Source organism: Engystomops pustulosus, chromosome 6 (genome assembly GCF_040894005.1).
Source record: "Engystomops pustulosus chromosome 6, aEngPut4.maternal, whole genome shotgun sequence".
Taxonomy (NCBI): domain Eukaryota; kingdom Metazoa; phylum Chordata; class Amphibia; order Anura; family Leptodactylidae; genus Engystomops; species Engystomops pustulosus.
Window position 1 is genome coordinate 118,040,499 of NC_092416.1, and position 144,179 is coordinate 118,184,677.

Here is a 144,179-nt window from a genome sequence, read left to right on the forward strand (position 1 = left end):
TTAAACATTTTGAAAATGAGAGTTATAACTTGAATTTTTTTTTTTACTTTTTTTTTTTTGTGTTTTTTAGTTTTTAAAACCAAACGATGCTATCCTATTGCTATGGCTATTTTATAGCCAAGTATGAAAGCACACTGCTATGCCAGATGAGATGACGCTGAGTTATGAAAAAAATAAACGTAAAATAAAAAAGGAAATGGCAGACTGTGCCTAATTGAAATACAACCCCGGGCCCTAATAAATTTTCCCACTTCGGTCTTTGCGATGGATATGTGCGTCACTAAAACACAGTGGTCGCAAGTCTGACTCCAAATTGCTCACAATTTACTAGTAGATGCACTGCAACAACTACAGCCACCAGCAGATCAACCAGAAATCAAATATATATAACGCTACTGTAGGCGTAATTAAGCCGTTTGTATTCTCCTATGGCTATTTTCTAGCCAAGTATTACAGCACACTACTATGCCAGATGAGATGACGCTGAGTTATGAAAAAAATAAACGTAAAATAAAAAAGGAAATGGCAGACTGTGCCTAATTGAAATACAACCCCGGGCCCTAATAAATTTTCCCACTTCGGTCTTTGCGATGGATATGTGCGTCACTAAAACACAGTGGTCGCAAGTCTGACTCCAAATTGCTCACAATTTACTAGTAGATGCACTGCAACAACTACAGCCACCAGCAGATCAACCAGAAATCAAATATATATAACGCTACTGTAGGCGTAATTAAGCCGTTTGTATTCTCCTATGGCTATTTTCTAGCCAAGTATTACAGCACACTACTATGCCAGATGAGATGACGCTGAGTTATGAAAAAAATAAACGTAAAATAAAAAAGGAAATGGCAGACTGTGCCTAATTGAAATACAACCCCGGGCCCTAATAAATTTTCCCACTTCGGTCTTTGCGATGGATATGTGCGTCACTAAAACACAGTGGTCGCAAGTCTGACTCCAAATTGCTCACAATTTACTAGTAGATGCACTGCAACAACTACAGCCACCAGCAGATCAACCAGAAATCAAATATATATAACGCTACTGTAGGCGTAATTAAGCCGTTTGTATTCTCCTATGGCTATTTTCTAGCCAAGTATTACAGCACACTACTATGCCAGATGAGATGACGCTGAGTTATGAAAAAAATAAACGTAAAATAAAAAAGGAAATGGCAGACTGTGCCTAATTGAAATACAACCCCGGGCCCTAATAAATTTTCCCACTTCGGTCTTTGCGATGGATATGTGCGTCACTAAAACACAGTGGTCGCAAGTCTGACTCCAAATTGCTCACAATTTACTAGTAGATGCACTGCAACAACTACAGCCACCAGCAGATCAACCAGAAATCAAATATATATAACGCTACTGTAGGCGTAATTAAGCCGTTTGTATTCTCCTATGGCTATTTTCTAGCCAAGTATTACAGCAGACTACTATGCCAGATGAGATGACGCTGAGTTATGAAAAAAATAAACGTAAAATAAAAAAGGAAATGGCAGACTGTGCCTAATTGAAATACAACCCCGGGCCCTAATAAATTTTCCCACTTCGGTCTTTGCGATGGATATGTGCGTCACTAAAACACAGTGGTCGCAAGTCTGACTCCAAATTGCTCACAATTTACTAGTAGATGCACTGCAACAACTACAGCCACCAGCAGATCAACCAGAAAACAAATATATATAACGCTACTGTAGGCGTAATTAAGCCGTTTGTATTCTCCTATGGCTATTTTCTAGCCAAGTATTACAGCACACTACTATGCCAGATGAGATGACGCTGAGTTATTAAAACAATAAACGTAAAATAAAAAGAAACTGGCAGACTGTGCCTAATTCTACTCAAACCCCTAATAAATTTTCCCACTTTGGTGTTTGAGGTGGATATGTGTGTCACTAAGAGCTAAACACAACGGTAGCAAGTCCCCCTGCTAATTCCTCACAATATGGTACTAGCTGCAAATAAAAAATAAAAAAAATTATAACGTTATTGTAGCCCTAAGAAGGGCTGTTGGGTTCTTTTAGAATCACTCCTGCCTAACAGTAAGCTAATAGAACACCCTAACGCTTTCCCTGACCAGCAGCAGCTCTCTCCCTAGCGGCATCCAGACAGAGAATGATCCGAGCAGCGCGGGCAGCGGCTAGTCTATCCCAGGGTCACCTGATCTGGCCAGCCAACCACTGCTATCTACGTGTAAGGGTACCACGTCATGCTGGGTGGAGTGCAGAGTCTCCTGGCTTGTGATTGGCTCTGTTTCTGGCCGCCAAAAAGCAAAACGGCGGGAGCTGCCATTTTCTCGAGCGGGCGAAATACTCGTCCGAGCAACGAGCAGTTACGAGTACACTAATGCTCGATCGAGCATCAAGCTCGGACGAGTATGTTCGCTCATCTCTAGTTATTACACGTTATGGTATATATACATATTTTATCCTTTAGACCTAATGTCCCCATGGGATGTCTATTAGTTATGTGCAATATAGGTCGTATATCTCAATACTTGTCACTCGTTACATTCTGATTATCATGTACCTTCCTAGACTTTGAGTATCGTATTTTATCTATCTTGTGTCGACATTCGGCACCCTTCTTCTTTTACCTGAGTCCGTCGGTCCCTCACGATTAAATCACCACAGCATAAGTGGTAATCACGCCTACAGGAGATGGGCGTCCACATGTCGCTTTGGCAACGATGACTACTTTAACCCGCCCCCCCCTCCTTACCTTGCGCATGCGCACTGTGTCCTTGCCAAGCCTGGCGCTGTCCTCTTTACGGTCCGAGGTTTCAACAGCTTGGTTTCCGTCGCGGTCCGCCTCATCCAGCGGCTGGGGCGCCCCGCGTACGGACCAATACGAGTCTTGTGACAAGGTAGTTGCGTCCAATCATATCGCAGTTGGGCGGGGTCACGAGGTTTAAATAGGCGGAAGTTATCTCCGTCTGGCGCGCTCACTATGCCAGCCTGCATATAGGAGGTCACCAGGTCCACCACCGTGACCGGTGACCCGCAGTTAAGTTTTCAGGACATCTGCTGACAGCATTTGGTCCACTGTTTACCTACAAGCCCTTAGTGCAAGTAAACCTATACCGTGTCCGTTGCCTTTATAGTCGGACCGGCATCCAGCACTAAGATATTTCAAGTCCCTCTGAAGAGTATCACGAAACGCGTCATGGACGCTTGATCATTGTTGGCGCTCGTAGGGGGCACGTCCCGGACCTATAGGGATAGCTGTGGACTGCCCTTGTCAGGGCGGGAGTTCTGTGGGTCCACTAGGGTGAGTTCCCCCTCCCCCTTCTTAGGTACCCCTACCTCTGGCCCGTTGATGCAACTTACGTCCGAATCACGGTAAGACGACTGTTTTTCATTTACAAGTGTCTTTACTGGACGGTGCACCATCTATATACTTTGGAGTATCTATCTTCTGCGCATAGTGTCCCATTTAGATGACTGGGTAGGTGACACTTTACAACATGTTTTTTATATAATTATTATTAAAAGTTATATTTTAATGTTTACACACTCACTTTCTCCTTGAGCTTATTCCATGGCCTAAGTGTATAACTTTACCTTTATCTACATTTAACCTCATCAACCATTTCTCTGCCCACTCCTAAGCTTCAACAAATCCCTCTGTAATGCTAAACTATCGACCTCAGTATTTATTACTTTACACAGCTTAGTATCATCTCCAAATATTAAAACTTGACTGTGTAAACCCACTACAAGGTCATTAATTATAATTTTTAAAAAGAAGTGGCCCCAATACTGACCCCTGTGGCACTCCATTGGTAACGTCAACACAATCTGAGAATGTGCCATTAATGACGACCCTCACTAAGCCAATTACTTACCCAAATACACAGATTTTCCCCTAGTCCCAGCAGTCTCATTTTATGTAAAAACCTTTTATGCGGCACAGTGTCAAATGCCTTTGAAAAGCCAAGAAATACAACATCCACAGCATCCCCCACATCCAGTCTGGAACTTACTACCTCGTAGCTGACGCTGGGTTATAAGGTAATGTACAGTGAGATACTCCAGGTTAGCATCTCTTACAAACCCCTCAAATATTTTCCCCACCACAGAAGTGATACTCACAGGTCTGTAGTTTCCAGGATCGTTTTTTGATCCTTTTTTGTATACTGGTACCACATTTGCAATGCGCCAGTCCTGTGGAACATAACCAGTCCTCAGTGAATCTTCAAATATTAAAAATAATGGTCTGTCAATCATGGTGCATAGTTCATGTAGAACCCGGGGGTGTATGCCATCTGGCCCCAATGATTTATCTATCTTAGTGGTTGCGAGGCTTCGCCGTACCTCTACCTATGTTAAACTCTTGACATTCCAAAGAGAATTTACATCATTCCTCATTGTGTCTTCCACCAGGGGATTTTTCTGGGTAAAGACAATCGGGAAGGAGACATTCAGTAGATTGTCCATTTCCTCATCTCCTTCCAACATGACCCCCATGTTATTCCTAGGAGGGCCCACACTCTCCGTTTCTAGTTTCTTATCATTTATATTGTCACAGGTGTCCCTGCGATCCTGGTCACGGATCACGGGCACACCCGTGCTCCTCTCTGTGGCGGCATCCCTGCCCCATCCCCGGACTTACCTATCCTGGCTCCTGGTCACCGGCGTGCAGGCCGTACGTCTCCTGGCCTCCAGGGCGCACGCCCCCGCACCTAGGGCGCGCATGCGCTGACTCCTCAGAACTTAAAGGGCCAGCAAGATGCTCCATTGGTGCTGGTCACTTCCAGGTTTCCTATATAACCCTGCCGGGTCTTCTAGTCCTCCCAACTGAAGTGGAGGCTTCCTGAGTGTATCCCAAGGTCTCGTTACTGTGTGTATCCCAAAGTCCCGTTCCTGTGTGTATCCTGAGGTCCCGTTCCTGTGTGTATCCTGTGGTCCATGTCCGGTGTTCCATATCCTGTGGTCTTTGTCCGGTGGTCCGTATCCTGTGGTCCGTGTCCGGTGGTCCGTATCCTGTGATCTGTGTCCGGTGGTCTGTATCCTGTGGTCCGTGTCTGGTGCTCCGTATCCTGTGGTCCGTGTCCGGTGGTCTGTATCCTGAGGTCCATGTCTGGTGGTCCGTATCCTATGGTTCATATCTTGTAGTCCGTATCCTGTGGTCCATATCCTGTGGTCCGTTCCCATATGACTGTGCTCCTGCTGTTATGATTTAAGGTAGCTTTTCAGATTCTATATTAAAGCACATGATTTTAGAGTGTGGGGTGGTTTAGAATGATACGCATTCATCAGGAAACTATTAAAGCTTCTATGTTTCTGTCGCAGAAAAACTAAAATAATCACAATTTCTTGCACACTGCGAGATGCATCTTGATTAGAAAAGAGCTAGCACTAAAATGCTAGGGTGCTCGTTATTCGAGACAAACTTTTCCCGATGCTCGAGTGCTCGTCTCGAATAACGAACCCCATTGAAGTCAATGGGAGACTCGAGCATTTTTCAAAGGGACCAAGGGGCTTGGCCAAACACCTTGAAACCTCAGAAAATGATGGAAACACCCCTGAAATGGACAGGAAACAGCAGGGGCAGCATGCCAAAATTATGGGCAACAGCATGGCGATGACAGAGTGACCAAATGAGGCTAGATAGCATCTAAAACATCCAATAATTGACCCTGACACTATAGAAGACGTCATGCAGAGGCAGCGGCAGCAGCGGCAGGCTAGAGAGTGGCATGGTGACATATCCCAAATGGACTCAGGCTTCAAACCAATTAAAAAAATTCCTTTTGGCGAGGATAACGTGTAGCACTGTATGTATCAGTATTTTGCCTGGTTAAGGCGGCAGAGAGGAACCAATGGAGGTGAGAAAAAGGGGACGACATGTGGAGGCAGCCATGGAGACGACTTCCATGATTAAGAGCGACAGTATGGGGCATCCATATTGCGCTGCTACGATTGAAACTTCAGGTCTCCAGCATGGCGGCGACAAATGCGCCGAGTTCCATTATGCATCTGGTGAAACACCTGAAAATTCTGCCTGACACAGCTCGTTTGATAAGGGGATGATGTGCTGTATTTCCATTCGCACTCCAGCGTCTGGGGTATAGAGAGTTGAAAGTTGCGCATGCAGACATTGGTGAAAACTGTGGAGGATCATGGAGGCGAAATGGACAGGAAACAACAGGGGCAGTATGCATGGATGCCTCTGAGGCTGCCTAATCTTGGGATGGAGCTGGCTGTCCGCTGCCAGGCGAGCTTTCTCCTGTCCAAGCCCCTGCCTCTCGGCTACTCCCCACCCAAAATTGGCCTGGGGGCCAGAAGCGTTTACTTTGAAAAAATTATCATTTTCAAAGCAGGCGGGGTCATTTGAATATTTCATCTAGGAATAATGGAATAGCATAGCAGTTCTATTTTTAATTTTTTTCGAACATGGTTCCATGATTAAGAGTGACTGTATGGGACATCCATATTCTGCTGCTATGATTGAAACTTCAGGTCTCCAGCATGGCGCGACAGATGGACCAAGTTCCATTATATATCTGGTGAAACACCCGAAAATTCTGCTTGACACAGCTCGTTGCTAAGGGGACGATGTGCTGTATTTCCTCTTGCGCTCCAGCGTCTGGGGCATAGACAGTTAAACGCTGTGCATGGAGACATTGGTGGATGCTGTGGAGGATTGTGGAGGCGAAATGGACAGGAAACAGCAGGGGCAGCATGCATGGATGCCTCTGAGGCTGCCTAATATTGGGATGGAGCTGGCCGTCCGCTGCCAGGCGAGCTTACGCCTGTCCAATCCCCTGCCTCTGGGCTCCTCCCCACCCAAAATGGGCCTGGGGGCCGGAAGCAATTACTTTGAAAAAATTATAATTTTCAAAGCAGGCGGGAGCTACAAACAGCACTTCTAAGAACCTTTTGTATAAGATAAAGTGTGGTCCTGTTCTTATAAGTAATTGGCCTGGTTATGACAGGGGAGGGGAACGAAAACAGATCTGCAAGAAGCGCTGAAATAATATCGGTCAATGATAAAAGATTGGTGGTATATTTTGTGGATAACACAGCAGGGTGGCGACAAAGTTAACAAGTTTGATGTGGAAGCCGTTAAAACAACCCAACATTCTGCCTGACACAGCTCGTTTGCTAAGGGGACAATGTATGGAGGCAGCTATATGGACAACTTTTGGAGGCAGCTATGGAGATGATGTGTGGAGGTAGCAATGGAGACAATGTATGGGGGCAGCTATAAAGACGATGTGTGGAGGCTGCTATGGAGACAATTAAATTTGGATAGTGCCTGTATGTGTTAGTCCAAAAAAGTTTTCAAACCAGAGGACCGGGTAGGTGGCCCTCCAGAAAAATTAAATACATAGAGTACTATAGCTAGAGCCTGTTGGCCCTGGCAAAAAATAGCCAGTTTCCTCTGCTTTAGTGTACAAAGAGGAGGAGAAGGAGGAAAATGAGGAGGAGGAGTGCATACATTCAGGTTGAGCTTCTTTCAACTGGTGGAGAATGGAAATCCTGAGATATCCAGGCTTTATTCATCTTGATAAGCGTCAGCCTGTCAGCGCTGTCAGCGCTGTCAGTCGACAGTCGTGTACGCTTATCGGTGATGATGCCACCAGCTGCACTGAAAACCCGCTCAGACAACACGCTAGCGGCAGGGCAGGCAAGAACCTCCAAGGCGCACAGCGCCAGGTCGTGCCACATGTCCAGCTTTGAAACCCAGTAGTTGTAGGGAGCTGTGTGATCATTTAGGACGACGGTATGGTCAGCTACGTACTCCCTCACCATCTTTCTGTAAAGATCAGCCTTACTCTGCCGAGACTGGGGACAGATGACAGTGTCTTGCTGGGGTGACATAAAACTGTCAAAGGCCTTGTAAAGCGTACCCCTGCCAGTGCTGGAAAAGCTGCCTGCTCGCCTACTCTCCCTCGCTACTTGTCCCGCAGAAGTACGCCCTCTGCCGCTAGCGCTGTCAGAAGGGAAATACTGTTTCAGCTTGTGCACCAGGGCCTGCTGGTATTCATGCATTCTCACACTCCTTTCCTCTCCAGGGGTGAGAGTGGAAAGATTTTGCTTGTACCGTGGGTCCAGGAGAGTGAATACCCAGTAATCGGTGCTGGAATAAATTCTTTGAACGCGAGGGTCACTGGATAGGCAGCCTACTATGAAATCTGCCATATGCGCCAGAGTCCCAACGCGCAAGAATTCACTCCCCTCACTGGCCTGACTCTCCATTTCCTCCAACTCATCCAATTCCTCCTTTTCTGCCCATACACGCTGAACAGTAAAGGACTGAACAATGCTCCCCTCTTCTGTCTCGCCAACATTCTCCTCCTCTTCCTCCTCATCCTCCTCCACCTTCTCCGATAAACGCTGAGAAACAGACCTGAGGGTGGTTTGGCTATCAACAAAGGAATCTTCTTCCCCCGTCTCTTGTGACGAGCGCAAAGCTTCCGACTTCATGCTGACCAGAGAGTTTTTCAACAGGCCAAGCAACGGGACGGTGAGGCTGATGATGGCGGCATCGCCACTGACCATCTGTGTTGACTCCTCAAAGTTACTCAGCACCTGACAGATATCAGACATCCACGTCCACTCCTCATTGTAGACTTGAGGAAGCTGACTGACCTGACTACCATTTCTGGTGGAAGTTGACATCTGGCAGTCTACAATCACTCTGCGCTGCTCGTAAACTCTGGATAACATGGTTAATATTAAATTCCACCTCGTGGGCACGTTCCACAACAGTCGGTGAGAGGGCAGTTGGAGGCGGTGCTGCGCTGCCCTGAGAGGGGCAGCATCTGTGCTGGACTTCCTGAAATGCGCATAGATGCGGCGCACCTTCGTGAGCAAATCAGACAGATTGGGGTATGTCTTGAGGAACCGCTGAACTATAAGATTTAACACATGGGCCTGGCTTCAGGTTCAGCGGTGCCAGCCACAGATCAGTCTGCGCCGTGATGCTTTGTAATAGCTCTTAAGCGGTGTGCCAATTATCGCCTAGGCCCCGCAGTTTGGGCACCGCCTGCTGTCGTTTAGCGACGGCACTGCTGCTGTGCCTAGAGCTACCGACTGATGGCGCCATGCCCACGGATGGTAATTCGGAGGAGGAGGTGGAGGAGAGGTGGGAGGAGGCATAGTAGGCCTGAGAGACCTGGACCGAGGAAGGCCCGGCAATCCTCGGCGTCGGCAGTATATGACCAGCCCCAGGGTCAGACTCGGTCCCAGCCTCCACCAAGTTAACCCAGTGTGCCGTCAGCGATATATAGTGGCCCTGCCCGGGAGCACGCGTCCACGTGTCCGTGGTCAGGTGGACCTTGTCAGAAACGGCGTTAGTCAGGGCACGGATGATGTTGTATGACAAGTGCTAGTGCAGGGCTGGGACGGCACATCGGGAAAAGTAGTGGCGGCTGGGGACCGAATACCAAGGGACGACCGCCGCCATGAGGTTGCGAAAGGCCTCGGTCTCTACCAGCTTATAGGGCAGCATCTCCAGGCTGAGTAATTTGGAGATGTGGACGTTGAGGGCTTGGGCGTGTGGGTGGGTTGCACTGTATTTCCTCTTGCGCTCCTGCGTCTGGGGTATAGACAACTGAACGCTGCGCATGGAGACATTGGTGGATGCTGTGGAAAGGAGGTGTGGTTTTCGCACGGGAGATGTTTGTGCCGGGGACCTGGGCAGGGGGCTGACTAGCAGAGGCAGCAGATGACACTGGGGAAGGAGCAGTGGTGTGCCCGGCCGGAGGTGAACGGCCTTGGTTCCATTGAGTGTGGTGTTTAGCATTCATATGCCTGCGCATACTGGTGGTGGTTAAGCTGGTAGTGGTGGAACCCCTGCTGATCCTGGTGTGGCACAGGTTGCACACCATAGTCCGTCAGTCATCCGGTGTTTCTTTAAAGAACCTCCAGACTTCTGAAAATCTAGCCCTCGCCACTGGAGCTTCACTACGTGAAACATTTGGCGCTGATGCACCAGCTCTGGCCCTGCCTCTCCATCTGGCCCCACCACTGCCTCTTCCAACCTGTTCTCATCGTCTCAAAAACACTGTGTTCACCCGGCCTATCAACCCAGCTTGGGTCTGTCACCTCATCATCCTCCGATCCCTCAGTCTGCTCCCCCCTCGAACTTCCTGCCCTGACAACAACTTCACCACTGTCTGACAATCGTGTCTCCTCATCGTCTGACACCTCTTTACACACTTCTTCCACTACGTCCACAATGTCATCATCACCCACAGTCTGCGACCGGTGGAAAACCTGGGCATCGGAAAATTGCTCAGCAGCAACCGGACAAGTGGTTTGTGACTCTGGGAAGGGTCCAGAAAACAGTTCCTCAGAGTATGCCGGTTCAAATGCCAAATTTCCCTGGGAGGGGGCAGACTGGGGGGAAGGAGGCTGAGGTGGAGGAGCTGGAGGAGTGCTGATTTCGGTGACATGGGTGGACTGCGTGCAAGACTGACTGGTGGACAAATGGCTAGAAGCATTGTCCGCAATCCACGACATCACCTGTTCGCACTGTTCTGGCCTCAACAGTGCTCTACCACGAGTCCCAGTAACGTGAGATATGAACCTCGGGAGTGTAGCTCTGCGGCGTTCTCCTGCTCCCTCATCAGCAGGTGGTGTCTCACCCCGCCCAGGACCACGGCCTCTGACCCCTGCAGTAGTTGAACGCCCACGCCCTCGTCCTCTAACCCTACCCCTAGCCCTCGGGTTCAATATTTTCAAAATTAAAGTGTAAACTGTAATTTTTTTTTGTGTTTTTTTATCTTTGGTGGTTTTTTTTGTTTTTTGTGTTTTTTTTTTTTTTTAACAAAACGATCAGAAGAAATCACACAGCAACCCCAGAAGATGATGATGATTGCTATGGCTAGTTTCTAACCTACACTGACAGCACACGACTGGATTTTGTGCTGTGCCTGTGACTTTTTTGAAAAAAAAAAATCTGCAGACTGGGCCTAATTTAATCAAACCCCTAATAATTTGTCCCACTTAGGTGTTTGAGATGGATATGTGTGTCACTAAGAGCTAAATAGAACGTTCGCAAGTCTCTCTGCAAATTCGTCACAATATGGTACTAGCTGCACTACTAGTGCCAGCAAGGCCAGCCACAAGCAAATAAAAAAAAATAAAATATATAATGCTATTGTAGCCCTAAGAAGGCCTGTTGGGTTGTTGTATGGCTAGCTAGTTTCTAACCTACACTGACAGCACACAACTGGATTTTGTGCTGTGCCTGTGATGACTTTTAGTTTTGAAAAAAAATAAAAGTAAAAAAAAAAAATCGGCAAACTATGCCTAATTCAATCAAACCCCTAATAAATTGTCCCACTTAGGTGTTTGAGATGGATATGTGTGTCACTAAGAGCTAAATAGAACGTTCGCAAGTCTTTATGCAAATTCGTTACAATATGGTACTAGCTGCACAACTAGTGCCAGCAAGGCCAGCCACAAGCAAATAAAAAAAAATATATATATATAACGCTATTGTAGCCCTTAGAAGGCCTGTTGGGTTCTTGTATGGCTAGTTTCTAACCTACACTGACAGCACACAACTGGATTTTGTGCTGTGCCTGTGACTTTAAGTTTAAAAAAAAAAAAATCGGCAGACTGTGCTTAATTCAATCAAACCCCTAATAAATTGTCCCACTTAGGTGTTTTAGATGGATATGTGTGTCACTAAGAGCTAAATAGAACGTTCGCAAGTCTCGCTGCAAATTCGTCACAATATGGTACTAGCTGCACTACTAGTGCCAGCAAGCCCAGCCACAAGCAAAAAAAAATATTCTAGCCCTAACAAGGGCTGTTGGGTTCTTGTAGACTCACTCCTGCCTAACAGTAAGCTAATATAACACCCTAACGCTATCCAGCAGCAGCAGCTCTCTCCCTACCGGCATCCAGACAGAGAAAGATGCGAGCAGCGCGGGCAGGGGCTAGTCTATTCCAAGGTCACCTGATCAGGCCAGCCAACCACTGCTATCGACGTGTAAGTGTACTACGTCATGCTGGGTGGAGTGCAGAGTCTCCTGGCTTGTGATTGGCTCTGTTTCTGGCCGCCAAAAATCAAAACGGCGGGAGATGCCATTTTCTCGAGCTGGCGAAATATTCGTCCGAGCAACGAGCAGTTTTGAGTACGCTAATTTTCGAACGAACATCAAGCTCGGACGAGTGTGTTCGCTCATCTCTAATCTTGATGTATCAACCAAGGCAAGAGGGGGTATGGCTTTTATAATACGCCAGCACAGGAGCGCCTACATTACTATGTACCATAAACAATGGTTATTACTACTATATGTTACTTACTTTATTCACTTTAATAGCACTGCACTACCCTGCTATGAACAGAGCTTCGATTATGGTTATGAGTATAAGGCATGATGAAAGTCATAAACAGCATAGAAAAGCAACATATTTTACACTGAAACTAAAATAACATGTAGACTGTTACTGTTTACTGTTAGACTAATTAAAATATTATTAAAATTACTTTACTTTTAAACATGCCCCCGGTTATAATCGTATGTTGGTCTTTAGATTGTAGAATACCTACATAGTTTTAGAAATGTGTTATTGTAAAAGAGAAAGTTCTCTCTAGACTTTGAAGATTCAGTATGTGACCCTTTCCCATTACCTTGTGTCAGCAACTTTCACTGTATAATGTGTTCATATTAGATTTAGGAGAAATACATCAAAACAGCAGCAAAGACAAAATAAAAAGTGTAACGTCTGCTGTATACAAAGCAGATTCTAAATTCATAGAAATGCCAGTAAGACCTTGAGGGTTGCTCACAGGACTGACCGTAGAGATGGAACCTTGAGTATCAATGACAATGGGGGTCATTTACTAAGGGCCCGATTCGCATTTTTCCCGCCGTGTTACCCGAATATTTCCGATTTGCGCCGATTTCCCCTGAATTGCCCCGGGATTTTGGCGCACGCGATCGGATTGTGGCGCATCGGCACTAGCATGCACGCGATGGAAAATGGGGGGGCGTGGCCGAACGAAGACCCGACGGATTCGGAAAAAACGCCGCATTTAAAACAAAAAATCTGTCGCGGAACTTGCACTTATCTTCACTCAGCCCGAGCCGGTGAACTCCAGTGCGTTCCAATGCTTTTCAGCGCAGCAGCGCCACCTGGTGGACAGCGGAGGAACTACCTTAATAAATCCCGGCCGGACTTGAATCCAGCGCAGAGAACGCACTGCTGGATCGCGAATGGGCCGGGTAATTAAATCTGCCCCAATATCTTGGATAAGTAAGCAATGTGTCAATCTATTTGTAACAGAAAAGTAGTGCACCCCAAAGTTTAGCAAAATTAGTTTGTTAGCTATTTTTTTAGTCTAGTCCAGTGCAGTGCATGTCTGCCAGGGTCATAACTCTGCTCCTCTGTTGTTTCAGATACACTTTCTTATGGTAATTTCAAGCATTTTTATAGCCTAGTGTTCCATTCCAGCACAGTTCTATTGGAGTAAAAACTTTTTCCTCTACAGACAACTGAGTGCTATAGTTACTTGTCACTGCTGTGTTCCAGACTTTGATTCTGATTTCAATTATGCATATACTGGCCCACATTTATTAAAGTGTTTGCGCCAGTTTTCTATCTGACTTTGCACTAGAAAGAACGTGCAAACTGCTTGCACATGTATTTCTAAAGTGTTTGTGCCAGTTTTGTGTCACGCCTGCTATGTATCCAACAAGACAGAAAAATGTGCACCTAAAGGGTTGTGTTAGTGCTTAGTCAGAGTTTGTGCCACATTTATTACTGATGTGCACCACAATTCTGTCTGCACCACAATGCTGCAGCATAAACAAAGTGCACCAAAAAAAAGTTTGGTGCACTCTTCCAGAGCAGTGCAGGGGGCACCAGATTAATGAAGTTTTGATGAATCTTGAGCACTCTGCACACTCTACAGGAAGACAGCACATAGTACAGACTCCACTAGTTTTGATAAATGTGGGCAACTGAGTCTTGGTGGTGACCCCAGGCTTGACTGACTTTGAATTATGCCTGCCCCAACTTAAGGCTTGTATCATCATCATCATATATCATCACCACCATTGAACACCAAATGACCTTACCTTAATCTACATATGACTATTCCATTCCTGACCCATGGTACCTTGCATGAGCATCTAACTAACTTGATCCAGCTATAAACAGTAATCGAGCAAAGATTAGGTGAATATATCCTTTTTATAGTTGAGGCAGGGGTGTAATGATCCCGGTAACAGTTGTCTGACTGCAGCCACAATTATCAGACAAAGCTTAAAACATGTATCTCTTAAGCTTATTTCATTTAAAGAATTTTCCCTGTAGTGATGCAACCAATGATGGGTGGAAGCGGTTTCTGGACACCCTCACAGCAATAAGGGGTTGATGAGATTGGGTTTTAGCAAGACAGCTACCTTCAAATAATATATGATCCCGTTGTAGATTCTCTGTCAGTTTAAATTTATCTAAGACAGTGTTTTAAAAAGTTTCAATATTTCTGTCTTCTGTGATTGTCATGATAATTAGAAGCAATTATTTTGTTAAATAATGACTCTTTTAGAGGAACAAAGAATTAGTCCATTTTCTGCACATAGTAAAAACACCCACAAACCATCAATCATAGAACACAATGAAAGATCCCCACAAAAAGCCAAGAAATTATTGCCGTATAGACACAAGAGAGCTCATACATTGTTTTTAACAGACAAGATTATAAAGTCATTTAATTAATAGAGATTTGTTATTTTCCATAAAACAGAAAGTGAATTAAAAGAAAGTACAGTGATCAAGCAATGCCCCCTGGAAAAAAAGCAAAAAGCAATAAACCGAACAAAGTAAAAAAAAAGTAAATAGATAACTAAAGGTGTAAATATTGTAAAGTAATGAGCATTTCCTTTTTTGCAGTGAAAACACATTGGGATGGTGTTTCATTTATTTTTTTTGTCTATGTGTGGTGTTGTTTTGGCGCAGTTGTGGTGCAAATGCTGTTTTGCGGCCTTCCATTGTGCCAAATGAACATAGGACAGTGCAAAGTCACATTGACATAGAACCTGCTTGTCTCAAATTCATTATTTGCATAGTTGTTTTCACAATAGAACTGAATGCATGAATTGCAACTTTTCATTTAGGTGCAAGTTTTGTTTCATATTGAAGTCAGTCCCCTCCCTGTTGTATGTTTTGTGACTTTTGATGGTTTTTTTGACTTTTTATTTGACTGTCACAAACATCCCACATAGCATCCTACATTTATGAAACTGATGGTAGCAGAACTCCAAAGTCAGGTAAAAAACTGTTGCAAGGAGCCAACTGATGATAAATTATCCCCAGAAATTATATGTGACGTTTCAGCTAAACACACTAGACCATGGTTCGCAGGTATAGAAGAATGCATGTAATAACACCTAGGATTGGTACGTCTATAGCCTGGCATGGGCCTAAACACTATGCTGCCTAAGGTGAGCTATAGAAAGGAGCCCGACTCCACCCCTATAATATATCAGTCTTTTGCTTTATAAGGTAGGTACATCCACATTGACAGGACCTGCTTTGTAGCTGCGGCAAAATTATACCTGCTAGTAGCCTAATGTGTTTAATATATTTTCTGATCACTAATAAAAATCATTCTTTTAGCTCACCCTGTAAGGTGGTCATGGATTATGGATTTTTTCTGTCAGGATAGTCATCACATTGGTTAACCTTTGCCGTTTTCGAAGAAGGAGTTTTGTCATTATTGAATTTCAGGGTTCATCTTTTTTTGATGTCCTGTTTCAGAATGCTATATCTACAATAAGGAATGTCAATATACTAATCTTTTACGAATTGTACAAACTTCTATCAGCCTATTGAGGGATATTGACACATTAGTCTTTTGTACATTCATTTTACCTATTCCCCTTTTTTCACAAAATACAAAAGAAATTCATTTTTACAGTGTAGAGTTTGTTCTGTGAGGCCATAACCATTGTGCCTAGTGTTTACAAGCATGTACACAGGACTCACTGCTAATCATCTACACTTGGAGCTTTGCTTCTATTTGTCTTTTATATTTCTTGAAACACTTTCTTCCTTCCATATCTTTGCCATAATAAACTCCTTCTCAAGAGTATATCATTAGCATGCATTCTCTCCAGCTGTACTCAGATTTTAGCAGGTAATTGATGTAAGGAGTCTTGGATCTGGAAGTCTATAGTCTCATTATGTACAATCCCCATCACTGGGCTCCATCTGTTTTGAATTGTCTTAGATGATTCCCCTTGCATCCTTATGGCTTTGGTTGATGCATGATATAAGCCTTTTAGATGAAGCTTGGTACAAGCCCTGTAGTTCTGGAAATTCCAAGAAAAATGCTTACAACCAGTATATAGTTGTAAAATATTGGGACTTACTTACTAAGGGTCTCGCGATCCGCACTTGGATTTGGATTTTAGAAATTTTTGGGATTTGCGCCGCTGTGACAGGTATTTAACTGGGGATTGTGTCTCACACGATCAGATTGTGGCGCAATTGTGCTGGCTTTCATGCGATAGAAATCGGGGGCCCGGCCGTTGGACGATCCGACTGATTTGGATTGAGCACTTTGGGTGAACTCCGTCGGCCGGTTAAGTAAATGTGCCCCATTGACTTGATACTTACTTATGAAATACGTACATATTTAAAAATACTAATTGCCCACCACTGTGTCAACTGAACTAGGCTGCAGATCCACTTGGGTACTTGGATCTCATCACTTATATATTGCAAATTACAAATAACAGCTATGGGAGACCCTGACAGACTCCATACTATAATAATAATAATTAACACCCTCTGATGTCAGGGGGGCGTCAAATGGGATCTAAACATAGTGGCACCCATATGCAGTGCTGTTTGATGCATTGGTCGAGTATGACCATGGCACCTATCAAGTTAACTGCCATGATCAGTAGCAGCACCGACTGTAGCAGTGAGTCATTTTCTGATGTCACCTTTCCTTTTAGGGCTGAAACGGAATGGTTATAAAATAGTTAAATTCATTGTGGTGCAATAATGCAGAAGGAAATGGCTGCCTCAGTGGTTCCCATCATTACAGCTTTCTTAAAGTCCTAAATGACACATATACAAGTTGACCTATTGTGCAGTAGTCTACAATTGAAGCTACAATGGTGATCGCATTATAACTAAGATATATCATATTTTAGATTTTTGGGGTGAATGCCCTTTGAGTTGGCTGTCTCGAGTAATATTAGCATCTTAATTTACTGAAGCATATAGTCAGTGACACATAAATCTGCTGTGCTATGTTTATTTCCTTTTAAAGACATGATTGAAGAGTCAAACATATAAAAAAATTTTCTTTGGAAGTTAAATACATTTTCTCTGATGAAAATAACCTTTAAGCGGCGCCTGTCAGCATATAATTATGCACACACAATATTTATCTCTCACTGCTGAATAAGCTTCTAATTACCGGGCTGAGGTCTGTGTGTTTGCAGAACCATTCACACGCATCAGGCCGTGCGGGCTGGCATATTATCACTTTCTGGCACTAACACAATGATATTTTTGTAAAGACTTTTTGTCTTCTCTGATTTTCATCCATTCTGTTACACACACAATGATAATGCACGCCGCAGATCAACAGCCTGACAACTAACATCCAGTTATTGTTTAGCTGCCGTGGGCTGATATGTAAAATGCTCTATTATTACATCTGTTATTTCTTCTGTGTAGAATAAACCAATGACAATGAACGAATTACTGCTGGTTGTATTATTAAGTCCTGTACTGTATTCATTGCTAGATTATATTAGGCATTTTGTAGAACGCTGCTGATAACTGTACAAATAAATTCAGCAAACACATGGACATATTTAGAAATATATAAGATAGGTCTGCAATGCCACAATTTTTATTAAAAGAGTTTGCCCATGAAAGAAAGTTCTCAAATGTTCATCCCCAAGTGATGTTTACACAATAAAAATAATTTTAACCCCTTACTTTATTATTCTAAACAGTTTATTTTCTGTAGTTGGTCCTATCACTTAGTAATGGTTAGTGTAAAATCCAGCAGTGTGGGTGGTTCTAGCTGAGCAGACACTTCATAATCCATCTAGTGCTGTGAGATGATGACTATGTGCTTAGATTTTCAGGGTACAGGGTTTAGCTACACTTTTATTTAGCTTCTGAATATTCTATTAGTATCTGACACACAGAAAAAGAGAGATGAGACAGATCAGAGTCATAAGATGGATATAAGACACAATGACACACTAAGCTCTGCTACCTCTCCTAATCAAGAAAACATACAATCTGCACTGCTTTGCCCCCCTCCCCTTATTTTATCTGTAGAGCTGCTGCTTTCTCCTCTGCACACTGCTGCTGGCCCAGAAGTGCCAATGCTCTGTAGTGCTCTCAGCCTCCTGCCCCTTCTGCTGCAGTAAAAGAAAAGCTATTCATGCTTCCGGCCAAAGCCAGTAGTTTATGACCGTATCCAGGGACAACCAGAATGTAAACACCAGGGCTGACAGAGACAGGTTGGAATTATATCTGTGAAATGCTGTATTTTTGTTAATAACATTTAATAAGAGAATGTATTCATTTGTTATCTTGAGTTTATTTAAGAATTTTGTCTTTATAGGAATACCTCTTTAACCCCTTAACGCTCTGCGCCGTAGCTCTACGGCGCAGAGGTATAAGGAGTGTATGAAGAAGGCTCACGGGCTAAGTCCTCTTCATACAAAGGTGGGGGTTTTTGCATTTTGCAGAAAACCCCCACCGCTAATAACCGTGGTCCGTGCTTGCACCGATCGCGGCTATTAACCCTCTCAACGCCGCCCGCAAAGTCGCCGGCGGCGTTTAAAAGGCGGCGATCGGTTGCCATGGTAGCCTCGGGTCTTCTTTTGACACGAGGCTACATGGCTTCTGGAGATTCGTTACAATGAGCCAGTGACTCATTGTAATGAATGACCTGCAAAAATGCCATATATTGCAATACAGAAGTATTGCAGTATATGGTAGGAGCGATCTGACCATCTAGGGTTAATGCTGTGATGGCCACTGCTTACCAGCGTCACAGGAGTCTACAGCAGCAGATACAAGGTAACTGCAGCCAGGCATGACTATCTGCTGCACAGAGGAGTCCTCCTCTAACATGGATCATAGCAATGTAGCAGCCCTCTCCTCCATCCACCATTAGTCAGGTCACACAGGAGGCTGCAGAGATAACACAAGTAACAGACTGAGCTCTGACCTCTCCTGATGCAGTCCTCCTCCTGTACTCTCCACCATTCACTGTCCCTCCATGCTACACTGCTCTCCTGCAAAGGGGCCCCTGTCCCTGACTAGCAGGGAAGTAGCTAAAGATCAGTAACATGCGAGAAGCTGTCACCTATTTATCTATCCAAGTTCTATTATCTATCTGTCTATCATCTGTCATCTATCTATCTATCTATGTATCCATCTATCTATCCACCCATCTCATATCTATCTCATATCTATCTATCATCTCTCTATCTCGTGTCTATCCATCACCTGTCATCTATCTATCACCTGTCATCTATCTATCTCAAATATATCTATATATATATATATATATATCTATTAAGTGAATTAGTTGCAATTCCTTACAAAATACACAGAAAGAGATGCAATTAACGGCCCCAAAGTAACAAACAAAAATACAAAAGTTTATTAGTAAAAGTCATAAAAACAACCAAAAAGGTCCATGCTATTGCACCTAATTTTGTACAATCAATGCATACAAGTAGAGCAAAACAATGTATTCTCACATCATCATGTTAGGTCAGGCGGACAGTAAAGTGTAAATATGTCAGAGGTCTAGAAAAATGCCGGGACGGCCAACTCCATGTGTATCCTCACTTCGAAGTGACTTCCTCAGAGGTAAGTGGCCACCTAGACTTCCGCCATGCATGTCAGCCTGACCAACCACGATGCTGCGAGAATACATAGGTGCACATTTACTAAAAACAGTGCAGTGTGTACTATGTGCAGTGACCTGTGTAGTTTGCAGGGAGCGCTAGATTCAGGATTTCTGGTGCACGTTCTTCATGAATCTGGTGCCCCGTGCACTGCTCTGACAGTGTGCACCAACTTTTTTTGGTGCACTTTTAACATGGGGCGTGTGACACATTTTTATTGGACTTTGCATGTTAAATCTGGCGCACGGTCAGACTGAGCACCGGAATGCCCCCTAATTTGTGCTGAAAAATCCTAATGCTCTTCAAGACCCCGTGGCTGCGTAGTACACACCATGACGTCAGCCACTTGGTGACATCATATGATGTCAGCAAGCAGCTGACGTCATGGTGTGTGCGATAGGACCGCGCGGGAGCTGAAGACAGAAGAGGATCTGTGGGGGCTGAGTTTTTGTGAGGTGAGTACAGAGTTTTTTTTAGGCTGGGCAGGGGGCTGCTGGCTATATATATGGGAGGTGGAAGCAGGGCCGGCGCTATGGGTAGGCAAAGGTGGCAATTGCCCAGGCCCCCCCCTGAAAGGGGAGAATCTCTTCTTTCAAATGAATCTTGAATTTTGTTTCTAGGTGCCCTGGATCCAGAGATATTCAGGTTTAAATTGAGAATATCAGGTGCCATTTTATATATAAAAATCACTCCCAACAGCAGTTTAACAGTTAATATCTCAGTCCTAAAACTTAGAAACACATATTTAGATTCATATAAAAGAGGAGACTCTCTTCTTTCATATGAAAAAAGAAGTGAGGTTCTATGTGTCACAGAGCCAGAGATACAGCCCCCTGAAGCGTACCCCCCCCCCCTCCAGATTCTTAGCCATCAGGCTGCAGGGAGAATTTGCTGCACACAGGAGCTGCTGCACCTCACAGATAATGGAAATATTCACTTTATATGTTACTACATTCTGAGAAGGGATAATATCAATTAATATTCATGTTATTAACCCTTCCCTGTGCAGAACTATCTAAGAACACACTTTCTCTCTTTTTCCCTTTTATTTTGTGATAGTTTTTTTTTGTTGGGAAAATTGACTGATACGATGAACATTCGATCTTCTTCGCCTAATGTGACTACATATTAACACCGCGACCAGAACATGTCCATAAAGTTATATGTAACACCAAAAACACACACATGTCCTGGAATAAAGTTTTTATTTCCCATCATCCTCCATTACTTACACCTATGTTATGACGTTCTCACTCTCATTCTTATGAAGCGCGGAGGGTTCTGTTATTGTGCAGCTAATACAATGGCGACATCTAAATGTGACTATTATTATCTCATTAGAGGGGTTTATGGATATATAGTTATTTATTTGGGTTACCATTGTCTAAGGAACAGACAATGATACATCTGTGTGAATTTTCTGCAGTTCCATTTGCTGCATATTTTGGTGAATATCCACATGTGGGGTCTGTATGATCTCCTCACATCTTATTGCTTTAGGAAAGTATGTTTTCTTTATATAAGTATCTGGATTTGTACATATTTTAGAGGAAATTTTTAATGTTAATTGCCAAATGCATCGCCTGGTTGTCTGCTTTCAAAATTCTATAGGTTTTATGGCGCCTTTACTTTTTATTCTTTTTTATTGATATATTTGCAGGTTGTGATTGTCTGACAGTTTATAGCTGAAAAGCAGATATCTAGTTATTACACTTTTAGTGATATTATGTGGATTTATTTATGTGAACATATCAATAGGGCACATTTGTGAACTCTACACATGTCCATCTATTACATTTAGGAGATGTGAAGGTAAATATTTTATGTTTGGATCACATTTTTTGCCATCAGTCAAATTTTAAGTATTTTTTTATAAAATGTTTCAGTTTGAATCAAAATTGCACCTATGTCTATAAACTCTTTGATGCAATTTTGAAAATGGGGCAAGTGTCTGCTTTCAGGAAATATCGGTCCCTCTCCCCAATGGGCCTCATAGTTTAATCAACCTACCAGTCATTTTTTGGAGTGTGGGAGGAAACTGGAGGACCCGGCGTAAACCCACGCAGACACAGAGAGAACATACAAAATCTTTGCAGATGCTGACCAGCGCTGCAAGGCTGTAGTGCTAACCACTGAGCCACCATGCTGCCCATCAATCTTCCTATGATCTATCTCCTGTAAAATTCTCCAAAATTACAGTATGTTTTATCATACTAAAGGGAGCCTCTTGCTGATTGTGACTGGTCATAAAATAGTTTTATTTTGGGGCCCCACTTTTAGTTTTGCCCAGGGCCCCACTTTGTCTAGAACCGGCCCTGGGTGGAAGCACTGGCTATATACAGGGGAGGGTCAGGCACTGGCTATATACGATGGGGCAGGCACTTGCTATATACGAAGAGACAGGCATTTTCTATATACGAAGAGACAGGCACATGCTATATATACGAGGGGGCAGGCACTTGCTATATATACGAGGTGGCAGGCACTTGCTATATATACACGAGGGGGCAGGCACTTGCTATATATACGAGGGGGCAGGCACTTGCTATATATACGAGGTGGCAGGCACTTGCTATATATAAGAAGTGGCAGGCACTTGCTATATATACAAAGGGGCAGGCACTTGCTATATGTACGAGGGGGCAGGCACTTGCTATATACGAAGAGACAGGCACTTGCTATATATACACGAAGAGACAGGCACATGCTATATATACGAGGCGGCAGGCACTTGCTATATATACGAGGGAGCAGGCACTTGCTATATATACGAGGGAGCAGGCACTTGCTATATATACGAGGTGGCAGGCAATTGCTATATATACGAGGGGCAGGCACTTGCTATATATACAAGGTGGCAGGCACTTTCTATATATACGAGGGGGCAGGCACTTGCTATATATACAAGGGGGCAGGCACTTGCTATATATACAAGGGGGCAGGCACTTGCTATATATACAAGGGGGCAGGCACTTGCTATATATACAAGGGGACAGGCACTTGCTATATATACAAGGGGACAGGCACTTGCTATATATACAAGGGGGCAGGCACTTGCTATATATACGAGGGGGAAGGCACTTGCTATATATACAAGGGGGCAGGCACTTGCTATATATACAAGGGGGCAGGCACTGGCTATATATACGAGGTGGCAGGCACTGGCTATATATACGAGGTGGCAGGCACTTGCTATATTTACAAGGAGGCAGGCACTTGCTATATATACGAGGTGGCAGGCACTTGCTATATATACGAGGGGGCAGGCACTGGCTATATATACGAGGGGGCAGGCACTTGCTATATATACGAGGGGGCAGGCACTTGCTATATATACGAGGGGGCAGGCACTTGCTATATATACGAGGGGGCAGGCACTTGCTATATATACACGAGGGGGCAGGCACTTGCTATATATACGAGGGGGCAGGCACTTGCTATATATACACGAGGGGGCAGGCACTTGCTATATATACGAGGGGGCAGGCATTTGCTATATAAACGAGGGAGCAGGCACTTGCTATATATACACGAGGTGGCAGGCACTTGCTATATATACGAGGGGGCAGGCACTTGCTATATATACGAGGTGGCAGGTACTTGCTATATACACAAGGGGGCAGGCACTGGCTATATACTGGAGACTGGCTGGCTATATACTTGGAGGTTACTGGCTATATACTGGGGGCAGGGGGCTATTGGCTGTATACAAGGGGCAGGTGCTGTCTATATGCTAGGGTAGATACTGGGTATATACTGGGGGGCATGTGCTGTCTAGATCTATACTGGGTGGAGGCTGTGACCAATGCATTTCCCACCATGGGCTCATACTTGAGTCAGCGAGTTAGCAGGTTCTGCCTGTTTTTGTGTTAAAATAAGGTACCTCGGCTTATACTTGGGTCGGCTTATGCTTGAGTATATACACACACATTATACTGAACTTTATATATTTATACGGCTGTAAAAACATTATAGCTGAGCTGTGACTGATTGCAATGAACAACACAGACTGTGTTATAGTTCATATATATATATTTTCTTATTCAAGTATATATTGACAATGATTAAAAGGATAGGAAGCAGTGTCAGGGCTTTGGTAGGTGACACATAGCACCAATAGCAGGTTCCTGCTGTGCTGGGGACCAGTATGTGCAGTGACTATTTGAGCACAGCAGGTGGAAGGAGACTATTAAGGCTGAGCGCTAGGCCCCTCCCACATCTGCTTCTGTGTGGAGCAGAATAGAGCCTGAACAAGCATCATAATAACAAATAGAAAGGTATCTTTACTTCCAGGTAACCATTACAAATGGATTTTTGAAATACTTTAACCTCTTTGACAGCTTTTTGAAGTAAATAGTTTTGTGGCATAACCCCTTTAAGGGGTTAATGGAGAATTGAATAGGTGTTATAAAATATCAATTGAAACACGCAGCTGAACGATTAAATAATTAAATATGATAATGTAGTGAATATGCAAATTAGACAAATAACATAATGATATAAGATATACAATAAGATAAGTTGTAGTTATAAGAGTTATAAGTTATAACATCTTCCAATGACAACACATTCCACCATTACCTCCTCATATCGTGCTCACAACTTCAACATCAATGAACTTGTAGGGTCCTCACAGTGTTGATATACAAAGATATACCACTTGATATAGGATTTGCAGATCTTCCAATGATGGCTTTATAAAGATCTGATCATGTGGTATGGAGGTGCTCTTGTACAAACAAAAAGTTAAAATATGACCTAACATATAGCTAACTTCTAGTATTGTATATTTACTGAGTATTTGACACCTGGTAGATGTTCGCTCATAGGAAAAGACACTCAGACCTTATATAGTAGAAAATAACTCTTTTAGTTTAAATGTAGACATAAGGCATAGGTACATCACCATTATTCGGCTAGCATGCCGTAGTCCATTGTAGCAAGTCCACGCTCCAACTTTAGCTGACTGGCTTTTACTGACGGGCCGAACGACTGGACTGAGTCTCGTGTGACGTTTCGGAGGAAAACCTCCTTCTAAGTCGTTCGGCCCGTCAGTAAAAGCCAGTCAGCTAAAGTTGGAGCGTGGACTTGCTACAATGGACTACGGCATGCTAGCTGCTGTGATCGGTGCCAGCACTGACCATGGTAGTTAGTTACAGGTGGGTGTCAGCTTTGACAGCCGACACCCATTATGGAGAAAGCACAGCCCATGATCTATCTCTATACACCCCCTGCAGAACCAGGATATAATAGAATTAGGTAAAGGACTTGCTACTTACCTCCCTGTCCCTACCCATTGGCAGTAAACTCATTTTAGTATGTTTTAGACCCGCCACATTAAGTAAAGAAAATTTTTTTGAATATACAAATGAGCCTGATGTGCTCTTGGCTCCTCCACTAAGTAATTTGTTTATGCCCCGGACCCAACTGGCAAGCCTGCACAGAGTTCATAGGGACATTGCCAGCTCTCCTTCTGCAATTATTGCACTATGCGTGAGCATAGCATTCTTACCGGATCTCTGAATTTTGCGTAGGTGTGCAGACATTCTGTCAGGTTCGCTGGAGAGAATGCTGGTACTTCTGGTTCTTCTGGTGGTACCAGCAGTGTTCTCCAACCTCCAGCGCGTGTCCGCGCAAACTCCTCCTCTCGTCCCGGGCAGCGGCTGCTAAGATCTCGCGCTGTCTAGGAGTTGTGTTCTGAACTGCTGACTTGTGGTACCTCTGCATGGTGCCTGCTATTGTGCTTGGTTATTCTGCACCATGAGGGGTTAATTCTCAGTAGTTGTCCAGCTCCTATCAGGTTCTGGAGGTGGGGTTCTGGCTGCATAAATTGCAGCCTCACTAGTCACCTGTGCCAGTGTTTGAAATCCCTTCTCCACTCGCTCAGCATTAGGTTTGACTTGCTCTGTATCTGTATCGTTGTTGACCTCGGCTCGTTTTTGACATTGACTCTTTGCCTACTGATTTTGCTATTGACGTACCCTCTCGTTGTGACTCCAGCTAGTTAACCATTCTTTTGTGTTTTATGTTTGTCAGTCTGTGTGTGTTTCCCTTCCCACACTTAGCAGTGTATTTCGAGTCTTCAAGTAGTCGCCCCACGGTTTAGCGTGGGGGGGCTATAGGAAGGGACAGGGGTTGGGGCAAGCTCAGGGCACACTATCTCCTGTCCTTTGTGTTACCCAATCCTAACAGAAACACTGGCCACACATAGGTCTGCATCCTGTATCCGACCTGCTACATTCTCTCCTCCCATGGAGCCTTTGTCAGCTGTGGTCGCTCAGGTCCAGACCCTAACTCAGCTTGTTCAGGATCTAGCTTCCCGTCTCCAAATTCAGGAATCTATGAAGGTTCCACGGCAGACAACACGGCAGGATCCACTGCCACCCATGCCTGAACCTAAGGTTCCTCTCCCTGACTTGTTTTTTGGTGACCGTAAGAAATTTTTTTAATTTCGGGAGGGCTGTAAACTTTATTTTTCTTTACGTCCTCGTTCTTCGGGCATAGAGACTCAAAGGGTGCGCGTGGTAATTTCCCTGTTGCGTGGGGGTCCGCAAAATTGGGCCTTTTCTCTCCCAACTGACTCTCCATCCCGTTCTTCTCTTGACACTTTTTTTTCTGCTTTAGGCCAGATTTATGATGAACCTGACCGCCGAGCACTGGCAGTTTCCCACCTTAGATCTCTGTGTCAGGGAAAACGGACAGCAGAAGATTATTGCGCCCAGTTCAGACAGTATGTGACTGACTCGCAATGGAATGACTGCGCCCTAAAAGACCAATTTATGTCCGACCGAGTACAGGACTTAGTCTTAGCTTATGCCGAGCCTCAGACATTAGATGATGCTATGACTCTGGTCATCCAAGTTGATCGTCGCCTAAGATCCAGGCGATCACCTCGGGTGTCCTCTGACTTTCAGCCAGCGGCCAGTCTGTCTCCAGGTAGTCCAGAATGGGAATTGTATAGCATCTCTCCTGCACAGCGGAAGAAACATCGAATAAGATGCCATCTTTGTTTCTGCTGTGGAAGTCCTGATCATCAGATACACACCTGTTCCAAGAGGCAGCAGCAGGAAAACTTCCGCTCCTAAGCAGTAGTCGGGGGGACTGCTTAGGAGCTCAGGTACTCCCAATTGTGTCTAGAATGTATTTACCTTGTACGGTTAAGTTTCAGTCTGTTTCCTGCACTGGTCGCGCCTTTTTGGACTCAGGTGCTGCATCTAATTTAATTGATTATAATTTTGTCTCTCAGTTTTGCATGTCATTGATTCCTTTGTCCACTCCTATCCAGATGTCGGGTGCGGATTTGACCCCTCTACAGGCAGGGTTGATTAAATTCCGAACCCCGCAGATAAAACTTATGGTAGGAGCTATGCATGTAGAATGGTGTTCTTTCCTAGTTATGGAAAACTTGTCTGAAAATGTGATTCTTGGTCTACCCGGGCTCCGGATCCATAATCCGGTAATTAATTGGGAAACTCTGGAGCTGGTTCACTGGGGTCCTCACTGTAAGGATCACCTGACCAGAGTTTCATTATGTACAGTGGTGGCGGAAGATCAGAGTCTTCCAGGTTTTCTCTCTGATTACTCAGATGTGTTTTCAAAACCCTTGTCCCAAGTCCTTCCTCCTCACAGGGAGTTTGATTGTAAAATTGATCTTCTTCCTGATGCTAGATTGCCTAAGGGTCGTATATATAACCTGTCGGTACCAGAATGGGAGGCACTGAAGAGTTATATTGATGAGAGTTTGACAATCGGACATATCCGTCCCTCTGAGTCGCCCACTGGGGCCGGGTTCTTTTTTGTTGAGAAAAAAGATGGTGGTTTACGGCCGTGTATTGATTATCGAGAATTAAATAAGATAACGGTAAAAAACTCAGGTCCTCTCCCCTTGATCCCGGATCTCTTAAATCAGGTTTCTGGGGCCCAAGTTTTCTCTAAATTAGATCTTAGAGGGGCTTATAACCTGATTCGGATCCGAGAAGGGGATGAGTGGAAAACCGCATTTAATACACCTTTGGGACACTTTGAATACCTGGTTATGCCCTTTGGTTTGAGTAATGCCCCAGCGGTTTTTCAAGGGTTTATGAACTCCATCTTTCATGATTACATCGGTGTGTTTATGGTGGTGTATCTAGACGATATCTTGATTTTCTCTCCTGATATGGTTTCTCACCAGCAACATCTCCGTCAAGTACTTACCAGGTTACGCAAAAACCATCTCTTCGCTAAACTGGAAAAGTGTGTTTTTTGTGTCCAAAAAGTTTCCTTTTTTGGTTTTGTTGTTACTCCCTCTGATGTACAGATGGATCCGAGTAAGGTTCAGGCGCTCATGGACTGGGTTCGGCCTACCAATCTTAAGGCCTTACAACGTTTTTTGGGTTTCGCTAACTATTATCGGAACTTTATTAAGAACTTTTACGTGATCGCCAAACCCCTCACGGATCTAACTCGTAAGGGTGCTGATCCAAACAATTGGTCCCCTGCCGCTTGCTCTGCGTTTGAAACTTTAAAAGCGGCATTCTCGTCAGCCCCAGTTTTGGTTCAACCTGACCTCTCTCAGCCATTTGTTGTAGAGGTAGATGCCTCCGAGGTTGGAGTAGGCGCAGTGTTGTCTCAGGGGTCCTCCACTCTCACCAGACTCAGACCCTGTGCATATTTCTCTCGAAAGTTTTCTTCTTGTGAGAGGAATTATGATATTGGTAATCGAGAGCTCCTTGCCATTAAGTGGGCATTTGAAGTCTGGCAACACTTTTTGGAGGGAGCTCTTCATCCGATAACTGTGCTCACGGATCATAAGAACTTAGTATATTTGGATACTGCTAAGCGCTTGAACTCGCGTCAGGCTAGGTGGGCCTTGTTTTTCTCTCGCTTTAATTTTGTGGTCACCTACCGACCGGGGTCAAAAAATGTGAAGGCTGATGCCTTGTCCCGTAGCTTCGGGACCCCTGAGCTTCCAGAGACTACGGACAGTAATATTTTGTCTCCAGGTGTTGTGTTGGCAGCTGTCTCCTCCCACCTCTCCTCTCAAATTTTAGCAGGACAAAAATCTGCACCCAAAGACCTTCCGGAAGGCAAATTATTTGTTCCTCTTTCTTGTCGTTTGAGAGTGTTGGAGGAGACGCATTGCTCAGTATTGGCAGGTCATCCGGGAATGCGGAGTACCTTGGATCTCTTAAAGAGAAGTTACTGGTGGCCTCACATGACTAATGATGTGCACGCATTTGTCCAAGCCTGTCAGGTCTGTGCGCGAGGAAAGACTCCCAGGAGACGTCCTCAGGGGCCTCTTCTTCCGCTTCCAGTTCCCACCAGGCCATGGTCTAACGTGTCTATGGATTTCATCACTGATCTGCCAGCATCTCAAGGGTATACTGTGATTTGGGTGGTAGTGGACCGTTTCTCTAAGATGGGACACTTTGCTCCATTAAAAAAGTTACCTTCAGCTGAGGAGTTGGCTGAATTGTTTATACAGAATATTGTACGCCTCCATGGTATACCAGATGATATTGTGTCAGATAGGGGCGTACAATTTGTTTCCAAATTTTGGCGAGCATTTTGTTCTAAACTGGAAGTTAATTTGTCATTCTCGTCGGCCTGAGACTAATGGTCAGTCCGAGAGAATGAATCAGGAGATGATTCAATATCTGCGACTCTTTGTCTCGGACAGTCAGGACCAGTGGGTGAAATTCCTTCCGTTGGCAGAATTTGCTATTAATAATCACTGTAGTTCTTCCACTCAGGTTTCTCCCTTTTTCTGCAATTAAGGTTTTCATCCTCGTTTCTCCTTTTCATCTGTGCCTGTCTCTAACATTCCTCGAGCGGAAGCTATTACATCCAAGTTGCGCACGCTCTGGTCACAAGTTCAGCAAAATATTAAGAGGGCACAAAATTCTATGGTCCAACAGGCTCAGAGAAGGCGCACTAATTCAGATACGTTTGTGGTGGGGGATAAAGTATGGTTATCCACAAAAAATCTTAAATTGAAGGTCCCCTCTTTGAAGTTTGCGCCCAGGTTCGTTGGTCCTTTTGTTGTTACTCAAATTGTTAACCCGGTTTCCTTCAAGGTTACTCTTCCAGCAGGGTGGCGGGTTCATAACACCTTCCATAAGAGTCTCCTGAAGCGCTATGTTGAGCCTGTTTTGCCTCTTCCTGACCCTCCTCCTCCATCTAGTGTGGAGGGGAATCTGGAGTTTGAGGTGGAAAAGGTCTTGAATTCCAGATGGGTAGGTAACTCCCTGCAGTACCTGGGCCACTGGAAAGGTTTTGGTCATGAGGATAGGTCTTGGGTTCCGGCTAGAGATGTTCATGCTCCGCGGTTACTCAGGTTGTTTCATCAGGCCTATCCTCAGAAGCCATCTTTGCGATCTAGGGGTCCAAAGGCCCCCCGTCAGGGGGGGGGTACTGTCAGGTTCGCTGGAGAGAATGCTAATACTTCTGGTTCTTCTGGTGGTACCAGCAGTGTTCTCCAACCTCCAGCGCGTGTCCGCGCAAACTCCTCCTCTTGTCCTGGGCAGCGGCTGCTAAGATCTCGCGCTGTCTAGGAGTTGTGTTCTGAACTGCTGACTTGTGGTACCTCTGCATGGTGCCTGCTATTGTGCTTGCTATTCTGCGCCATGAGGGGTTAATTTTCAGTAGTTGTCCAGCTCCTATCAGGTTCTGGAGGTGGGGTTCTGGCTGCATAAATTGCAGCCTCACTAGTCACCTGTGCCAGTGTTTGAAATCCCTTCTCCACTCGCTCAGCATTAGGTTTGACTTGCTCTGTATCTGTATCGTTGTTGACCTCGGCTCGTTTTTGACATTGACTCTTTGCCTACTGATTTTGCTATTGACGTACCCTCTCGTTGTGACTCCGGCTAGTTAACCATTCTTTTGTGTTTTATGTTTGTCAGTCTGTGTGTGTTTCCCTTCCCACACTTAGCAGTGTATTTCGAGTCTTCAAGTAGTCGCCCCACGGTTTAGCGTGGGGGGGCTATAGGAAGGGACAGGGGTTGGGGCAAGCTCAGGGCACACTATCCCCTGTCCTTTGTGTTACCCAATCCTAACACATTCTTTCTGGGGAACATGAATAAATTAGTTACTTGGGGAGCCAAGGGCATTCAGTAGAGTGTCAAAGGCTCATTTGCTTGTTTTAAAAGCATTTTTCTATTAAATGTGGAAGTTCTAAAACATACTAAAAGAAGTAATTTGATGGTAGATGTAAGAGGCATACAGTATGTGTCACTTGTGGTATATGCATCACTGAATCAACAAAGATCCATGTATATTTGTTCCTTGTTTACTAAAAGACATGATTGAAATGAACAGGACGCTAACTGATAACAGGTCTAACTTTTTTAATGGTTGCATAAAAATATTGCCAATTTACAAATATTGTAATTTTATCAAAATATTCCATTCATGTCCCCCAATATGCTTCTCTGTAGGGTATACAATATATCAGCTGTGTTGATATATACTTAGCTACTACCAATACATTGTAATAAACAGCTTCCAGATAATGAACCAGCTTGGTGGCACTTTCCAGAAAATCAACTTTGAAGTTAGATGTAAATTAGATGTATAAACTGAGGGAGGTTGAGTGTTTAAGACTGAAGTCAAGCTCTCCCTGCCTCTGAACACATGTTCTTATGTAATTGACATAACGCGCAGGACTTCAGGAGATCTGGTCATGATGTCCCTGGCCGCAGAACCATCTTAACAGTGTGGCATTCAAATTTCAGTGAAGATGGAGTTGACTTCAAAAAACCAATTTACATATCACTGCAAAGTTGATTTTCTGGATGATGCCACCACACTACGTCATTAAAGAAACATCATCTAGAAGCTGCACAGCTGCTTGACAAAATACTGCTGTTCTTTATTAGACCCTTTACTGATGGCAGGTTCCCTTTAACCCCTTAACGCTGCAGCCCTTTTTCGTTTTTACGTTTCCATTTTTCACTCCCCACCTTCAAAAATCTAAAACTTTTTTATTTTTCCATGTGCAGAGCTGTGTTATGGCTTATTTTCTATGTAACAAATTGTACTTCATAGTGATGGTATTTATTATTCCATGCCATGTACTGGGAAGCGGGTAAAAAATTCCAAATGAGTGAAATTGGTTAAAAAAACGCATTTGTGTCGTTTTCTTGTGGACTTGGATTTTACGGATTTCACTGTACGCCCCAAATTACATGTCTACTTTATTCTTTAGGTCAGTACAATTATGGGGATACCAAATTTGTATAGGTTTTATAATGTTTTCATACATTTAAAAAAAAATTGGGGGGGGGGGGGGATTTTACCGTCTTCTGGCGCAAATAACTTTTTTATACTTTGGTGTATGGAGCTTTGGGAGGTGTCGTTTTTTGTGGATTTTGATGACGTTTACAATGTTATCATTTTAGGACTGTACAACCTTTTGATCCCTTTTTATAGAATTTTTTTTTTTTTATGGCAAAAAGGTGCCATTTTCGACTTTTCCGCAGTAAAAAAAGTTATCATATTTTTATCGGGCATTTTCAGATGCGGTGATACCTAATGTGTTTATGATTTTTACTGTTTATTTATATTTATATCAGTTCTAGGGAAAGGGGGGTGATTTGAGTTTTAGGTTTTTTTATTAAAAAATTTTTTTTAAACTTTTTTTAAATTTTTATTTTTACTATTTTTCAGACTCCCTAGGGTACTTTAACTCTAGATTGTCTGTACGATCCTATCATATACTGCCATATGTCTGCAAGTCTCACAATCCAGCAGAGACGGCTGGGTAGTATGATCACCAAATTGATGGTAGATGTCCTTTAAATGGTAAGTTCTCTTATCAACATAGGAACGCTCAGGAAAATATATAAGAGTGACGCTGTCGAGTGTCGATTTACTAGCTTGATTCCTTTATCATGGACTTCCATAGTGTTTTTAAAGATCAGATGAGTGAAAATCAATACCCCCATAGGAATAGAATGTGTGCAGTACACACTGGCTCACTTGCACACATTAGTTTACTTTATCTAATACAATCTACTAGAGATGAGTGGACCCATTCTGAAGTACTGTTCCCGTTGTGGATTAGGTACTTTATTTTTTTATAATATGCTTATAACTAAGATAAACAAGTGTAATGTCACTAGTACTCCCGCGACACTCGTTCCGGGTCGCGGGCGCAAACATGCCTCCCTGTGACCCCCCTCTGCTCAATACTTTACCTATCTGCGTGTGTTCCCGCTTCCTAGCCGGCATCCTAGGATTTAAAGGCCCAGCGCACCACTAATGGGTGCTGGCTATTTTCAGGAAATCTATTTTAGCCTGCCTCTTCCTGCAAACCCTGCCGGATCTTTGTGCCTACGTCTTAGAGAAAGTTCCCCTGCAATTCCTGAGTATTCCTGCATTCCTGTGTGTTCCTGCTCCTGAGTTCCCGTGTTCATGCATTCATGTGTTCCTGTACCTGTGTTCCTGTGTGTTCCTGTTCCCATCTGCCTGGACCTCCCCAGATTGGACTTGACCTTGTATCTCTGCCGCCTGCCCTGACCCTGTGCCTGAATCTGTTTACGAGACAGTCTCCTGTTAAGGTACCTCAACCTCAGCTGCCACCGCGGGCTAGTCGCACCCGTGGAACAACCTAGTGGTACCCTGTCACAGCATGACCATCCCGCTTTGCGGAAGATCTGGGGAAGACCAGGTGCCACTAAGATTCCGGTCCCGGGTGTCGGCTAGTACCAACTCCCGCAGTGGTCCAGAGGATCCACCGATCCCGAACCCTGACACGTATTCCTAGACATATTTCCTTTCTCACCCTTAAAATCTATTAAAAACAACCAAAGAAATTCACCAGACCTTACAAGGTGAAAAAATTATGATGAAATTAATACATTATATCAAGTGGCAATCTGATCTAAAACTAAATTTGACTGTTAAAAAATGGAACAAGGTTTGTTGTTGGGCTAAAACATCCTCTACAAATGCAAACCTACTTGAGGTTCATTGAAAACAAAGTCCCTTTTCCACATCTTTTGGGAATCCCCAAAGGAGACATCTTAGTACAGAGAAATGTCTTTGCTGTGCTTCAAATTAACTACAAATAATATAATTACAGGCAGTCCCCGGGTTGCATACAAGATAGGGTCTGTATTTTGTTCTTAAGTTGAATTTCGGAACTGTATATTTTATCATTGTAATCCCAGACAGAACTTTTTTGGTCTCTGTGACAATTGGATTTTAAAAATGTTGGGTTGTCGTAAGACTCAGGATTAACACTAAAGCTTCATTACAGACACCTGTGATAACTGTTATAGCTGATTATTGTAGCCTGAGACTAAAGTACAGTAAATTACCAATATCCAGAGGTCCGTTTGTAACTAGGGGGTCGTATGTAATTCGAGTGTTCTTAAGTAGGGGACCGCCTGTATAAATCCCAAACTGGTAATATTAGGGATTGGACTATTAAAAATCCCAATCAAATATAGGTGACTATCAGGACATATAATTTTATCAGTAAAACTACTAATAGCTTACTCTCTGATAGATGGGCCAATTAAAGGCAGTTTAGAAGGATTTGTGGCATAGGGTAATGGTAAAGTGTTCAGCAGTACTCAGCAAAGTCAAGTGAAGATACAGTTAACGGCAGGAATAAAGGGGCACTCACCGGAATTAGCTGTGTGTAAGATAATTCAAGAGACAACATAGCAATACATGTCATAGGCCATTGAGATGCTCTTTCTCAAGCCCATATACATCTCTGTAAATGGAAAAATAGAAAAGTTATCACTCTTGGAATGAGGGGAGTTTAAAACAGATACACAAAAACTAAAAATGCTGAGTCCTGAATGGGTTAATAGTTAATTTATGCATGGAAAATGTGATCTGTAATATGCATTCATGAATGTATTTGCAATGTTATAAAGTTTATGGTTTATGTATATTTTACTGTCTTTTTAGTAAAATAATATAAAAACACTTTTAAAAAAAAAAAAAACCTGAATACACAGGTGTGGCGTTTGGTGCATTTTAATAGAACAGCTAGAATCTGGCAAAAAGGCAAATATGAATTAAAGTTAGATTTTAGGTCACAAGATAGATCTCCAGTGAGTTAGTGTCTCCTAAATTTCAGAGAGCACCGGAGGTATAGATTTCCTAATTGCTAATTCCTTACTCCAATCCTCTGTTATCTGCATGAATTCTGAGAGAAAGGGATTGCTGAGGTGGGATTACACTTTTAGAACAAATAATGCAAGTCCAGAATTTTAGGGATTGATTTGTTTGTGTGAATGACAGCAGATATTAAAATATTTAAGTTATCAGGTTTCAAATCCCAATTAAGGTCGTTTTCCTCAAAATGTATTGTTCAGTGCCAGAATTTTGAAGATGCGTCTGAAATATTTGCTTATCTGGTCGTATAATTCAGAGATGTTAATTCCGATATGAAAACACAATTAATTTTCAAACAGAAAATAGAATTTAATATAAATGGATTTACATAAATCATCCACCATGACATCGGTTTAGTCTTTTCATATTCTCATAAATTGGTTTGAAACATTTCCACCCAGAACTGCCTTCCTCTGCAGTGGAGATCCCATTGACAACTGAGAATATCAATAATTTATTGCATGTAATATGCTATGGTGATTTATCACTGAATGCACTGTATATGGAGAGCGATAAAGATTCCAGTATTCCCCATGAGGTGATTGTGTGGACAAAAGAGATGCATATATGAGTAGAATAAAAGTATTAAAGTAGAATTAAAGCAGAATAGGACAGCAATGTGAGTTATACTGGATAGTAATCAATATAAATGGATCGCTTTTCAGTAAAAACACAAATGCAGTTATTTTGTATATAACAGTAGATGTCACACTGGAGAAATACTTTTCGATATAGGATGAACCCTCATATTACCTTAAACACAATGTACATTAATCTATTGTTTCACAATGGTCAGCTTTATTTAAATTGCAATACTATTATAATCAGAGAAGGTCGTAAAGTGCTAGGCCTTGGCTTCACAAATACTGTGAGATCTGCAATGACCGCACAGAAGAGAGTAACTCCTGAGCTTGTCCATGAATGACATAATCAAAGATAAAGGTAATTGAACAGTAAAACAAAACCCATTTAGTATCTATGTGATTATACTGACCTCAAAAATGAAGGGGATGTAAATTTTGAGTGCACAGTTAAACCTCTAATGAAGGATGAGTAGGACGAGTATAGTTGTCCTACACTCATGGTTTCTCACTTCAATCCTCTGACTGCCTGTACTCAATCTGATTGAGAAGGAAAGGTTTACATTGTGACCAATATTATGTCATGTGTATTAATGGTTAGTCTCCCGAGTCCCAGTAATGAAAAGAGACAACGGAGGGCGGCGCCTCGGGTGATATCGTCAGTTAAAAGGAAATAAGATGGTTCCCAAGTGGGTGCTTACCATAAGCCTCCTTGGCTATTATGCATATAGTTGTTGTATCCGAGGTACGGATGTTCTGGTGAATCCACGTCCAAACACGGTCAGCTGCTCCACTAGCCCAAAAAAGGAACGGTTCCAGAAATGGAGCCGATAGTAACTGATAAATCAATGATTAGTCGGCTAGAATTCACGGCCGCTAGCCATCGGTGTGGGGAGTGACAACAGCAGTGAATACTGACTTGACTACAAAAACATTTTTTTTAAAATCTTTTTGGAGTCAAGTCAGTATTCACTGCTGTTGTCACTCCCCACACCGATGGTTAGCGCCCGTGCATTCTAGCCGACCAATCGTTGATTTATGATTCCCAGTAATAAGAACATGTGTCTGAGACCTGCTGACCAGACTCATGGCCTGCAGAGATTCCAGTCCTGCGGGACTCTGAACTATACCAGAGCCTGCCTTGGAGCACTGCTATAATAGCTCCTCATCTCTCCAGTCTGAAGATACCTAAACCAGGCTGTCAAACACAATACAACTAGTGCCCTGGCACCCGGACAAGTTAGACTGTTACCTTGGCCTGTTGCCTCTGTCAAGTTGGTGTTCTGAAATAAAAGAGCTGTGAGTTAATGTTTCACATCCCTACATGATCCCTGGAAGCCACATACAATCCCGGGGACTCCCCTCTACCATTTAACCAGGGATCCTAACACACATATACATAGGGAGTCCCTTAGGGAGAACTGTTTTTATCCATTCCTCCTTTCTTGAAAACCACCTGTTGGACAATTGGTAATGATGAACTTCACACCTGCTCTTATAGCTCTTTTATTTAGAAAAGTCAATAACACTCCCTAACTGTAAAAAACCATCCACCCTGACTACCTTCCAGTCCAGATCTCCCAGACAATGTAAGAGATCTGGAGTGCTGCACCTGGCTTTCCCAGCCTCTGTATGCCCTGCAGCTGACTCCCCCCATAGTATAAATACTCGGGCATAAGCCGAGGCGCCTTATAACATCCCCGAAAATAAACAGGAAAAGTTATTGACTAGAGTATAAGCCCTAGGGAAGGGAATACAGCCACTACTCTAATAAAATGTCCTGCAGCAGCCACACCTCATTAATGAGATGTTCACAGCAGAGATCCACTTTTAATGTTATGTCCTCAGCAGAGCCCCCTTTAAAGAAATGTCCACAGTAGAGCCCCCTTTAATGAAATGTCCACAGCAGAGCCCGCTTTTACAGAAATGTCCACAGCAGATGTCCCCTTTAATGTGATGTTCAAAGCAGATGTCCACTTTAATGAAATGTCCACTAGCAGATGCCCCCTTAAATGAAATGGATACAGAAAATGCCTTCTTTACAGAAAGTTCACAGCACATGCCCCTTTTAATGAAATGTCCACAGCAGATGGCCCCTTTAAAGAAATGTCCACATTAGAAGGTCCCTTTAATGAAATGTCCACAGCAGATTCCCCTACAATGAAATGTCCACAGCAGATCCCCCCTTAAATGAAAAGTCAACTGCAGAGACCCCCTTTACATGTCTACATCAGGACCCACTTTACAGAATATCCACATCAGATATCCCATCTGTTAATGAAATGTCCACACCAGAGCTCTGTTTTCTCCTCTTCTCCACATCACGCAACACCGCCACATCATAGTGTGTGCCCACGTGCCGGAAGGAGAAGATGAGCCGTGGGGCCAGTAAGAAGAAGCTGAAGGTGGTTATGGGAATTTTTTTTAAAGCCTCATGGCGGATCTTTATATGGGGCCCAGGTATGGGCAGTCATGGGCCCTTCGGAAGCCAAAGGTCCCTACCATATCGCCTATATGAGGATCTGCCATTGGATGTTGCTGTACATTAAAAGCAATGTTTGTTTTGTCAAGCATAATCTATCTTCTGAGGTCATTTTGGGATCATCTTTGATGGAGTAGCACAACCCATTGGTAAGCTGCGAATTACTGATGTAAGACCAGGGTTTTTTTAATTCATGTATTCTATCTACCAACTTGAAGTTGCACATGCAAGTATGCATTTGTCTTTGACTATGCTGATGTTTTCTTTGAAATAGATACTTCCACCTCACTGGCCATATGACTTTGCCATCGAGCACAGTGCTGAGCGCCAGTCCTTGAAAGGTCACATACAAGAAATCCTCCAAAAAGGACACATCAAACCCAGTAAGTCACCCTCGAGGCCAGGTTATTTCTTTGTGAAGAAAAAAAGATGGTTGTCTCTGTCCGTTCATCGATCAGTCACCTGAACAAGATAACATTAAAGGGTTTGTCTACTTTTAGCAAATAATTTATATTGTTTGTGTAATGAAAAGTCATACAATTTTCCAACATACTTTCTGTGTAAATTCCTCACAGTTTTCTACATCTCTGCTTGCTTTGCGCCTATAGGAAGCTTCTCTGTTTACTCCAGTGGATAAAAATTTGTCCATAGTGATGTCCATAGAGAAATGTAAAGGCTACTGCCCTCTCACACTGCTTTCTAGCCAATCATTTGCCAGTCCTAAACCTATATTGCCCCCAGGTTTTGTGGTCTCCACTCTTTTCTCTGACTTTTCCTCTCACAGTGTCATTGAACCATTTCTTCACCAATCTCAACATATGCTTTGGGTCACTTTTCTGCTGAAACACTATGTTGTCCTTTTTGATATCCACAGTACTCTGGTGTAGGAAATAACAGTTGTAGGAAACTTACTTATAGCTCATCATTGACTCGTTTCAAACATTCTAGGCTCAATTTTTTGTATATTATTAACTCAAGCTAAACTTCTCATAAAGATATTAAAGTTACGGCTTCTTCACTTTTTTCGGGCACTATTCCAGATATGTATAATGCACATTGCACAACGCTTGTATGAATGTCTGTAATCTCAATATTATGAAGCATACAAGCCACCTTCACCGCTGTATTTATCAAGCCAGAACTGACAGACTTTGTGATAGTCCTCCTGGATTTGGAATGAACTTCATTTCTTATTCTACCAACTGTCATGACACTCAAAGGATGTAGTCAATATTCTTGCCTGAGAGACCGCTATCGATAAAACAAACAATTCCGTCTATTTTCTAGGGAAAATTTCTTCATGATTTCCCCTCGACTAGAACCATTCAAATTTCACTTGGGAATGAACATAAGACAATACTGAGCTAAAAGGGAATGTGAGAACAGGTTGTAATATGTAGTATACAAAAATAAAGAATGTTCCACCATCAGGAGATCAGGAGCAAAACAGTAACAATGGAGTTACATGACAAAACCTGCGTAACTAAGAATATGCTTGATAGTTGAAAGTCAAATTTATGTATGAGATATGTATGAGATAGCCTAGATGGATGGATGGAGTATGAAGCCTGAAAGTGCAAATTCAAAACATTGTTACCCTTGTGCTTGTCAGTGTATGTAATAATGTTTAACTTCTTCATTGTGTAATGACTGTTTTTATTTTGTTTCTTGAATCCACCTGATTTTCCACCATGATTTGGTAGAGAATACATTTCAAATATTATTTATGCCTCTCTGGTTTTTGTAGCATTTTTTTGCAATTATTTCCGTCAAAAGTAAAATGAAGGCAATTATCTATTAATTGAGTAAATCTCTATCTCTCTACATCCACATGAAAGCCCTTGCAGTGACCCGTATCCTTACTTCACAATCTACTTGTATGTTTCTAATATGTTTATAAAGGCATCAAACCAGGCAGGTTCAGGTATAGTCTTTTCCATATATATATATATATAGAGAGAGAGAGAGAGAGAGAATTAAAGGATGAATAGATGAGGTGAATAAACTCAATCATTGTACTTGAAAATATAATTAGTCAATTTGTATTCAATTTAGTATTTAATTTAACAATGGAAACTAAATGCCTATTCTGATTACATTTTTTTTCACATTGATCTATTCAAAATATTTACTTTAAAAAGAAAATTTCTAGAATGTTTGAAATAATTACTTTTTCTCTGAATCCTAAAGGAAATTAAAGCTGCTGTTAGAAGCTGTTTGCCATGAAATTTTGGTGTCTGAACACACCCCTTGCCCTGGTGCTTTATTGTAATTATTGCATGTGGCTCCAAATTTGCACATTGCACCAATTTTTTGATGGTCACTGGCCCCTCAGTTATTGCAAAATAAGGTGTTTACTCTATGGGGCACATTCACTTACGCGGCCACTGGACTTCCCTGAAAATGCATTATCCATGTATAATACACTAAGATCAAGCGCCGGATATCCTGCATGTGTCGCTTCCCCGCTCAGGTCCACTGAAGTTCACCCTCTTCTTCCCGGTGGATGTAAGTGCTTAATCTTGCGACACAATTTGATAGTTAAATCCCACGCTCAGTCTGAATCAGTCGGATTGTCCGTCAGCACGTCTTCTGTCGCATGAAAGCCAGTGCAGTTGCGGCAAAATCCGATTGCGTGCGACACAATCCCAGTGCAGTCATCTGTTAGATACCTGTCAAGCCGCGCAATCCCCGAAAAAAGTGCAAAGTCCGACAAAAGTACAGCGTGCGACCCTTAGTAAATGCACCCCTATAAGTTCCGAATTTCACCTCTTCTTCAGGTGTAGAGGATGCCCCCTTGTCCTGGCCACAGGCCTAGCTATAAACGATCTTTGAAAAGATAACTTTACTGCCCATTCAGATATTTGTACATCTTAAAAATGTCTCCCCTTAAACATTTTTATTCCAAGCTGATTAACTCAAGTTGTTCATGGAAATACAATGTATTTGTGATCACCGTAGACACACTTGGTGCCAAATACAGTTCATACTGTGACAGTTCCTAATTGTTTTTTGATTACATTTTTTTTTTTATTCCATTTTTTAGGTGATGTAATATGGTGTAAAAGTCGCATTTTGGACAATTGGGCGCCATTTCCCATTATGGAAACCACCTTCAGCAATAACCGATCGGGCATTTTGGGACTCGGCGATATCTGATGTGTTTGTGATTTTTACTGTTTATTATGTTTTATATCAGTTCTAGGGAAAGGGGGGTGATTTAAATTTTTAATTTTTTATTAGGTTTTCAAACTTTTTTTACATTTTTTTTCCCCCAATTTCTTACAAATTCTAGGGTACATCAACCCTAGATGGTCTGATCATTCCTACCATATACTGCCATACTACTGTATTGCAGCATGTGGCGTTTTGCGTAGGATTCATTACAATGAGCCACTGGCCGTCATCACCTTTGCCGGAGGCATCGGCAAGGTTAAGCACCTCAAGAACCGACCGCAGTTGTTGTTATCGGTGGAGGTTTGCTGCAACATTCCCCACCTGTGTATGAAGAGGGCTCAGCCCCCGCGCATCCCCCACACCTAAGGGGTTGTATGTATCTGCAGCTGTTTATTGTTGTATCTGCAGATCTGCTCTGTTATGTTGGAACATCTTTACTTACTTGGTAGCTTATTAGTTTGTCTGTTCTCTTGTATTCACATTCTTGTATTCCACTTTCCTGTCTGTTCCCATTTGTCTGTGTTTATGTAATTGTAAGTACCTTGAGAACCTGCTTTGGTTGTTACTCTTTATTCCTGTCCTCCCTATTGCCCTCCGTCCTGTATTCCGTCTTGGTTGTGAGTTTATGTGCATGCTGGGATTGCTAGTTCTCCAAGTTTTACCTGCAGCAATCTTTTCGTTAGTAGGGCCCAAATTCAGTACACCAGACCCTAGTGTCCTTTAGTCCCCTTTCCTACTTTCTAGATAGGTCTTTGTGTTCAGAGAGAGAGAAGTTGTCCGGTTCAGAGAAGCTGACCATCACCAGCTTGTTCAAAGAGTAAGGGACAGTTTTCCCTTCCCTGTTTCCCATGTTTTTGCTGCTCTCTCTCCACGGCTTTCTGCATTCGTGTAAACCAAGAAACTTTGCATGCAAGTAAGCTATCTCTACTGATGGCTGCTGCTTTGCTTATTTGGTGTCAGTCACTTTTAGTCTACTGACCAGTTGGAGATATTCAGTATATAGCTATAAGAGGTTTTTTTTTGTAAATAGACATGTTTATATTATGTAGCATGATTGTACAGTATATGAGGTATGATTGTATGTTTGGGGTGGAAGCTTTCATTTCTCAGGTAGGATGTTCTGTCTTTTGCTTTGTGGAATAATTGATGTAGGTAAACGGTGGTCTTTAAAGCGCAACTGTAAAGCTATAGTGATTTTACCAAATGATTATATCCCTTTGAAAACAAACAGAACGATAACTACTTTGTGGTGCTTGTCCTTTTCTTTCCATAGTTATGGCATTTTCTGTTATGAAAGTGTTTGACAAAAATCTTTCTCACCAGAGGTAAAGTGGGCGGAGACTAATGTCTGTCAGTCTATGCCGTCAGGCTGAGGCCAGTTAGCTTGCCCACAGATCCCATGATGCCTTGTGTTCTCTCTCAAAGTAATTTGGCATTAATTCTATTTAGCTTTCCACAAGTAAAACCACTGAACACTGCACGATGTACAGGATATACAGGATGTATATGGTGACAGATTGGACGCTTCCATCACATAAAGGGGCTGGGAACATACACAGTGCACATATAGGATGTATATGGTGACCAGCCTGGCAGCTTCCATCACATGGAGGAGCAGGGAACATGTATTAAGTGTAGCATAAAATTAAAATGTAAACTGGCACTGCAATAGATGGATATAACATATATTTATTATTAGTATCTAAAATTGCATATAATACACACATATTTAAATGTACGGCCCTTACATATAACAACACATCAGTACAAATGACCTATCATCACCAAAATCATCACCATAAAATAAGAAATATAAATATAAAACAATTATATATAGTGATCACTAGTTATGCATAATTTGTTCACCAGTATCGTCGTTAAAGGCAATGTCCATATATTGTTAACAATATCCGTGCATGATCGGTGCATGATCCAAAATAGTCATCAAATTACTCAGAGATTGTGGAATGAATATGTAAGCATGAGTTCCAAATATTGAAAATCCAATGTTTTACTCACTATCTGGAGCATACAAACAGAGAAGCATGTAATGTTCATTCAGACCACCTGCAACTTCGGCGTCCCGGAGTGTTGATCACTTTATTTTGCGCATGCGTAGTTTGCTTTAGTGGCGAACCTCAAGTCCCAGCAGGATTTACTTTTAACACGATTGGTATTAGAAGGTATTGCACAGCTTTCAATTTAGCTATAATGCTCACACAAGGTCTTCACAACAAACAACAGTAAGTAATAGACTTATTCACAGGATATGATGGTGGATAGATAGTTAGACACCACCAATATATGGTGGTAAACCAATAAGACTATGCTGAAACCAGTTACATAAAGTCTATATCCTGTGCTGTGTGAGCATTAAGGGTTAATAGTGTATCTACACAGAGCTGATACTGCTGATGAAAAGGTGGGGGAGGGAAGCAGCATAAGGACAAGAGACAGAGAAAGTTCTGTAGAATCATAGATTGGGATGGAGGGACTGATAGGGATCAGGGAGATCTTGTACCTCACTATTCTGTGCAGGAAACCTCTGCATTCATTGTTCTGTACAAATCCAGAAGTGAAGACTAGGATGGAGGGACTGATAGGGATCAGAGAGATCTTGTACCTCACTATTCTGTGCAGGAAACCTCTGCATTAATTGTCCTGTACACATCCAGTTCTGCTACATTCACCTCCTCATGACCTCTCCTCTGTGAGCAGGGTACAGCAGCTCCTCTCCTCCCATGAAGCCGTCTGAAAAACATAGTGTAAACAAGCTACAGAGTCATAGGGCTTCTCAGCACATGGGGAGGAAGCAGTCATTGCAACAATGAGGTAATGTGAGGGGGATAGCAAAGAAACTGCTACATATAGGTAACAAAGATAAAAGACAAAGTTGTTTTACATCCCAAGAGCTATTAATTTGTGAAAAAAAAACCTTTACAGTTACTCTTCAATGTGTAAAGTTGTGTCCAGAAATTATTGGAATAGTTTAATTCCAGTTGGATGGTGGGATGAAAATTATTGCTATACTTTTAAATAAACTCACTACCTAATGGTACAATTCAGGCAACCATGGATGTGAAATCCTTATACACAAGAATCCCTTATAAATATGAAATTGCATCATTTTAGATACATCTGGATGAACTGGTTAGAGAACTTATATATACTTTGTGTCAATTCACAACTACTTGGCCTTTCGAGAGGACAGTTCTGTGGGCGTAAATGCCTTGTTGATGCCAGAGGTCAGAGGAGAATGGGCAGACTGGTTCGAGCTGATAGAAGAGTAACAGTGACTCAAATCGCCACCCGTTACAACCAAGGTAGGCAGAAGAGCATCTCTGAACGCACAGTACGTCGAACTTTGACGCAGATGGGCTACAGCAGCAGAAGACCACACAGGGTGCCACTCCTTTCAGCTAAGAACAGGAAACTGAGGCTACAATTTGCACAAGCTCATCGAAATTGGACAGTAGAAGATTGGAAAAACGTTGCCTGGTCTGATGAGTCTCGATTTCTGCTGCAACATTCGGATGGTAGGGTCAGAATTTGGCGTCAACAACATGAAAGCATGGATCCATCCTGCCTTGTATCAACGTTTCAGGCTGGTGGTGGTGGTGTCATGGTGTGGGGAATATTTTCTTGGCACTCTTTGGGCCCCTTGGTATCAATTGAGCATCGTTGCAACGCCACAGCCTACCTGAGTATTGTTGCTGACCATGTCCATCCCTTTATGACCACAATGTACCCAACATCTGATGGCTACTTTCAGCAGGATAATGCGCCATGTCATAAAGCTGGAATCATCTCAGACTGGTTTCTTGAACATGACAATGAGTTCACTGTACTCAAATGGCCTCCACAGTCACCAGATCTCAATCCAATAGAGCATCTATGGGATGTGGTGGAACGGGAGATTGGCATCATGGATGTGCAGCCGACAAATCTGCGGCAACTGTGTGATGCCATCATGTCAATATGGACCAAAATCTCTGAGGAATGCTTGCAGCACCTTGTTGAATCTATGCCACGAAGAATTGAGGCAGTTCTGAAGGCTAAAGGGGGTCCAACCCGTTACTAGCATGGTGTACCTAATAAAGTGGCCGGTGAGTGTATATCCTGATCATAATCAATCATAAATTGATCATTTTTAAAAACTTATTTATTTTACAATATATTTTATTTTATATGTATTGTTTATTATATTTTTAAGGCTATTTATTCTATATATTTATCACAAGCAGGAAAAAAGAATCAAGTTTCACAGTCTCATCTTATTACTGTATGCAGACCCGAGACCCAGACAAAAGTTCTCCCTTGCGCCTTATTAGACTTGAGCATACACATCTGAAGAGTTGCTTCCTTCTACAAGAAAGTGCTTGTTTCTGACAGTTTGGAATAGGTTTCAGGATAATTGGGTACACATCAGACGCTGCTGCCTAGATTGCAATTTAAATAGCACTTACACTAGAATGTAATGGCCGTGAGTAATAAAAATTATCATGATGCACAAAGGAAAGAGGGAGAAAATGAGAGTGAGAATTAAACAAGACAGCGTTTATACAGGAGACAATAAAATGCATATAATCACTATGGATAGATGAACAGTGGAAACTTGTTTCATGAGCATATCACCATTAGGTGTTTCTCTTATTATGTGTTTGCCATCTATAAAACTATAGAGGATGAAATGTAAATCCTTATTTTCCAATGAAAGTCTCCCTTATAGTGGGCAAATTTACACATTGAGAAACGGAAAATCAATTTCCCCCAGCTCACTTTTCTGCATGTCTATTATTCCTCTTCTTGCTACTGTTCTACCACTGCGTTCTGCCACTCTGTCTGTTGGTCTTGTCATTTCGTCAGACAATCATATACAATCATAGACACATATAGAATATGCATAGAATATGCATGTTGTGAAAGAATATCATGTTGTTTTAAGAAGCTATACAGTTGAATGGTCTGCACCCATAAAGAAAGAGAAAGATCCTGGCACCTCTAGGTAGTGATGAGTATCTTTTAATTCAAATATATGGAATACAGATATAAAGATTACTTTGCGGCTCACCTGAGACATTGTCCGCTATCTGTCATACAATAACAGTGTCCAAATATATACACTTTAATATCCATGCTGGCATCATCCTCTGTCTGCAGAATGCTGCCAAGAAGACATTAATGTCTTTTTGTGAGTTCTGTGTGTTAACTGTGGCTTAGGCCGACATATATACTGCATATATATGTCCCCCATAGACAGCAATGGGCACACGGCGCCCTACGGACATGTCCTATCTTTTCTCGGCATATGGTGCTGTGTCGCCATATCCTTCTAAGGAGAGGGGTGGGGGTGAGCAGGGCTCACCCTCTCCTCCTCTCCCGGCGCCGCAGGGTGCCTGCCATACTATGTTGCGCAACGGTAGTGTGAATGTAGTCTTAGCCTGTTGTTTATTGAGCCACACCCAGATCCCTCTAGCTTAGCCCTGTCCAGCAAAGGGTTAATGTTGTGATGGACAGCTCCTCCACTCTGCTGTGAGATGTGTGTCTGGGAGTTCCTCTATGTTCCTGCCCAGTCCCATCAGACCTTGCTGCTTATAGGTAACACCTTATTGTATGCTATTGTTTATCGATCGTTTATTCTGCTTTCAATCTCAGCTATTGTGCCCTTGACTCTCCTTTTCTGGACTCTGTACTGTACCTGAAATTTTCCTGTGAACTGTTTGTTTGTTTGTCTTATTGTGTGTCTGCATAGTGGCTTCGGGAGGGACCATCCATGTAGTTGTTCCGTGCCACCTTAAGGGCATGAGAATCAAGTCGGTAGGTGACAGTTTTGGGGGGGCTCAGCTTAGGGCTCACTCTCATGTCTGCCTGCCCTGCATCTCTTGCCACCCTCCTCACATACACAGTCTAAAAGGCATAGCATTTTTGCTAGCTGTGATCCAGAAGTATTGCTAGTCAGGCCAGGTGATCACACTGTATATATACACAAAACCAAGTGATTCATTTGTACATAGTTAATATTACTATATAAATCCTGGGCATTGATTAGTTAGTATTGATTAGTACATATACCACCTATTTCAATCAAATATATTGTTAGTGAATTAATCCACTTAGCCATTTTTCTTACACATTTTGGTGTTGTCCCTCTCCAGACTCCATCATCTGCCTCCTGAGGCGGCTCATGGCAGATGCGGCTCTCTGGAGAACTGAAATGGGAAGTAGCAGGCTGCTTGAAGATGAAAGTATTAGGACAGACTGGAGAAACAAGGGAATATACAGAGTGCATGCTCAGAGGGTGACACAGAGATGAAGGCTGGGAGAAAGAAAGGTAAGAAGAAGACATAGCTATGAGAAATTAGAGGACACAGAGGTGCAGAGAGTGCAGACTGGAGAAAAGTGGGACATGGGGGTGCAGATTTAGACATAGGAATCTTTGCAGTCTTTGTGAGACATAGGAGAACATGAGAGTGAAAGAGGTTAACATTTGGTGTGAAAAGGAACATGAAGGTGCAGGGTAGGTGAGAAAAAGGGGGCATGGAGGTGCAGGCTCCCACACTCAGCTACTAGGGCCATATAAAGGATTCCGCACCTTGCTTCTGGTATGGACCTTTGGATAAGGAACAGGCAATGCTGAAACATGGGGAGTTAAAGGGGTATTCTAATTATCATCTGTACATTTATATTTAATTAAATTAATCTGCTATATATACATTTCTTGCTTATTATTAAAAAATTGTAGCATGTAAATATAATTTCCCATAAATGTAGCCAGTTTTTACCTTAGAAACCAGATAGATGCCCATGGATACGACCACGAAAGTGGTAAGAGTGCGGTTTCTTCCGCAGTGGCCAGGTATGCACTGCTGAGTCCTGCCGAACAACCTGGCTTCAACGGTCATTATTTTATGTGCAAAAACAATTTGTTTCTTTGTGCAATCAGTGGTGGGCATATCCAAAGACTACTGTCCTGTGTTTGTAAGGGACCATATGACTACATTTATGGGAAATTATCTTCACACAGGTTCCTTTTTTAATTAAAAGAAATGAATGTATACGGCAGATGATAAATTAAATCTTGCTAGGCTGGGTAGTAAAATGAGAATCTACATGGCAGCTTCCCCACAGACATGTTCAGCTGTTCTATACCTTTTTTTTTTTGTTTTTGGAACATCTCATCTTTGAGGCAGATAGAAGTGTTATGAGAAACATACACATATTTAACTCTTCCAATGGTTAGATCAGCGTTTATCGGTAACCAGTTTCCCTTTAATCTCTTTACCATTGATACTGTCAGTGGGTGTTGACAGACTTCTCTTTGTGGCACTTGCATGGGCTGCCACACCACACTATAAGGTTGAGGTGTTTGTGTTTATCTAGCTGAGCATTATTGTTTTTTTCAATTTTGCAGTTTTCTGTGTAATTTAAGTAACAGGTAAACTTTATTTTCTAGATCCCTATATGCTTTTTTAGTGTTTGCAGCAGGACCAGACAATGGTATGTTGATTTCCTATGTTTTCAGTTGAAATATCACATTTCATTGTCTTATAGGATGTTGGCTCTGTGCACCTCTGCCTGGCTTGTCTTAACCATATGCAGACTACAGTACCTTCACATGAGACTTTACACCTTCACACCACTGGCCTTTTTAATTATTTACTTTCCATTTTTTGCTCCCCACTCTCAAAAATCTTGCCGAGTCGCAAACCGAAGAGTCGAAGCTGTATAGCTCAAAAATAATTACTTTTAATGATGTGACTAAAGTTAAAATACATATAAAAGGTAGTTAATAAAATGATAAAACTGAGGATCCACCCAGTGACATAGTCTACTCTTTGTCGATTCCACAAACAAAGACTGTATCATTGTGTATTATGGAGAATTTAGACAAGGGTTTCTTAGGAAATCTTCCTCTCTTACTGGAGTTGTTTGTTTGTAAAAGGAGGATTGGTCATTGCATTCTGCATGGATTACTATGGTCTCCATAACATTATGGTTCAGAACGAATATTTACCTCTAATCTCTGAACTTTTCAACTAATTACAAGGCACAAAATTATTCACCAGACTGGATCCCAGAGGACCTCATATTAAAATTCCATCCTGTAGTGATATTAATGGAAAAGTGCATTAAGCACTCCCAATAAATACCTTATTATAATTTGTAAAGCTTTTGCTGAATCCAAGAATTTGTTATGGGAACTGTGATTGAATATTGCTTTCCCTTAATGGCATCTTAAATTACCTCTTCTATGTTTGTTTTGCAGTTGATCTGGATGACATTCTTGTGTTTTATTTTGACCTTTACACACATCATAAAAATGTCTGTACTGTTTTTACCAATCATGTGAAAATCTGTCTCCAAAAATGTGATTCATTGCTAAACAGACAATGTTTGCAAGGATGTGTTACACATAGAGATGAGCGAACACACTCGTCCGAGTTTGATGCTCGTTCGAGCATTAGCGTACTCGAAACTGCTTGTTGCTCGGATGAATATTTCGCCAGCTCGAGAAAATGGCATCTCCCGCCATTTTGATTTTTGGTGGCCAGAAACAGAGCCAATCACAAGCCAGGAGACTCTGCACTCCACCCAGCATGACATGGTACCCTTACTCATCGATAGCAGTGGTTGGCTGGCCTGATCAGGTGACCCTGGAATAGACTAGCCCCTGCCTGCGCTGCTCGCATCATTCTCTGTCTGGATGCCGTTAGGGAGAGAGCTGCTGCTGCTGCAGGGATATCGTTAGGGTGTTATATTAGCTTACTGTTAGGCAGGAGTGAGTTTACAAGAGCCCAACAGCCCTTGTTAGGGCTAGAATATTTTTTTTTCTTTGCTTGTGGCTGGGCTTGCTGGCACTAGTAGTGCAGCTAGTACCATACTGTGATAAATTTGCAGGGAGACTTGCGGACGTTCTGTTTAGCTCTTAGTGACACACATATCCATCTCAACCACCTAAGTGGGACAATTTATTAGGGGTTTGATTGAATTAGGCACAGTCTGCCGACAGAAAAGACACACAAAAAACAAAAAAAAGCACAAAAAAATGTGCAGTTTACACTTTAATTTTGAAAATGTTGAACCCGAGGGCTATGGGTAGGGGTAGAGGACGAGGGCGTGGGCGTCCAACTACTGCAGGGGTCAGAGGCCATGGTCCTGGGCGGGGTGAGACACCACCTGCTTATGAGGGAGCAGGGGAATGCCGCAGAGCTACACTCCCTAGGTTCATGTCTCAAGTTACTAGGACTCGTGGTAGAGCACTGTTGAGGCCAGAACAGTGCGAACAGGTGATGTTGTGGATTGCGGACAATGCATGTCACCGAAATCAGCACTCCTCCAGCTCCTCCACCTCAGCCTCCTTCCCCCCAGTTTGCCCCCTCCCAGGAAAATTTGGCATTTGAACCGGCATACTCTGAGGAACTATTTTCTGGACCCTTCCCAGAGTCACGAACCACTTGTCTGGTTGCTGTTGAGCTCTTTCCCGATGCCCAGGTTTTCCACCGGTCGCAGTCTGTGGCTGATTATGACATTGTTGACGTAGTGAAAGAAGTGTGTAAAGAGGTGTTGGACAATGAGGAGACACAGTTGTCAGACAGTGGTGAAGTTGTTGTCAGGGCAGGAAGTCCGAGGGGGGAGCAGACTGAGGGATCGGAGGATGATGAGGTGACAGACCCAAGCTGGGTTGATAGGCCGGGTGAACACAGTGCTTCTGAGACGGAGGCGAGTCCTCGACGAGAACAGGTTGGAAGAGGCAGTGGTGGGGCCAGACGGAGAGGCAGGGCCAGAGCTGGTGCATCAGCACCAAATGTTTCACATAGTGAAGCTCCCGTGGCGAGGGCTAGATTTTCGGAAGTCTAGAGGTTCTTTAAAAAAACACCGGATGACCGACGGACTGCGGTGTGCAACCTGAGCCACACTGGGATCAGCAGGGGTTCCACCACTACCAGCTTAACCACCACCAGTATGCACAGGCATATGAATGCTAAACACCCCACTCAATGGAACCAAGGCCGTTCACCTCCAGCCGGGCACACCACTGCTCCTTCCCCTGTGTCATCTGCTGCCTCTGCTTGTCAGCCCCCTGCCCAGGACCCTGGCCCAAACACCTCCCTTGCGAAAACCACACCTTCGCCTCCACAATCCTCCAGGGCCACTATATATCGCTGACGGCACATTGGGTTAACTTGGTGGAGCCTGGGACCGAGTCTGACCCTGGGGCTGCTCATATACTGCCGACACCAAGGATTGTGGGGCCTACCTCGGTCCAGGTCTCTCAGGCCTACTATGCCTCCTCCTCCTCCCACCCCTCCTCCACCTCCTCTTCCGAATTACCATCCGTGGGCATGGCGCCATCAGTCGGTAGCTCTAGGCACAGCAGCAGTGCCGTCACTAAGCGACAGCAGGCGGTGCTCAAACTGCTGAGCTTAGGCGGTAAAAGGCACACCGCCCAAGAGCTATTACAGGGCATCACGGCGCAGACTGATCTGTGGCTGGCACCGCTGAACCTGAAGCCAGGCATGGTTGTGTGAGAAAACGGCCGTAACCTAGTGGCGGCTCTACAACTCGGCAGACTGACACATGAGCCATGCCTGGCCCATGTGTTAAATCTCATAGTTCATCGGTTCCTCAAGACATACCCAAATCTGTCTGATTTGCTCACGAAGGTGCACCGCATCTGTGCGCATTTCAGGAAGTACAGCACAGATGCTGCCACTCTCAGGGCAGCGCAGTGCCGCCTCCAACTGCCCGCTCACCGACTGTTGTGCGATGTGCCCACGAGGTGGAATTCAACATTAACCATGTTATCCAGAGTTTACCAGCAGCGCAGAGCGATTGTAGACTACCAGATGTCAACTTCCACCAGAACTGGTAGTCAGGTCAGTCAGCTTCCTCAAGTCTACAATGAGGAGTGGACGTGGATGTCTGATATCTGTCAGGTGCTGAGTAACTTTGAGGAGTCAACACAGATGGTCAGTGGCGATGCCGCCATCATCAGCCTCACCCTCCCGCTGCTTGGCCTGTTGAAAAACTCTCTGGTCAGCATGAAGTCGGAAGCTTTGCGCTCGTCACAAGAGACGGGGGAAGAAAATTCCCTTGTTGATAGCCAAAGCACCCTCAGGTCTGTTTCTCAGCGCATATCGGAGGAGGTGGAGGAGGAGAATGTTGGCGAGACAGAAGAGGGGAGCATTGCTCAGTCCTTCACTGTTCAGCGTGAATGGGCAGAAGAAGAGGAGTTGGAGGAGGAGGAAATGGAAAGTCAGGCCAGTGAGGGGAGTGAATTCTTGCGCGTTGGGACTCTGGGGCATATGGCAGATTTCATGCTAGGCTTCCTATCCCGTGAACCTTGCGTTCAAAAAATTTATTCCAGCACCGATTACTGGGTATTCACTCTCCTGGACCCATGGTACAAGCAAAATCTTTCCACTCTCATCCCTAGAGAGGAAAGGAGTGTGAGAATGCATGAATACCAGCAGGCCCGGTTGCACAAGCTGAAACAGTATTTCCCTTCTGACAGCGCTAGCAGCAGAGGGCGTACTCCTGCGGGACAAGTAGCGAGGGAGAGTAGGCGAGCAGGCAGCTTGTCCAGCACTGGCAAGGGTACGCTTTACAAGGCTTTTGCCAGCTTTATGTCACCCCAGCAAGACACTGTCACCTGTCCCCAGTCTCGGCAGAGTAGGGCTGATCTCTACAAAAAGATGGTGAGGGAGTACGTAGCTGACCATACCATCATCCTAAATGATCACACAGCTCCCTACAACTACTGGGTTTCAAAGCTGGACATGTGGCACGAACTAGCACTGTAAGCCTTGGGGGTTCTTGCCTGCTCTGCCGCTAGCGTGTTGTCTGAGCAGGTTTTCAGTGCAGCTGGTGGCATCATCACCGATAAGTGTACATGCCTGTCGACTGACAGGCTGACGCTTATCAAGATGAATAAAGCCTGGATTTCTCAGGATTTCCATTCTCCACCAGGTGAAAGAAGCTCAACCTGAATAACCGCCATAACCAAGCCAATTACTTATAAGAACAGAACTACACTTGATACAAAAGGTTCTTAAAAGTGCTGTTTGTAGCCCCCACCTGCTTTGAAAATTATAATTTTTTCAAAGTAAACACTTCTGGCCCCCAGGCCAATTTTGGGTGGGGAGGAGCCGAGAGGCAGGGGCTTGAACAGGAGAAAGCTCGCCTGGCAGCGGACCGTCAGCTCCATCCCAAGATCCAACTAACATAGTTTTAACTACAGCACCTTTAATCTACTACGACTTTACTGCCTCCATACATCAAAACGATCAAACGAGCTGTGTCAGGCAGAATTTTCGGGTGTTTCACTAGATACATAATGGAACTCTGCGCATCTGTCGCCACCATGCTGGAGACCTGAAGTTGCAATCATAGCAGCGCAGTTCGGATGCCCGATACTGTCACTCTTTATCATGGAAGTCGTCTCCATGGCTGCCTCTACATGTCGTCCCCTTATCAAACGAGCTGTGTCAGGCTAATTTTTCGGGTGTTTCACCAGATACGTTATGGAACTTGGTAACTATGTCGCCACCATTCTGTGTTATCGACTAAATATACATCAACCTTTTGTTCACATAGAAAATCATTTCAGCGCTTCTTGCTCACCTCCTTTGGTTCCTCTCTGTCGCCTTAAACAGGCAAAATACTGATACATACAGTGCTACACGTTATCCTCTCCAAAAGGAATTTTTAAAATTGGTTTGAAGCCTGAGTCCATTTGGGGTATGTCACCATGCCACTCTGTAGCCTGTCGCTGCTGCCGCTGCCTCTGCATGCCGTCCCCTATAGTGTCAGGGTCCATTATTGCATGTTTTAGATGCTATCTAGCCTCATTCAGTCACTCTGTCATGGCCATGCTGTTGCCCATAATTTTGGCATAATGGTGCGATTAAGCGGCCTCAGAGGCATCCATGCATGCTGCCCCTGCTGTTTCCTGTCCATTTCCGTGGTGTTTTCATACTTTTCTGAGGTTCCCAGGTGTTTGGCCAAGCAGTCCCTTGGTCCCCTTGAAAAATGCTCGAGTCTCCCATTGACTTCAATGGGGTTCGTTATTTGAGGCGAGCACTCGAGCATCGGGAAAAGTTTGTCTCGAATAACGAGTACCTGAGCATTTTAGTGCTCGCTTATCTCTAATAACCATGGTTATCAGAAGAGAAACAATGATGCCAAGCACCAGCCTCCTTTTAACCCCTTAAGGACGCAGGGTTTTTCGGCTCATTTCTCGCTCTCTAACTTCAAAAATCCATAACTTTTTCATTTTTACGTGTACACACCTGTTTGAGGGCTTATTTTGTGCGTAACAAATTTTACTTTCCCGTTATGTTATTAATTTTAACATGCTGTGTACTGCGAAGCTGAAAAAAATCCAAATGTGGAAAAATTTTTTAAAAAACGCACGTGCGTCACGTTCTTGTGGGCTCAGTTTTTACGACTTTCACTCTTCGCTCCAAATAACATGCCTAATTTGTTTGGTTCGGTGCGATCGCGTTGATACCAAATTTATATAGGTTTTTTTTTGTGTTTTAATACATTTTCAAAAATTAAACGAATGTGTACAAAAAAGAAAAAAAAATTTTTGCCATCTTCTAACTTTTTCATACTTTGGCGCACAGAGATGTGTGAGGGGTTCTTTTTTTGCGAAATGAGGCGACATTTTCATTGCTGACATTCTGAGGTCTGTGCGACATTTTGATCATTTTTTATTTCAGATTTTATGTGATGTAAAAAGTTGTAAAAGTCGCATTTCGGACATTTGGGCGCCATTACCCGCCTCGGAGGTCACCGCCGCCCGTAACAGTTTTTATATTTTGATAGATCGGGCGTTTTGGGACGCGGCGATACCTAATATGTTTGTGATTTTTACTGTTTATTATGTTTTATATCCGTTCTAGGGAAAGGGGGGTGTTTTGAATTTTTAATATTTTATTAATTTTTTTTATTTTTTAAACTTTTTTTTTCTTTTTTTTTTCACAATTTTTTAGACCATCTAGGTTACATTAACCCTAGATGTTCAGATCGCTCCTACCATATACTGCAATACAACTGTATTGCAATATATGGCATTTTTGCAGGTCATTCATTACAATGAGCCACTGGCTCATTGTAACAAATCTCCAGAAGCCATGTAGCCTCGTGTCAAAAGAAGACCCGCCGGCGGCTTTGCCGGCGGCAATCACATGGTTAATAGCCGCGATCGGTGCAAGCACCAACCGCGGTTATTAGCAGTGGGGGTTTTCTGCAAAATGCAAAAAACCCCACCTTTGTATGAAGGGGACTCAGCCCGTGAGCCCTCTTCATACACCCCTTATACCTCTGCGCCGTAGAGCTACGGCGCAGAGCGTTATGGGGTTAGAGTGTCCAGTGGTGTGATTCTTACTTAATCATGACAGATTGATCTCCAGCCCTGTCCCCATGAACACCCACACCTGTGCTACTGGAGAACTTACTGAAACGATGTTAGCTGGAGGCCTGCAATGAAGTTGAAAAGTGTTTTGCGGGAAAAAGTACATTTTCTAGGCAAATATTGACATATATTAACATTTCTATCATTCTCAAAACTTATGGCCATGACTGTATATAAGGATGTAAATATCAGGAACCCAATGTCCAGCTAAACTCTACAAAGAAAAACTAAGAAAAAAAACATACAGCAGCCTACAATAAAGCCTCCCCCTCCCCCCCCCCCCAAAAAAAAAAAAAAAAATCTGTTCTATGATAACAAAATGGAAAGAAACTGTTTTGGATGAGTTTGATATACAGTATTCTACACAGGACATTTCAACAACAAAAAATGGAGGGATGTGTGTAATATTTAAAGTGTGCAGTAATACTTGTTTTGTAACTATTGTATATATTTGTTTATTAAAAGTTGCCGTTTTGAGTAACCTATTAGGAAGACTTTTAAATTCTGTGATTTTTAAATATTGTTATGAATTTCAGGTTCTGTTTTGGAAAACTGAACTCCCTTGGCTCTCCTCAAATTAAAGCTATTTAATTTGAGCTATGTTAGCAATTTTAGAAGTCTTATCTTTGTTAACTGTGAACTATGTGATTATTGGCTACTGGGGGCAGTATTATTACTGGCTACTGCTAACTGTATGACTTTTGGCTACTGAAGCTAATATGACTATTAACTATTGGGGGAAATGTCACTATTGGCTACTAGGGGCTGCATGGCTATTGGCTACTGAGGGCTACTTGACTATTGGATGTAGCTTGACTATTGATATTGGGGGTTTTGTAACTATTGGCAAAACTTCTAGCACATTAATAGGTTATTAGTGCATCAGCAGGTTGTCATCAGCGGTCAGAGTGTTGGTAGTAAAGCTAATCTTCACCTGGCTAGCCTGGGTGAAAGGAATCACACAAGGCAGGACCTGCTTCACATGCTTCAACAAGAGATTGGGACTGTGAAGACCGATAATGGTAGAAAAATTCTGTCTGCAGTACACTAAGGACAGCTTTCCAGTGGTTCCTGAAGTCCTCCAAATACATAACGTTTTCAGCCTCTCATATCTTGCTAAATATGAGTGTTGTTCTTTTATAGCGGCTCATATGTGGAATGTCCACATGGTGGAATTTAACCCTAGACAACTTGGATAGGGTATATGAACAGGAGTAGACTAAAACTGATTTTGTCCTCATGTAGATGGATGGGAACTTCTCCTGTGTAACTTTAGAGACTGATGCTTGGCACCTTCCATTTGGAAGAGCAGTGTTAGCTCTGTCAGCAGCAGAATCAGCAGCACCACTAAGATCATGAATAAGAAAGCAGTAAAGCTGAAAAGTGTTGGCTTGATGTTTGCTGTTCTTCTAATTTGCCCTTGTTTTATTATGTTGTCAAAAGTAAAATAAGATTTTTAGACTAGTACAATGAGAGAGTTGGGCTCTATTCTTTTTTGAACACCCACCATGATGTCATGGCCAAACTATGGCAGTAGGAGTGACCATGACATCATGGTGGGTGGTTCTGGATGTGGCATCAAGGTGGGTGTTTCTGGAGGCGGTATAACTAGGAGGGGGCATTCACATGACCACAACAGGTGGGAAGAAGCGTGGTACATGCGAAACGGACATCACTTGTCTGTACTTTACCTCTGCATCACTCCATAATCCCTAACCCATGTTTGTTTAACAAGCTGGAATAAAAATTAATTGAATCACCAGGAAGGGTGAGTGCCATTCTATGCCTCTCTATTCTGATGTCATAGTACTCCAATACAAAACTGAACTCTGTGAATAGAGTACCGCCCCTTGGATTGAGATTTAAGGCATAATTTCATGACACAAGAAAGGTTTTTAATAGTCAAGTATCCACTATATCAGCAGCAGGTACTGTCTATTTTCTTGTGAGTTATTTGGTTTTCTGGATCTCTGCTTCCTGCCATCCTATAGAAAGCTTCATTGTTTACTACCAGTGAAAATAAATCTGAGCATGGTCACACAGGTGTTCAGCTCATTATAACCCACAGTTCTGTTTACTCTCTGTGATACTAAAGAGCTGTGCACCTGCGTGACCATGGTCAGATTTCTATCCACTGGGAATAAACACAGAAGCTTTCTTTAGAATGACAGCAAGCAGAGATGTAGAAAACTGAGAGGGATTGATACAGAAAGTAGATTGGAAAATTGTATAACATTTTATAATACAAACAATATCTTTAATTTACCTAAATGAAAATACCCCTTTAACTTTATGGTGCATTAGAATGAAATTAACCTTGAACCCTTGGTTCCCTAACACTATGGCCCAGAATGTATTCTTGTCTTTTGCAGCTGCCATCTCTAACTCTCTGACATCACTCATCTGCCTTTCCATTGTACTCATGTTACCTGATCTTCATTAAGGCCTCTGGCTTTGATCTTTTCTTTACTTTCTGGTTCTTGTAGTGTATTTATTCATAAGAGGCTACCTTACACAAAGCAGTCAGGGAATATTCTCCATCAACATCCCTGCACAGTGATATATAGAAAGGATATTTAAGCTCTTTCTCAGCTCTACCCAAGAACAACCCAACCTTTTAGCACATTTTTAGAATATGTTGGGCCAATTTATTATTTTTTTTCACTTTTTAACAATTTTGCCATGTTGATGGAATCTGTTAACAAAGTCTGCTGGTGCTCACTAAAAACTAAATCACAAGATAGGACAAAATTGAAGCATTCCTCTTCATTGTGTGACTCAATGAGGTTGTCAGTTGCATACAATCTCATCCAAATGTTGCACATACAGTTTCATGAGATACTGTTGAGATATTGTAAAGAAATTTTTGAAGGCAGGACAGAGAAAGGGTTTTTTCAATAATGATGAGCAGACCCAATGCAGTTCGGAACAGGCCAAACTCAGCCAATATCGGGTGTTAACCCATATATAATATAGAAACAGATATTACTACATCAAGTATAAATAGTTTGTTAAAAAGTCAAACTTTGCAACCTCCTTTACGGACAATAAGGCTACATATGTGATATTGAGATAGACCTATGCGTCTTCCTGTTAGCTCTCTGAGAAACACAATGTTAATAAGCTCAGCATTGAAGAGCATATGAAAAGATTGAAGATGAAAGTCATTCTGATTACACAGCGTGGAGATGAGGAGCCCAATGAGGCATCGAACGGCTCAATACTGGAAATGTCAGCACACTCACTTGGTGAGCTATAAATTAGCGAGGGCTCGAAGAAGCTGCAAGCCATATATTTTACATGGATAGAAGGAATAGCAGCATGACTTAAAAGCAAAATAACATTTCATGGACATGTTCAGTTTAATAATATGACTGATAAATTATAAGTTCTTGGCCCTTACTTTGTAGAATGTAGCTTAAGTTGCTTCCAAAGTTTTACTAGTAAAATCAGTTGATACTGTACACTATATTGTATTAATCCTGTTACATTCTTTAGATCTTTTCTTAAAATAGAATGTTAAATAAATTAATAGTGCAAACAATATTAGAAGAACATAAACATTAATTAAGATCTGCTCTTCCATCTCATTCACATTTAACATACATTGAGCAAAATACACTTATCAACTACATAATATCCCACCCTAGCTAAAAATAACACAAATCAACAACCCACAAATTTAATAAACTGTACAATGCCTATATATTACCCCCTTACAGCAAAATAAACCATTCACACCTCACTACTAATCATTCTATCCACAGCTGCTGAAATTTTGTTTAGGTTTTTTATTGGATTCTATAACCTATAAAGAAGCAGTTAACGTGTGCTTATAGAGTAACTATACAATTCAGCCAAAGCAGATTGGCTTTTTAAATTATGCAAATGAGCCTGAGGGGCTCCAGGCCCTTTTTTGTTAAAACCAGGGCATACGAATATAAAAGAAGAACATATGTTCCCAGAAAGGGTATGTCTAGTGTACAAACTAGTATTTCACTGTGCTTAGTTTACAATTCTTTATCCTGGTGGTAGATGTCCTTTAGGTTTCTGTTCTTTCTCTGATATAGTGATGATTGGACTAATGGAACTCCAAGTTTGCCAAACCCAAACTTGAAATCCTGTTAGGTCCTGTTACCAAGCCCAAACCAATACCCCTAGTAACACCAACCCATTAAAGGGGGCAAACTGTCTATATGCCGCCTGTGACTTTAAATTCATGGGTTCCTAAATGCCACCCTTTTTGGGAGGATTGGCACTACCCACTGGGTAACGGTGATCAATTTCAAAGTGGCTGCAATTTTGTTGGCTGCTTTTAGTTAACACCAACACCAATCACAGGCGCTTTACCGGGGGTGGGTTGAGCCAGATCCGACCCGGAAAACAAACTTTTGAAGTTTGGGTTCCTGAGGAACCTAAACCACCAAAGTTCAGTTTGGGTTCACGCAACACCACATATATATATAATGATATATACAGATAATGATATTGACTCCATGATTCAATGAAGTCCGCTAGAGAGCCAGGTAACCATATATCAACTTTTAAAAGTGAGTGGAACAACCGATGTTTATTATGAAAGCAGGTTGGGAATTATTATTAAATCAGAAATGGTCATTAGGTTAAAATGTTCCCAGGTATGATCAGTATGATCATATGTTCCCAGGTAGATCAGTATGGTATGAAGATCAAATTTATTCTAAGTTGACTATGTAAATCGAGGCCTCAGAAACTTACCGTTTGTCTTTATAGTGTGCAGGCTGCATTGTTTGGATGAACATGTACTTGCTTGTGTGCTAAAAATACTCTATTTATAAATAAATCCAATCCCACAAGACATTATACATTACATTATACAGTACATTATATTGTCTTGTCTTATCACTAATAATAAAGAGCTGTTAAATACCTGTTTGTCTGTTTGTATCAAAACCACAACATTGTACACTTTTATACATTTATTTTCCTTTGCTAAATTTTCAACTCTCAGATCAGTAATTCCAAATTGGACCTGTTTCCTTAATAACTGCCATAAAGTGTATGTTTTAACCTGTAACGAGAAATATAATAATTTTACGCTGAATAATCAAGCACTTATCATGTAATTAGTTACTAATACATAAATCATAGTATTCTCGTCACATTGGTTTAGCCATTGCGCATTGCTTTTAATGGAGCATAAACAGATTGTGCGGTATCATATAATCTGGATGCCCTTTAAAAAGTTCACTGACATCACCTTCAATAAAAGGGATGACATATAGCATGTATGGACCATTGAATTTGACCCTTCTACATAGAAAATGGTCCTTTCTATCTACAGCACGTTTTTCCAAGCATCTATATATTAATAATAAGCTGCTGCTAAGTGGCATTAACAAGATACATGGCAATTTATAAAGACCTCTCAACTTATAAAGAGCAAGTGAGATCCTTGTAATTTTTATTAAGACCAATCCATGTAAATTCAAGACACTTTAATTGTCCCAAGATAATCCTTTACAATTCTTTAAAAGCTTCAGGGAATATTCTATTTTGCATGCATAGAACAGATACCGTATAATCATCTGTATTCATATATGACATGACAATTGATTGTGTTCTCTGAAGATATTTACAGTTTATCTATCCATCACTTTAGTAAATCCAATGAAGAGGCAGAACTAAAGGGTGAATCCTTTATTCCATAGACATGTTTCAGTGATAAAATACACTTTTTTCGATGAACCAACTATTTAAGGACCAATATTACATCTGATTGGTCAAGAGGTATTACATACAATTAAGTGAATAATATTACAATATTACAATTACAAGTGTGAAACAAAGATAAAGAGCATACCATAAATTCATAATTTATACACCCATATAGGCAAAAAATGGCATAGTGCACAAGTTAAAGATGTAAGTCTCGCCTATCGGTGATGAGACCTGCCCCATGTCTCCTTATAGTGATTCATAAAAACGATAAACTGTATGTAAACCACCTGTCTCAGCGTGCCACGTTCGGCATAAAGCCTGAAGTGTATAATGCAACAACTGCATAGCCACCAAACTGTGGAAGAAATATATGCAAGAGGCAAACTATGTCAGCTGATACTTGCAAGCGTACTAAGGTATTCAAGATTACCGGTGGCCATCATGAAATTTCTAGACCTACAGTGTAACATATAGAGATAAGTATAAACATACTAGATTGCTGACCACCACAACTTTACATCAGGTGCTCATATATTGAGGTCCTCAAATAAGTATATTTAAGGACCTCAATATATGCACACCTTTAGTTAATTGTGGTGGTCAGCAACAAAGTATTTTTACACTAACCTCTATATATTAACTTGTGCACTTTTGTCACTTTTTGCCCACACGGTTATATATATATATATATATTATGATGAATTTGTATGGTATGGTATACACTTTATCTTTATATTACGTATCACACTTGTATCCCACAAATATAACACTTTTAGCCACTTTGTATTTAGCAATATTATTCACTTAATTGTATGTACCTACCTCTTGACCAATCAGATGTAATGTTGGTCCTAACTGATTCGTTGGTAATTGCACTATGCTTGAAACCAGTTCCCTACACTGCAGTGACAGAAAGAAGATACTTCCTTCTGGTAAAAAACTTACTGGTTTGGCTGTTATCCCAATTCATGTCCTGAAAGTCAACATTTATCCATAAGGAATTGCTTACTTTAACCCCTTCGTGTGGCTGTGTTTTTGGTTCATTCTTTCCATGTACAGAGTTGTGTGAGTACAAATTTTACTTTGCAGTGTGAATTTATTATTGCATAATGTCTACTGTAAAGCCGGCAAAAAATTCCAAATGTGGTGAAACTGTCAAAAAACAAACGCATTTGCATCATTTTCACGTGGGCTCAGATTTTCCCTATGTGCTCCAAATGATACAGGTACTTTATTTTTTGGTTTGGTATGATCACAGCGGTCCATGCGCCGCCACTTTTAAATGCTGCAGTAGGCAGAGCCTTGTTGGTACCTGTAATTGGTGCTAGCACTGATCGCAGGTATTAGCGGTGGGTGTTTTCTGTTATATGCAGCAAAGCCCACCTCTTTATAACGAGGGCTCACCCTGTCCATAAGTTTAGAAAAAATATCAAAAAGAGTTTCAAACACACTTTCATGTATAGATACTAATGCAGGCAGTCCCGGGTTACATACAAGATAGGGTCTGTAGGTTTGTTCTTAAGTTGAGTCTGTATGTAAGTCGGAACTGTATATTTTATCATTGTAATCCCAGCTAGAACTTTTTTGGTCTCTGTGACAAATGGATTTTAAAAATGTTGGGTTGTCATAAGAATCAATATTAACACTAAAGCTTGATTACACACACATTTGATAACTGTTTCAGCTGATTATTGTAGCCTAGGACTAAGTACAATAAATTACCAATATCCAGAGGTCCATTTGTAACTATCGGTCGTATGTAAGTCGAGTGTTCTTAAGTAGGGGACCGCCTGTATATAGCAAATGTAGACACCGTGCCTGACCGTGCTGGGTTGGGATTCTAGACTCTTTTCAGAGGTGTAGCTATGGGGGGGTTCAGGGAGAGCAGGTGCTCCGGGCCTCTGGACTTTTAGGGGCCTACTGAGTAGCACTACCTCTAAGGGACAGATCTACAGTGGTGCACAGAGGCAAACTGGCAATGAATTCTGCCGGTGGGCTGCTTCTTGTCGGGCCGATGCTCCGGCATAAGGCCGGCAGGAGGAGAAGGACACTGCCTTTGTATGATGCTGTATGTGTGCTATGTATGCATGTATTTGCTGTGTGTATACTGTAGGTATGCTCCTGTGTATGGTTGTGTGTATGTATACTGTGTATGATGTTTTGTAGGATGTTGTATTTGTGCTGTGTATGCATGTATATGCTGTGTGTATATGTAGGTATGGTCCTGTTTATGGTTGTTTGTATGTATGCTGTGTATGATGTTTTGTATGATGCTGTATGTGTGCTATATATGCATGTTTATGCTGTGTGTATACTGTAGGTATGCTTCTGTGTATGTTTGTGTGTATGTATGCTGTGTATGATGTTTTATATGATGATGATGTATGTGTGCTGTGTATGCATGTATATGCTGTTTGTATGCTGTAGGTATGGTTCTGTGTATAGTTGTGTATGATGCTGTGTATGCATGTATATGCTGTGTGCTGTGTAGGATTCTATGTGTATGCTGTGTATGCTGCTCCTGGTTCCCCTCTTGCACTTCTCTGCTGGTATTGCTGTGTTGTCAGCAGTGACAGGAGAGATGGCACCGGAAGGAGGACAGGGCTGTACAAGAAGAGGATGTAAGTATCAAGTGCCCATACCTCCCAACATTTGTGAAAAGGAAAGAGGGACAAAATGGCGGCACGCGTAGATCCCCCTAAGCCACACCCCCAATCACTCCCTGGCCACGCCCCAAATTTTAGCCATATTAAAATAATAAAAATCATCTCAATTAAAAAAAAAAAAAATTATCCTCATTGGGATTTGAACCCAGAACCTGCAGTGTCCATGTACAATAATAACACAGCGCCTCAACCAACTGAGCTATAACCTCTGTGATTAACAAGGTGGAGAATTTTGGTAACTAAGAACTATGACTATATACTGCCTTGGTATATAGGGAGGGATCTTCTCAGATTATTGTAATTATTGAGACTATTATTATTATTATGGAGATTATTATTATTATTATTATTAATAATCATCTCCATAATAATAAAAATAATAAAATTTATAATAATAATAATTACATTAATAATCTCTGAGAAGATCCCTCTCTATATATCAGTGCATTAGTCTGTGTCACAGTGTAAATGGCAGATAACACTTCTTAGTTACCAGAAATCCTCAGCTCTGTATCACTGGGCTTATAGCTCAGTTAGTTAAGCTCCTGTCTGTGGTGCAGAGGGTCCCAGATTCGAATCTCAGCCTGGCCAAAACTTTGTTTAATTTAATTATATAAAGAGCTTGTGTCTGGGGAAGCCCTGGAGACCATATATGGACAGATGCTGATCAGACCTGATGACGTGGTCCCTGCTCTCTCAGCTAAGCCGACACTTCTCTGAAAAGGATTCCCTCCCGATGTCTGCTCTGGGGAACCCTAGGAGATGCAGTGACCATATATGGACAGATGCTGATCTGAAGCTGATGACGTGGTCCCTGCTCTCTCCGCTAGGCAGTGACCATATATGGACAGATGCTGATCTGAAGCTGATGACGTGGTCCCTGCTCTCTCCGCTAGGCAGTGACCATATATGGACAGATACTGATCTGACCTGATGACGTGGTCCCTGCTCTCTTCGCTAAGCCCGACACTTCTCTGAAAAGGATTCCCTGCCCGATGTCTGCTCTGGGGAAGCCTAGGAGATGCAGTGACCATATATGGACAGATGCTGATCTGACCTGATGACGTGGTCCCTGCTCTCTCAGCTAAGCCCGACACTTCTCTGAAAAGGATTCCCTGCCCGATGTCTGCTCTGGGGAACCCTAGGAGATGCAGTGACCATATATGGACAGATACTGATCTGACCTGATGACGTGGTCCCTGCTCTCCGCTAAGCCCGACACTTCTCTGAAAAGGATTCCCTCCCGATGTCTGTAGAAGCCATTCTGTACTGTGAGTTCAGACTTTCAAAGTATTTACTATGCGGACACAGCGCCGGGACACAGCGGGACCTGGGGGGAGAATCCGTGACAATCTCATAGCTGCCCGTGACGCGGGGCAGAGGTACGAAAAACGGGAAAGTCCCGTCAAAATCGGGACAGTTGGGAGCTATGAGTGCCATCATATGATAAATTTACCCACATGTCTATTTAATGTGCATACATGAGTAATGTGTAAATGTCAATGCCATTTTGGAATAAGGCCTTGTTCACACCTTGTATTCAGGAGGTCACATTAGACCTTCCATTATTAATAGGGGAACCAAAGGTACTGCAAAGTATATATTTCCTAGCAAACAAACTTAGGATCAGCTGAGATACGTTGATAAAAACTTGTGTATCAAAGAGTTGTCTCCCTATTTCATGAAGGCATGAGCTGGTATTAATGACAACGACAGTCCCACCCTTGTAGACGGGTTTGATAGCAATGCAGTCATGGGCCAACTCATCCAGTCCCAAGATTTCACTTAATTGATTTGATTTAATGAGATTAGGGTGATTTAAAACCATCTTAGAATTAACATTAAGTAATATTGTAATCTCTATTTTTCACTGCTTTTATGAAAGCGACTATATGTGGTGCATCCACATCAGGATTAATTTTCTTAATAATTCAGAGTTATTTGCTTTAGAATTGACAACACTATTTTGTATAATTTATGTATTTTATAGATTGAACTGCTGATAAACCACATTGGTGGCAGTGGGTAATATATTGATGTTTCGTTGGTGGTTTGGAGTGGTTTACTGGCAACCTTCTGTGACACATGCGCAGGCCAACTCTTCTTCCACTTCCGTTGCTTGTGCAGCCGCACTGCTCCAGAATCCAGATGCTGATGTTTAAGAAAGTTGCTATTTTCCATGCAACAGATCCAAAAAAATTGCTAATCTTGGCAATTAAGGAAAATTATTAAAATCCGTTGCTCAAAAATCAGCTGCCAGCTTTAACACCATCTAACATAAATCAAACAACCCCCTCCAAAAAAAAGCCAATTTCCAAACTAAGGGTAAATTACTCCCATAGTTTTATTTATATTGATGCCTTATAGAGGATTACTATTGCATTACCCAGTAAGCTTAATTTTTTTCTGTATTTGTACCCCATGATTTGTAAAGTTCTATGGAAAGTCTTATTTATTAGGATGGTTAGTCGCAACGTTTCTTTTTGTGAGCCAGCAGATATAAGTTTTGGTCAAATATCTACATGATACTGATTCCAAAGAAGAGCGGATAGTAAAGTTTATTGCCGTAGATATTCTGTATATCCTGTGTTCTTCTCTTAAACCAATAAAATTACTTATTCAATATCATCCTCTGCTCTTCCCAGATCCCACTATGTAGCCTAATTCATATCTGTCTCTTGTTGGGCCCTAAAGCTATTCATCTAACATGCTATTTTAAATTTGATTTTTTTTCCTTCTTTTGAGTCACCAACTGCATTACATATTGACAAAGAATAATTTTGTATACCGCTAGAAAAAAGTCGGAGAAAGGTAGAAACATTTCTCACTGTTTGCTTGCCAAATATGTCTGAAACTTAAACAGTTTAAGATTAGAGATGAGCGAGCACTAAAATGCTCGGGTACTCGTTATTCGAGACGAACTTTTCCCGATGCTCGAGTGCTCGTCTCGAATAACGAGCCCCATTGAAGTCAATGGGAGACTCGAGCATTTTTCAAGGGGACCAAGGCTCTGCACAGAGAAGCTTGGCCAAACACCTGGGAACCTCAGAAAAGGATGGAAACACCACGGAAATGGACAGGAAACAGCAGGGGCAGCATGCATGGATGCCTCTGAGGCTGCTTAATCGCACCATTATGCCAAAATTATGGGCAACAGCATGGCCATGACAGAGTGACTGAATGAGGCTAGATAGCATCTAAAACATGCAATAATTTACCCTGACACTATAGGGGACGGCATGTAGAGGCAGCGGCAGCAGTGGCAGGCTAGAGAGTCTCATGGCGACATACCCTAAATGGACTCGGGTTTCACCAAAGGAGGTGAATTGATTTCCTATGTGAACAAAAGGTTGACGGTATATTTAGTCGATAACACAGCATGGTGGCGACATAGTGACCAAGTTCCATAATGTATCTGGTGAAACACCCGAAAAATGAGCCTGACACAGCTCTTTTGATAAGGGGACGACATGTGGAGGCAGCCATGGAGACGACTTCCATGATTAAGAGCGACAGTATGGGGCATTCATATTGCGCTGCTATGATTGCAACTTCAGGTCTCCAGCATGGCGGCGACAGATGGGCCGAGTTCCACTATGTATCTGGTGAAACACCTGAAAATTCTACCTGACACAGCTCGTTTGATAAGGGGATGATATGCTGCATATCCTCTCGTGCTCCAGCGTCTGGGGTATAGAGAGTTGAAATGAGACATTGGTGGACGCTGTGGAGGATCGTGGAGGCAAAATGGACAGGAAACAGCAGGGGCAGCATGCATGGATGCCTCTGAGGCTGCCTAATATTGGGATGGAGCTGGCGGTCCACTGCCAGGCGAGCTTTCGCCTGTCCAAGCCCCTGTCTCTCGGCTCCTCCCCACCCAAAATGGGCCTGGGGGCCAGAAGCGTTTACTTTGAAAAAATTATAATTTTCAAATCAGGCCGGGTCGTTTGAATATTTCACCTAGGAATAATGGAATAGCATAGTGGTTCTATTTTTAATTGTTTTTACGGAAATGGTTCCATGATTAAGAGCGACAGTATGGGGCATCCATATTGCGCTGCTATGATTGCAACTTCAGGTCTCCAGCATGGCGGCGACAGATGGGCCGAGTTCCACTATGTATCTGGTGAAACACCTGAAAATTCTACCTGACACAGCTCGTTTGATAAGGGGACGATGTATGGAGGCAGTAAACTAGTAGTAGATTAAAGGTGCTGCAGTTAAAACTATGTTAGTTGGATCTTGAGATGGAGCTGGCGCTCCGCTGCCAGGCGAGCTTTCGCCAATCCAAGCCCCTGTCTGTAGGCTACTCCCCAAACAGCACTTCTAAGAACCTTTTGTATAAGATCAAGTGAAGTAGCGTTCTTATAAGTTTAGGATATGGCGGGTGAGGGGAATGTAAACAGATGCTCAAGAAGCGCTGAAATAATATCGGTAAATGATAAAAGTTTGCCAGTATATTTTGTGGATTACACAGCAGGGTGGCGACAAAGTTAACAAGTTTGATGTGGAAGCCATGAAAACAACCCAAAATTCTGCCTGACACAGTTCGTTTGATAAGGAGACAATGTATGGAGGCAGCTATATGGACGACTTTTGGAGGCAGCTATGGCGATGACGTGTGGAGGTAGCAATGGAGACAACGTGTGGAGCCAGCTAAAAAGACGACATGTGGAGGCTGCTATGGAGACAATTTAATTTGGATAGTGCCTGTATGTGGCACTCCCAAAAATTGCTTAACAGAGGACCGGGTAGGTGGCCCTCCAGAAAAATTAAATACATAGAGCCAGTTGGCCCTGGCAAAAAATAGCCAGTTTCCTATGCTTTAGTGTACAAAGAGGAGGAGAAGGAGGACAATGAGGAGGAGGAATGCATACATTATTCAGGTTGAGCTTCTTTCACCTGGTGGAGAATGAAAATCCGGAGAAATCTAGGCTTTATTCATCTTGATAAGCGTCAGCCTGTCAGCGCTGTCAGTCGACAGGCGTGTACGCTTATCGGTGATGATGCCACCAGCTGCACTGAAAACCCGTTCGGACAACACGCTAGCGGCAGGGCAGGCAAGAACCTCCAAGGCGTACAGCGCCAGTTCGTGCCACATGTCCAGCTTTGAAACCCAGTAGTTGTAGGGAGCTGTGTGATCATTTAGGACGATGGTATGGTCAGCTACGTACTCCCTCACCATCTTTCTGTAAAGATAAGCCCTACTCTGCCGAGACTGGGGACAGGTGACAGTGTCTTGCTGGGGTGACATAAAACTGGCAAAGGCCTTGTAAAGCGTACCCCTGCCAGTGCTGGAAAAGCTGCCTGCTCGCCTACTCTCCCTCGCTACTTGTCCCGCAGAAGTACGCCCTCTGCCGCTAGCGCTGTCAGAAGGGAAATACTGTTTCAGCTTGTGCACCAGGGCCTGCTGGTATCATGCATTCTCACACTCCTTTCCTCTCCAGGGATGAGAGTGGAAAGATTTTGCTTGTACCGTGGGTCCAGGAGAGTAAATACCCAGTAATCGGTGCTGGAATAAATTCTTTGAACGCGAGGGTCACGGGATAGGCAGCCTAACATGAAATCTGCCATATGTGCCAGAGTCCCAACGCGCAAGAATTCACTCCCCTCACTGGCCTGACTGCCCATTTCCTCCTCCTCCAACTCCTCTTCTTCTGCCCATACACGCTGAACAGTGAAGGACTGAACAATGGTCCCCTCTTCTGTCTCGCCAACATTCTCCTCCTCTTCCTCCTCATCCTCCTCCACCTCCTCCGATATGCGCTGAGAAACAGACCTAAGGGTGCTTTGGCTATCAACAAGGGAATCTTCTTCCCCCATCTCTTGTGACGAGCCAAAAGCTTCCGACTTCATGCTGACCAGAGAGTTTTTCAACAGGCCAAGCAGCGGGATGGTGAGGCTGATGATGGCGGCATCGCCACTGACCATCTGTGTTGACTCCTCAAAGTTACTCAGCACCTGACAGATATCAGACATCCACGTCCACTCCTCATTGTAGACTTGAGGAAGCTGACTGACCTGACTACCAGTTCTGGTGGAAGTTGACATCTGGCAGTCTACAATCACTCTGCGCTGCTGGTAAACTCTGGATAACATGGTTAATGTTGAATTCCACCTCGTGGAAACGTCGCACAACAGTCGGTGAGCGGGCAGTTGGAGGCGGCGCTGCGCTGCCCTGAGAGTGGCAGCATCTGTGCTTGACTTCCTGAAATGCGCACAGATGCGGCGCACCTTCGTGAGCAAATCAGACAGATTGGGGTATGTCTTGAGGAAACGCTGAACTATGAGATTTAACACATGGGCCAGGCATGGCACATGTGTCAGTCTGCCGAGTTGCAGAGCCGCCACCAGGTTACGGCCATTGTCACACACAACCATGCCTGGCTTCAGGTTCAGCGGTGCCAGCCACAGATCAGTCTGCGCCGTGATGCCCTGTAATAGCTCTTGGGCGGGGTGCCTTTTATCGTCTAGGCTCAGCAGTTTGAGCACCGCCTGCTGTCGCTTAGCGATGGCACTGCTGCTGTGCCTAGAGCTACCGACTGATGGCGCCATGCCCACGGATGGTAATTCGGAGGAGGAGGAGGTGGAGGAGGGGTGGGAGGAGGAGGAGGCATAGTAGGCCTTTGAGACCTGGACCGAGGTAGGCCCCGCAATCCTCGGCGTCGGCAGTATATGAGCAGCCCCAGGGTCAGACTCGGTCCCAGCCTCCACCAAGTTAACCCAATGTGCCGTCAGCGATATATAGTGGCCCTGCCCAGCAGCACTCGTCCACGTGTCCGTGGTCAGGTGGACCTTGTCAGAAACAAGTTGGTTGGTTGGTCAGGGCACGGATGATGTTCTCTGACACGTGCTTGTGCAGGGCTGGGACGGCACATCGGGAAAAGTAGTGGCGGCTGGGGACCGAATACCGAGGGGCGGCCGCCGCCATGAGGTTTCGAAAGGCCTCGGTCTCTACCAGCCTATAGGGCAGCATTTCCAGGCTAAGCAACTTGGAGATGTGGACGTTGAGGGCTTGGGCGTGTGGGTGGGTTGCGCTATACTTCCTTTTGCGCTCCAGCGTCTGGGGTATGGAGAGCTGAACGCTGGTGGATGCTGTGGAGGATCTTGGAGGCGAAGATGGGGTTTTCGCACGGGAGGTGTTTGGGCCGTGGTCCTGGGCAGGGGGCTGACTAGCAGATGACACAGGGGAAGGAGCAGTGGTGTGCCCGGCCGGAGGTGAACGGGCTTGGTGCCATTGAGTGGGGTGTTTAGCATTCATATGCCTGCGCATACTGGTGGTAGTTAAGCTAGTAGTGGTGGAACCCCTGCTGATCCTGGTTTGGCAAAGGTTGCACACCACAGTCCGTCGGTCATCCGGTGTTTCTTTAAAGAACCTCCAGACTTCCGAAAATTTAGCCCTCGCCACGGGAGCTTGACTACGGGCAACATTTGGCGCTGATGCACCAGCTCTGGCCCTGCCTCTCCGTCTGGCACCACCACTGCCTCTTCCAACCTGTTCTGCTATAGGACTCGCCTCCGTCTCAGAAGCACTGTGTTCACCCGGCCTATCAACCCAGCTTGGGTCTGTCACCTCATCATCCTCCGATCCCTCAGTCTGCTCCCCCCTCGGACTTCCTGCCCTGACAACAACTTCACCACTGTCTGACAACCGTGTCTCCTCATCGTCCGACACCTCTTTACACACTTCTTCCACTACGTCAATAATGTCGTCATCACCCACAGACTGCGACTGGTGGAAAACCTGGGCATCGGAAAATTGCTCAGCAGCTACCGGACAAGTGGTTTGTGACTGTGGGAAGGGTCCAGAAAACAGTTCCTCAGAGTATGCCAGTTCAAATGCCAAATTTTGCTGGGAGGGGGCAGACCTGGGGGAAGGAGGCTGAGGTGGAGGAGCTGGAGGAGTGCTGATTTCGGTGACATGGGTGGACTGCGTGGAAGACTGACTGGTGGACAAATGGCTAGAAGCATTGTCCGCAATCCACGACATCACCTCTTCGCACTGTTCTGGCCTCAACAGTGCTCTACCATGAGTCCCAGTAACTTGAGACATGATGAACCTAGGGAGTGTAGCTCTGCGGCGTTCCCCTGCTCCCTCATCAGCAGGTGGTGTCTCACCTCGCCCAGGACCACGGCCTCTGACCCCTGCAGTAGTTGGACGCCCACATCCACGCACTCGTCCTCTACCCTTAGCCCTCGGGTCAAACATTTTCCAAATTAAAGTGTAAACTTTAATTTTTTTTTTTTTTTTGTGTTTATTTTTATATTTTTTTTTAACAAAACGATGCTATCCTATTGCTATGGCTAGTTTCTAACCTACACTGACAGCACACAACTGGATTTTGTGCTGTGCCTGATGACTTTGAGCTATAAATTGAAATAAAGGTAAAAAAAAAATAAGTCAGGTCTCCCAGCAAATTCCTCACAATATGGTACTAGCTGCACTACTAATGCCAGCAAGCCCAGCCACAAGCAAACAAAAAAAAGGAAAATATAACGCTATTGTAGGCCTAAGTAAGCCGTTGGGGTTCTCCTATGGCTATTTTGTAGCCTACACTGAAAGCACACTGCTTTGCAAGATGAGTTTGAGCTATAAAATGAAATAAAGGTAAAAAAAAAAAAAATCAGCAGACTCTGCCTAATTCTAATCAAACCCCTAATAAATTGTCCCACTTTGGTGTTTGAGGTGGATATGTGTGTCACTAAGAGCTAAACACAACGGTAGCAAGTCCCCCTGCAAATTCCTCACAATATGGTACTAGCTGCACTACTAGTGCCAGCAAGCCCAACAACAAGCAAATAAAAAAAAAAAATGTATAAAGTTATTGTAGCCCTAAGAAGGGCTGTTGGGTTCTTGTAGAATCACTCCTGCCTAACACTATTCTAATAGAACACCCTAACGCTTTCCCTGACCAGCAGCAGCTCTCTCCCTAGCGGCATCCAGACACAGAATGATCCGAGCAGCGCGGGCAGGGGCTAGTCTATTCCAGGGACACCTGATCTGGCCAGCCAACCACTGCTATCGACGTGTAAGGGTACCACATCATGCTGGGTGGAGTGCAGAGTCTCCTGGCTTGTGATTGGCTCTGTTTCTGGCCGCCAAAAAGCAAAATGGCGGGAGATGCCATTTTCTCGAGCGGGCGAAGTATTCGTCCGAGCAACGAGCAGTTTCGAGTACGCTAATGCTCGAACGAGCATCAAGCTCGGACGAGTATGTTCGCTCATCTCTATTTAAGATCTGATTTAAAAAAAAATGTTTTATTTGTATGAAGTCTTAATACTGACATTCTAAACCAGGGGTCTCAAACTCGCGGCCCGCCGGCCAACTGCGGCCCGCGGGACAACATTTTGCGGCCCCCACCTGGAAAAGCACCGCCCGCCGTGTATTCACGGCGGCGGTCGGGTCGCGCTGCATGGAGAGGGCTCACGGGCTGAGCCCTCTCCATAGCCGGTAAGTCTTTGCTGCATATTGCAGCAAAGGCTTACCGGTAACACCCGCGATCGGGTGCTTTCACAGCGATGGCTGCCGGCAAAGCTGCCGGCAGCCTCAAAAAGATAGCGGCGCATGGGCGCCGCCATCTTACCTGGGATCGCCGCTCCCCAGGGGGCAACGATCCGTCTCCATGGTAGCCTCGGGTCTTGATAAGGGGATGATATGCTGCATATCCTCTCGTGCTCCAGCGTCTGGGGTATAGAGAGTTGAAATGAGACATTGGTGGACGCTGTGGAGGATCGTGGAGGCAAAATGGACAGGAAACAGCAGGGGCAGCATGCATGGATGCCTCTGAGGCTGCCTAATATTGGGATGGAGCTGGCGGTCCACTGCCAGGCGAGCTTTCGCCTGTCCAAGCCCCTGTCTCTCGGCTCCTCCCCACCCAAAATGGGCCTGGGGGCCAGAAGCGTTTACTTTGAAAAAATTATAATTTTCAAATCAGGCCGGGTCGTTTGAATATTTCACCTAGGAATAATGGAATAGCATAGTGGTTCTATTTTTAATTGTTTTTACGGAAATGGTTCCATGATTAAGAGCGACAGTATGGGGCATCCATATTGCGCTGCTATGATTGCAACTTCAGGTCTCCAGCATGGCGGCGACAGATGGGCCGAGTTCCACTATGTATCTGGTGAAACACCTAAAAATTCTACCTGACACAGCTCGTTTGATAAGGGGACGATGTATGGAGGCAGTAAACTAGTAGTAGATTAAAGGTGCTGCAGTTAAAACTATGTTAGTTGGATCTTGAGATGGAGCTGGCGCTCCGCTGCCAGGCGAGCTTTCGCCAATCCAAGCCCCTGTCTGTAGGCTACTCCCCAAACAGCACTTCTAAGAACCTTTTGTATAAGATCAAGTGTAGTAGCGTTCTTATAAGTTTAGGATATGGCGGGTGAGGGGAATGTAAACAGATGCTCAAGAAGCGCTGAAATAATATCGGTAAATGATAAAAGTTTGCCAGTATATTTTGTGGATTACACAGCAGGGTGGCGACAAAGTTAACAAGTTTGATGTGGAAGCCATGAAAACAACCCAAAATTCTGCCTGACACAGTTCGTTTGATAAGGAGACAATGTATGGAGGCAGCTATATGGACGACTTTTGGAGGCAGCTATGGCGATGACGTGTGGAGGTAGCAATGGAGACAACGTGTGGAGCCAGCTAAAAAGACGACATGTGGAGGCTGCTATGGAGACAATTTAATTTGGATAGTGCCTGTATGTGGCACTCCCAAAAATTGCTTAACAGAGGACCGGGTAGGTGGCCCTCCAGAAAAATTAAATGCATAGAGCCAGTTGGCCCTGGCAAAAAATAGCCAGTTTCCTATGCTTTAGTGTACAAAGAGGAGGAGAAGGAGGACAATGAGGAGGAGGAATGCATACATTATTCAGGTTGAGCTTCTTTCACCTGGTGGAGAATGAAAATCCGGAGACTGCGACTGGTGGAAAACCTGGGCATCGGAAAATTGCTCAGCAGCAACCGGACAAGTGGTTTGTGACTGTGGGAAGGGTCCAGAAAACAGTTCCTCAGAGTATGCCAGTTCAAATGCCAAATTTTGCTGGGAGGGGGCAGACCTGGGGGAAGGAGGCTGAGGTGGAGGAGCTGGAGGAGTGCTGATTTCGGTGACATGGGTGGACTGCGTGGAAGACTGACTGGTGGACAAATGGCTAGAAGCATTGTCCGCAATCCACGACATCACCTCTTCGCACTGTTCTGGCCTCAACAGTGCTCTACCATGAGTCCCAGTAACTTGAGACATGATGAACCTAGGGAGTGTAGCTCTGCGGCGTTCCCCTGCTCCCTCATCAGCAGGTGGTGTCTCACCTCGCCCAGGACCACGGCCTCTGACCCCTGCAGTAGTTGGACGCCCACATCCACGCACTCGTCCTCTACCCTTAGCCCTCGGGTCAAACATTTTCCAAATTAAAGTGTAAACTTTAATTTTTTTTTTTTTTTTGTGTTTATTTTTATATTTTTTTTTAACAAAACGATGCTATCCTATTGCTATGGCTAGTTTCTAACCTACACTGACAGCACACAACTGGATTTTGTGCTGTGCCTGATGACTTTGAGCTATAAATTGAAATAAAGGTAAAAAAAAAATAAGTCAGGTCTCCCAGCAAATTCCTCACAATATGGTACTAGCTGCACTACTAATGCCAGCAAGCCCAGCCACAAGCAAACAAAAAAAAGGAAAATATAACGCTATTGTAGGCCTAAGTAAGCCGTTGGGGTTCTCCTATGGCTATTTTGTAGCCTACACTGAAAGCACACTGCTTTGCAAGATGAGTTTGAGCTATAAAATGAAATAAAGGTAAAAAAAAAAAAAAATCAGCAGACTCTGCCTAATTCTAATCAAACCCCTAATAAATTGTCCCACTTTGGTGTTTGAGGTGGATATGTGTGTCACTAAGAGCTAAACACAACGGTAGCAAGTCCCCCTGCAAATTCCTCACAATATGGTACTAGCTGCACTACTAGTGCCAGCAAGCCCAACAACAAGCAAATAAAAAAAAAAAATGTATAAAGTTATTGTAGCCCTAAGAAGGGCTGTTGGGTTCTTGTAGAATCACTCCTGCCTAACACTATTCTAATAGAACACCCTAACGCTTTCCCTGACCAGCAGCAGCTCTCTCCCTAGCGGCATCCAGACACAGAATGATCCGAGCAGCGCGGGCAGGGGCTAGTCTATTCCAGGGACACCTGATCTGGCCAGCCAACCACTGCTATCGACGTGTAAGGGTACCACATCATGCTGGGTGGAGTGCAGAGTCTCCTGGCTTGTGATTGGCTCTGTTTCTGGCCGCCAAAAAGCAAAATGGCGGGAGATGCCATTTTCTCGAGCGGGCGAAGTATTCGTCCGAGCAACGAGCAGTTTCGAGTACGCTAATGCTCGAACGAGCATCAAGCTCGGACGAGTATGTTCGCTCATCTCTATTTAAGATCTGATTTAAAAAAAAATGTTTTATTTGTATGAAGTCTTAATACTGACATTCTAAACCAGGGGTCTCAAACTCGCGGCCCGCCGGCCAACTGCGGCCCGCGGGACAACATTTTGCGGCCCCCACCTGGAAAAGCACCGCCCGCCGTGTATTCACGGCGGCGGTCGGGTCGCGCTGCATGGAGAGGGCTCACGGGCTGAGCCCTCTCCATAGCCGGTAAGTCTTTGCTGCATATTGCAGCAAAGGCTTACCGGTAACACCCGCGATCGGGTGCTTTCACAGCGATGGCTGCCGGCAAAGCTGCCGGCAGCCTCAAAAAGATAGCGGCGCATGGGCGCCGCCATCTTACCTGGGATCGCCGCTCCCCAGGGGGCAACGATCCGTCTCCATGGTAGCCTCGGGTCTTCCGTAGACCCGAGGCTATTTCGTTTTAACCCCTTCATTACAATGTGCTGATAGCACATTGTAATGAATGAGGAGGAAAATCCCCATATACTGCCATACTGTAGTATGGCAATATATGATAGGATCGATCAGACAACCTAGGGTTAAAGTACCCTAGGGAGTCTGAAAAATAGTATAAATAAAAATAAAAAAAAGTTTTTAAAAAAAAAATTATAATAAAAAAACATTAAATTTCAAATCACCCCCCTTTCCCTAGAACTGACATAAATATAGATAAACAGTAAAAATCATAAACACATCAGGTATCGACGCGTCCGAAAATGCCCGATCTATCAAAATATGATAACGTTTTTTACAATGCGTTTAACCCCGTTACGGAAAATAGCGCCCAAAGTCGAAAATGGCACTTTTTTGCCATTTTGAAAAATATAAAAAAATCTATAAAAAGTGATCAAAAGGTCGTACAGTCCTAAAAATGATATAATTGAAAATATTGTCATATTTCGCAAAAAATGACACCACCCACAGCTCCGTACACCAAAGTATAAAAAAGTTATTAGCGCCAGAAGTTGGCAAAATCAAAAAAATAATTTTTGTACAGGTTTTAATTTTTGTAAATGTATGAAAACATTATAAAACCTATACAAATTTGGTATCCCCTTAATCGTACCGACCCAAAGAATAAAGTAGACATGTCATTTGGGGCGCTCAGTGAAAGACGTAATATCCAAGCCCACAAGAAAATGGCGCAAATGCATTTTCATTGCATTTGGAATTTTTTTCCCGCTTCCGAGTACATGGCATGGAATATTTAATACCATCACTATGAAGTGCAATTTGTTACGCAGAAAACAAGCCGTCACACAGCTCTTTACGTGTAAAAATAAAAAAGTTATAGATTTTTGAAGGTGGGGAGTGAAAAATGGACATGAAAAAACAGGAAAGGGCCCGTAACCGGTTAATCCCCTTCCCTCCGGTACTTGAAAAAGATGAAGTCGCCGCTCTGAACGCACTTGGTGCAGGTCAGAGCGGCGACTTTATCTTCTTCGATGGGAGGGACACGGGGAGGCAAGTACCGGGGGGAAGGGGGGGATGGAGGGTCCCTGACTGGGCTCAGTGCGGTAGGAGCTTGGGACCCCTCGGTGCACAGGACGCTTTCATAGAGAAAACACGTCTCCCCGCTCGGGGCTTTCCTTGCGCTGGGAGACGCCATGACATTTGAATCTGAATAATGATATTTTGTAAGCGCATTTTGTGTGGAAAACTTGATGCGGCCCAGCCTTACCCAGAATCTACCTCGAGCGGCCCCCAGGTAAATTGAGTTTGAGACCCCTGTTCTAAACAAACAAAAACAATAAAAACGCAAGTTTGTCACAATGGGGAATATTTACTTATCCAGTCACTGGAGTTCACTGAAAGTGCATTGTCCGTCTATAATGCATTGTGCGGCGATTCACTAAGATTGTGCACATAAAATCATGAATGTGTCGCTTCCTTGCACTGGTCGGACAGAGTTCACCATGTTTTTTGTGGTGCACCTTTAACATAGGGCGCGTAACACAATTTGAAAGTTAAATAAGGAGTTCGGTCTAAATCAGTCGGACCATCTGACGGCACGCCCCCTAATTTGTGTTGCATGGAAGCCAGCACAGCTGCACCACAAAAGGGTCGCATACGTCACAATCCCAGCGCTCACACTTCTTACATATCTGTGAAAGCCGTTTTAGCCCTGAAAAAGGTGCAATGTTCAACAAAAGTGTGCAGCTCGACCCTAAGTAAATGAGCCCCAATGTGTAAATCTTGCAGCTGAAGACCACACAAATATCTGAAGACAGTGAGTCAGTTGAAGTCTTGGAAAGGTTAAATGTACTGTAGCTGTCAGCAGACTCCCAAGTTCTTTGGCCAAACATGGAAACTGAAACATAGGAATGCAGAGAAGAATGTTGTTGTATTGGCTATATGCAACATACTGAATCATGGAATCTGCTGAGCTGTTACATACAGCAAAAAAACAAAAGTATTTGTCAATAGATTTCCTGTGGCAAACATGCACTGCAAATGCAGCATAAAAGCAACGTCTCATATACAACTAGAATTTACTACAAGTTCATTTGGCAGTAATAAAAATAATTAATTGAAATTATCTAATTAAAAAAATCTGAAAAATAATAAAAAATTTAATAAAATTAAAAATATAGAAAAGTATTTCATATATATTGCTGTCTCAAATTCTTTCCAATGAAGAAGTAAGATTTCTTTGAACATTTTTTTAATAAATAATTCTTGTTTTCTGACAATAGTCCTTAGGGATAATAGTGAGTACTGTACATATTGCCTATTATAGAGAGAATCACATGTTGAAGATACATGTAACCTGCAGTATTGTTGGCACTAGAGTTCTGTTCACTCAGAATAAATGAAAAAGATGTGAGACAAGAATGAAGTTTTGAAGGGCACTTAGGAGTCAGAATCAAGGACTAATGGATTTGATGAAAAGCCAGAATATTCTATTGACTTTCAAGGACATTTGCAGGTTGGAAAAAAAAGATATTTTTGTGACTGAAAGTATAAGAACGTCTTAAGCCCATGAGAATTTCCCACCTAAGTGGCTGTGAAGTTTTATTGGAAAAACATATAATACAGTTATAACGAGACAATAACAAGAATCCTAGGGGCCCAACAGCAAACTTTGGACCAACACCTACAACTCTGAATGCAAACATGTTGCTCTCAAAGAAATTCCCACCACAGATTGCAATGACAACTGTACAAGCCTGGCTGCCACCAGGAATTTTAGGGCCCACAAATTTTGTGACCCCCCCCCAATCCCAGAGCATATATTACACACAAAAACGTGGTGACATGTTCCTTTTAAGTAAATCTAGCAACATTGGGCGAGATTTATGAAAGTACAGTTTGCTTCACGAATGTGTAAGGTGTGCCAGATAATTGAAGGTCTTCATGTCCAATCGCTATAAGACAGACCAATGTAAAATGTAGGAGACAGTAACAGATATAACAGCTATATGTATTACTATACTAGGAGTCATGTTAGGGGATATGAGCTCTGGGAAACTGAAAAAGTACCATATTTTTCAGAATATGAGACACAAAAAGTCTTGCTATAAAGTGCATGCATATCACAGTCCAAAGGTCAACAGGATCCAGCACTGCCAGACCCTCCTGACCGCTGGAGATCAGTTGAATCACTGACATATAATTTCACCCAGTCTACAAGAACAAAGTCTCTGCACAGCACTCCTTCTCCTTCCAAAATGAGTGAGTGATGTCAGAAACATATGACAGATCGCATGCTTTCTTCATAACAGCAAGGTCAATAACCCTCTTATGCTGCCCAAAGATAAGGTCAGAAAAGTAGTTGCGTGTGTGTTTGTGTATAGCAGTGATGAGTGTGTTTGTGTGTGTTTGTAACAGTACTAAGTGTGTTTGTGTTTGGAGAGCAGTGATGAGTGTGTTCATGTATTTGTGTATATTAGTGATGAGCGTGTTTGTGTGTTCATGGCAGTTATGAGTGTGTTCGTATGTGTGTTTGTATAGCAGTGTTGAGTGTGTTCATGTTAGTGAATGACCCAGATTTATCCATTTTGAGCAGTTTGCCTTATGATTGTGCAGGGTGTGCCAGATTATTGATTACTGGCACATGGTCTTAAATAATCTGGCACATCCTGTACTGCTCTGGAAGCATGCATCATTTTATTGTTGGTGAACCTTTAACATAAAATGTGCAACACAACTCTGAAATACATGTACAAGAAAAGATGTTTTTTTCAGTGCAAAGTACGGCTGACAATTGGCGCAGCGAGTGAAATTGATCTGGGCCATTATGTCTGTGATTAAAATGTTTCTAACTCCACCCACCTCACATGGCCCTGCATACTTATGTTGGCAATTTATTTATTTTTTCCAGTTCCAAGTTTAAGTTTCCAAACTTTTTCAAACCATTAAAGGATTATTCTCATTTGGACAATAATTTAATTAATATGCCAGAGTTCTTCAAATTGTTGTTATTAAGAAAAAAATGTACCTTAGAATAATTTCCCATAAAAGTAGCCATGGTGTCTCTTAGAAATGAGGTAGCTGTCCTAGGATATGAACACCTATGCTGCAATGATAGATAAAAGTACCATATATACTCAGGTATAAGCCAAGTTTTTCAGCACAAAAATTGTGCTGAAAAACTCAAACTTGGCTTATACTTGAGTCAAGAAAAAAAATAAAGTCAAAACTAACCTTTCCGCTGCCCCCCACAGGTCTTCTCTTCTTCCACCGGCAGCAGCAGGTCCGTGCTACCTAGCCGGAACACATTATGATTTCAACAGCAGTTGTCACAACACACACAGAGTGTGAACTCAGTCCAAGTATTTCCAAGTATTCCTCAATACTGCTCGAGGTGCAGTTACAACACGCACATTGAATAAAGTGTGAACTCAGTCCAAGCATTTATCACTACTTGTTTCTCACTTCTGTTTTGCATTTTTTAATGCTTTTATGTTTTTAACATGATTTTAGGCATCATCATGGAGCAGAGATCGGTTGCCATGACAGCCTCAGGTTTTGCGAAGACCTAGGCTGTCTCGTTTTAACCCATAGATTACAATGTGCAATTCGCACATTGTAATGAATTAGGGAAATCCCCATATACTACCATACAGTAGTATGGCAGTATATGGTAGGATTGATCAGACAAACTAGGGTTAAAGTACCCTAGGGGGTCTGAAAAATAGTAAAAGTAAAAATAAAAAAAAATATAATAAAAAACCCTAAAAATTCTAATCACCCCGAAAAATATTAAAAGTGTTTAGAAGGTCGTACAGTCCTCAAAATGGTAGCTTTTAAAACTTCATCAAAAGTCAAAAAGTGTGACACCGCCCACAGCTCCATACACTAAAGTATGAAAAAGTTATTAGCACCAGAAGATGGCAAAATCTAAAATAAAACATTTTTGAACAGGATTTAAATTTTTGTAAATGTATGAAAACATTATAAAACCTATACAAATTTGTTATCCCAGTGATCGCACCAACCCAAAGAATAAAGTAGATGTCATTTGGGGCGCACAGTGAAAGTCGTAAAATCCAAACCCACAAGAAAACAGCGCAAATGCGTTTTTTCACCAGTTTCACTGCATTTGGAATTTTTTCCCGCTTCCCAGTACACGGCATGGAATATTCAATGCCATCACTATGAAGTTCAATTTATTACGCAGAAAGCAAGCCGTCACAAAGCTCTTTACATGCAAAAACAAAAAAGTTATAGATCTTTGATTGTGGGGAGTGAAAAATGGAAATGAAAAAAAAAAGGGCCAGGTCTATAAACGGTTAAAATTGTTGATGACTAAAAATAAAAGCAAGAAAATTATGTCTACCTTAGTCACATGACTTCAAGTGCCCAATAATGTAACAGAGCTCTCTCTCAACCTTCCATACAGCTGAATAGTACTAAGTCAGGGTTTGGTCAGTGAAAAACTGACATTTTTCCTCAGAGCTCAATCAGTTTTCAGTCAGAGTTTGTTCAGTTTCTCAGTTTTTCATGCACATTTTTTGGGTGTTTCCAATGTATTTCCAATGCGTTTTTCAGGTGCAGATAACACACAGGAATAGGACTCGGGACTGAGCTCTATCTTTTCTATGGGAATTGATCAGAGAAAAACATTGGACTTGCAAGTGTCTCAGAGTGCAATGCATTTTTGTGGCATCTCCATAGACTTGAATGGTGCGTTTTTCATGCGCGTGATTTCCAAAAGTAGAGCATGTCGAGATATAAACGTGCAAGTTCTGTGCATCAAAAGCACGCGCAGAACACACGCAAGAAAAAAACTCAAGTGTGAAAGTACCCTTAGACCTGTCAATCTGGGACAAAGAGGAGGACAATGCAAGTAAATTTTTATATGCAAGATTCACTTAGTTTATGACTCACATCAAGTCAGTTGAATATACATTTACAAACTGATGTTTGCGACATTGCAGCCATGGAAAGGAACCATTTAGGGATTTAGAGATTCTATGCTGTGACACGTCACTAGAGATGTTTTTATTTGGAACTTTGGACTGTAGTATTCTCGAAAGAATATTATTGGGTTTCTGTTTGCAATTTCAACCGCAAGATCACACTACAGGGGATGCTATTGAAATAACTGTAGTTGCAGTTGCAGATTTTCTTATCCAGACTTATAGAAAACTGCTGTGATGAGACTTTCAAAAATAGTGATATAAAAATCGCATGTTGGTAGGCAATACCAGATTCCAATAAAGTTGATAAAAGTTGTTTCGAGTGTAAGAACAGTTTTGTCCACTCATTCTTCCTAATTATAACAGCAAGACTTTCACCAGCGCACACCTGGCTGGGAATCGGAGTGCTTCCAGACTCATGGACTGCTAATTAATAATGTTCCAGAACAATAGAAAGCAGCTTGGCAACATATAGATAAAAGACTTCTGTACAGCACAACCATCTGACCTGCTCATTCCTTGGTGCAAGAATGAGCAGAGTCTCACCTACACAACAGCCTAATGAGGTGAAAGGAAAATAATTTTACTTAATTTTCTCTGAATCGTCTAAGGAACAAAAAAAGGGAATGTGTTGCAGAAGTAGACAAAGCTCTTAATGTAGAAAAATCCAAAATATGTGCATAGCCTAGTAATGTAAACCTGCCACTAACTTTTTAACAAGCTTTTCAGAAATTACCGTACTATTACAAAAAAATGTTTACCTATTGTCATTCTCCTCCACCTCACTCATGCGAAATTGACATTCACTCAGAAGTCTCTCTTAATCCATTCTGGATTACCGAAAATGGACAGTTTTCTCACAGGGGAAACAAATCTATGAAAATGGGAAGGGTAAGGAAATTCAAAAATCTTGCCCAATGTGCTTTATTTATAGAATAACTGGGTAGTACTAAGCTATAATGTCAATACAGGGTAGACCATAAGTTAGGGGGTACAGTAGTCATGACAGGCTGACCTTAGTGGGGTTGAGAAAATGGGGGTTGAGAAGAGAATGTTTTAAATAGTGTAAAGTGATCAGGGATTTTGATGTAAGGGGAAAAGTTTAGAAGGGGTTTATTTAGGCTGGTAAAATAGAGAAGCTATCTTTTGGTAGATAAAAATTATAGTGCAAGCAGTTTTCCCACACCTTGTGTAGTGTGTTTCAGGATATGTAAGGGTACCATGGCTGGCCTTGAGGAGGTAATTGCCCAGATGAGCCATGCCCTGAGTGGGTTAAAGAACAGCTTGATTTACTGGGTCAGATACTGGAGCCTTTATCAAGAGAAGAGCAGCCTGCTAGATCACACAGATAATGGCCCTCGGTGAGTCCCTCTAGCTCAGCATGTAGCAGGTGGCAAAAAAGAATCCTTACTCCAGCTGAAGGTAACAGTTGTTCGGTCAGCAGTTGTATCTGCAAAGATTGAGGTCTGAGAGGCAGTGTCAAAGCATGAGATTATGACAGTTAGGAGTGTAAAGATGGTGGCTAAATGTGGTGATGCAGTGGGGGCTAGTGTCTGAGCAGGAGGAAGAGGTGAAGCAGATATTGGCATCACCTGCTAGATCAGCGCAGAGTTTCAGCAGATTCTACAGGGGAGTGGTGTATGTGGATTGGATAGTATCAGCTCTGGGAGCTCCACCTACTGGATACAGACTGTTTATCTTTGACAAAATAATGAGACTGGGGCAAGTATAGGTTTGTCAGGATGATGCCATTTCCTTGTGACGGAGAGGAGCTGTTTTGTGGTATTTCATTTGTGTTCTTTTCCTTATAGGACACATCAGGAACAGTTGTTGTGTTGGAGGGGAGGGAGGTCTGAAGCAGGGGAAATGTAACGAATGTGTTGGAACATTACTGGGGGGGGGGCTGTGTGGGCACATTAATTACTGGGGGATCTGTGGGGCACATTACTAACTGGGGACTCTGTGGGGCACATTACTTACTGGGGGTCTGTGAGGGCACCTTACTTACTGGGGGGGCTGTGTGGGCACATTACATATTGGGGACTGTGTGGGCACATTATTAACTTGGGGGCTGTGTGGGCAAATTACTTACTGTGGCGCTGTGTGGGCACATTACATACTGGGGACTGTGTGGGCACATTACTTACTGTGGGGCTGCGTGGGCACATTACTTTTAGGGGGTCTGTGTGGGGTACATTACTTACTGGGGGCTGTGTGGGTACATTACTTACTGGGGGCTGTGTGGGTACATTACTTACTGGGGTCTGTGTGGGGGACATTCCTGGGGGGGTCTGTGTGGGGACATTCCTGGGGGGTCTGTGTGGGGACATTCCTGGGGGGTCTGTGTGGGGACATTCCTGGGGGGTCTGTGTGGGGACATTCCTGGGGGGTCTGTGTGGGGACATTACTGGAGGTAGCTGTGTGGGCACATTACTTACTGGGGGGCTGTGTGGGGGATATCACTGGGAGAGCCTACATCGGAGACATTATTGGGCGTAGATGTGTGATGGACATTACTGGGGGGCTGTGGGGCACATTACAGGGGGCTGTATGGGGGACATTACGGGCAGTGGCTGTGTGGGGGGCATTACTGGGTGGCTGTGTGGTGAACATTACTGGGGGCTGTGGGGGGACATTACTGGGGGGCTGTGTGGGGACATTCCTGGGGGGTCTGTGTGGGACATTACTAGGGGTAGCTATGTGGTCACATTACTTACTGGGGGGCTGTGTGCAGGACATTACTGGAGGGCTGTGTGGGGGACATTACTGGGGGGCTGTCTAGGGACATAATTGGGGGGCTGTTTGGGGGATATTACTGGGAGGATGGGTGGGGGACATAATTGGGGGTGGCTGTGTGGAGGGCATTACTGGGTGGCTGTGTGGTGAACATTAATGGGGGGCTGTGTAGTGGACATTACTGGGGGGCTGTGTTGGGACATTACTGGGGGCTGTGTGGGGATATTCCTGGGGGGGTCTGTGTGGGGACATTACTTACTGGGGGGCTGTGTGGGGGATATTACTGGAGGGCTATGTGGGGGACATTACTGGGGGATGTGTAGGGACATAACTGGGGGGCTGTGTGGTTGACATTACTGGCGCGATGTTGGGGACATTACTGGTGGGGCTGCGTTGGAGACATTACTGGGCGTAGAAGTGTGGTGCACATTACAGGGGGGCTGTGTAGGGGTGATTACTGGGTGGCTGTGTGGTGAACATTACTGGGGGCTGAGGGATGGACATTACTGGGGGGTTGTTTGGGGGACATTACTGGGGGCTGTGCAGGGACATTCCTGGGGGGTAGCTGTGTGGGGACATCACTGGGGGTAGCTGTGTGGGGGCATTACTAGGGACAGTGTGGGGGAAATCACACGGGGTAGCTGTGTGGGTTACATTACTGGGGGGCTGTTTAGGGGACATTACTGAGGGTAACTGTGTGGGGCATATTTCTTGGGGTGCATTCACACTTAACACTAGAACAGGCCTCGCCTCGGTTTGATCTCATATGTGTTCCAGTGAAACACGTGTAACGACCAGGTGACCAGGCGATCGGTAACAAGCACCTGGTTTTATTTAAATGCAAGAGAAATGTGTGACTGCAGCCTTACAGAATTTGGGGGAGATTGTTAGGGGCAGCAGGAGGATAACGCTGTCAGGGAACCAAGATGTAGGGACAATGAGGAACATAAGATGTGGTGATCTATAATAGGAAGATAGAGGACCTGCAGACACTGGATGTAACAAGTAAGGATTTCTCCTGTTTGTTCTGTAGCTGTATACACAGTCAGTAAAGTTGTTATTGGCACAACCAAATATGAGGGGTTATGTACAGGAGTGGGCATTACTGTAAGTGTGATACACATGCACTGGGCCTGTGACCAGGATCTTTTACCACCCTAGCAACACCCCTGCAGCTGAGAACTGTCTAGTTCTATTTTGCACTGGTCTAAAGACCAACATATTAATACATCTCCTCTAGTAGGTGTTAGGGTATGTGTTTTTCCTCATGTGTTTCAAATGCATTGTGTGACCGCAGCCTCAGAGTTTGCTATAAATTGTTTCTAGACTGCTACATTTTACTTTAAATAGATGGATAAAAGAATACAGAGGTGGTCCTTTGTTTAATATATTTCTCTTTGTTTCCTCGTATATGCAAATTTTTAAGGCACATTGGGAGGTTTGTACAAAATGTAAAAACTTTTTCAACTGCCTAGCAAAGTTCAAGATAACAGTTCACCACTAGAGATGAGTGAGTATACTCATCCGAGTATACTGCTCGGTCGAGTATTAGCATACTCGGACCGGCTCGTTACTCGGACGAGTATCTCGCCGGCTCGAGAACGAGCATTAAATTAAGTGAAGAACAGTATTTTTATTACATTATAAAATATTCCAGATTAGAGATGAGCGAGCACTAAAATGCTCGGGTACTCGTTATTCGAGACGAACTTTTCCCGATGCTCGAGTGCTCGTCTCGAATAACGAGCCCCATTGAAGTCAATGGGAGACTCGAGCATTTTTCAAGGGGACCAAGGCTCTGCACAGGGAAGCTTGGCCAAGCACCTGGGAACCTCAGAAAAGGATGGAAACACCACGGAAATGGACAGGAAACAGCAGGGGCAGCATGCATGGATGCCTCTGAGGCTGCTTAATCGCACCATTATGCCAAAATTATGGGCAACAGCATGGCCATGACAGAGTGACAGAATGAAGCTAGATAGCATCTAAAACATCAATATAATTGACCCTGACACTATAGGGGACTTCATGCAGAGGCAGCGGCAGCAGCGGCAGGCTAGAGAGTGGCATGGCGACATACCCTAAATGGACTCAGGCTTCAAACCAATGGGTGGCAGAGAGGAACCAAAGGAGGTGAGCAAGAAGCGCTCAAATAATATCGGTACATGATAAAAGTTTGCCAGTATATTTTGTGGATTACACAGCAGGGTGGCGACAAAGTTAACATGGAAGCCATGAAAACAACACAAAATTCTGCCTGAAACAGCTCGTTTGATAAGGGGACCATGTATGGAGGCAGTGAACTAGTAGTAGATTAAAGGTGCTGCAGTTAAAACTATGTTAGTTGGATCTTGGCATGGAACTGGCGCACCGCTGCCAGGCGAGCTTTCGCCAATCCAAGCCCCTGTCTCTAGGCTACTCCCCAAACAGCACTTCTAAGAACCTTTTGTATAAGATCAAGTGTAATAGCGTTCTTATAAGTTTAGGATATGGCGGGTGAGGGGAATGGAAACAGATGCGCAAGAAGCGCTGAAATAATATTGGTAAATGATAAAAGTTTGCCAGTATATTTTGTGGATTACACAGCAGGGTGGCGACAAAGTTAACAAGTTTGTTGTGGAAGCCATGAAAACAACCCAAAATTATGCCTGACACAGCTCGTTTGATAAGGGGACCATGTATGCCTACAGTTCATGCCAGTCGCCTTTCGAATACAGTTTAAAATAATAACCCTCATCCATAAAGCTCTGTATAATGCTGCACCCCCCTACCTCTCCTCTCTTATCTCAGTCTATCGCCCAACCCGTGCTCTTAGATCCGCCAGTGATCTTAGATCAACCTCTACCCTAGTGCAGACCTCCCACTCGCGTCTCCAAGACTTCTCTAGAGCTGCACCAATTCTATGGAATGCTCTGCCCCGGACTATCAGACTAATACCTAACCTCCAAAGTTTCAAACGTGCTCTTAAAACCCATTTCTTTAGGCAAGCCTATAACACTCATTAACTGCATGAAGTTTTAACTCTTCTACTAACCCGTCCTGTGTCGTCCTCCCATCTGTTATCCAGCAACCAACAGGCACCAGACTTCTATGCAGTCCCATTCACCCTGGACCTGGTGACGGCTGAGTGGTTCAAGCGACAGCAATTCCATTTATTATATTTTGTTCTATTCCCTAAGAAGAATGGCTTGACCATTAAAAATTCTTTTACCTCGTGTTACCCCATCATCTTCATAAACCGTAAGCTCTGGCGAGCAGGGACCTCACTCCTGTTGTTCCATACAAATGTTGTGCTCTGTTACATTACATTTGTATTTGTTTCCTATGATTTGTAAAGCGCTACGGAATATGATGGCGCTATATAAATAAAGATTATTATTATTATTATTATTATTATTATTATTATTATTATTATTATGGAGGCAGTGAACTAGTAGTAGATTAAAGGTGCTGCACTTAAAACTATGTTAGTTGTATCTTGGGATGGAGCTGGCGCTCCGCTTCCAGGCGAGCTTTCGCCAATCCAAGCCCCTGTCTCTAGGCTACTCCCCAAACAGCACTTCTAAGAACCTTTTGTATAAGATCAAGTGTAGTAGCGTTCTTATAAGTTTAGGATATGGCGGGTGAGGGGAATGTAAACAGAAGCGCAAGAAGCGCTGAAATAATATTGGTAAATGATAAAAGTTTGCCTGTATATTTTGTGGATAACACAGCTGGGTGGCGACAAAGTTAACAACTTTGATGTGGAATCCATGAAAACAACCCAAATTTCTGCCTGACACACCTCGTTTGATAAAGGGACGATGTATGGAGGCAGCTATATGGACGACTTTTGGAGGTAGCAATGGAGACAACTTGTGGAGGCTGCTATGGAGACAATTTAATTTGGAGAGTGCCTGTATGTGGCAGTCCCAAAAAGTTTTCAAACCAGAGGAGCAGGTAGGTGGCCCTCCAGAAAAATGGAATAGATTGAGTGCCTGTATGTGGCACTCCCAAAAATTGTTTAAAACAGAGGACCGGGTCGGTGGCCCTCCAGAAAAATTAAATGCATAAAGTACTATAGCTAGAGCCAGTGGGCCCTGTCAAAAAATAGCCAGTTTCCTCTGCTTTACTGTACAAAGAGGAGGAGAAGGAGGAAAATGAGGAGGAGGAGTGGATAAATTATTCAGGTTGAGCTTCCTTCACCTGGTGGAGATTGGAAATTATGAGAAATCCAGGCTTTATTCATCTTAATAAGCGTCAGCCTGTCAGCGCTGTCAGTCGACAGGCGTGTACGCTTATCGGTGATGATGCCACCAGCTGCACTGAAAACCCGCTCGGACAAGACGCTAGCGGCAGGGCAGGCAAGAACCTCCAAGGCGTACAGCGCCAGTTCGTGCCACATGTCCAGCTTTGAAACCCAGTAGTTGTAGGGAGCTGTGTGATCATTTAGGACGATGGTATGGTCAGCTACGTACTCCCTCACCATCTTTCTGTAAAGATCAGCCCTACTCTGCCGAGACTGGGGACAGGTGACAGTGTCTTGCTGGGGTGACATAAAGCTGGCAAAAGCCTTGTAAAGCGTACCCTTGCCAGTGCTGGACAAGCTGCCTGCTCGCCTACTCTCCCTCGCTACTTGTCCCGCAGAACTACGCACTCTGCCGCTAGCGCTGTCAGAAGGGAAATACTGTTTCAGCTTGTGCACCAGGGCCTGCTGGTATTCATGCATTCTCACACTCCTTTCCTCTCCAGGGATGAGAGTGGAAAGATTTTGCTTGTACCGTGGGTCCAGGAGAGTGAATACCCAGTAATCGGTGCTGGAATAAATTCTTTGAACGCGAGGGTCACTGGATAGGCAGCCTAGCATGAAATCTGCCATATGCGCCAGAGTACCAACGCGTAAGAATTCACTCCCCTCACTGGCCTGACTGTCCATTTCCTCCTCCTCCAACTCCTCCAACTCCTCTTCTTCTGCCCATACACGCTGAACAGTGAAGGACTCAACAATGGTCCCCTCTTGTGTCTCGCCAACATTCTCCTCCTCTTCCTCCTCATCCTCCTCCACCTCCACCTCCTCCGATATGCGCTGAGAAACAGACCTAAGGGTGCTTTGGCTATCAACAAGGGAATCTTCTTCCCCCGTCTCTTGTGACGAGCGCAAAGCTTCCGACTTCATGCTGATCAGAGATTTTTTCAACAGGCCAAGCAGCGGGATGGTGAGGCTGATGATGGCGGCATCGCCACTGACCATCTGTGTTGACTCCTCAAAGTTACTCAGCACCTGACAGATATCAGACATCCACGTCCACTCCTCATTGTAGACTTGAGGAAGCTGACTGACCTGACTACCAGTTCTGGTGGAAGTTGACATCTGGCAGTCTACAATCGCTCTGCGCTGCTGGTAAACTCTGGATAACATGGTCAGTGTTGAATTCCACCTCGTGGGCACGTCGCACAACAGTCGGTGAGCGGGCAGTTGGAGGCGGCGCTGCGCTGCCCTGAGAGTGGCAGCATCTGTGCTGGACTTCCTGAAATGCGCACAGATGCGGCGCACCTTCGTGAGCAAATCAGACAGATTGGGGTATGTCTTGAGGAACCGCTGAACTATGAGATTTAACACATGGGCCAGGCATGGCACATGTGTCAGTCTGCCGAGTTGCAGAGCCGCCACCAGGTTACGGCCGTTGTCACACACAACCATACCTGGCTTCAGGTTCAGCGGTGCCAGCCACAGATCAGTCTGCGCCGTGATGCCCTCTAATAGTTCTTGGGCGGTGTGCCTTTTATCGCCTAGGCTCAGCAGTTTGAGCACCGCCTGCTGTCGCTTAGCGACGGCACTGCTGCTGTGCCTAGAGCTACCGACTGATGGCGCCATGCCCACGGATGGTAGTTCGGAGGAGGAGGTGGAGGAGGGGTGGGAGGAGGAGGAGGCATAGTAGGCCTGAAACACCTGGACCGAGGTAGGCCCCGCAATCCTTGGCGTCGGCAGTATATGACCAGCTGCAGGGTCAGACTCGGTCCCAGCCTCCACCAAGTTAACCCAATGTGCCGTCAGCGATATATAGTGGCCCTGCCCGGCAGCACTCGTCCACGTGTCCGTGGTCAGGTGGACCTTGTCAGAAACTGCGTTGGTCAGGGCACGGATGATGTTGTCTGACACGTGCTGGTGCAGGGCTGGGACGGCACATCGGGAAAAGTAGTGGCGGCTGGGGACCGAATACCGAGGGGCGGCGGCTGCCATGAGGTTGCGAAAGGCCTCGGTCTCTACTAGCCTATAGGGCAGCATCTCCAGGCTGAGCAATCTGGAGATGTGGACATTAAGGGCTTGGGCGTGCGGGTGGGTTGCACTATATTTGCGTTTCCGCTCCAGCGTCTGGGGTATGGAGAGCTGAACGCTGGTGGATGCTGTGGAGGATCGTGGAGGCGACGATGGGGTTTTTGTGGCAGGGTCCTGGGCAGGGGGCTGACTATCAGCTGACACAGGGGAAGGAGCAGTGGTGTGTACGGCCGGAGGTGAACGGGCTTGTTGCCACTGAGTGGGGTGTTTAGCATTCATATGCCTGCGCATACTGGTGGTAGTTAAGCTATTAGTGGTGGAACCCCTGCTGATCCTGGTTTGGCAAATGTTGCACACCACAGTCCGTCGGTCATCCGGTGTTTCCTTAAAGAACCTCCAGACTTCTGAAAATCTAGCCCTCGCCGCAGGAGCCCTCTCCACGGGAGCTTCACTAGTTGACACATTTGGCGCTGATGCACCAGGTCTGGCCCTGCCTCTCCGTCTGGCCCCACCACTGCCTCTTCCAACCTGTTCTGGTCGAGGACTCTCCTCCGTCTCAGAAGCACTGTGTTCACCCGGCCTATCAACCCAGCTTGGGTCTGTCACCTCATCATCCTCCGATCCCTCAGTCTGCTCCCCCCTCGGACTTCCTGCCCTGACAACAACTTCCCCACTGTCTGACAACCGTGTCTCCTCATCGTCGGACACCTCTTTACACACTTCTTCCACTACGTCAAGAAGGTCATCATCACCCACAGACTGCGACTGGTGGAAAACCTGGGCATCGGAAAATTGCTCAGCAGCAACCGGACAAGTGGTTTGTGACTGTGGGAAGGGTCCAGAAAACAGTTCCTCAGAGTATGCCGGTTCAAATGCCAAATTTTCCTGGGAGGGGGCAGACTGGGGGGGAGGAGGCTGAGGTGCAGGAGCTGGAGGAGTGCCGATTTCGGTGACATGGGTGGACTGCGTGGAAGACTGACTGGTGGACAAATTGCTCGAAGCATTGTCGGCAATCCACGACATCACCTGTTCGCACTGTTCTGGCCTCAACAGTGCTCTACCACGAGTCCCAGTAACTTCAGACATGAACCTAGGGAGTGTAGCTCTGCGGCGTTCCCCTGCTCCCTCATCAGCAGGTGGTGTCTCACCCCGCCCAGGACCACCGCCTCTGATTCCTGCAGTAGTTGGACGCCCACGTCCCCGCCCTCGTCCTCTACCCCTAGCCCTCGGGTTAAACATTTTGAAAATGAAAGTTATAACTTTAATTTTTTTTTTACCTTTTTTTTGTGTTTTTTAGTTTTTTTTTGTGTTTTTTAGATTTTAAAACCAAACAATGCTATCCTATTGCTATGGCTATTTTCTAGCCAAGTATGAAAGCACACTGCTATGCCAGATGAGATGACGCTGAGTTATTAAAAAAATAAACGTAAAATAAAAAAGGAAATGGCAGACTGTGCCTAATTGAAATCCAACCCCTAATAAATTTTCCCACTTTGGTGTTTGAGGTGGATATGTGTGTCACTAAGAGCTAAACACAACGGTAGCAAGTCCCCCTGCAAATTCCTCACAATATGGTACTAGCTGCACTACTAGTGCCAGCAAGCCCAGCCACAAGCAAACAAAAAAAAAAAAGTATAACGTTATTGTAGCCCTAAGAAGGGCTGTTGGGTTCTTGTTGAATCACTCCTGCCTAACACTATTCTAATAGAACACCCTAACGCTTTCCCTGACCAGCAGCAGCTCTCTCCCTAGCGACATCCAGACACAGAATGATCCGAGCAGCGCGGGCAGCGGCTAGTCTATCCCAGGGTCACCTGATCTGGCCAGCCAACCACTGCTATCGACGTGTAAGGGTACCACGTCATGCTGGGTGGAGTGCAGAGTCTCCTGGCTTGTGATTGGCTCTGTTTCTGGCCGCCAAAAAGCAAAACGGCGGGAGCTGCCATTTTCTCGAGCGGGCGAAGTATTCGTCCGAGCAACGAGCAGTTTCGAGTACGCTAATGCTCGAACGAGCATCAAGCTCGGACGAGTATGTCCGCTCATCTCTATTCCAGATGTTTTTCTTGTAAGAACACATTGAAACAACATTTTTCTTCACTTTCCAGGTGTTTGCGCGTGTCTCCCGCTAAGTTAGGAGATGTTCGGAACATCTGGAATGTGAAGAATAGTGTTCTTTCAATGTGTTCTGCACTTAAGTGGTCCTGTATTTACTGTTTTTAATGTTTTAATTCTATTCTTCACTTTGCAGCTGTGCGCGCGTAGAATTAAAACGTTAAAAACAGTGAATACAGGACCATTTAAGTGCAGAACACTTTGAAACAACACTATTCTTCACATTCCAGATGTTCGTGCACATCTCCTAACTTAGCGGGAGACGCGCGCGAACACCTGCAAGTGAAGAATAGTGCTATCTCAATGTGTTCTTACAAGCAAAACATGTGTAAACATCTAGAATATTTTATTATGCACTGTTCTTTTAATGTTCTCTTTTACTAAAAAAATGCTCGGGTCTCCCATTGACTTTAATGGGGTTCGTTATTCGATACAAGCACCCGAGCATCGGGAAAAGCTCGTATCGAATAACGAGCACCTGAGCATTTTAGTGCTCGCTCATCTCTATTCACCACCCAAAATAAGACAGGTACAAATTTGCAGACTTAAGAGAAATGACCTCCAGAGTGTTCTCTTTCTACTTCTTGGTTCTTGCTGTCTACTTTGACTTAAGGTGTACGCTCAGAGATAGAGATAAGATTAGAGATAGCTTTAATGGCATAATAATAGTATATCCTGACTAGAGATGAGCGAGTATACTCGTCCGAGCTTGATGCTCGTTCGAGTATTAGTGTACTCAAAATGGCTCGTTGCTCGGACGATTATCTCACTGGCTCGAAATCGAGCATTTACTTAACTAAACACAGTGAAGAACAGTGAAGAACACAATGAAAACAGTGAACACAGGATCATCTAAGTGAAGAACACATTGAAAGAACACATTGAAGAACACATTGCAGATGTTCCTTACATCTGCTAACTTATCCGAATACACGCGTGCCGACGGTGTTCTTCACAATAGTATGTGAAGAACAATATGTGTGAAGAACACATTGCAGATGTATGGAAACATATCCAATGTGTTCTTCACTGTGTTCTTTCAATGTGTTCTTTCAGTGAAAACATCTGCAAACATCTGCAATGTGTTCTTCTTTAGTGTTCTTTCAATGTGTTCTTTCAGTGAAAAGTGCTCGAGTCCCCATTGATTTCAATGGGGTTCGTTATTCGATAAGAGCACTCAAGCATTGGGAAAAGTTTGACCTGAGTAACAAGCACTCGAGCATTTTAGTGCTTGCTCATCTCTAATCCTGACATATGCCACACCATGATTCCACATGGTTAACATCTTTCATGGTGGACCATGGTTTCATTTGTTGCTCAATTGTAAACTAGAGATTTGTAGAATTGAATGGAGTTGAAACATTTTTATCCTTGTACCATCAATGCGTTTTAACAAATCACAAATATATTATTCTTATCAATACAACAATGAACTAAATATTAATTACATACAAACTACCAACCTAGATGCTGTTGAGAAAACATGGGCCCATTTTAATCTTTTGCCAAAACCAACAGCAATTTGCACGACTTGCAGAGCTGGAAGAAGCTATCAGGACCTTCCTGAGGGATGTATTTAACAAAGATTTCTTTCTTCTCCAGCAATAATATACAGAACTATAGATCTTCATTACTCGGGGAGTTTTGCCATGTAGCAGAAACTTGATGGGAGAAGATGTATGCCATGGATTCATCATCAGCTTCCACTACAGCGCTGCTGACTACATAAAATTTTGCGTTGTTAACTACCTCATGGTAGAAAACTGAGTATTTGAACTTTAGAGGAGTAGAGTAACCCTCTGGAGAGCCATGCCAACCATGCAAGCTGTGATAGCGGAGAAAGAGAGATCATTAATTATCAGGAAGGAATCTGTTATTTAGTTCAGTATCCAGCCTCTAAGCACACTTTGTGATGTCCATGCTGACTTAACATAAGCTGCAGCTAGGATCCTGCTGATTCAGGGTCTGTTGCCAAAGAGGTCAATTGTAAAATTCATAATATTTTTAATAAAAAAATGTAACAAGTTTTAATAAAAAACTACATGTAATTAAAAGTTTTGGTAACTATTATTATCAGACTCAGTGACAATCTACATTTTGGACAAGGACCAGTTAAAAAAATTATGTAGCTTTCTTAAAATATTAAATGTTTCACCTAAATGCCAAGTAAAGTATTTCATTAAACAAGCGCTTCTTCTACACGCAGTACTGTATATGCATACTGCTCAACATACTACAGCCGAGCAGAATGAGAACGAGAAGTTATACATTTCAGTGGTATTTTTTATTTTTATTTGTTCATAGATGTTTTAACCCCTTATCACCGACACTAGTTTTCAGCTCAATGACCAGACTCGATTTTTCAAATCTGACATGTCTCACGATAATTGGTTATAACTTCGGAACGCTGTAACATATCCTGGTGATTTTGAGAATGTTTTCTCGTGACACATTGTACTTCATGTTAGTTATAAAATTTAAGTGATAAGTTTTGCGTTTCGTTCTGAAAAAAAGTGAAAATTTGGCAAAAGTTTGTAAAAATTCTTCATTTTCCAAGTTTGAAATGTTCTGCTTTCCAGACAGGAAGTAAAACTACCCAAAAAGTTTGATAATTAACATTTACAGAATATCTGCTTTATGTTGGGATGATATTTTATGCTTCCGGTCATTTTTCTAGGATGTTATGAGGTGCAGAACTTTAGGTGCGATTTTTCTTATTTTCATGAAAATTGCCATAACTCACATTTTGAGGGACAACTCAGCTTTCAAGTGACTTTGAGAGGCCTAAATAATAGTAAAACCCCATAAATTACCCCACTATAGAAAGTTCACCCCTCAACATATGTAAAACAACTTCTATTAAGTCCATTAACCCTTTAAGTGTTTCACATGGGTTAAAAAATATGGACCTGCGATTTAGAAACTATGGAATTTTTTTGGAAATACATTCATTTAGGCCAAAACTGACATTTTCAGAATAAATTAAATGATGAAACGCACTGCAACGCTTGATGCCCAATTCCTCCCGAGTGTACTGATACCCCATATGTGGTGGTAAACTGCTGTACGGGCGCACGGCCGAGCATAGAATGAATGGAGGCGCCACCCACAGCAGATTTGTATTGTCACATTGTACGACCTATAAATTTTTATTTTTTTTGGTAATGCGATTATATGAGGGCTTATTTTTTATGGGATGAGATACAATGTATAAATAATTTATTTTGGGAGTCTAAAGCTTATTCATGAGATTTTATGAGATTTTATTAACTATTTCAAGGGGGACACAAACAAAATCATCAATTTTTATTTTGGATTGTGAGCATTCCCCCCCCCCCCCCCGCTCACCGTAACGTAAAAATAATATTTTATCTTTATTCTCTGGTTCACTACGATTGCGGTGATACCTCATTTATATAGTTTTTCTTATTTTGCTCAATTTTCCTGAGCAAAACCAATATTGGAGAAAATCGCATTGTTTTTACTATTGACAATTTTTCAGGGCCATAACTTCTGTATTTTTCTGTTGTCAGATCTGGTTGAGGGCTTATTTTTTGCGAAAACAGTTGTTCTTTTCAGTCGTATCATATTAGGTACCGTAACTTTTTTTGATCACTTTTTAGAACATTTTTTGTGATGGTGTTTGATGAAAAATTGTATATTATGGGAAGTTTTTCGAGTTTTTTTTTTACGTAGTTCACCGAGCGGGTTCAATATTGATTTAGATTTATTGTACAGATTAATACGGACGCGGTGATACCAAATATGTACATGTTTTGTGTTTTATATACTTTATTTGCATTTTATGTGTTACTGGGGAGATTATGGGACTTTTATTTTATTTATTTATTTAATTATATTATAAAAAGATTTAATTTTTTTTTTTTTTACTTTTTTACATTTTCTACTTCTTGGCTTGAATAAGCGATCATCCGATTGCTTATTCAAGCCTTTACACGGCAATACACTTGTATTGCAGTGTATAGTGAAAGTAACTGAGCATGCTGCGCATGCTCAGTTACTTACAGCCGGGTCCTGCCAGGAAGGCAGGACCCGGTGAGAAGAGGAGCCGACAGCCCCGGGTCACTCGTCGGAACCCGGGGCAGCGGCAGGAGGGATCGGATCCCCCGGTAAGCACACCGGGGGGGGTCCGATCCACGGGGGACACACTTGCACGCCGCGGTCATGCTTGACCGCGGCGTGCAAGGGGTTAAACACCCGGGATCTGAGTTTTTCCGATCCCGGGTGTTAGTGCCGGGTCTGGGCTGTGATATCACAGCCCGACACCGGCACCAGCGAGACCCGGTGTCCCGAAAACTTCTTCTGATGCGCCGCCGTAGAAAGGCGTCGCATCAGAAGAAGTACCCTTAATGACCGCCGTAAAAACCCGATAGGGCGGTCATTAAGGGGTTAATTATAAAAAAAATGTCATCCTTTTTCAATAAAATGGATGTGTCAAGATTTACAATTATGCCAAACTGTAGATGGGAAGAAGGAAAGACTTGAGCTCTGGGAAACTGAAAAAGTACCATATTTTTCGGACTATGACACATACATTTTTAGCAAAAAAAATATTGCTATAACGTGCCTGTGTATTGCAGTCCAAAGGTCAAGAGGATCCAGCACTACCAGATCCTCCTGACCGCTGGAGATCAGTTGAAACACTGACATATTATTTCACCTAATCTACAAGAACAGAGTTTCTGCACTGCTCTCCTTCTCCTTCCTCGTCCCAACATCAGTGTTTCTGTGGGACCTAGAGTGATGTCAGAAGCATATGACTGATCAAATGCTTTCTATATCACAGCAAGGTCCTTCAACACTCTCATGATGCCCAAACATAAGGTCAGTTGTGACTGTGTTTGTGTATAGCAGTGCTGAGTATGTTTGTGTTTGTGTGTTTATAACAGTACTAAATGTGTGTTGTGTTTGGATAACAGTGCAGAGTGTGTTCATGTGCTCTTGTGTGTATAGCACTGGTGAGTGTGTTCATATATGTGTATATTGGTGATGAGCTTGTGTGTTTTTTCCATTTATAAGCATGTTCATATGTGTGTTTGTATAGCAGTGTGTTCATGTGATTGAATGACCCAGATTTATCAATGGTGAGCAGTTTTCCTTACGAATGTGCTTGGTGCACCAGATTAATGATTACTGGTGCATGGTCTTCAATTATCTGTTGCACCCTGCAATGCTCAGAAATTATGCTCCATAATTTTTTAGGTGCACCTTTAACAGCTTGTGACACAATTCTGTTGAGTCGCTATATTAAAAGTGTCGCAAACTCCAAGTAAGCACTAACATTCCCCTCTAGATGCACATTTTTTCTTTTTGTTGGACACAGTGTTGCCATAACACAAAACTGGAGAAGACGCTTTATAAATACATGTGCAAACTCCAAAGACGTTCTTTTTAGTGAATAGTCAGACAGAAAACTGGCGCAGCCAGCTTAATAGATGATCTGACCCATTGTATGTAGCAGACCTGACTGAGCGAATGAATAAAGAAGAGCAAAGTGTGAGTACAGTATTTCCGTGAAATTTTAACTAATATATTTCTTTTTTTGATGACTAGGAGTGTATCTTATAGTAAGGTGTATCTAATGAAAAATTGGATGTCAGTGAAGCTTTTAAATTTCCCCATAGCATACTGGTTTTACTAGTGAGGTGATATGGGAGATGATAGTCTTCTTTCAATAGAAGTCAAAATTGCACCTGGTGGCATGTTATGTTGTACAGTTAGGCTATCCGTGTAATTGTATTGTATTATTGCAGTCATTATTATCCTTATTATTTAGGATAAAAAAAAAGAAATACAAAGCCACAGGAAGACACAGGAACGCAGGAATCGCAGGCAAATCGCAGACTAGTTTTCTCTCAGGCTGTGAGGCACAAAGCTCCGTCAAGGGCTTGCAGGAAGAGGCAGACTTATATAGAATTAGCTAAATGGCCAGCTCCAATTAATAGCGCACTGGCCCTTTAAATCCTAGCAAGCCAGCGCGCGCACGCCCTAGGAGAGCAGGAGAGGACGCCGCGGGAGCCGGGGAAGGTGAGAGAAGCCGGCTACCAGACCCCGGGGAGACACGGGTGCATCAACAATTTCACTTATTATGTGTTCTAGGGAAAGGTTTGTGAATTTTCAGGCCCTCAAGGGTACTTTAACCCTAGGGGTTCTGATCACTCATAACATATGCTGCAATACAACAATATTTTAGTATATTATAGATGGACTGCTTCATTATTACAGTCTGTCTCAAATTACATCTATTGGGACCTTTAACACGATGGTGTCATTGGAGGCATTGACAGGCATTTAAAGATTATTTTGTCTAATTAGTTTTCTCTTCATTCTTTTCTTTTCCTCCCCTCCCCTCTCCCTTTCCTTTTCTTTTAGCCTACATGTGTAGGAGTTGGAGTAGGAATGTATTGTTTTGCCAAAGAGTAGTTGTTATAAAGATGAGCTGTGGCAAAATAGAGCAACAGGCATATAATATACAGATGTATTGCAGGGTTGGGTTTAGAGATGAGCGAGCACTAAAATGCTCGGGTGCTCGTTATTCAAGACAAACTTTTCCTGATGCTCGAGTGCTCGTCTCGAATAACAAAGCCCATTGAAGTCAATGGGAGACTCAAGCATTTTTCAAGGGGACCAAGGGTCTGCACAGGGAAGCTTGGCCAAACACCTGGGAACCTCAGAAAAGGATGGAAACACCACGGAAATGGACAGGAAACAGCAGGGGCTGTACCCCTGCCAGTGCTGGACAAGCTGCCTGCTCGACTACTCTCCCTCGCTACTTGTCCCGTAGAAGTACGCCCTCTGCCGCTAGCGCTGCCAGAAGGAAAGTACTGTTTCAGCTTGTGCACCAGGGCCTGCTGGTATTCATGCACTCCTTTCCTCTAAAGGGATGAGAGTGGAAAGATTTTGCTTTTACCATGGGTCTAGGAGAGTGAATACCCAGTAATCGGTGCTGCAATAAATTCTTTGAACGCGAGGGTCATAGGATAGGCAGCCTAGCATGAAATCTGCCATATGCGCCAGAGTCCCAACTCACAAGAATTCACTCCCCTCACTGGCCTGACTGTCCATTTCCTCCTCCTCCAACTCCTCCAACTCCTCTTCTTCTGCCCATACAAGCAGTGAAGGACTGAACAATGGTTCTCTCTTCTGTCTCGCCAACATTCTCCTCCTCTTCCTCCTCATCCTCCTCCACCTCCTCCGATATGCACTGAGAAACAGACCTGTGGGTGCTTTGGCTATCAACAAGGGAATCTTCTTTCCCCGTCTCTTGTGACGAGCGCAAAGCTTCTGACTTCATGCTGACCAGAGAGTTTTTCAACAGGCCAAGCAGCGGGAAGGGGAGGCTGAGGATGGCGGTATCACCACTGCCCATCTGTGTTGACTCCTCAAAGTTACTCAGCACCTGACAGATATCAGACATCCACGTCCACTCCTCATTGTAGACTTGAGGAAGCTTATTGACCTGACTACCAGTTCTGGTGGAAGTTGACATCTGGCAGTCTACAATCGCTCTGCACTGCTGGTCAACTCTGGATAACATGGTTAATGTTGAATTCCACCTCGTGGGCACGTTGCACAACAGTCGGTGAGTGGGCAGTTGGAGGCGGCGCTGCGCTGCCCTGAGAGTGGCAGCATCTGTGCTGGACTTCCTGAAATGTGCACAGATGCGGCGCACCTTCGTGAGCAAATCAGACAGATTGGGGTATGTCTTGAGGAACCGCTGAACTATGAGATTTAACACATGGGCCAGGCATGGCACATGTGTCAGTCTGCCGAGTTGCAGAGCCGCCACCAGGTTACGGCCGTTGTCACACACAACCATGCCTGGCTTCAGGTTCAGCCGTGCCAGCCACAGATCAGTCTGCGCCGTGATGCCCTGTAATAGCTCTTGGGCGGTGTGCCTTTTATCGCCTAGGCTCAGCAGTTTGAGCACCGCCTGCTGTTGCTTAGCGACAGCACTGCTGCTGTGCCTAGAGCTACCGACTGATGGCGCCATGCCCACGGATGGTAGTTCAGAGGAGGAGGTGGAGGAGGGGTGGGAGGAGGAAGAGGCATAGTAGGCCTGAGAGACTTGGACCGAGGTAGGCCCCACAATCCTCGGCGTCGGCAGTATATGAGCAGCCCCAGGGTCAGACTCGGTCCCAGCCTCCACCAAGTTAACCCAATGTGCCGTCAGCGATACATAGAGGCCCTGCTTGGCAGCACTCGTCCAGTGTCTGTGGTCAGGTGGACCTTGTTAGAAACGGCGTTGGTCAGGGCACGGATGATGTTGTCTGACACTTGCTGGTGCAGGGCTGGGACGGCACTTCGGGAAAAGTAGTGGCGGCTGGGGCCGATTACCGAGGGGCGGCCGCCGCCATGAGGTTGCGAAAGGCCTCGGTCTCTACTAGCCTATAGGGCAGCATCTCCAGGCTAAGTAATTTGAGGCGAAGGTGTGGTTTTCGCACGGGAATTGTTTGGGCCGGGGTCCTGGGCAGGGGACTGACTAGCAGATGACACAGGGGAAGGAGCAGTGCTGTGTCCGGCCGGAGGTGAACGGCCTTGGTTCCATTGAGTGGGGTGTTTAGCATTCATATGCCTGCGCATACTGGTGTTGGTTAAACTGGTAGTGGTGGAACCCCTGCTGATCCTGGTGTTTCACAGGTTGCACACCACAGTCCGTCGGTCATCCGGTGTTTCTTTAAAGAACCTCCAGACTTCCAAAAATCTAGCCCTCGCGACGGGAGCTTCACTACGTGAAACATTTGGCGCTGATGCACCAGCTCTGGTCCTGCCTCTCCGTCTGGCCCCACCACTGCCTCTTCCAACCTGTTCTCGTCGAGTCTCAGAAGCACTGTGTTCACCCGACCTATCAACCCAGATTGGGTCTGTTACCTCATCATCTTCCGATACCTCAGTCTGCTCCCCCCTCGGACTTCCTGCCCTGACAACAACTTCACCACTGTCTGACAACCGTGTCTCCTCATCGTCTGACACCTCTTTACACACTTCTTCCACTACGTCAACAATGTCATCATCACCCACAGACTACGACCGGTGGAAAACCTGGGCATCGGAAAAGAGCTCAGCAGCAACCGGACAAGTGGTTTGTGACTCTGGGAAGGGTCCAGAAAAGAGTTCCTCAGAGTATGCCGGTTCAAATGCCAAATTTTCCTGGGAGGGGGCAGACTGGGGGGAAGGAGGCTGAGGTGGAGGAGCTGGAGGAGTGCTGATTTCGGTGACATGGGTGGACTGCGTGGAAGACTGACTGGTGGACAAATGGCTAGAAGCATTGTCCGCAATCCACGACATCACCTATTCGCACTGTTCTGGCCTCAACAGTGCTCCACCACGAGTCCCAGTAACTTGAGACATGAATCTAGGGAGTGTAGCTCTGCGGCGTTCCCCTGCTCCCTCATCAGCAGGTGGTGTCACCCCACCCAGGACCACGGCCTCTGACCCCTGCAGTAGTTGGACGCCCACGCCCTCTACCCCTAGCCCTTGGGTTCAACATTTTCAAAATTAAAGTGTAAACTGTAAAAAAATTTTTGTGGGTTTTTTTTTTTTGTGTTTTTGTTTTTTTAACAAAACAATGCTATCCTATTGCTATGGCTTGTTTCTAACCTACACTGACAGCACACAACAGGATTTTGTGCTGTGCCTGATGACTTTTAGTTTTAAAAAAAATACAAAGAAAAGAAAAAGCAGACTGTGCCGTATTCAATCAAACCCCTAATAAATTGTCCCACTTAGGTGTTTGAAATGGATATTTGTGTCACTTAGAGCTAAACAGAACGTTCGCAAGTCTCCCTGCAAATTCGTCACAATATGGTACTAGTGCCAGCAAGGCCAGCCACAAGCAAATTAAAAAAAAAAAAAATTATATACAACGCTATTGTAGCCCTAAGAAAGCCGGTTGGGTTCTTGTATGCCTAGTTTCTAACCTACAGTGACAGCACACAACTGGATTTTGCGATGTGCCTGTCACTTTAAGTTTTGAAAAAAAAAAAAATCGGCAGACTGTACCTAATTCAATTAAACCCCTATTAAATTGTCCCACTTAGCAGTTTGAGATGGATATGTGTGTCACAAAGAGCTAAATAGAATGTTCCCAAGTCTCCCTGCAAATTCCTCACAATATGGTACTAGCTGCACTATTAGTGCCAGCAAGGCCAGCCACAAGCAAATAAAAAAAATAAAATAAAATATAAAACTATTCTAGCCCTAAGAAGGGCTGTTTGGTTCTTGTAGAATCACCCCTGCCTAACACTATTCTAATATAACACCCTAACGCTATCCCTGCAGCAGCAGCAGATATCTTCCTAACGGCATCCAGACAGAGAATGATGCGAGCAGCGCGGGCAGGGGCTAGTCTATTCCAGGGTCACCTGATCTGGCCAGCCAACCACTGCTATCGACGTGTAAGGGTACCACGTCATGCTGGGTGGAGTGCAGAGCCTCCTGGCTTGTGATTGGCTCTGTTTCTGGCCGCCAAAAGTCAAAACGGCGGGAGATGCCATTTTCTCGAGCTGGCAAAGTATTCGTCTGCAGTTATGAGTACGCTAATGCTCGAATGAGCATCAAGCTCGGACGAGTGTGTTCGCTCATCTCTAGTTGGGATCAATGTCTGCTCCATCTATATCCAGGGGGTGTGTAGGTGTGGTCTGACATGATATGGCGCCTTTTTTTTCTTCTGTTCTCTTTTGTGAAATTTACTAAAAACATTGCAAACTGCACTAGGTGTAGTGTGCAGTATGCACTAGATTCAGGATTTCTGGCGCACATTTTGCATTAATCTAGTGCCCCCTGCACTACCCTGTTAAACATAGGGCATGAAATACAATTCTGTTGTACTTTGTATGTTAAATGTAATACGCCCCCGTCAGTTCTGAAATTTGTGTCACATGATGCCTAGTGCATTCGCGCCACAAAATGGTCTTGTGCAACACAAATGTGGTGCAGGCACCTCCTAAATACATGTTTTCAGTAGAAAGAATGTTCACTGTCCGACAGAAAACTGGTGCACGGTCCTTAGTAAGTGTTTCCCATTGTCTCTGTATTGCTTTTTGAAATGCTTTGCAAACGCATCAGTATTAATGATGGTAAAAATGTAGATCCGTTTTTAGTTTTTCCTATTGTGTCTGCAATACTTTTTAAAGCGCAATGCAGACACATAGGGGGACATTAAATAAGGCTCCTGTGTCAGTTTTCGGTCGGACTTTGCACATTCTTTTATGTGCAAACTGCTTGCACAGGTATTCAAGAAGTTTATGAGACACATTTGTGTCACACGTGACCGTTTTGTGTTGCGCATCTGCACTATGCTTCATGTAACACTGCAATTGGCGTTACGTTGCACAGTCAGATCGTGCGTCACATTTTTCATGCAAAGTCTGACAGAAATGTGTTACATGTCCTATGTTAAAGGTGCAACAAAAAAAAAAAGTGGTGCATTCTGTCGGGGCAGTGCAGGAAGCCCCAGATTCATGTAGAATGTGTGCCAGAAATCCTGAATCTGGCGCAATATACACAGTAAATATGCAGTTTGCACTGTTGTTAGTAAACGTGCCTGTGAAGGAAACCGCGACGTTCCGGACCCCTGAAGGGTACGTAAGGTCACTCAGATATCCTTTTACAGACACTCCCAGAACGCACGGGTTCTGAGAGGCGCAGGAAGTGATTTAAATTTGACTCAAGGTGCATCACAGTAGATCAGGGTATAGTGCAGTGATGGTAAACCTTTTAGGCCCCTTCCACACTTGCGTTGCAGATCACGTCAGAGTATGATCAGGGTACGATCAGGGTTTGGTCAGTGAAAAATGCACATTTTGCATCAGAGTGCAATCAGTTTTCAGTCAGAGTTTGTTCAGTGTCTCAGTTTTTCCCACATGTTTTTGATGCACTTTCAATGCGTTTTTCACGCGCAGAAAATGCGTGTGAAATGGACTCAGGACTGAGCTCTATCTTTTCTATGGCAATTGATGCGTGAAAAACGTATTGCACTTGCATTGCACTTGCAAGTGTCTCAGAGTGCAATGCGTTTTTGATGCATCCCCTTAGACTTGTATAGTGCGTTATTCACGCGTGTGACTTGCAAAAGTAGAGCATGTCGAGATTTAAATGCGCGTGTGTGCGTGAAAAAAAATGCAAGTCTGAAAAGACCCTTTAATTACAATGGGTCAGAGTGCAATGCAAGTTCTGCACGTCAAATGCACGCGCAGAAAACACGTGTGAAAAACGCAAGTGTGAAAGGGGCCTTAGAGATCGAGTGCCCAAAATGTGACCTAAAACACACTAGCTTTTCCCAAAGTGCCAACACGGCAATTTAGGCAGTAACAAACTTGTTGCTATCAGAATCTTTGAGCTCTAATCCGACCCTGTCCACACCTCCTCACTCTTTAACCCCTTAAGGACGCAGGGTTTTTCGGCTCATTTCTCGCTCTCCAACTTCAAAAATCCATAACTTTTTAATTTTACGTGTACAGACCTGTGTGAGGGCTTATTTTGTGCGTAACAAATTATACTTTCCTGCAATGTTATTTATTTTAACATGCCGTGTACTGCAAAGCTGAAAAAAAATCCAAATGTGGAAAAATTGTGGTCTCAGTTTTTACGACTTTCACTCTTCGCTCCAAATAACATGCCTACTTTATTCTTTGGTTCGGTGCGATCGCGGTGATACCAAATGTATATAGGTTTTATTGTGTTTTAATACATTTTCAAAAATTAAACGAATGTGTACAAAAAATAAAATAAAATTTTTGCCATCTTCTGACGCTAATAACTTTTTCATACTTTGGTGCACGGAGATGTGTGAGGGGTCATTTTTTGTGAAATGAGGTGACGTTTTCATTGCTACCATTTTGAGGTCTGTGCGATATTTGGATCATTTTTTAAAAATTTTTTATGTTATGTAAAAAGTTGTAAAAGTCGCATTTCGGACATTTGGGCGCCATTTCCCGCCTCGGAGGTCACCGCCACCCGTAACCGTTTTTATATTTTGATATATGGGGCATTTTGGGACGCGGCGATACCTAATATGTTTGTGATTTTTACTGCTTATTATGTTTTATATCCGTTCTAGGGAAAGGGGGTGATTTTATTAATCTTTTTTATTTTTTAAACTTTTTTTTTTCACTATTTTTTAGACCATCTAGGGTACATTAACCCTAGATGGTCAGATCACTCCTACCATATACTGCAATACTACAGTATTGCAATATATGGCATTTTTGCACACTATACATTACAATGAGCCACAGGCTCATTGTAATGGATATGCAGAAGCCATGTATCCTCGGGTCAAATGAACCGATCGCGGCCCCCCGATGACGTTCGGGGGCGTGGCGATCGTAACAAAGATGGCGGCGCCATCTTTTAAATGCCGCCGGCGACTCTGCCGGCGGCAACGGCAAGCACCGACCGCGGTTATTAGCGGTGGGGGTTTTCTGCAATATGCAAAAACCCCCACCTTTGTATGAAGAGGACTCAGCCCGTGAGCCCTCTTCATACATCCCTTACACCTCTGCGCCGTAGAGCTACGGCGCAGAGCGTTAAGGGTTAAACAGGCAGCACAAGATGGGTCACTACTTGGACTTCCTGAGACTGCAGGAAGGTGTCAAGTCAGGCAAATTTTGTGCCTGGGAGACAGCCCGTGTGCCCACAGAGAGGTCTCTGAGTGCCATCTCTGGCACCAGTGTTATAGGTTCGCCACCACTGGTATAGTGTTTTCATAAGTAGAAAGCTGTCTTGCTTTATAGCCTAGATCAGTGATGGTGAACCTATGGTACGGCTGCCAGAGGTGGCACTCAGAGCTCTTTCTATGGGCACTCAGGCCCTCACCCCAGGACAGAGTGCACCAAACACTTCCAATCTTCCTGCAGTCCCAGGCAAATTAAGAGATGCTACTCTCTCAGTGCTATTCGACACTTCGTTGGCTGTTTGGAACTGAGGGAAAAGTGAGGTTTTGACAGAACTGCATTATCTTTGGAGGTCATCGTGTTGGACCCGACCATTGTTCCTTTACAGAGAGACTTTGGAGAGAAGCTACAATGATAATCTGAATTTGCCCTCCTTCTTTTAACTGGTGGCCTCAGACCGCCAATACAAGTGAAAGATGTGAAAGAACAGGTAGCAATAAGTTACTGCTTAAAATTTCATGTTGGCACTTCACGGTAAATACGTGGATTTCGGTTGTAGTTTGGGCACTCGGTCTCTAAAAGGTTCGCCATCACTGGCCTAGATTGAATGTTTACAAGTCAGTCGAGTGGACATATCAGGGCTGTCCATGCAGTAAGGTGTGTTGGCTTTACCTTAATCATTATTACTGTGAGTCCAGGATAAGGTCTATTGTTAGGGCAAACAAAACTTTTGTGTTCACTCAGTAACACAATACTTGCACTTTGTTCTAATTATGATGCACTTTTTTATTGTATGTATAAAATATGGGGATGTTTATATACATTTGTATTACTTATGCACTTTATTGTATATGAATTTTATGATGAAATAACAATGTATGTTCACTATCTCAACTGCACTTGCACTTTAAGGACACACCCCCTTATATGCATTGTATACCATGTTTCCTTTATATACCCTGTGTGTTTCACTTGTCAAATTGCTTGAAAAAGGTGTCTAACATTGAAACGTTGCCACTTGCCTCAATAAATATCACCAACTTTTGAATTCTACCTCTGGAGTGCTGCTCGCTTTTTCCAATTTGTACCCAATAATACAGATATAAGTGGCAGAAATTTACTTACAAGAGTGGTAGTTGCGAAACAGCACGAGCTCTATGTGTGGCGTCCGTGCCGGCTTTGCGGGTATTTAAGCTAAAGGGCGCATGCTCAGTGTGTTCGGACTGTCCTCTATTGTAAGGAACATCACTGAGGATGAATGGGGCATGCGCATGTGTAGAGCGCGTGCGTAGTGTGTCCTGACTATTCGCTGTTGTTGGGAACTTCGCTAAAGATCGAGAAGTCGGCGTTACGTCTCAGGAGAGGTATGTATAAAACATTACGAAAGGTTAGATGGTATTAGTAATGTAGGGATAAATTAGGCTGACTGTTAGACTAGTCTAATATGGAATCGGAAGAAGTAACATACATCGAGGAATAAAAGTGGAACTCAGAGAAGGAAATAAAATAAAGGGAGTGTCACAAACCCGTCTCACCGGAGTTCACACACAGGGATACCTACTCTATGGAGTCCTAGAATTTAGCCCTTAAGATCCGCCCACTTCCACAAAATGGTGTCCTAGCGCTAAATTTACTCCACGCAATCTCAGCACCCCGTCAATCCACTACCACCACCCTCGAGTAACTTACGCAAAGCAGGCCGTAGGCACCTCAACCGCACAGACAATGCACCCTGATGATAACTCAGCACATGCACTATTAACAGGATAAATTCACACAGAACATGCAATCGCTTACTCCATGAACTATGCTAACAATGACCTCTGGTAACGTTATTCCCTTCAGAGATTCTTTAAGGCTACAAGCAGAGACTTATAAAAAGTTAACACTTTAATTTAAATAAAAATTCAGTACACTTAAAGAATAAAATTGTCAGATAAAATGAAAATGATTAAAAACAATACACATACATTACTTACAAACAGTTAGGGAAGAAAGAAACAAAAAACTCTTGCTAGTGAAATAGGAAGAAATTCTTTGGCCCGAGGACAGGGCATAGACATCAATCTAGCCTTCTAGTGTCATAGAGTCCCCCAGACTGAACTAGGGCATGTGTATTTTTCACTAATTTAAACCAAGGGGATTTTTGACCCCCACCCCTGGCTGTGATGTCACTGAAAGGGGGAGGTTTTCTATCCCCCTCTCATTAGTGAGGTACTTTTTGGGTCTGGGTTTTTATCAAAACCTCATAACTTTTGAATGCAAGATGGCACAATTGTGCCATGGCTTCCAACCAAACAGGTACGTTATTCCCATCAACCACATACCAAACTCGGGGTGTCTTAGCCTAATATCAGGGGTGTTCAGCTATTGGCTGCCTTCCTCTGGAGCTAACATTCTGATTTTTGCTCCAGGAGTGTGTCTAGACCCCATAACTGTCCTGTGTAACTGGGGACCCATAATTATGAATTATGTCCCAGTTATGGACAGATATGATATTCCCTTTGTCTAAATTTGGAGGGAAAACCAGAGTCTGTGGGTTCTTTTCATCTCCCACTCCCTGGACAACTCACTGGAGTTATAGACACACTGCAAGGCTCCTCTTCCTGGATGTTATTAAAACAAATGGAGCCTAATGACTCATAACAGGCAGAATGAAAGACCACAAAAGAAAGAAAAATTAAAAAAATAAACAAACGGTAGAGTGGTAATATTATTATCATCACACCTCCTCCAGAGATATGGCATGGAATTTTGATATTCTAATTAATATTCCAAGCCATCCTTGTGCTGGATGGTGAAGTCATCCTGCTGTAGGGCAAGACTCTATCTCAGCAGCTGCAGTTTCAGCAAGGCCCCCAGAATGGCCAGACATACTGTCATTGTGGTGGCATAGGCCACCTCCTCCGGTAGGAGTTTCCAACTCAGGAGTACTATCCCTGGCGTCAGTGTCCCCCCCACCAGCTGGATATCCCAGGTACTGCACCTTAGTCAGCTTTTCTGACACTTTCCCAGCATGATTGTCAAGCTGGCTTTCTAATTGCACTGGGACACCTATGACAGAGGTGTCGAGTGCTTCCCCCAGATCCGACAGAACATGTCAACACTGTCCAGGTAGGCAACAGCTGGACCTTCAGACACATTTATTTGCTTGTTCGTCAAGCGCAGGAAGATGACAGATGTGTTGCTTATTCCAGTGGGCATAACTTTGGACTCACAGAGTCCAACTGGATTGCGCATCCCTAATTTTCCCTGGGTGTCTAGGAAAACGGGCAAACAGCCAACACCCCTTGTTGCAATCCCTAATCTTGAGGTGGTTGGCACTGGCTAGGTGATCCAACATCTCAACTATGTGGGGCATCAGGTATGCATCAGAAACTGTGATGCCGTTCTGTTCCCTGTGGTCCACACAGATGGGTGTGGCCTTGTCCTAGTTGCGAGCAAGCATTACAGGTTATTCCCTCGCATTTTCAGATTTTTGGACAACCCCCATTCTCAACACCTCTTCATCTTCTCTCCCTATGTCAGTACTCCCACCCACTAAGGCCTGACATGTAGTTAGTGTAAGGAATGGGCGATCCCCTGTGTGTGGTGTAACTAGTGGGGTCCCTCTCCTGATCTCCCTGTAGTACATGCAAGGAAGAAGCTACCTACCCCCCTTAACTGGGATTTCTGAATTCTCCATTACTGGGTACTAACTATGGCATCCTCTGTGCCCACTCTTTCCTTTGTTGACACCGCTACATTAGGCAGGGCCTCCCCTTCTCTATACCTGACCATGTGATCTAACCCCCCCTGCAGGTCTGCTGGGGTGTGTGTAATGTCTCCTGGGACCATGACTGTCGGATTATTCCCAGAGTGCAGGGCAGCCTGGGACAGGTGATATCCTGACTCTACAGTGGTTAGGGACAAAATCTCAGGACTGACCTCAGCCACTGGTGACCGGCTGCCCGTTCCCTCTATTTCATCTGTAACCACAACAGCAGAAGGCTCCAGCCTCACAGACCGGGGAGGTTCTGTGGCTGTCTGGCTGCTGGTCACAAAGGAAATGGACACCCTGCAGTCTACGTCTTTGGGCAGAGCTGTGGGTGCACATGTACCACAATCCATATATACATTTATCACATTTCCTGATGCTACACAGTCACTGGCTTCCACATTACTGCTAGACTTACAGACATCATCTATGACAGGAGTATGTACATTCACAGAAACAGCAGTGTCTGACGCTATGCTATGTCTTCTCTTGCCTCCACATCACAGCTATAAATGAAATCAATACCTATAGCACATGAAGTAATAATCATGCTATCAATAAGCAGGTACATATTATCTACATCACATGAAGTAACAATCATGCTATCACTGGGCAGGTCGATATTATCTACAACATTGGATAACACATTGCAGTCAACAGGGCCTGATGATACATCACCACTGGCTAGAGTTATATCAGGACTATGCATGCAAACATCATCATGTAACACAGCTGGTAATACATTTAAGCTTGGATTATGCATAGAATGAGTAGACAGTTCTTTTACATCATTGGACCTATAACTATCACAGTCCATGTTGGGCACAGTCTCCATGTCAGGTACCACAGTGCTCAACTCACGTGTGGCACTGAGTGTGCCCGGGTCCTCCTTGCCATCCATGGGCACATATTTGGACACTAATCCTCCCCAAATCAGTCCCCAACAAAACTTTGGTGGGAAGGTTATCCGTTACCTCCACCTCCATCAACCCTCTTCCCGCCCCCCAATCCAGGTACACACGTGCAATGGGCAAGGCTGGGGTGAGGCCTCCAACACCAGCAATTGTTAGAGTCCTCCCTGGGATGAAATCCTTCGGTTTGACAAGTGACGGGTGCACAAGGGTCATCTGTGCACCGGTATCCCTCAAACCCACTGTGACATTGTCACAAAGGGGTGGTCTTCCTCTTCTCCGGGCATGTAATGCTGATATGCCCCACTTGATTGCACACAAAACATCTGCACTGATCTCCCGCTGGCTTGTGTGAGATAGGTGTCACCCCAGAAGCTTTGTGAAGAACAGTAGAAGAGTTAGCAGGGGGCTTACCCAGGGCCAGATTAAGGGTCCCAGTGGTATGGAGCATCTCATTTAGGATGGGGCCCCCCCATCTCGGCAGCCAACGTGGGGCCCCCTCCCACAACAATATATGTAAAAAAATATAACATAGTTACACAGTTCCAAAGCTCTAGAGATATTAGAAACAATGGTATCTTTAGTTTTAGATAAATTCCTACTTACTAAACCATTTCCAATTTTGTTCCATGACAAACTAAAAAATACTCCCGCCATATTATTACTGAATAATCGTAAGACAAAACTGTTACCAAATAAAAGGACCATAAGACCAATATTCCAAACAATAGCGCTACAATTTACAAATGATCCCTCGAAACTGACCCATAGGATTACCACAACATGACCAGTATTACCAATAATTTACCGACTATAAACTCCATTTACTGATTGTTATAATACAAACACCACCGAGCAAAGGGCAATATCACTAATGACACCTCTGTACTAGGCCCAAATAATAACATTACATCAGGATTATCACCACTACATAATAACTGAATAATACTGCAATACTATATGATAACCTGCACACAGACCAGTATGTACCAGCATATAGTGACTATATAGTAGTAGATACCTGTCCTGCACAGAGGCTGCAGTGTCATCCAATGACTTACAGGTGACGTCCCTGATGTTGTCTCTTCCCTTCTGTCTGATATTCCAGGAGACTTCTTCCATCCATGACTCTCTGCGGGTTTATAAAACAGATATGGTTGTCATCGTCCCATATTCTCCTCAAACCTGACCCTTACATACAAAACTGACCACACTGTACCCCCACATATATCATATATACCCCTCACACCACAACTGACCACACTGTGCCCCCACATATCATATATACCCCTCACACCACAACTGACCACACTGTGCCCCCACATATATCATATATACTCCTCACACACCACAACTGACCACACTGTGCCCCCACATATATCATGTATACCCCTAACACAACTGACCACACTGTACCCTCACATATATGATATATACCACTCACACCACAATTGACCACACTGTACCCCTCACATATATCATTTATACTCCTCACACCACAACTGTCCACACTGTGCCCCCACATATATCATATATACCCCTCACACCACAACTGACCACACTGTTCCCCATATATATCATATATACCCTTCACACCACAACTGACCACACTGCACCTGCCCCACACTGTGAAACTAAAAATACCACAGTTACTCACAGTATAATGTCACCTGGATAACAGAAATATGCCCCCCCAAAATATACCCCATAATAAAACCTCTGTGTCCCCTGCATATATTACTATACTACAGACCCTGAGTAATACTGTACCCCTAATTATTTGTGTCACCCACCAATATATGGTTCCCCCATGACTTCATTTATATATTGCCCCGTTTAATGAATTAATTTACCTATTTATGGCCCTTTCTAATATACTGGGGTGCCACATGAATTTTAGAGGCTGGCCTCTAATATACTGTCCCCCCATTTAGTTATATGATATACTGCTCCCACCCCCACCCGACCCTATGAAATATTTTACATGCTAGGCCTCACCCCCAATAAACTTCATTCACTGGCTTCCTCTGTAAATTATTTTATATTCTGTACACTTCACTCTTTGGTTCAGTATGATCACAAGGAAACTAAATTTATACAGGTTTTATTGAGTTTTAATACATTTTAAAAAATTAAAACCTCATCACAAAAAAAAAGAGGTTTTGTCTTCTTCTGACGCTAATAACTTTTTCATAGCATATATACTCGAGTATATGCCGCGTTTTTCAGCACAAAAATGTGCTAAAAACTTCAAACTTGGCTTATACTGAAGTGAAGAGAAAAAAGAAAGTCAAAACTCACCTTTCCTGCGCCCCCGAAGGTCTTCTCGTCTTCCATCGGCAGCGGCAGATCTGTACACACTGCCGACGGAACAAGAGAAGACCTGCGGGGGCGCAGGAAAGGTGAGTTTTGACTTTCTTTTGCTACCAGGGGCAGGAGCTGGCTATATTGAGGGGCAGGAGCTGACTATATTGAGGGGCAGGAGCTGGCTATATACGGGGGCAGGAGCTGGCTATATATGGGGGCAGGAGCTGGCTATATACGGGGGCAGGAGCTGGCTATATACAGGGGCAGGAGCTGACTATATACAGGGGCAGCAGCTGGCTATATACAGGGGCAGCAGCTGGCTATATACAGGGGCAGGAGCTGGCTATATTCAGGGGCAGGAGCTGGCTATATTCAGGGGCAGGAGCTGGCTATATTCAGGGGCAGGAGCTGGCTATATACGGGGGCAGGAGCTGGCTATATACAGGGGCAGCAGCTGGCTATATACAGGGGCAGCAGCTGGCTATATACAGGGGCAGCAGCTGGCTATATACGTGGGCATGAGCTGGCTATATACAAGGGCAGGAGCTGGCTATATACAAGGGCAGGAGCTGGCTATATACAAGGGAAGGATATATCGGGGCAGGCGCTGGCTATATACGGGGGCAGGGGTAGGCTGTATCATGGGCAGGTGCTGGGTATATTTGGGGGCTGGCTGAGCAGTTATTTTTTGGCGGGATGAGCCGATGTTTTCATTGCTACCATTTTGAGGTTCTATGATTTGTAAAGCGCTACGGAATTTGATGGCGCTATATAAATAAAGATTATTATTATTATTGATCAGTTTTTATCACATTTTTTATGTTATGTAAAATGGTGTAAAAGTTGCATTTCGGACATTTGGGCGTTATTTTCCGTTATGTGGTTCAACACCAGCAATAACCATTTTTATATTTTGATAGATCAGATATTTTGAGATGCGGCGATACCTAATGTGTTTGTGATTTTTACTGTTTAATAAATTAGTATCAGTTCTAGGGAAAGGGGGGGTGATTTATTTTTTTTTACTATTTTTTTTAAAGTACTTTAACCCTAGATGGTCTGATTGTTCCTCCCATATTCTGCTATGGTATTGCAGTATATGGAATTTTTACACAGTTTTCATTACAATGAGCCACTTTAGCACCAATCGCGGGTTATTAGTGGTGGGCGTTTGCTGCAATATGCAGCAAACCCCACCTCTGTATTAAGAGTGCTCAACTCGTGAGCCCTCTTCATACAGGTCCCGCACCTCTGCTCCGTACATGTAAGGCTCAGAGCGTTGGGGAGTTAATATTGTACCCCCCAAACACACACAATTTACTATGCAGCCCCCCCCATAATTAACTATTTAATATGCTGCCCCCCATAGTTAACTATTTAATATGCTGCCCCCCTATGATTAACTATTTTATATGCTGTCCCCCATAATTAACTATTTAATATGCTGCCCCCCCATAATTAACTATTTAATATGCTGCCCCCCTATGATTAACTATTAAATATGCTGCCCCCCTATGATTAACTATTTAATATGCTGTCCCCCATATTTAACTAATTAATTTGCTGCTCCCCCACAGTTAACCTTTTAATATGATGCTCACCTCCAATTAATAATTTTAAATATCCTGACCCCCACCATTTTTGAATGCTGTTTGATTTAAAAAAAAACAAAAAAAAACAACCTTATACTCACCTCGGGTCCCGCGTCTTCTTTCTTCTTGCCGCGGGCGGGCAGGAAGGGGTGCGCGGCCGCGTGATGACGTCATCACGCGGCCGTGCATCCAAGTTCCTGGAGCGATGTGCGCCGGGGTTGTCTTCCGGCCACATCGCTCCAGTAATAGTGCTCGAGCGGCCGGAAACGGCCGCATCGAGCACTATACAGGGACAGGCAGGAGCTTCCGGTCCGGACGGACGGAGGCCCCTGCCTGACTGCCGAGGCGAGTTTCGGGGCCCGCCGGGGCCCCAACAGGAGCATGAACATCGGCGCTATTGGAGCGCCAGGCCGGGGGCCCCCAACCAATAAAGCCGGATCCGGGGGCCCGGCGCTAGCGCTCCAATAGCGCCAATGATGATCCGGCTCTGAGCTTACCCCCTTTCCATCCGGCAGCTGCAGGTTTCCGTGCCTCTGGCACTCTGCTGGCAGCAAACACATCTGGGCAGCCTTTTCCAAGGATTTTGGCTCCCGTTCTCATATGAACTGTCGCACCTCTGCAGTAGAGGTGTGCATAAATTGGTCCATTGCGATCAGGTCATCCATTTCCTCTAGGGTGGTCACACCCCATCCTCTGGACCATTGTTTCACCAGGATGAGCAATTTCCTGGCAAACTCTACATGACTATCAGTATCTGTCTGCCCAACAGTACGGAAACACATTCGGTACACCTCTGGAGTGAGGTTAAAATGCTGTATCAGAGCCCTTTTGATAGCCTCATAATTGTTCTGCACAGAGGCAGGTAAGGATACAAATGCCTCCAGTGCTTTGCCTTTAAGTCCTGGGGTAAGGTATCGGGCCCACTCAACAGGCGGCAGTTGAAATTGCCTGTAGACCCTCTCAAATCCTTGCAAAACGACATCTAGGTCCCCATCATTCTCCAGGACAGCAAAATGATCCAGGCGGGGCCTAAGAGAAACACTTTCCATGGACTCACTCTGTGCTGATGGTGAAGCTCTTTGCTGTTGTTGGAGCTGTATCTGGGCCATCTGCAGCTCATGCTCTCGCTCTGCTTGGCGTTCTGCAGCCGTTCTCTCTGCTTGGGCAGCTTCCAGCGCTGTTTGCCATTCAGCAAACTCGCGCTCTGCTTGGGCAGCTTCTCGGGCTGCCTGTCTCTTCCGTTCTTGCATATACAGATGTATCCTAAGGCTAGGATCACAGTCACCTGTCTGCTGGAGAAGTAGAGAAAGAGAAGTGTCCATACCGCTGGCGCTGCCATGCCCAACCAGTTGCTGCGAGACTTCTCCTATCGGTTCCTCTGAGGCTGGAGTTCCCTGGTCCAGTTCCGTAGAAGGATGGGACTGCACATTAAACACCACCAGCATTTGAAATATCTCTTCCTTGTTCTGGCCCGTTGTTATTAGCCCTCTCTCCACAAAGAGAGCCAGCAGATCAGCCTTGGATCTGTTTCTGTACACCTCTGCCATTGTAGCAGTGGTCTCACTAAGCAAACAAAAGATAGAAAAGAAAAGAGGGAGAGGGGAACTGTTTTTCACATATGTATATTGACTGACAAATTTGAGTGCACTGAGTCTCTTGCTTGTGGACTGTAGTATTAGGAATACTCCAGTCCTTAAGTGAAAGGGTTAATAGATTAAACCAAACACTTAAAGCCTTAACAGTGTAATAAAAAAATTTTTTTCACTATTCCACTACTATGCCACCAATCTGTCATGAACCTGGCTCACCGGAGTTCACACACAGGGATACCTACTCTATTGAGTTCCAGAAGTTAGCCCTTAAGATCCGCCCACTTCCACAAAATGGCATCCTAGCGCTAAATTTACTCCACGCAATCTCAGCACCCCGTCAATCCACTGCCACAACCTACGAGTTACTTACGCAAAGTAGGCACCTCAACCACACAGACAATGCACCCTGATGATAACTCAGCACATGCACTATTAACAGGATAAATTCACACAGAGCATGCAATCATTTACTACATGAACTATGCTAACAATGACCTCTGGTAACGTTATTCCCTTCAGAGACTCAGATTCTTTAAGGCTACAAGCAGAGACTTATTAAAAGTTAACACTTTAATTTACATAAAAAATGCAGTACCCTCAAAGAATAAAATTGTCAGATAAAATGAAAAAGATTAAAAACAATACACATACAATACTTTAGTATTTTACAAACAGTTAGGGAAGAAAGAAACAAAAAACTGTTGCTAGTGAAATAGGAAGAAATTCTTTGACCCGAGGACAGGGCATAGACATCGATCCAGCCTTCTAGTGTCATAGAGTCCCCCAGACTGAACAAGAGCATGTGTCTGCTTCACTAATTTAAACCAAGGGGAGTTTTCACCCCCACCCCTGGCTGTGATGTCACTGTGAGGGGGAGTTTTTCTATCCCCCCTCCCATCAGTAAAGTACTTTTTGGGTCTGGATTTTTATCAAAACCCCATAACTTTTGATTGGAAGATGGCACAATTGTGCCATGGCTTCAAACCAAATGGGTATGTTATTCCCATCAACCACATACCAAACTCGGGGTGTCTTAGCCTAATATCAGGGGTGTTCTTCCTGTGGAGCTAACATTCTGATTTTCCCTCCAGGAGTGTGTCTAGACCCCATAACTGTCCTGTGTAACTGGATACCCATACTTATGAATTATGTCCCAGTTATGGACAGCTATGATATTCCCTTTGTCTAAATTTGGAGGGAAAACCAGAGTCTGTGGGTTCTTTTCATCCCCCACTTCCTGGACCACTCACTGGCCAAAGGTGTCAATTTCATCTCCTTGGATGACCATGCTCCTCTGATCAAACAGAGACTCCCTGGGGTGTTATAGACACACTGCCAGGCTCCTCTTCCTGGCTGGTCTTAAAACCAAAGGAGCCTTATGACTCATAACAGGCAGAATGAAACACCACAAAAGAAAGAAAAATTAAAAAAATAAACAAACAAATGGTAGAGTGGCAATATTATAATCACAGGGAGTAAAGTACTAGAAGACTGAACTGATCTAAAATGGGATAAGTGAAGGATACATCCTGCATCCTGCATCAGTGTATATCCATTGCTCATAAGTTATCTCTACTTTATCTTTTTAGATCATTCTTCATCCCCTCAAACTGTTCTTTTTCACTAAATCCCAATTTTCATCCTTTGTATAATGGAACCTTCACTGATGGTGCACACTTAACCCCTACTATAGCTTAAATACCTGCTAAGCCGGCACGGACGCCACACACAGCGCTCGTGCCGGCACGCAACTACGACTCTTGTAAGTATATTTCTACCGCTTGTATCTGTATTATTATTAGCTATATATATTTAAGCTCCCTCACCTGATGGTTATCATTCTTTTATTTGCCCTAACACTAGACCTTATCCTGGACTCACAGTAATAAAGATTAAGGTAAAGCCAACACCTGCATGGACTGCCCTGATATGTCCACACGACTGACTTGTACACGTTCAATCTAGGCTATAGACCAAGACAGCTTTCTTCTTATGAAAACACTATACCCTGATCTACTGTGAATCTTGGAAGAGCCCTGAAAGGGTGGGTACTGATTTTTATCCTAATTTGACTGAACTATATGTATATATATTTTTATGAATTTCCTTTTTTACGAATATACTTTTATTAAGTATATTTATACAAATTATGTGTCATTTATTGATCTAGTCGGAATATAAAATGTTAAATGTATGTATTCACTATTTATGATATTATATATCTATTTATTCAGATTTTATGTTAATATTATGTCATAGACACTTGTATTTTGGACCTGAAGAAGGGAGCAGTACGCCCCTGAAACGCATCGTCCATTGTAATGCACCTTGAGTCAAATAAAATGGTGTGAACATTTAGCAGCGCAGTATCAGCCTACTTTTTTCTCCCTATTCAGATAAAAGGATCCACCATTCAGATGGAGTTTTGGATATTAGGTCAGCTGCTGCAGCTCATCTTCAAGCCTGATTGGAGTTATGTCTTTGCTAATATATGCAATTTTACCTTGTATGATACTGTACATGGTGACTCTTCCATCTCCTATTCATATTGTGATCCCTCATATTGTGGCTCCCTAATCTCCCTCTTATATTTTGGCCCCTCATCTCCCGCTCATATTGTCCCCCTTTAAATTTTGGTGCCCTCATCTATTTTACATAGTGCACCCCCATATTTTCCCCCTCATTTGTGGCTCCCTCATCTTCTTCCTCTTAGTATGTACCCCCTGGGATACACTTCTCAAATTTTGACCCCCTGTCTTGTTGCCCCCCTCATCTTCCACTCTATTGGACACAGATAGAGTTAAAGTCCCGAACAGATGCCGAACAGCAGCAGGTGGCAGAGTCAGCAGCGAATGGGGGCTGAGTCAGCGGCGGACAGGGCAGAGTCATCAGGTGTTGGGGCCCACCTGTGGTTCACCGACACACCGGTGGCCCAGTCTGACCCTGAGGGTATGTTTATTATCTGCAGCAGCATCTGCCTCATTGGCAGCAGTATAATTACAAACAATTTGTACAGGAGAGAAATCTTCCAAGAAGGGCATAAAGCCAAGACCTGAGCTATTTGCTTTTTTCAAAGGAAATTATGTTTGGCTCATTCTGTGCAAGAAATATTCCAGATATTTTTATTTTGTGCAGTGATTGAATATGTCTCACCTTTGCTTTGCTCGTAAGCCTTTGTTAACTTGAGGCAAAGATTAGTCTTGTATGCAGTTCAAAGAGTGAAATAATGCTCTATGGTTCACCGCAGGGAACGATACTGCTGTACGCCGACATTCACTATATTTCTGCTTGGAAGTAGTCTTTACACCTTTATAATTACCTGGGACAAAGAGGAGAAGAACATATGCATGGGAAATGGTTCTCTTCATGTTCCAGTCAAAATGTCTGATTTAATAGAATTAGATTTGTTTAGATAGTGTGAGGAAGAACCCTACTATATGAAGGAATAAGGTGCCATCAGTGCAGGATAGGGAGTATTTTATACATGGTCCAAGGCTAAGAAATGAATTAGAAGTATTGAGTTATAGGTCCCAATACTTTCATAGCCCACAATTAGTTCTTTACTTGCTTGCCCAATAAACCATGAAAAACAAGGTCTTGTTCTAAATTTTCTTTCACTCCCTCGCTCACCAAATACATAACAGATTTACATAAAGTTCAATACCCCAATTATTATGTTGTAATATTCCTAGTTATTGGACATGACATCTGTGCCCCTAAATCTAAATGGAGCCCCTCTTTGCGGTTGTTTATATGACTACATAATCTACATGCACATATAAGGGCGGATTGATTAATGGATCCTTATTATCACCTACAGTAGCAGTTATCATTGATTCCCAATATCTGCTTTAGTCTCATCAAACCCTTGATCAGGATAAGACAACTATGCATTCCATACTCTGTTCTAGTGTTCTAGATTAATCACAGTAAGAGAACAGGGGATAATTTAGTCATGGAGGAGATAATTGAACTACAAGTGGCACCAGAGATACATTCCCATTTCTTGGACAAAAACCTTTTTTTTGTACAGATGGTGGAGAGTTTAGCATTTTTTTATTTTAGTAGTTAGTTATCTAAAAGCATGGACAATCTTCAGATCAAGAGATGTGCTGACAGTTAAATCCAGCAGTAATGTAATAAAATTACAGTTAAAAGATGTAAAATTGTCATATAATGGCACCAATATCGGACAAACTGTCACATTGTCAGCATTATTAGATGAATAGCGTACAAGACAACATTCTCACAAGCTTTATTCCAAGAAATTTATTGAGATGTGCCTGTAAAATAGGGATTTTACCAAAAATGAATCTTTATTGTGGCATTCTCAAACACTTTGTTCCTCATAATTGTAACAGAAGTCCTGCTTTTACGCTTAATTGACCCATAGGCAGCAATTGGAAAGGGCTCCAACTTTGTAACATCCTATGATCCCTTATTATACTCTCTTTTTGCTCTCTTTACACTGTAGTGAAGAAGGTTCACATATCTTAGACCTCATATCTAGGAGATAGTAAAATATATGTGTAATGAACCTGTCCAGCAACAGAGCAGCATGATGCTGGCTGATGAGGTTACACTGGATGATCTGATCATGGCAAAGGATGACCTGTTCGGAGCAGATATAAAGTCTGTATGTACAGAGGCATTGCTGATGGCGCTCTGAGAGAGAAGGATGAAAGTTACCAATGAAGACTTCAAAAGGGAATGTTCTTTACAAGAAACAAGAAGGCACACCAGAGGGGATGTATCTGTAATGTTAGTGTTAATGCATCAAACAGAATTGCCACCAGTTGTCAGACTGGGTAAGTGGTGGCGAACTACCCCTGCGACATACAGCAGATATACCGCCCTAACAATGGCAAACCCACTATCAGGAACAGACCCTGAGAGACCCTACTAGGTGACAGGGAAGACTTACTTTGTCAGGCAGCTGCTGGATGGTGGAGCGGACAGGTAATGGAATAAAGATATAGACCAGTGTTCTCACTGGTACACAGAAAACAAGCACAAGTCTGAGACAAGGAAAGTGGGGTCACACCGGGATTTACACAACATACAAACAACAGATGGACAAACAACAGATACAGACAGAGGTACAAAATCGGATGGCAAATTCAATGGTTGGTAAGTATAGCAGAAGTCAAATACATAGAACAGCAAAGAAGACTGAATAAACAGCATCCTCCAAAGGGAATGGGTAGAATATAAAGGGAAAAATGGACACTGCCCACGTCACTGACTGGTTCAGCTGTCCATCACTCAAACCACAGCTGCAGACAAAACAAGTTCAAAAACATGCCCATCTTTCCAAGGAAAGATCAGTAAATCACATGCATATTTGGGTTTGGTTTACAAGTAGAGATGAGCGAGCACTAAAATGCTCGGGTACTCGTTATTCGAGACGAACTTTTCCCGATGCTCGAGTGCTCGTTTCGAGTAACGAGCCCCATTGAAGTCAATGGGAGACTCGAGCATTTTTCAAGGGGACCAAGGCTCTGCACAGGGAAGCTTGGCCAAACACCTGGGAACCTCAGAAAAGGATGGAAACACCACGGAAATGGACAGGAAACAGCAGGGGCAGCATGCATGGATGCCTCTGAGGCTGCTTAATCGCACCATTATGCCAAAATTATGGGCAACAGCATGGCCATGACAGAGTGACCGAATGAGGCTAGATAGCATCTAAAACATCCAATAATTGACCCTGACACTATAGGGGATGGCATGCAGCGGCAGCGGCAGCAGCGGCAGGCTAGAGAGTGTCATGGCAACATACCCTGAATGGACTCAGGCTTCAAACCAATGGGTGGCAGAGAGGAACCAAAGGAGGTGAGCAAGAAGCTCTCAAATAATATCGGTACATGATAAAAGTTTGCCAGTATATTTTGTGGATTACACAGCAGGGTGGCGACAAAGTTAACATGGAAGCCATGAAAACAACCCAAAATTCTGCCTGACACAGCTCGTTTGATAAGGGGACCTTGTATGGAGGCAGTGAACTAGTAGTAGATTAAAGGTGCTGCAGTTAAAACTATGTTAGTTGGACCTTGGCATGGAGCTGGCGCTCCGCTGCCAGGCAAGCTTTCGCCAATCCAAGCCCCTGTCTCTAGGCTACTCCCCAAACAGCACTTCTAAGAACCTTTTGTATAAGATCAAGTGTAGTAGCGTTCTTATAAGTTTGGGATATGGCGGGTGAGGGGAATGTAAACAGATGCGCAAGAAGCGCTGAAATAATATCGGTAAATGATAAAAGTTTGCCAGTATATTTTGTGGATTACACAGCAGGGTGGCGACAAAGTTAACAAGTTTGATGTGGAATGTCCTGTAATAGCTCTTGGGCGGTGTGCCTTTTATCGCCTAGGCTCAGCAGTTTGAGCACCGCCTGCTGTCGCTTAGCGACGGCACTGCTGCTGTGCCTAGAGCTACCGACTGATGGCGCCATGCCCACGGATGGTAATTCGGAGGAGGAGGTGGAGGAGGGGTGGGAGGAGGAAGAGGTATAGTAGGCCTTTTTTAGACCTGGACCGAGAAAGGCCCCGCAATCCTCTGCGTCGGCAGTATATGACCAGCCCCAGGGTCAGACTCGGTCCCAGCCTGCACCAAGTTAAGTGTAGTAGCGTTCTTATAAGTTTGGGATATGGCGGGTGAAGGGAATGTAAACAGATGCGCAAGAAGCGCATGATGCGCATGGAGCTGGCGCTCCGCTGCCAGGCGAGCTTTCGCCAATCCAAGCCCCTGTCTCTAGGCTACTCCCCAAACAGCACTTCTAAGAACCTTTTGTATAAGATCAAGTGTAGTAGCGTTCTTATAAGTTTGGGATATGGCAGTGAGGGGAATGTAAACAGATGCGCAAGAAGCGCATGATGCGCATGGAGCTGGCGCTCCGCTGCCAGGCGAGCTTTCGCCAATCCAAGCCCCTGTCTCTAGGCTACTCCCCAAACAGCACTTCTAAGAACCTTTTGTATAAGATCAAGTGTAGTAGCGTTCTTATAAGTTTGGGATATGGCGGTGAGGGGAATGTAAACAGATGCGCAAGAAGCGCATGATGCGCATGGAGCTGGCGCTCCACTGCCAGGCGAGCTTTCGCCAATCCAAGCCCCTGTCTCTAGGCTACTCCCCAAACAGCACTCCTAAGAACCTTTTGTATAAGATCAAGTGTAGTAGCGTTCTTATAAGTTTGGGATATGGCGGGTGAGGGGAATGTAAACAGATGCGCAAGAAGCGCATGATGCCCATGGAGCTGGCGCTCCGCTGCCAGGCGAGCTTTCGCCAATCCAAGCCCCTGTCTCTAGGCCACTCCCCAAACAGCACTTCTAAGAACCTTTTGTATAAGATCAAGTGTAGTAGCGTTCTTATAAGTTTGGGATATGGCGGGTGAGGGGAATGTAAACAGATGCGCAAGAAGCGCATGATGCGCATGGAGCTGGCGCTCCGCTGCCAGGCGAGCTTTCGCCAATCCAAGCCCCTGTCTCTAGGCTACTCCCCAAACAGCACTTCTAAGAACCTTTTGTATAAGATCAAGTGTAGTAGCGTTCTTATAAGTTTAGGATATGGCGGGTGAGGGGAATGTAAACAGATGCGCAAGAAGCGCATGATGCGCATGGAGCTGGCGCTCCGCTGCCAGGCGAGCTTTCGCCAATCCAAGCCCCTGTCTCTAGGCTACTCCCCAAACAGCACTTCTAAGAACCTTTTGTATAAGATCAAGTGTAGTAGCGTTCTTATAAGTTTAGGATATGGCGGGTGAGGGGAATGTAAACAGATGCGCAAGAAGCGCTGAAATAATATCCGTAAATGGTAAAAGTTTGCCAGTGTATTTTGTGGATAACACAGCAGGGTGGCGACAAGGTTAACAACTTTGATGTGGAATCCATGAAAACAACCCAAATTTCGGCCTGACACACCTCGTTTGATAAAGGGACGATGTATGGAGGCAGCTATATAAACGACTTTTGGAGGTAGCAATGGAGACAACGTGTGGAGGCTGCTATGGAGACAATTCAATTTGGATAGTGCCTGTATGTGGCAGTCCAAAAAAGTTTTCAAACCAGAGGAGCAGGTAGGTGGCCCTCCAGAAAAATGGAATAGATTGAGTGCCTGTATGTGGCAGTCCAAAAAAGTTTTCAAACCAGAGGAGCAGGTAGGTGGCCCTCCAGAAAAATGGAATAGATTGAGTGCCTGTATGTGGCAGTCCAAAAAAGTTTTCAAACCAGAGGAGCAGGTAGGTGGCCCTCCAGAAAAATGGAATAGATTGAGTGCCTGTATGTGGCAGTCCAAAAAAGTTTTCAAACCAGAAGAGCAGGTAGGTGGCCCTCCAGAAAAATGGAATAGATTGAGTGCCTGTATGTGGCAGTCCAAAAAAGTTTTCAAACCAGAGGAGCAGGTAGGTGGCCCTCCAGAAAAATGGAATAGATTGAGTGCCTGTATGTGGCAGTCCAAAAAAGTTTTCAAACCAGAGGAGCAGGTAGGTGGCCCTCCAGAAAAATGGAATAGATTGAGTGCCTGTATGTGGCAGTCCAAAAAATTGTTTAAAACAGAGGACCGGGTCGGTGGCCCTCCAGAAAAATTAAATGCATAAAGTACTATAGGTAGAGCCAGTGGGCCCTGTCAAAAAATAGCCAGTTTCCTCTGCTTTACTGTACAAAGAGCAGGAGAAGGAGGAAAATGAGGAGGAGGAGGAGGAGTGGATAAATTATTCAGGTTGAGCTTCCTTCACCTGCTGGAGATTGGAAATTAGGAGAAATCCATGCTTTATTCATCTTGATAAGCGTCAGCCTGTCAGCGCTGTCAGTCGACAGGCGTGTATGCTTATCGGTGATGATGCCACCAGCTGCACTGAAAACCCGCTCGGACAAGACGCTAGCGGCAGGGCAGGCAAGAACCTCCAAGGCGTACAGCGCCAGTTCGTGCCACATGTCCAGCTTTGAAACCCAGTAGTTGTAGGGAGCTGTGTGATCATTTAGGACGATGGTATGGTCAGCTACGTACTCCCTCACCATCTTTCTGTAAAGATCAGCCCTACTCTGCCGAGACTGCGGACAGGTGACAGTGTCTTGCTGGGGTGACATAAAGCTGGCAAAAGCCTTGTAAAGCGTACCCTTGCCAGTGCTGGACAAGCTGCCTGCTCGCCTACTCTCCCTCGCTACTTGTCCCGCAGCACTACGCACTCTGCCGCTAGCGCTGTCAGAAGGGAAATACTGTTTCAGCTTGTGCACCAGGGCCTGCTGGTATTCATGCATTCTCACACTCCTTTCCTCTCCAGGGATGAGAGTGGAAAGATTTTGCTTGTACCGTGGGTCCAGGAGAGTGAACACCCAGTAATCGGTGCTGGAATAAATTCTTTGAACGCGAGGGTCACGGGATAGGCAGCCTAGCATGAAATCTGCCATATGCGCCAGAGTACCAACGCGTAAGAATTCGCTCCCCTCACTGGCCTGACTGTCCATTTCCTCCTCCTCCAACTCCTCCAATTCCTCTTCTTCTGCCCATACACGCTCAACAGTGAAGGACTCAACAATGGTCCCCTCTTGTGTCTCGCCAACATTCTCCTCCTCTTCCTCCTCCACCTCCACCTCCTCCGATATGCGCTGAGAAACAGACCTAAGGGTGCTTTGGCTATCAACAAGGGAATCTTCTTCCCCCGTCTCTTGTGAGGAGCGCAAAGCTTCCGACTTCATGCTGACCAGAGAGTTTTTCAACAGGCCAAGCAGCGGGATGGTGAGGCTGATGATGGCGGCATCGCCACTGACCATCTGTGTTGACTCCTCAAAGTTACTCAGCACCTGACAGATATCAGACATCCACGTCCACTCCTCATTGTAGACTTGAGGAAGCTGACTGACCTGACTACCAGTTCTGGTGGAAGTTGACATCTGGCAGTCTACAATCGCTCGGCGCTGCTGGTAAACTCTGGATAACATGGTCAGTGTTGAATTCCACCTCGTGGGCACGTCGCACAACAGTCGGTGAGCGGGCAGTTGGAGGCGGCGCTGCGCTGCCCTGAGAGTGGCAGCATCTGTGCTGGACTTCCTGAAATGCGCACAGATGCGGCGCACCTTCGTGAGCAAATCAGACAGATTGGGGTATGTCTTGAGGCAACGCTGAACTATCAGATTTAACACATGGGCCAGGCATGGCACATGTGTCAGTCTGCCGAGTTGCAGAGCCGCCACCAGGTTACGGCCGTTGTCACACACAACCATGCCTGGCTTCAGGTTCAGCGGTGCCAGCCACAGATCAGTCTGCGCCGTGATGCCCTGTAATAGTTCTTGGGCGGTGTGCCTTTTATCGCCTAGGCTCAGCAGTTTGAGCACCGCCTGCTGTCGCTTAGCGACGGCACTGCTGCTGTGCCTAGAGCTACCGACTGATGGCGCCATGCCCACGGATGGTCGTTCGGAGGAGGAGGTGGAGGAGGGGTGGGAGGAGGAGGAGGCATAGTAGGCCTCAAACACCTGGACCGAGGTAGGCCCCGCAATCCTCGGCGTCGGCAGTATATGACCAGCCGCAGGGTCACACTCGGTCCCAGCCTCCACCAAGTTAACCCAATGTGCCGTCAGAGATATATAGTGGCCCTGCCCGGCAGCACTCGTCCACGTGTCCGTGGTCAGGTGGACCTTGTCAGAAACGGCGTTGGTCAGGGCACGGATTATGTTGTCTGACACGTGCTGGTGCAGGGCTGGGACGGCACATCGGGAAAAGTAGTGGCGGCTGGGGACCGAATACCGAGGGGCGGCCGCCGCCATGAGGCTGCGAAAGGCCTCGGTCTCTACTAGCCTATAGGGCAGCATCTCCAGGCTTAGCAATCTGGAGATGTGCACATTAAGGGCTTGGGCGTGCGGGTGGGTTGCACTATATTTGCGTTTCCGCTCCAGCGTCTGGGGTATGGAGAGCTGAACGCTGGTGGATGCTGTGGAGGATCGTGGAGGCGACGATGGGGTTTTTGTGGCAGGGTCCTGGGCAGGGGGCTGACTATCAGCTGACACAGGGGAAGGAGCAGTGGTGTGCACGGCCGGAGGTGAACGCGCTTGTTGCCACTGAGTGGGGTGTTTAGCATTCATATGCCTGCGCATACTGGTGGTAGTTAAGCTAGTAGTGGTGGAACTCCTGCTGATCCTGGTTTGGCAAATGTGGCACACCACAGTCCGTCGGTCATCCGGTGTTTCCTTAAAGAACCTCCAGACTTCTGAAAATCTAGCCCTCGCCGCAGGAGCCCTTGCCACGGGAGCTTCACTAGTTGACACATTTGGCGCTGATGCACCAGCTCTGGCCCTGCCTCTCCGTCTGGCTCCACCACTGCCTCTTCCAACCTGTTCTGGTCGAGGACTCTCCTCCGTCTCAGAAGCACTGTGTTCACCCGGCCTCTCAACCCAGCTTGGGTCTGTCACCTCATCATCCTCCGATCCCTCAGTCTGCTCCCCCCTCGGACTTCCTGCCCTGACAACAACTTCCCCACTGTCTGACAACCGTGTCTCCTCATCGTCGGACACCTCTTTACACACTTCTTCCAGTACGTCAACAAGGTCATCATCACCCACAGACTGCGACTGGTGGAAAACCTGGGCATCGGAAAATTGCTCATCAGCAACCGGACAAGTGGTTTGTGACTGTGGGAATGGTCCAGAAAACAGTTCCTCAGAGTATGCCGGTTCAAATGGCAAATTTTGCTGGGAGGGGGCAGACTGGGGGGGAGGAGGCTGAGGTGCAGGAGCTGGAGGAGTGCCGATTTCGGTGACATGGGTGGACTGCGTGGAAGACTGACTGGTGGACAAATTGCTCGAAGCATTGTCGGCAATCCACGACATCACCTGTTCGCACTGTTCTGGCCTCAACAGTGCTCTACCACGATTCCCAGTAACTTCAGACATGAACCTAGGGAGTGTAGCTCTGCGGCGTTCCCCTGCTCCCTCATAAGCAGGTGGTGTCTCACCCCGCCCAGGACCACGGCCTCTGACCCCTGCAGTAGTTGGACGCCCACGTCCCCGCCCTCGTCCTCTACCCCTAGTCCTCGGGTTAAACATTTTGAAAAGGAGAGTTATAACTTGAATTTTTTTTTTAACTTTTTTTTTTTTTTTTTTTTTTTTTTTTGTGTTTTTTAGTTTTTAAAACCAAACGATGCTATCCTATTGCTATGGCTATTTTCTAGCCAAGTATTACAGCACACTGCTATGCCAGATGAGATGACGCTGAGTTATGAAAAAAATAAACGTAAAATAAAAAAGGAAATGGCAGACTGTGCCTAATTGAAATACAACCCCGGGCCCTAATAAATTTTCCCACTTCGGTCTTTGCGATGGATATGTGCGCCACTAAAACACAGTGGTCGCAAGTCTGACTCCAAATTGCTCACAATTTACTAGTAGATGCACTGCAACAACTACAGCCACCAGCAGATCAACCAGAAGTCAAATATATATAACGCTACTGTAGGCGTAATTAAGCCGTTTGTATTCTCCTATGGCTATTTTCTAGCCAAGTATTACAGCACACTACTATGCCAGATGAGATGACGCTGAGTTATGAAAAAAATAAACGTAAAATAAAAAAGGAAATGGCAGACTGTGCCTAATTGAAATACAACCCCGGGCCCTAATAAATTTTCCCACTTCGGTCTTTGCGATGGATATGTGCGTCACTAAAACACAGTGGTCGCAAGTCTGACTCCAAATTGCTCACAATTTACTAGTAGATGCACTGCAACAACTACAGCCACCAGCAGATCAACCAGAAATCAAATATATATAACGCTACTGTAGGCGTAATTAAGCCGTTTGTATTCTCCTATGGCTATTTTCTAGCCAAGTATTACAGCACACTACTATGCCAGATGAGATGACGCTGAGTTATGAAAAAAATAAACGTAAAATAAAAAAGGAAATGGCAGACTGTGCCTAATTGAAATACAACCCCGGGCCCTAATAAATTTTCCCACTTCGGTCTTTGCGATGGATATGTGCGTCACTAAAACACAGTGGTCGCAAGTCTGACTCCAAATTGCTCACAATTTACTAGTAGATGCACTGCAACAACTACAGCCACCAGCAGATCAACCAGAAATCAAATATATATAACGCTACTGTAGGCGTAATTAAGCCGTTTGTATTCTCCTATGGCTATTTTCTAGCCAAGTATTACAGCACACTACTATGCCAGATGAGATGACACTGAGTTATTAAAACAATAAACGTAAAATAAAAAGAAACTGGCAGACTGTGCCTAATTCTACTCAAACCCCTAATAAATTTTCCCACTTTGGTGTTTGAGGTGGATATGTGTGTCACTAAGAGCTAAACACAACGGTAGCAAGTCCCCCTGCTAATTCCTCACAATATGGTACTAGCTGCAAATAAAAAAAAAAAAAAATTATAACGTTATTGTAGCCCTAAGAAGGGCTGTTGGGTTCTTTTAGAATCACTCCTGCCTAACAGCAAGCTAATAGAACACCCTAACGCTTTCCCTGACCAGCAGCAGCTCTCTCCCTAGCGGCATCCAGACAGAGAATGATCCGAGCAGCGCGGGCAGCGGCTAGTCTATCCCAGGGTCACCTGATCTGGCCAGCCAACCACTGCTATCTACGTGTAAGGGTACCACGTCATGCTGGGTGGAGTGCAGAGTCTCCTGGCTTGTGATTGGCTCTGTTTCTGGCCGCCAAAAAGCAAAACGGCGGGAGCTGCCATTTTCTCGAGCGGGCGAAATACTCGTCCGAGCAACGAGCAGTTACGAGTACACTAATGCTCGATCGAGCATCAAGCTCGGACGAGTATGTTCGCTCATCTCTATTTACAAGCACAGCAGCCTGAACCTGACCCCATTCAGAACAATTAGCAAATTCTAACAATATGCCGATGCCCAGAATATAGGCTCTACTATGCATTGGAGAAAGGCACTTGACAATCATTTATTAAAGAATAACTAAAACTTAGAAGACATTTTTTAAATTTTAGAACTGAATGGAGATGTGATAATAGTAAACTTAGTTTAGATTAGTCAAGATTCTTAAACATACTCAGGATAAAAAATAACACATTCTCTAATTCAATGTTATTAACAGAAATAGAGACAGATAATTCCAGCCCGTCTCTATCAGTCCTGGTGTATACAATTTGGTTGCCCTGGGATACAACAGTATATTTTATGGCTTCGGGTCGGGGCATTGCAGATTCTTCTCATGAATATCTTCTCTCTCTGCATCAGCCCCTCCCCTCAAGACGAGCTTACACATAGACACCTCCTGCTGGCAAGCAGTAGTGTGATGACACTAAATTTACAAGCAACAGATAAAATAAGATCTTTAATGCAGGAAAAGGAGCTATAGAAGAGCTTCCTGTGTTTTATAGCTGAGACATAGCAAAGATGTAGCAGGGCTGAGAGTGTCATTGTGTGTTAAATCTATCTCTTCGATCTCATCATCTCTCATTTATGATCTGTCCCATCTATCTTTTTCTATGTGTCAGATACTAATGAATAAAAGTGAGGATAAACATATGCCCTGATAATCTAAGCACATTGTCAGCACACAGCATCGAATAGCACAGAGGAATCATGAAGTTTCTGCTTAGTAAGTCCCCATCCACACTCTGGAATTTTACAATCACCGTCACTGAGTGAAAGGAGCTAAAATAGCAATAAAATTGAGTAAAATTGTAAAGTAAAGTGTTAAAATTACCTTTATTGTGTAAACACTAGGGGATTAAATTTGAGAATTTTCTTTCATGGGAAAACCCTTTTAGGTAAGGCAGTTTATCTGTGCCTGATTTCTGCTCTTTTCAGAAACTAAGAGGTCTATCCACTTCACACAGATGATACAAATGACCATTTCCATACCTAGAGCATATTTCCATTGATAATTAAGTGATTTGACTATGCTGAGACTGTAAAGAACCTCCAATTGACCTACAGTAATGACACACACTCAGTTTGTTGATAAGTATCTAAATACATTTGATTGTGTTCTTTCATTGTCCAGTATGGTGCCATCATTCAGAAAATCACTGAAGTGATTTGTAAATTGATTGTATAAAGTCATATTGGTAGGGGAACATCTGCATTGAAGTTAAGTCTTCTCTGCCGCAGAATGCCCTCTGTTATATAATTCAGTTACTGCTTCTGCTGAAGTCTGCTGAATTATGTTAATCACAACAATGGGGAGATGGACTTATGGGGCTCCTGACCGTCACCCCACTTCACTCTTCCACCTTCCTCCTGGCTACATTATGTAAGATTGTTTTCTTTCATTGTTAGACTTCTTTTAGCAGCCAGATGAATAGGAAGGTTTATATTTTCCATACACTTTAGCCAGTTCAATCTTTACAAACCCATTATAGGTTACAATATTTGAGTTAAGACAGGGGAAAGAAAAGATAACAGGCTCTGCCTAGTGCAAATAAAAGTGATTTCTTTTGAGTGTTTATGAATTCATATGTGCATTCCGCTCACCTTTAGTGGTTGTGCAATCAGGCACAACACTGTCAGATCACGTTTTTGGGTGCTGCCCTGTCCTAGCACGTGGGTGATTTGCTCTACTCGGGTTGTAGAAAATGCATAGGTGGATCCAAAAGATGTGGAGTGTAATTTCCTCAATGGATACCAGATAACTAGATAAAAAATAGGGACTTCTTCTGGCGCAGCCCAGGGAATCACGGCTATACGTAAAGCTCAATCGTGACTCAATTTAATATTACAATCAGGATAAAATACATACAGATAAAATTGGATGAGCAAAAATGACCGGGCTCTTCGTCAGGTCTATGTGCACATTAATAAGCATTTGTTTGGTTTTATAATATATACCAGGAAGTGAGGTCATTGTTTCCAAAATATATATATATATATTTTTTTCCTAGCAACTTGATTGTTTAGACGAACATACACTTGTAAACATATAAAGGCATACATTACACTTATATTCGGTACAATTCATCATACTTTGACATACAGCATATTATATAGAAAAGACATTTTTTGACAGGTTAGATTTCTTATTCTTGCCTGACTTAATCGTGGACCACTACTGGGACGCATTTTGGTACGTTGTGACACGGTTGTGGGCGGAAATGATGGTGCGGTGCACTGTTGGAGTGGATGGAGTTCAGTGCAACGCATCAACTACGGTGGCCAAAAAAGGAGAAAAGACTGTCGTGTGTGAATGAAACTTGGTTGAACTGGCATCGGGCTTCAGCTTACACCACTGCTTCTGATGCTTCGTTCAAGCCCTCGGGACTCAGGGTACGTAGTTTGTACATCCAATATACCTCCCTACGACATAGGGCTTGGTATCGGTTGGTGACATTTGTATTTATCTGATCTATGGGGTGGATTAGTATTTGTTTTTCATTTTTTTTGTGTTTGAAGGCGAAATGTTTCGAGAGGCCATGTTTTAAAAAGCCCTTCTTGATATTCCCCCTGTGGCCGGTAATATGGTCATGTAATTGTTGTGTAGTTCTGCCGACGTACTGTAGGCCACACGGACATTCGATTAGATATATAACAAAGCTGGATTGGCAAGTCATTGCAGTCTTAATTGGGAATGATTCTTGTGTGATATTTGATTTTATATGAGTGGCGTTATTGTTAATACTGGGACAGCAGAGACACAATTTATGGCCAAATCTCCTGATCCTAGGGATCGTGTCCGTTGTCAGGGATTTGTTGATTTTATGCTGGTGCTGTTTTATCTGACTGGGGACCAATACATTTTTAAGGCCCCTTCCACACTTGGCGTTGCAGATCACGTTAGAGTCTGATCAGGGTGCGATCAGGGTTTGGTCAGTGAAAAACTGACATTTTGCAATCAGTTCAATCAGTTTTCAGTCAGAATTTGTTCAGTGTCTCAGTTTTTCACATGCATTTTCAATGCAATATCAATGCGTTTTTCATGCGCAGGTAATGCGCGTGAAAGGACTCGGGACTGAGCTCTATCTTTTCTATGGCAAATGATGCGTGAAAAACGCATTGCACTTGCATTGCACTTGCAAGTGTCTCAGAGTGCAATGCGTTTTTGATGCATCTCCGTAGACTTGTATGGTGCGTTTTTCACGTGCGTGACTTGCAAAAGTAGAGCATGTCGAGATTTAAACGCGCATTTAAAAAAAACTGCGTGTGCGTGTGAAAAAAATGCAATTCTGAAAAGACCCATTGATTACAATGGGACAGAGTGCAATGCAAGTTCTGCGCATCAAAAGCACACACAGAAAACACGCGTGACAAACGCAAGTGTGGAAGGGGCCTAAGATCACGTCAGAGTCTTATCAGGGTGCGATCAGTGTTTGGTCAGTGAAAAACGCACATTTTGCATCAGAGTGCAATCAGTTTTCAGTCAGTTTGATCAGTGTCTCAGTTTTTCATGCGCGTTTTTCAATGCATTTTCACTGCAATTTCAATGCAATTTCAATGCGTTTTTCACGCGAAGGTAATGCGCATGAAAGGACTCAGGACTGAGCTCTATCTTTTCTATGGCAATTGATGCGTGAAAAACACATTGCACTTGCAAGTGTTTCAGAGTGCAATGAGTTTTTGATGTGTCTCTATAGACTTGTATGGTGCGTTTTTCACGCGCATGACTTGCAAAAGTAGAGCATGTCGAGATTTAAATGCGCGTTAAAAAAAAAACGTGTGTGTGCGTGAAAAAGAATGCAAGTCTGAAAAGACCCATTGACTACAATGGGTCAGAGTGCAATGCAAGTTCTGCGCGTCAAAAGCGCATTTAAATCTCGACATGCTCTGTTTTTGCAAGTCACGTGCGTGAAAAACTCACCATACAAGTCTATGGAGATGCATCAAAAACGCATTGCACTCTGAGAGACACACGCAGAAAACGCGCGGGAAAAAGCATTGAAATTGCATTGAAATTGCATCGAAAATGCGCGTGAAAAACTGAGACACTGAACAAACTCTGACTGAAAACTGATTGCACTCTGATGCAAAATGTGCGTTTTTCACTGACCAAACCCTGATCGCACCCTGATCAAACTCTGACGTGATCTGCAACGCAAGTGTGGAAGGGGCCTAAGTGAGGCCGCTCTCCTATATGTGATTATTGGTTGCTTTGGGATATGGGCTTTTAATAGTTGGTGCCAGTGTTTCTTTAAGAATATTGGTGATCTCCTTTGATCTGTCACTATACCTAGTGATGAAATTGAGGGTATATTCTTCATTCTTTTTCTTTGCATTTTTCGACAGACATTCTTGTTGTGAAAGGTTTACAGTTTTTTGATACGCTTATTTTAAAATATGGGATTGATAACCCTTTTCTAAAAAGCGGTTTTTGAGAATCAATGCTTGTTCTTTAACCCCTTAACGCTGAAGCCACTATTCACCTTCCTGACACGGCCCATTTTTTCAAATCTGCCCTGTGTGACTATAAATGGTTATAACTTTGAAACACTTTAACATAGCCAAGTGATTTTAAAATAGTTTTCTCGTGATACTTTGTACTTCATGTTAGTTGAAAAATTTTGGTGGTATGTTTTGCATTTATTTATGAGAAAATCAGATATTTGGTGAAAATTTGGAAAAATTCTCGATTTTCAAACTTCAAAATGTTCTACTTTTTCCACACATAGTCATAACAGCAAAAAAACATAATAACTAACATTAACCGAATGTCTACTTTATGTGGACATGGTTTTTTATGCATACTCTTATTTTTGTAGGATGTTATCGGTCTTTGAACGTTAGGTGCGATTTTTCACATTTTCATAAAAACCGCAAAATCCTGCTATAGAGGGACCTGCTCAGGTTTCAAATTAAGTAAAACCCCTTAAATTACACCATTATAGAAACTACACCCCTCAACTTTTATGAAGTTTATTAACCCTTTAATTGTTTTACAGGGGTTAAAACAAAATCGGATACAATTTTGAAAGTACATATTTTTTGGCTAAATTAATGTGTTTTTCAAACAATGTACAAATTCTCAGTGGATAAAATACCAAAACGCTCCACAAAATTTGATACCCAATCCCTTATTTTTTGCGACATGAGATGCACTTTACAAATACTTCATTTTAGTGGGTCATTAGCTTATTGATGAGATTTTATTAACTCTTGAATGTATGGGTGAAAAGAAAATTGCCAATTTTGGTTTCCTTTCTTTTTGTTTTTTTTGGGGGTCGTACACCGTACACTAAAAATACTATATTATCTTTATTCTATAGGTCACTACGATTACGGTGATACCTCATTTATATAGTTTTTCATTTATTTTTACAATTTTACTGGAAAAAAAGGAATATAGAGGAAATCTCATTTGTTTTTGCATCGCCATCTTTTCGGGGACATAACTTTAATATTTTTTTGTTGACAGAGCTGGTTTAGGGCTTTTTTTTTACGTGTTGAGTTGTCCTTTCAATTGATACCATTTTGGCGCACATAACTTTTTTTGATCACTTTTTAGAACATTTTTGTGAAGAGATTTTATGAAAAATTTTAATTTTTGGCGAGTTTTTCTTTTTTTTTTTTTACGGAATTCACCGAGCGGGCCCAATAATGTTTCTGAGTTATTGTACGGATTGTTACGGACACGACAATACCAAATATGTGGGGTTTTTGGCGATTTTGTGTTTTTTTCACTTTATTGCATGAATATAGGAAATGTTTGTGTTTAGGGGACTTTAACTTTATTTAATTCATTTTTTTTATTAAAAAATGCTTTTATTAAATGTTTTTAACTGTGTTTTTTCACTTTTACAGGTTAGCTTGAACAAGTGATCCACTGAAGCTATTCTTCACCTTACACAGTGTAATACAGATGTGTTACACTGTGTAATGTAACACACTAAGCATGCAGGACCCGGCTCACGGAGGAGGATCGCGCAGCCCCGGGCACCGGCAGTCCCGGGGCTGCGATCGGAACCATGGACCCCCCCGGTAAGCGCCGCGGGGGGGGGGGTTTGATTCTTGCGAAACGCCCCTAACACGCCGCGGTCAGAAATCTCCGATCGCGGGTGTTAGAGGCGGGTGTCAGCTATAATATATAGCCGACACCCGCAGCTTCTGGCCCCGGCTCCGTTCAGGAGCTGGGGCCAAAAGCTTGACGTAATAGTACTGCATTTTGCGGGAACGCACTTCCCGCCATGCAGTACTATTACGTCAAATGTCGGGAAGGGGTTAAAGACGGATTGTTCAGTGCAATTTTTCCTAACCCTCTTGTACTGGCTATAGGGTATATTGTCCTTCCATTTTTTAAAATGTGAGCTACCATAATTGAGGTAGCTATTGGTGTCAACTTTAAAAAAAATGTTGATGTGGAGATGGAGCCTTTATTAGAACATAGATTCAGATCTAAAAATTTAATGGATGTTGTTTTGTGTTCTGATGTAAAAGAAATCCCCCAGTCGAAAAAGATTCAGCTTCCGTTTGTGTACCTGTCCATATCAGGAACAGGTCATCTATGTATCGCCTATACAAATGGATTAAATGGCTGAATTGATGTTGTGATTGTATATATTGGGCTTCAAAACCGCCCATGAAAAAATTGGCATAGGCAGGTGCCAACCGTGTGCCCATGGCTGTGCCCCATTTCTGATGGTATGTTGTTGACCCTTAGGTAAAGTAATTGTTCTCCAATACTATTTCTAAAAATTTAACCAGTAGACCTCTGAAATTGTCTGTTAATGTTGGGTCATTGTGTAGATATTTTTTGATGCATTCTACACCTCTTTTGTGTTCTATATTAGAATAGAGAGCACTGACATCAAGGGTCAGGAAGGAAAACAAAGTTAGATTGCGTTAGATTGCTTAGCTCACTTATTAGTCGGTCTGAGTTTTTGAGAAAACTCGATAGTTTTGTAACATATGGTTGTAAGTATAGGTTCACGTAGTGGGAAATGTTGCTAGTAATCGAACCAATGCCTGAAATAATCGGGCAACCAGGTGGTTTCTTCTCATCCTTATGGATTTTCAGAAGGAAATAAAAATAGGATGTGGTGGGAAATGGAATAAAGAGGAATCTGGATTCTTCTTTGGAAATGATTTTTTGTTTAACCGCTGCATCCAATATTTCTTTTATGTAGTTTTTTATGGTGGGTATGGGATCTATTTTGGTTTTTGGTGTTATAGTGTGTATCTGATTCGTATTCGTAATGACTCTTGTTAGTAGTATGAATATGGTAAAATAACAAGTCTCCCCCCCCCCCCTTATCTGCTGGCCAGAGGACTATATCTCTGTTGTTCGCTAGATTCTTGAGGGCTCTAGTTTCCTCTCTACTGAGGTTACGTTTGCTTCCTGTGTTCTTTGTAGTCTCCTTTCCCATTGTTTGGGCTAGGGATCTAAAATCCTCTTGTACTAGGTCATTAAACATTTTAATGTAATGACCTTTTTTATGTAGGGGATAGAATTTAGACTTGTTGTGTATGAGGACCCGACATTCGTTGTTATTTCTTGAGCTATTGCCGGATGCATTACTGGACCCATCATTTCTTATTTACAATTTCTCTTTTAATGCAAAGTGTTGTTTGAGTGTGAGTTCTAACAAATAAGTTAATATCTAGGAAAAGCTCAAAGTCATCTGGCGATCTGTTAGGACAGAAAGACAATCCTTTTGATAGTAGTGATATCTCATCGGATGTTAGCTCATAGTCGGTCAGATTGAAGATTTTTACTGTATCGCTTTGTTTGGGGGTTTGAGCCCTGTCGGTGGTATCAGCGGGCTTCTTTTTCTTGTGGCCCCCTCGTGTTCCACGTTTAGTTTTTTTCTTTTTCGTTTTGTTTGGATGGGTTGAAAAAAAGAATAAATCTTTTTGGTTTGTATTGGTTGCGGAGGTGTCGGACCTGTGTACTGAAATGGGGACTTGTGGGGGAATCGATGATGGTGTTCTCAACCTCAGAGTATATTGTGCTGGTTATCTCATTGTTCTCATTGGATTGCGAGCATGGGTATATGCTGATGTTCTGAATGTCGTTTATGGCATGGGGTTTTTCTTTTGCAATGGGCGAGGGCCTCCTACCGATTAGTTGACCTATGGTATTTAGATTACTCTTGATTTTACTGGGAGTGTCGGCAGGGGATTTTGGGTCAGATAGGTTTCCGACATTTTCTTTTAATTGACAGACAGTGTCTGTAAAAAGCTGGTTGCGTGCTTTTTTTGTAAAAGGGGTGTCTTTGCCTATTGCAATGGTTGGGGAAGTTATACTTATTTGTATATTGGGATCATTTGGAGATTTTTCCTTTGTTTTATGGGTGGAGACATCGGTAGTACCCTTTTCCATTGTGAGGACCTCATAGCGGTTTGTGTGTACAAATGAATCTACTTGATCTGATATATTTTTTGTATTTGGGGTGTTTGTCCTCTCTTTGTTGTTATTTGAGGTATTTGTACAATTAATATTTTGTCTATTTGGTTCAATGTTAATGACTTTTTATTATAATACCATTTGCAATTTTTTATATGTCTTCTTAGGCCTTTCTGGAATTTTTGGATTAATAAATACACATGCCTCTGTGTGATATTCATATTTCTGTTAAAATTGTCTCTGACTACACTTCCACATGTAACCCTTGCACTGCTGGTTTCTATTACTTACTCCATGTTCAGTGGTCCAACATGTAATTAAAGCTGCTAAGCTAGTCACTATATAGTCCTGTATATAATCCCTTTGCTAATCTTAGTGTATTTACATATTTGTATCTTACAAGCTTTGCTGCTAAATTACTGCATGATAGAACATAAAGCATCTTGGGAAGTGAGGGAAGCTTATAATTGATTCAGCTCATGGTAAGAAGAGAATAGTCTCTGCCTACTTCACCAATGACGGGGAAGATTTCTGACAAGAAGCTTCAGATTAATAAATTCCCCAAGTCTGGAAGAAAAGTGTTAGTATCACGATTTGTGCATCATTATGTTTGATTTTAAGAAGGAAATCACAATTTGGTAAAAAGCATTATAAAAATCAAAGTTGTATTTTACTAAAGGATATTGCAAAGTTTACTATTATTGATGCTGTACTTCAGAACAAAATGAATGTAATAAATTACCTGCACAACTAGAGATATGTGTACCTACTTAGTAAATATAGACATAAAGATTGTTTCTGCAAGTTGTTATCTGTGATTTAAAAGAAAGGAATTTGAAATATAAAATACAACTTATTTATAATTGCTTCACAGTTCCAAAATTTATATGGCAAGGTTTAGCTGGTTACACAGAATTGAAACACAATCCTTTACCCCAAACTTGCTTTGTTGGTCATTAATGATGTCAATTTACTACTCATGGGATAGTATGTGTCTATAACTCTTCTGGATTTTGAGATCCTCTTTAATGTGATCTAGTATTGCTGAAGCAAAGTTCAATGGTAGGCATGAAGTGGTTAGTAAGTCTCGTCATAAATTAGTTATATGGACTCACTAAAATTAACTACAGCAGAAGAATCCATCAAGCCAGAAAATGAGTAGATCTGGCAGAGCCCTCTGCTCTTTTTCCACCCCTGCCACATGTTTTGGGAAAGTGGCAAGGATGTGCAGAAAGCTGACAGTCCATTGCTTCCACGTCACCTACCAGTGCAGGATGATGAGCACTTATGTTTCATAAAGATACAAAGATTTGTAATGTTTTATGCATGTGAAATGTGCATATTTGTGTAGTTTACATGTGACTTTGGTGTATGTGTGGGTTTAAGTAATCTACTGTATATATACAGCATAGGGAGTGCTGTCCATTTGCTTTTCCAAATAGAGCTCTCATCCAGTCATCTGGGCCTGTGACTCTATGTCTGGCTATATATAATATATTGTGAGAAAGTAAGAGGTGTTGTGTGGGAAAACCGCTATCTGTCTTACAGGCAGATAAAATGCAGGTGGTCAAAGCCCTGGTTTTGTCTGCAGTAACTCAAGGGTTAATGCAGACGTATAGTAAGCAGGAATAGTCTGTTTGGTCCATGTTGGCCTCTACATGCCTGGTTCCCACCGTGAAGCATGGAGGAGGATGTGTGAAGGTGTGGGGGTGCTTTTCTGGTGACCCTGGTACATCAGAAATATAAATGTAATGTATTGCATGCACACACAGAGACCTACTTATAAATATAGGCATAAAATAGACATGAATATTGTTACTGAAAGTTGAAATCTGTGATTTGTTAGGAAAGAATATGAAACATAAAATACAACTTCTTATTTATAATTGCCTCACAAAACAAATTTTAAGCACAAACCTGCACTGTGGCTTTTTAATTATGTGAATTCACTTTTCTCAGGATAGTGTGTATCAGCCTGCTGGATTCCCAGATCTGCAATGTGACCTAGCATTGCTATTTATATTTGTGCTATGTGCTGTGTATGTGCAGATGTGTATTATATACAGTATTTTTATGTATGTGTCCATTAAATACACTCACCGGCCACTTTATTAGGTACACCTGTCAAACTGCTTGTTAACACTTAATTTCTAATCAGCCAATCACATGGCGGCATCTCAGTGCATTTAGGCATGTAGACATGGTCAAGACAATCTCCTGCAGTTCAAACCGAGACTCAGTATGGGGAAGAAAGGTGATTTGAGTGCCTTTGAATGTGGCATGGTTGTTGGTGCCACAAGGGCTGGTCTGAGTATTTCAGAAACTGCTGATCTACTGGGATTTTCACGCACTACCATCTCTAGGGTTTACAGAGAATGGTCTGAAAAAGAAAAAAATCCATTGAGCGGCAGTTCTGTGGGCAGAAATGCCTTGTTGATGCCAGAGGTCAGAGGAGAATGGGCAGACTGGTTCGAGCTGATAGAAAGGCAACAGTGACTTAAATCGCCACCCGTTACAACCAAGGTAGGCAGAAGAGCATCTCTGAATGCACAGTACGTCGAACTTTGAGGCAGATGGGCTACAGCAGCAGAAGACCACACCGGGTGCCACTCTTTTCAGCTAAGAACAGGAAACTGAGGCTACAATTTGCACAAGCTCATCGAAATTGGACAGTAGAAGATTGGAAAAACATTGCCTGGTCTGATGAGTCTCGATTTCTGCTGCGACATTCGGATGGTAGGGTCAGAATTTGGCGTCAACAACATGAAAGCATGGATCCATCCTGCCTTGTATCAACGGTTCAGGCTGGTGGTGGTGGTGTCATGGTGTGGGAAATATTTTCTTGGCACTCTTTGGGCCCCTTGGTACCAATTGAGCATTGTTGCAACGCCACAGCCTACCTGAGTATTGTTGCTGACCATGTCCATCCCTTTATGACCACAATGTACCCAACATCTGATGGCTACTTTCAGCAGGATAATGAGCCATGTCATAAAGCTGGAATCATCTCAGACTGGTTTCTTGAACATGAAAATGAGTTCACTGTACTCAAATGGCCTCCACAGTCACCAGATCTCAATCCAATAGAGCATCTTTGGGATGTGGTGGAACGGGAGATTCGCATTATGGATGTGCAGCCGACAAATCTGCGGCAACTGTGTGAGCGCAAAGTTAGACTTTTTTGGACACTGAATTCATTGCGATCATACTGCGGGAGGACGCCAAGAGGACTAAGAGTATATAAAGAAGTTTCTTAATTTGGAGATGATGCGGACTTTGTGGCTGAATGGAAACAATTACATTTGGATCACTCAATGAACTTGACAAAGCTAATACTAAAAAGAAATGGGGTGGGATATGGAAAGGTAACAGAGGACCTTTGTAAAGCTAAAATGGTCCTGAGAAGAAGATTGTCAGAGACACAAATGCAAGCTTTTACCAAGATATTAGAGAAATGACTACTTGCCGTACAGGCAGACATTAAATACATGACAAATGTGACAAATAAATCAGAGATGAACAGGACTTTGACACTGGAAGAATTTTTTTCTGGAGTCTCCGACGCCAAAAAAGAGTCAGAAAATGCTTCGAAAGAAAGAAGCAAAAAGAATACTGGACTACGGACTCTGAATCTAGCGCCTCGGAAGAACCTAATAACTCCAACAGTCATCTAGAAAAGTGAATACCAACAAACGAGACAAAATCCTTTTAGGAAACCAATCAGGAGAGGCAGGAAGAGGAGACCTGAGCAGAAAAAGGAAACAAGTGTCTTGGAGACGATAACAGAAGAAGTGGAAGAAAAAGAGACATTAGTTGTCAACCTTACAGATTATAATCTGAGTAGAGAATGTATGTCAGTTCTTTCCAAGGGCCTCAATTTTGGTCTGATACAAAATTTTGACCAAGTCAACTTTGAAGTTGACCTGTTCAAAGGTGTTAGAAAAATGAATTTAAAAAAATGGTTTGCCAATCAAGGGTTACGTAAAGAGGATGTTAGAGAGAAAGTAGAAATCCCCGTCAATATAGGGCCTTTAGGCTTTTTTGTCCATAACCCCACTGACTTAGAAGAAACTGAATGCCTCCTGGCTCTGGCAGAGTCTGAGATTATTCAACCATTCAACCCTAATCTATTTAAATGGGGCAATCCCTCCACCTTTAATCCTCCCGTAACACCCGGGAGCTCGCTGGACATTTTTCAGCAGCGGGT

The 144,179-nt window shown here is 43.6% G+C and overlaps 1 long non-coding RNA gene across 1 annotated transcript; it reads left to right on the forward strand.

The window, feature by feature from the left end:
• The first annotated feature begins 46,763 nt into the window (after positions 1-46,763).
• LOC140066048 (uncharacterized) lies at positions 46,764-95,952 on the forward strand. The gene is made up of 4 exons (XR_011848085.1): positions 46,764-46,842; positions 47,400-47,575; positions 48,698-48,741; positions 95,548-95,952. It is a non-coding gene; the product is annotated as an uncharacterized lncRNA (long non-coding RNA).
• The last annotated feature ends 48,227 nt before the right edge of the window (positions 95,953-144,179 follow it).